The 144,179-nt window shown below is 38.1% G+C and overlaps 8 protein-coding genes across 10 annotated transcripts; 3 read left to right on the forward strand and 5 right to left on the reverse strand.

The window, feature by feature from the left end:
• Positions 1–32,763: 32,763 nt before the first annotated feature.
• On the forward strand, positions 32,764–47,612 carry LOC134666023 (PR domain zinc finger protein 1). Of its 2 annotated transcripts, XM_063523104.1 has the most exons (9): positions 32,764–33,056; positions 39,701–39,778; positions 40,325–40,579; positions 40,687–40,803; positions 41,030–41,071; positions 41,717–41,865; positions 41,984–42,084; positions 42,170–44,389; positions 44,613–47,612. In XM_063523104.1, exons 2-9 carry the CDS (start codon positions 39,770–39,772, stop codon positions 44,858–44,860), a joined length of 3,141 nt encoding a protein of 1,046 aa, XP_063379174.1. In that variant the 5' UTR covers positions 32,764–33,056; positions 39,701–39,769; the 3' UTR covers positions 44,861–47,612. The 2 variants fall into 2 exon arrangements, with proteins under 2 accessions (XP_063379174.1, XP_063379175.1); XM_063523105.1 differs by lacking the exon at positions 41,030–41,071.
• Positions 47,613–48,095: 483 nt separating this feature from the next.
• Positions 48,096–57,415, reverse strand: LOC134666236 (zinc finger protein 510-like). The gene is made up of 7 exons (XM_063523388.1): positions 57,305–57,415; positions 55,677–56,699; positions 55,294–55,449; positions 54,414–54,595; positions 51,850–51,935; positions 49,239–49,406; positions 48,096–48,322 (listed from the first exon to the last, which is right to left on the reverse strand). The coding sequence occupies exons 1-7, from the start codon at positions 57,413–57,415 to the stop codon at positions 48,114–48,116; spliced, it is 1,935 nt and encodes a 644-aa protein (XP_063379458.1). The 3' UTR covers positions 48,096–48,113.
• Positions 57,416–70,109: 12,694 nt separating this feature from the next.
• Positions 70,110–71,487, reverse strand: LOC134666025 (tRNA-dihydrouridine(20a/20b) synthase [NAD(P)+]-like). Its single transcript, XM_063523106.1, has 2 exons — positions 71,253–71,487; positions 70,110–71,166 (listed from the first exon to the last, which is right to left on the reverse strand). Exons 1-2 carry the CDS (start codon positions 71,387–71,389, stop codon positions 70,125–70,127), a joined length of 1,179 nt encoding a protein of 392 aa, XP_063379176.1. The 5' UTR covers positions 71,390–71,487; the 3' UTR covers positions 70,110–70,124.
• Positions 71,488–71,759: 272 nt separating this feature from the next.
• LOC134666027 (transmembrane protein 242) lies at positions 71,760–72,921 on the forward strand. The gene is made up of 4 exons (XM_063523108.1): positions 71,760–71,850; positions 71,952–72,055; positions 72,151–72,287; positions 72,735–72,921. The coding sequence occupies exons 1-4, from the start codon at positions 71,819–71,821 to the stop codon at positions 72,870–72,872; spliced, it is 411 nt and encodes a 136-aa protein (XP_063379178.1). The 5' UTR covers positions 71,760–71,818; the 3' UTR covers positions 72,873–72,921.
• On the reverse strand, positions 72,876–74,962 carry LOC134666026 (programmed cell death protein 2). Its single transcript, XM_063523107.1, has 5 exons — positions 74,684–74,962; positions 74,384–74,563; positions 73,958–74,113; positions 73,382–73,780; positions 72,876–73,063 (listed from the first exon to the last, which is right to left on the reverse strand). Exons 1-5 carry the CDS (start codon positions 74,861–74,863, stop codon positions 72,911–72,913), a joined length of 1,068 nt encoding a protein of 355 aa, XP_063379177.1. The 5' UTR covers positions 74,864–74,962; the 3' UTR covers positions 72,876–72,910.
• Positions 74,963–76,483: 1,521 nt separating this feature from the next.
• LOC134666031 (uncharacterized) lies at positions 76,484–107,713 on the reverse strand. 2 transcript variants are annotated; one of them, XM_063523135.1, is made up of 23 exons: positions 107,548–107,713; positions 106,603–106,743; positions 105,872–106,270; positions 104,973–105,151; positions 104,320–104,414; positions 103,854–104,002; positions 103,389–103,511; positions 102,802–102,904; positions 101,963–102,077; positions 101,559–101,663; positions 101,398–101,461; positions 101,124–101,249; positions 100,575–100,665; positions 95,980–96,086; positions 94,898–95,099; positions 93,822–94,059; positions 93,056–93,525; positions 92,818–92,936; positions 91,028–91,143; positions 90,043–90,139; positions 80,987–81,109; positions 80,323–80,494; positions 76,484–77,203 (listed from the first exon to the last, which is right to left on the reverse strand). In XM_063523135.1, the coding sequence occupies exons 2-23, from the start codon at positions 106,672–106,674 to the stop codon at positions 76,677–76,679; spliced, it is 3,792 nt and encodes a 1,263-aa protein (XP_063379205.1). In that variant the 5' UTR covers positions 106,675–106,743; positions 107,548–107,713; the 3' UTR covers positions 76,484–76,676. The 2 variants fall into 2 exon arrangements, with proteins under 2 accessions (XP_063379205.1, XP_063379206.1); XM_063523136.1 differs by lacking the exons at positions 104,973–105,151; positions 105,872–106,270; positions 106,603–106,743; positions 107,548–107,713 and adding an exon at positions 104,790–104,924.
• LOC134666237 (ataxin-2 homolog) lies at positions 107,494–120,255 on the reverse strand. Its single transcript, XM_063523389.1, has 13 exons — positions 120,100–120,255; positions 119,416–119,557; positions 118,663–118,875; positions 117,527–117,637; positions 112,173–112,280; positions 110,867–111,082; positions 110,093–110,356; positions 109,065–109,236; positions 108,879–109,024; positions 108,541–108,824; positions 108,308–108,497; positions 107,928–108,095; positions 107,494–107,715 (listed from the first exon to the last, which is right to left on the reverse strand). The coding sequence occupies exons 2-13, from the start codon at positions 119,539–119,541 to the stop codon at positions 107,494–107,496; spliced, it is 2,220 nt and encodes a 739-aa protein (XP_063379459.1). The 5' UTR covers positions 119,542–119,557; positions 120,100–120,255.
• A 1,386-nt stretch (positions 120,256–121,641) lies between these two features.
• LOC134666052 (coiled-coil domain-containing protein 6) lies at positions 121,642–138,906 on the forward strand. The gene is made up of 11 exons (XM_063523165.1): positions 121,642–121,907; positions 121,985–122,114; positions 122,242–122,332; positions 123,854–124,003; positions 124,496–124,639; positions 125,831–125,970; positions 126,500–126,577; positions 127,913–128,027; positions 128,424–128,516; positions 129,742–129,852; positions 133,601–138,906. The coding sequence occupies exons 1-11, from the start codon at positions 121,883–121,885 to the stop codon at positions 133,781–133,783; spliced, it is 1,260 nt and encodes a 419-aa protein (XP_063379235.1). The 5' UTR covers positions 121,642–121,882; the 3' UTR covers positions 133,784–138,906.
• Positions 138,907–144,179: the final 5,273 nt, after the last annotated feature.

The raw sequence follows: 144,179 nt of genomic DNA on the forward strand, positions 1-144,179 counted from the left end.
AAGTCGGTACATGCAGAGTTAGCGTAGACGGACACTACGATATTTGTGTATCCTTATTTACCTATAGGTACTCATTTTATTTTCTCGTTTGCTCCACTTTTGTGCGTTTCATATGTAAAAGTCATGTCAAGTCAAGTCAACTTCTCCATTTCCACTTATGCCTATTACTGTCCTGCCCAATTTCCCAATCACAAAAAAGCAACCCGAATTATGTTCATCTAAACATTCTAAACGAAAGTCATAACCGAAACCTCCGGCCTTATTCCTCACGACGTACATAACTACATACTTCCAAAATCAAAACAGGAACTATAACTTATGTCAATGACATGGAATCTTCAATTTCCCTATCACATTGGGCCCGTTGGCTCCCTCCTCCCCGCCTGCCCTGGACCCGTCTTTCAAGCCGGGATTGTAACGGTACCGTTATTTTTACTTTTTTTTACGACTAGCCAAGGCATGCGTTCACTTTTGACGGCCCCTATACATACTTTTTGTGGCTTCCAAGTATTGGACTACGGGAACGAGCATCTATTTTGACAGTCATTGCTGAGAGTAAAAAATATTTCCAACCTCAAAGTCAAAAAGGGGATACAATAATATTAAAAAACGCAAATGAGTTTATTACGGACACCGACCTTGCAATTTGTAAAGTCCTTCTTAGGACATGTTTCGTTTCGAAGACTTTTATTAAGTCTGTTAATTGTCAGCCATAAAATTATTGATGGTCAGATAATACTAAGTGCTTTCAGCAAAAAAATGCTTCAATATTATCTTTTAATATATTTCTTGTCCGCAAAATTACGTCAAATCGTTTCTCCTTACTGTTAATCCAAAAATTACTGATACTTCATAAAATGTATCGTAACAAACTTTCAGGTTGTGTATTTAGATTTAGATTATTTACTTATTTTCACCGACACCTTAAACGTTTCTAGCTCTTTAAAGAAGATTGGAAAATTATTAGCTAGTTTAAATAAAATATGCTTATTTTAAATAGTACATACTATGTATTTCCCGAAACCGAAGACATCGAAAAATATATTCTAGTTCTAGCTTTATATAAGTATATAAATATAATATTAAAGTATAGGTAGGTACATATAAAGAAACATTGCAATTAACCCTTTTATTTTTGTATGTGTTAATGCCTGTTTTAATTGAGCTTTATTGTACCAATTCTGATTTTGAGTACATCTCACGTGTTTTGTTGATGTTTTACCAGATCACGATAACCTATTTAGGAACCACGTTTTAAGTTTATCCAGCATGTGTATAAGATAAACAACAGAATCATTTATATAGTTTCTATAATAATCAGCAAGTGTGACATTTTCCCTGCCATTGTTTGCTGTCATCGATTGATTTATAGTTTACGTAAACAATGTGTATTCGGCAGCGGCTGTGGTCACAACTTTGTATAAAATACAGGTCCTTTTGTACGAGTAACGGGAGCCCGCGTCCTGTGACGCTTTGTGACGTCACATTCGCTGCAGTTTTTAACAAAAATGCACTTTTGCCGTCACGAGAAAACCGTTACGAAATAACAGTGATTAGTGTAGGACTGCACAAATTCCGAGAACAAGCGGCCCTGCGAAGAACAATAGTTTGAGATATATGACTGGCCGTTTTTATTTCACTGTGACGAATTTGAGGTTTAAATACAATATGATTAGGAGAACCTTTCTTTTTGTTTAAAGTTAACAGTCGGGAGCATCCTGTGGTTTCCAAATTTTTGTTCTGGCGTGACGTTTTAGTTTTAACATTGCTTGCTCTCAAAACAACAGTTATTCTCATAAAACTAAATAACTTGATAAATCTTTGAGTGGGAAGTCGTGTGACGAGCTAACGAGTGCTTAATTAAATAAATAAATTTAGTTGAGAAATAAGCTCATGTTGTGCAAAAAATATATTGATCAGCGAATTTGTAGACGGCGGCGTCTGTAAGCAATTCAATTAACTTACCGACCAAGCGTGCAAATGTGCGTTTTTTACTTACAAATGTACTGTTACACGATTAACAAAGGAAAGGGGTTTAATGGATAGGATGCAGAAAAAAGTCCGTGATTACTTAACCCATATCCGGTATTTGGGCCACTCCGGCGCATATGGCAGCGTAACCCTTTGGCCCCGTTATACCACATTTTGTATAAAGAACAGTTGCATTATTATCATAATAGACTAACCTTTTTTTTATCAGATCGAATAAATTGGATGAATATTCACCAGGTGATGAGTTTTTTTTGCGTGACCCCATTTATACAGATGTAAAAATTCGTAAGAACGCAATCAACTGTGAAGAATTCTCGATCTTCATTTTCTTTGTGCGTTTTAACTAGTCGAGACCAATGAAATGAATTTCTTTTTGAGATGTAGTTTTAATTTGGATAAAGGCGTACCTAAGTATTTATAAAATTCATGGATGTGGATTTCAAAAAATTTACAATGTTTTAGGCTTGTATTTTGCTTATAGTTCATTTTTTTCCTTACACAAAGGAAATTATTTAAATTAAAAGTAAATTTATTTTCAAATATACTTATAATAACTGTTAGGTATATTAAAAAAATTACTTGTTCTTTTTTACACAATCTTAGTCAATTAAATTGCATGTTCAAACGAGCAATTATTTTCACTTTTCGCCTTATCCAGCGTGCGAGAGCCGCCGGCCGACGCGTCGCCGATTCCTGTAATCGCACGCTTTCCATACCCACCGCATCTTCCCGAGGAAATGCACACGGGTTCGTTGCACTTACAAACTCATAACCCCCTTTCTAAAGCGCCGATACAATTATGTGCACTTTCGCAAGCCGCTACTGTCGTTCGCCTAGATACGGCTAGGAGACTCGCTGCGATGCGCCCACCTGACGACGCTGACCCTTCAATGCATGACAAACGATATCATGACGACACTGCTTTTGAACGAGTATGCTTAAAGTGTTTTGATAGGTTATGTCATTCGACGATAACTTCTTAACGTTGTTATTTAAAAGACAGTGTTCGTTTTACGATAAATGGAAGTACAACCACGCTTTACTTATGCAACCTTGTTTAGGAATACTCATACTCATAATCTTTATTGCATATCACATTGTATCTTAACCTATTACATACATACATATACTTGTAATTATGATGTATTGCAAACAGTTTATTCAAGAGGAGATCGAGTTTTTTGTAAAAGATTATACAAGTATTATTAAATTTATTGTGTGGGTAGTTTATTAATTGAAATTATTGGTCGTAAAAAAAAATCATTTAATGTACAATAATCTTTTATAAAAAGGTGATCTTTTAGTTTTTTAATGAATTTGAACTAGGTGTTATTTATTTCGTTACTAATTTGATTAAATATTTTTATTGCCTTTGGGTTAGGACTTTTACGAAATGCTTTTGCATATTTTTCTTTTACTACTGACTCTCTCTTTGAGTCTTTGAATAACACTAACAGCGTCGGACATGACAACATAATGTGCACTAAAGCTGGAAAGGAATTATCACATATAGTGGAGAAACGAAGGGGGGCAATGTTTTAAAAAAAAGTAATAATTTATTACTTTCGCATATCTCAAATGCCATATCGCTGGTATTTCATCGACATCTAAACGATTTTCCAAACCGCAAAAAGATAATTAGGAAATTAATTGAAGCCGCAACGACAGATTCAATAGCACCGCTGCACATTAAGCATTGTTCTCGAGCACATGTGCGATAAATAACTAACATTGTAAAAGCGACGCGAAGAGAATTTTCAGTCGTGATCACCGGCCGTGGCGCACGCTAATGAAAACGAGATAGGCTATCGAACTTGTTTTTTGCACGTCTTTAATTAAATCACAGACTTCATGTTTCTAATTGTGTCTAGCTTGTATTATCTCCACCCTGTAATTTGGCTCGATAAATGATTATGCGGTTATTTTGTTTGAGCATCTGTCGCAATTTCCTCCCACGCTTCCTTATGATACCGTTGCTCCAAGTCAAAGGAATTGAAATGGAGCCCGTTAGTAATTAAAGATAAACGTCTCTGGTGCATTTCACGCATCCTTTTCTAAAGTTTTAACGGTATATTTTAATCGTGTTTCTTTAAAAACGTTTTATGTCATTGATTTCGTATGCTATAAAATGATCAGTGTAAACTTATGTAATTATTATGTATATAAATTGTTAATGTAAAATGTTATATGAATATTAATTTTGGCAAACGGACGACAAATCTAATACTACGTTCACGCTGCACTAGGTCTGTAGTTCCACGTTCTAGGTTAGTAGTGAAAATTTCTTTTATCAGAGTTGTGAACTTGACATGAGTGATAGGAGAGATAGGAGGGGATTAGAGTGCATTGACACACTTACCTACTGCACACTGCAGCGAAATTACAACGGCGGCGGCGCGTTGTCGCTCGGTTCTGCGGATACCCCCCCGCCAGCCAACCTAGACCCATCCCGCTTCCCCTTGCTCCCTCAATCTCCGTAATTCATCATCGACCCAGACAAACTACCGAGGTCTTTTTAGAATGGTCATTGATATACTGACGTCTCGGAAAAGTGGAATGACGTCCGATACTTGCCGTTTTCACTCGCCGAGACGAAGTTGGGAAAAAATGGAAAACCTACGGAGTGCTCAGGTTAGCAAGCGAGGCACACTTAACTCGTTACGAATGAAAAGCTGTTATTAGAAAGGATTAACGAAGGCCTCTTTACACCTTTTCATCTAGACCAATGTATTTCATTATTTACTCGATTACTTAGGTATATGTAGGTTTCTATATTCTATTTCTGGGTTCGAATCCCAGTAAGGGCATTTATTTATATGATGATACATATATTTGTTCCTGAGTCATGAGTGTTTTCTATGTATTTAAATATTTGTATATTATATATATCGTTGTCTGAGTACCCACAACACAAGCCTTCTTGAGCTTACTGTGGGACTTAGTCAATCTGTGTAAGAATGTCCTATAATATTTATTTATTATTTATTTAAAGTATGTACAGGTTTTACATAACGCGCTGCTATAACTCTATAAATTCACATTTCAACATGCATCAACTTCTGTTTAGCCCCATGGTAGATTGCGGTCCAATTTCCATATATGTACAACGTAGTTTATTTATATTGATCACGGCTAAATTCTTTGATTGATGTAATTGTTACAAGAGCTTGAGTTAAGGTGTAGAGCTAAACTAATATATAAATATATATTCAAAAATATTAAAACGAACGCGAATAGTTGCCATCGCATTCTATTTTTGAAAAAAAAATAATATTATGATGACAATTGGGATAGTTTCGCCTGTGTACAAGTACACGTAGAGTCAGCAATACTATTCGCTTAGCACCTTTCCCTGCAGCTGCAGCTGAGTGTACATATCGTAATATTCTCATATATTTTTAATGTGAACTTGTTATGTACATATAGCTGGAGAAGTATAATTTGCACCAATCTTACGAACAACTTGTATATATCGAATTGTATTCCGTCATCTATATTCGATAACGCTCTGTCCATTGCCATATACCACATTGGAAAAGACATTTAAGACCAAAAAAAGTTTATTAAACTTTTACATATTTCAAGTCATATCATTAAATTTTCCAAAGCCATGAACTTAATATCTTATTATTATATTATAAAACGGGGGTCGAAAGTCACCGGCACCGTGGGAAAAATAACACGAGGGCTACGCTTCGTAGCTTAACAACTTCTATGCAAACGAAGTCGAAAAATTAGTCTCTGGATCCATTGCATTGATAGGTTGAAAACATTGCGGAGCCTACCCTTCACTGCGCGCCAAGCCTGCGCGGGCGCTGCAGCAAATGCTGCACTTGACTCGGTCGCGGGTTCAACGGCCCCTCGCCGTGGCAACAGTGTGCCATTGTTGCCGGCCAAAATTCTAATACTATACCGTAGCTGACCTCAGGCCATAGATGCAAGATATCGACCTTTAAGTATAAACTCGAATCGTTGTCTCTATTTGGATGGCAAATGGCCTGACTTTTGTTACATTGATGCTATCTGATTCGGGACCGTCGGGTGAATGTTACTAGGAATTGCGAATCTGAAAAATCATTTACTTTTTATTAAATGATTATCTAATAAGTCTTCGAAATTGACTCAAATTTCTTAGCCTAAATATACCTGTATATACATTTTTGGGCTTACGAAGCCACAAAATTCTATTTAGGTAGGTCTTCTTCCTGAGAAAAATTGTTTTCTTAAGTTTTCATACTAAACGCAAGAAATACCTGCAATGCAATGTCGAGCAAAACCACTCTGTAGCCACTCAGGAATTAAACGTCTGTGTACTTTTTAATTAAGGTATGTTTTGATGCAAACTGTAAACAAACAGCGCCTTTATAATTTCCACATTAATGAAATGTCTGTTTAAATATGGAATTTAAGGTTTTTTTTAACTTAAGGTCATTTTCCCTGTATACAATTACACGTTTTTTCATTTAGAAAAATTGATTTCAAACGCCAATTCTAGAAAAAGGTAATGAGTGTATACATGATACGATGTAAGCCTTTACCATAATTATGTCACGAGGAAATTCGTGGTTTTTATTCGCACCATTAGGAAACAAGTGTAATTGTTAAATAGGACAAACGCTTGCTTTTTAATATTATTAAGAAATAACTAGTTGAGGGTCGGTTAATAAACAACTTTCCCGTACAATAATGACAAGTTATTGTCACAAATCTATGAACCGCATCAAGAAAGTGCATGGCCCGATATGCCCGACTTTTTCCCAACCAAACGGTTCCGGGTGAGAATGGCGTGAGATGCTGGAATAAGTATTTCTAGTGAGGTGACAATGAAAGTACGTTTCTCGCTCGCGATGGTTCAGGAATAAGGCCAGCCTCGTTCATCGGCCCCGATCCGTTACCGCCGCCCACCGCTCTCGCCGCTGCCTACCCGCGCAATAATACGTACAGATTAAAATAACGTCAATATTTATATTGATATTAGCAAATCAATGCCGATTGTATAACCGCCTTAACCCTTTAGCGGCTAACGTTGACGTGTTTTCCATAGCGCGTATGAAAATGCATAATAGCTGCAGAGATACCTGTACCACAGAATAAATAATAGTACTAGATACAGAAGACTCACTCTCTAACAAAAAGCGTCTGTCACGATCAGCACAGATATGCACGCTAGGTGGCGACAGCGCCACGCGCAGCTTATGGCAAACCCCAAAATTGGGGTCGAAAGGATGTACTTTTAGCTACCTGTAGCAAAGCGTAGAAATCGCGGAGTGTGCCACGCCTGCCTATACCTACTTACTACACATGACCGTGTATTTAAAAGTTTTCCGACTTGTCTGTAGCTAATTGATTATAGGTATAGTTGCTTACATGAGTTTATTAAAAATCGGACTCATAATTTTGAAGAAATGTTAACAACAACTAACCACTAAAATCTCTACGAAACTTTGGAAGTAAGCGTTACTTAGTCTCGGTGTTGACTGTATTGACCCTTATCCTGTGAAATATTCCAGGTTCATTTAAAAAAAAACAGTCACGATTGAGACTTAGCGCTATTTTGTGGAATAATTGACAGCCTCGGAACAAATAAATTAAGAAACTAGAATCGGTAGATCCAGTTTTCTCGTCGTTATGTTTCTTTATTTATTTTTATTTATTAATTTTTGACCCTGACATACAGTCACATTTTCTGAAGCTCTGACATCAGACATTTGCTTGATTTTTCACGAGTCAGAAATACTGGTATTGGCGATTACTTAATAAACATGAATCCTATTTGGATAGTGAGTGTGCTGACGCACCGCCTTTGCATAGATCGCCCAATGACGTCAACACTAGACCACATGAATTGAACATATAGAATCTTGACTTAACAAATGTAGAAAACGTAAAGGGAAATTTGCGAAAAGGTTCTTTCTAGAACACGGTCACTGATCTGTGACATTATCTCAATATGTCCACATCAAACACATGTAGTAGTTTTCTTGTACGTGTTAAGTAAATATGCATACAAAGATAGGTACATAACTACATACTTTAATGTTACAGCTTAATTTGTAAAACACAAAAATATGTATTGAAATTAAATGTTACATTACGAGTACCTGTAGATAGCATCTATTTGAACTGTCCATTTTTGGCTGTACCTAATGGGCTCCGTAACTGCGTAATTCAGATGGGGACTCCTGAGGATAAATGAAGGGTATTGGACAGCTTAGTCAACGTTTAGCGTGGAATCTCTGGATTATGTTCAACAGACTCTTTATATTTTCGGTTATAAATCTGCACACTAGAGCTTGCATGATGCAGATACAAAGATCACTACGAGCCCTAGATTTCTATTCTTTTTAGGGTTCCGTACCCAAAGGGTAAAACGGGTACGGGACCCTATTACTAAGACTTCACTGTCCGTCCGTCCGTCCGTCCGTCCGTCTGTCTGTCACCAGGCTGTATCTCACGAACCGTGATAGCTAGACAGTTGAAATTTTCACAGATGATGTATTTCTGTTGCCGCTATAACAACAAATACTAAAAACAGAATAAAATAAAGATTTAAGTGGGGCTCCCATACAACAAACGTGATTTTTGACCAAAATTAAGCAACGTCGGGCGTGGTCAGTACTTGGATGGGTGACCGTTTTTTTTTGCATATCTTTCCGTTTTTTTTTTGCATTATGGTACGGAACCCTTCGTGCGCGAGTCCGACTCGCACTTGCCCGGTTTTTTAATAAAATAAACCCCGTAGATTCCTTAAATGGTTCAATAAGTGTGTAACCAATTCCTTATTCAGAGAAATGAATTTTCGTAGAAAGTAATAGGCGGGTAACGGTACGCACGCAGGCCGCGCTCGCGTCGCTGCGCGGACGCGGCCGAGTTGGTAATTCTCAGCACTTATCACACACTTCACCAGAAAGCAACCACTTTAAGCCTGACCTACGAACACGTATAGCCACCATTAACCTCGAGGTAAAGAAACACTAGAGTAGGCTCACAGGCGACGCGAAATGTCCTGTGAATAGTTTGGGTGAATCACCGCCTCGCTGTGACATAATAAACTAAATTAACATATAATTCTGAGTTTGGTTTTGGCCAAACCCCTTTCTTTTCCTTCACTCTTACTCATGTTGTTTACGATACGACTCACAGCGTTACTAGCGAATTTTAACAGGAAAATAGCGTTTAATTCAGAATGAATGTTGATTAACTTTTATCATTAGACAATTAATTGTCTTAAAGGTATTAGATAAATGATATATTATCGTATTCCAATTTATTGAAGGTTATCTAACAAAATAAAATCGTACCTTTAAATTCTCAATGCATTATTTTGTTAGGTACCTATTTAACAAGTACCTAAATGTATTTCTATTATTTCGTAGTAGTATGACTACTTTATTAGAATATAATTATAGCATATAATTATAAAATTAAGAAAAATCTGATGAAAAAAATAAGAAGAAGAAATTTAGGGTCAAAATTAAAGCACTCAAAGTAGGCTTTCGTTAAGTTTTGAAGAAACAAATTTTTATTAAACAGAAACACGCTAAAGAAGTTACACTAGATATACCTGATACTGGTAGGTATAAAATAGGTAAGTATCGACGTATATAGGCAAATCAATAAACAGATAAACTAAATACAAATATACAAATAAATATTTATACAGACATTACACGCGTTATCTATAAATAATTCATTTTTACATCATGGCATGGTATGTAAATTGCATGCCTTAAAAAGATCTGTTTATCCGCCCTTTATTCGGCGCAAGGCGCGAGGCTGCGGCGGCCGATTGCAGCAACTTTCCGGTAATGTAACAGTCGCGTATGCCTGTAAGAATTCTGCTGGAAGTTCGTTGAACTTTCGCGAGTGCAGAACGCAGCAGGGTGGGGGAGCCACACTGGGTCACACCCGGCCGTCGGCACACTTACCTTGACTCGACGCACCGCGGCGCTGCAGCCGCCCGTCTGCCGCTGGCGAAACGCTCTCCGAACGCTCGGCCGATGGTGGAAAAGTAGGCGATACCACTGACAATTTTCTTCGTCGCTATTTTGCTTTGGGTTCAGTTTTGTTGGTGTTTGTAACATTTTAGCTTTTTTCATTAAAGGTAGGAAATTTTATTAAATCAATGGATGACTTATCTTATAAGTTTTATATTCCTTGCTAAATCCGACCACTGACTAACAGGCCGCCGGACGATATCGGCCTGTCAGTTAGAACAAAAATTTGTCAGTTCCGAACAACTAACCGGCCGATATCGTCCGGCGGACTTAGTCAGTGATCGGCTTTAGATTTGAGACCTTAAGCCCGATTCTGATTTTAATTTCTTGTTCTGAAACTGTTATGGTTTTTATCCGAAACTGCAATGAAATACAAGTGTCATTTCTGGACCAGAAATACCACTATTGACAGTTGACAGATCAAATCCATAACAGTTTCAGAACACTAAATTAAAATCAAAATCGGGTGGGCTCCTTTGCTAAGAAACTTTTTGTAACATTTAGGTGGTCAAGAATCATTATTTTTAGGAATTCGTACCTCAAAAGGAAAAACGTTGACGTAAAAACAAGATACGGCCGTTTACGCCGCAAAAAGCGTATATTTTGACATTCTTGAGGGAATCAAAATTTATAGGGTACTTTCTATAACCTAGAACTACGAAATTTGGCAAGTAATATCGTCCTATACTACAAGTACTTATATGGAAAAATCTGTAAACTATGTATTTATAATTGAGTCATAAAAAATATAGGTACTAGGTACATATAATTATGAACCTACAAATGTTACCGGAACCCTCGGTGGGCGAGTCCGACTCGCACTTGTCCAGTTCTTTTTAGGTTTGGTTTCATTGCATCTATATAAATATCATAATGCCATTGTCTTTATTTTTTCCAAATTTCAAAACAACTTAGGCCGAAAATGCCAAAATGTTCAAATTGTTTCCTTCTATTCTTTATTCAGAGATTATTTATTCGAGATTCGTGGAATTTGACACAAATCCATTTTGACATCTTGAAGTTTTGGTAAATGGCTAGAGTTAGACCACGCAGTGCAAGTGTTATTTTAAACGTAATACTTCTATGAAATTATGACGTTTAACTCTATAACGAAACATACATATTAGTCTCTGATAATACTCCTTATCTTAGCACTTTCCTGTTTGCATCCCAATGGAATCCAGGGTCCGCATTGGCCACCTATTCACCTAATCCAAAGAATTAGCGACGGCGCCAATTTTTACAGAAGCGACGTTCATTTTACCTTACAACCCGGAGCCTAAAGCCTTATGGGATAAGCCCGATTTCCTTTACGGTAAAACTATTATTTACCTACTACAAAATAGTATTTCTTACATAAGTCATTGGTACGAACCGGAATCCGAACTCGCAATCTTCGTTATGAAAGCCGCACGCCACCGCAAAGCAACCAACCTATTCATGTTCGGAAAACAAACGGAAACTTTTTAATCTTTTGGGGTTGCCTATGGGTTGCCTAGTGTAAACTTTTAGTTTCCATGTTTAACGAGCCTATAAAGTGTCCCACTGGGCAAAGGCCTCCCCCTTAGACTTCCAATCTCCCCGATTAACTGCAGCATTCGTCCAGTTGCTGAGAAATGCGTCCAGTACGAATATGATGGTCGTTCTTGTCTACGTGACAGCGTAATAAAACGGTGTCTGTCACTTCTATCCCATGGTGTTAAAAAGTAACAGCTGTTTTATCACGTGGATAAAGATGGATAAAGCCATCCATATCCATAATACGCCGGCTGGTCGTCCCGCCATCTCCTCTTAGACCAACCATGCCGGCGTTTACATTGTGGCACTCACTCCGTGGCAAGTTTAGTTCACCTCTGTGGGTGCATTTATCGTACATGGCCTGCCCAGTCCAGTTACCAATATACAATAATAATATAAACATGAGATATTAAAGAAAACAACGTCGCTTCCATATCGATCTGGGGTGTACCTAAATACCGCGTTTTACGTGTACAAAGTATATTTATTAAAGTGTATTTATTATAATTGTATTGTGTTCGTACAGGTACCAAATTGTATCATCTATACTACATGTTTTTGCACCGCCTACAACTTATCTGCTTTGCTTAAAGGTTGACTGGTAGAGAATGCCTTATGGCATTAAGTTCGCCTTTTGTACAGTGTATTTCCTTATGTGCAATAAAGATTAAATAATAAATAAATAAAGTAGTAGTACAAGTACTTACATGTCAACAGACCCCATGCGGGCGCAGGCACCTTATCTAAAAGTCTTCGCGATTACGTATTTTTTGCTACAACAACTGATGGTACGTACCATATCAGTTGTTTTTAACTGTAAGTACATTATCCTTACTTACTTTGTACCGAGACTGACTGAATTAGCAAGACTTGTTCGTTCGCACCGTGATAATAAGATGGTAATTAATTATGAACTACATTTGTGTCGCTTAACTTCAAACTCGGGTAAATCCATTTGACCCTCTCAGCAAATATCTACCCTATTACCTTCTCTTAATACCAAAATCGCATAATCTGACAGATGGATTTACCCGAGTTTGAAGTTAAGCGACTCATTTGTACCAGAGTGTAACCACATCACTTCCATTTCTAATATTGAGCCCCTGAAAATTTGAACTTACGAGGGTTGGTCGGCTTTGAAAATTATTTACACCACTGTGAGGGATCTTAAAATCATTTATCCAAAACGTGTATAATATGATATCAATATTAGCCACGGTGGTTAGTTTTTGAGACTCCGTGTGTGCTATTCATAATTTTATAAACAGTTTTTGTTTATAAAAATAAATATAAGATTTTTACGTGGCTGCTTATTGCGAATCTGGGCCGTTTTTTAAAGTCTAAATGGTTTTAATGATGTAAATATAATTCATAGTAAGTCATAGTACCTAGAAATAAATAAAATAGGTAAATTACATTATTTTATAATTCAAATTAAAAAAAAACATTATTCTATTATGACTTTATTGTTTAGTGCACCCTGTTTAAAAAACTCTTAAGGCCATCCACTAGCATCTTTTGAGCGTCCGCGTCCAGTTACCTATTGAAAATGGCGTCGCTGCGCTGCGCAGTTGCGCCAACGTTGCGTCGAACAGCAGCCATTGAATTGACTAGACGCCGATGCTCGAAAGACGCTATTGTTGGGTGGCCCTTATAGCTCGTCCACACGATGGCCCAACGCCGGCCACTCCAAGGGACGCAGCCATGCGGTAGAATGAGGTAGCAATATCACTTGCTCCCTCTAACGCATAAATGCGTCCCTTAGAGTGGCCGGCGCTGGGCCATCGTGTAGAGGAGCCTTTATACATACTCGTAAGTATACAGAGGCAGGCCATTTTTTTTAACTTATTAGTTGAATAACTCAGACACTACTGATAAGTGTTTTTATTACATTTTTTGTGTGTGTTAATGTCAACATTACTACATTTCGTACTATTAAAAAAACTGCCTCTTTTATACGAAACTAAAACACTATAAATACGAGTCACGAGTTTCACGACTAAAGTTAAACACTTACACTAACACTTACAATCAACAAAACCCACAACTTAATAAAATTTCGAGTTGAACATATTTGAGATTCATCCAAAAGGAATTTTCCCAAAAGTATTTTACGCTACAACTATGAGTAGGTATGTAATAAAAACGGTGGCTATTGCCCCTTGCAGCAAGTACATACCACATATCTACCAGTACAACTAATAGTCTAACAATCAATATATATTAGTGACGGGACATCTGAATTATAGTCACTAATGAACTGTTTCTGAACATTTATTCTGCTCTATGAACAAAGTATAATTTACGACAAACCCACGCAACTATCGACGTGGGCTCAACTATTATCTAATAAATAATATAACCAGTAATTTTTAACTTGCATGTAACCTTCGTCATAAACCTCTCGTGATGTTTTATCTCTTTACAACTCACATCCGCTTTGATATGTAAGACAGCGACAGAGCTATTGAGAAGAGCATTAACATCTTATAACATGCTAAGGAGTTCTAAAATATTTGCGTCGTTGAAATTTGCTAATAGCAGGCATTGACTTTGTGGCTCTCGAAAGAGTTCAACGTTCTGCCACCTCGCCTAGGCTAGATGGTATCACGATCGCACACAATAGCTTTTTTGTGCAGCCTTGCTTTTGGCTATGACATCATCCTGCCAACTTGACGCTACTAGATTTATTCGAACCAAGTAGCTATATTTTTTATAATAGTACCTGGTCATCAGGGTACCTACATGATGTAATAACCAAAGGCGTAGTACGATAAACAATTTCTCGCACTCTATAATTTAGTCGGCACCTCTTCAAAGTTGGTTTACATCATCTTTGAATGTGAATGATTATAGTATTATATTGTAATTAACGGCTGCGATTTTTGCGTAATATGATGTATTATTTAAAATAGAAAAGGACGTGAAAGTGCCGCGTCAAAACATCATGTAGCAGTGATCGTTATGTATTCGCATTTGCGATTTCGTTATGTATTCGCGTTATGTATTTGCATGTGACGTTGAATAATTCTGTTTTCTGAGATCAAGCGCCTTTAGTGCTTAATGCAGAAGGGACTGGAAATAGCTCCTTTGCTTAGGCATTTTCTACTAGCGAAGAGACCGTATTGTTTACCAAAATGACGGATCATACTTTAAAATTAATGCACCATCTGCGAGTTGCATCACCCCAGTATTCATGTGTCGTACTTAATATTGATTGTATACAGTTCTTCAACGATTTATACAGTGATATAAGGGAAACTGTCATGCATTGAACAGTTCCTAGAATCACTGAATAATTCACTTTACTGCAGACAAATACGCTTTCTAAATGCAAGGCCCAGTGGCGGCGCCCATCGCGCGGCGTTTGCTACTGGGAATACTTGCTCGAGATTTTTTCATACGAAAGAAATTAAGTTTTTGTCACATTAGAAAAAAAAACTTTCTCCTAAGTCCTTTGTTACATGCGTTGTAAGTAAACTCACCATGAAGACGACAGCTTTCTTTGCAGTTATTTAATACAAGCTTTAGGGGATATTATGACGTATGTATATTTACAGTACGTATATGTTGCTACTTTACCGTACTAGCGTAAAATTTAGAGGGTCATATATTATATTAATAATAATAATTTAGCCTCATAGGGTCATATATAATGTACTGTAAAACGTTGTACAATATACGTGCGAATAGGTGATTCGCAACTCGTGACCATTTAAAACATTCCCTTCGGTCGTGTTTTAATTTATCATATTCGCCACTTGTTGCGAATTTCCTATTTTGCGCACCTTTATCGTAATTGACTAATTATTATAGTACCTACTTAAGATGCTGATGCTTGTAATAAAGTGTAGACTTTACAAGCCCCTTACTATAAATTTTTATTGTTTTTATTAACCAGTCCCACAAATTCACTGTCCCTGTTGCTGTAAATAGTGCATGCATGTCAGATATTCATTTTTATTAACATAATATATTCAACGTAGGGCGGCGATGTTGTAATAAAGAAAGTGTACAGAAGCTTACTTGTCATTCAAAGATATTCAGTTTTGATTCCATCTACTTACCTATTTTGTTTACTAGTGTCATCTTTACAAGTAAGATTAAATAGGTGGCGATAACGTGAAACAAAATAATAAGCATTAATATGTACAATATTAGTAATGCTTATTATTTTTTATTATTTTACACATCATCATAAGCAGACATAGTAAATTTTATAGCATTTTTGGTGCAGCTGAGTGATGTTAACGGAATTGGTACAGATAATTCCAACTAAAATGGTAAATTAAGGTTAATATTAACGTAATTAACGCTAATTAATCATTAGGGTTGAAATTGTTTATACCAATTCCGTTAACAGCACGCCGCTGCAACGAGAATGCTATAAAATTTACGATGTCTGATCATAAGCTACAAAGTTTTAGAATAACTATTAAAATACATATTATTCAAACGAATATAAAGCGACGACTAGATGAGAGATTTTTGCACAAGTTTATCTCTGTCGAGGCGGCGTGGCCGTAGAGGCGGGTGCGCAAAAACCTGAGGTATAATTTCGGTGGAAGAAGGCTTTGGCCCTCGGGCGGCGGCGGTTACATAAGTTCATCTAGTTTCAAGGTCGAGGACGTTGATCCCAAATCGCTGATCGCGTCCTGTGGAGGGGAGCGACTGACCAGTTTGGATGTTCACTCCTTTTTTGTCTATCTCTAACATATACATAGCACGCATTGGAAATTAGACGCAATAGATTTTGAAATCGGCGCGAAAAGATTTATAAGAGCAAACAGTCTGACTAGCATGCTTATTTGCATCAAACATCAAACGTTTATTCAGCAAATATGCCACGGGGGCACTTTTACATGTTACAGAGACTAACAATTGTACAAATTGAAAGTTATTATAAAAATAGAACACCTGTTTTAGTTCAACAATACTTAAAATAAGCAAGAAATGCCATGCAACTAAAACTGTCAAGTCTCTCTCGGAAGGTATTTAGGCATTGGGTATCCAACATATCCAACATGCCTTTAGACATTCTTGCATAATTCTAGAGAATCAAATAGTTCTCGATAGCTGCCAATAGAATTAATGGTGCTAAAAATACTATCACACCTTAAAACTATTGGATCATCATCAAAATCTCACGAGATTTATGACGTGTGAAACAATACGATTGGTTTTTATTTACCTTGAAAATAGTACTATTAGAATAGCAATTTTATAAGACGAAATAAGGTGCAATTGATGAGATAACAAATTTGAAATCAGTGTAATATAAATATGTTGAAATAAGTATATCTTTCTAAACTTGTTATTTTTATTTATTTATTTATTTAAACTTAATTGCACAAAAGAAAACTTATCGTACAAAAGGCGGACTTAATGCCAAAAGCATTCTCTACCAGTCAACCTTAAGGCAAAGCGGAGAGATTGTGGGCGGTGCTACTAATCACTAAAGCTAATCTAAAATATATTAATATATATTTTTGTTTGAAATTAACACTACCATTCTTATAAACATACGAACCGACTGACATGTCCATATTTGTATATCCATACTAATATTTTAAATGCCAAACTGTGTCTCTCTATATGTTACCTCTTCACGCTTAAACCCCTGAACCAATTTATTTGTAATTTGGTACCTATAGGTAGATGGTAGAGATATAGTTTTTCAGCCGTGATGAATAGCCGCATGGTATAATGGCATGAAAAAATTCCATAAATTGTTTTTCGACAGAGCATTAAGTCGTAACTTGTTATTAATTAACAAGATTAGGACAGACGGCCTTGGCTATTCATCTCGGCCGAAGCAAATCCATCTAAGTCCAAAACGCGCCGAACGCGTTAATCTTTTTTTATCCGATCTGTATCCCATCATTCAAACAATAGGATAAATAGTTAATTTATGGAGAAAAAAGAAGAGGGTAGCTACCGAAGCCATAAATCATTATATCACTCGGTCCATTTACACGAAGCATGGCATAATTTCATTACAAATTTTACACCCAGGGGTGGTCACTCGCTTTCTTTTTAAATGAATCAGGACAAAGTATGATAATAGGGCTACCTACCCCTTTCTTTTATAGTCCCGCTACTGCACAATAAAACTCTTTCTTAAGGTTGTAAATGGTCCTTTGACTGTCTAATTCATGCGGGAGGGACAAAAATGCGGGCACTTGTATATTAACAATCCTTCAATTTGAAAAGAAATTGGGTGGTTTATGATTTTAATTTTAAATCCGATACCTACTACCGGTACCTATGTAATGTTTTAATTACATGAATAAACTAAAATTAGCAGGCGTAGCAGGAATTATCTTGTTTTGTTTTTCTGTATATCAAAACATCTTGAGTAGGTACTCATAGTTTTATTGTTCCACTTACATTTCATATTTGTAACTACTTACATATATATATACTTCAAAAAAAGGTCCGAAGTAGAAAAATATTTAGTAATTTTCTCCTAATTACAATTTTCCTCTAAAGGTCTTTACCCCATGTTATCGATTTATTAAAGTTATTTTCAGCCTTTAGTCGTACACCAAACGCCCCTTGGTTTTCGCATTTGTCTCTAACCTAACAGTAAGGTTACTGTTCCCTTTGAGTTTCTGAACAATCGCACATACTTTTGTCACAGGAAACGTAATAGTTTCTGTCTTTGTGTTTTTCTACGCTGCAATGTGTGTTTGGGTGGATGAAGGACCGTTAGATTTTTTACTTATGGGTATTATAATGGGCCCCCTTTGAAAAAAAACAAGGCTCAGCAGGTAGAGCAAATCTCTCGATCAAGGACTACGATTATGGTCGCGATTGATCATGGTATAATATTTTCTGTTTTTTGTCGAGTCCCACATTTCTGTGCCTTTATGCAAGCGTAACATAACTGTAAAGGGCTTTTGAACGGCGCAAGTAGGACGGTATTTGTAGCAAATTCTATCAGATATTATCGTATGGAGGCGTTCTTACTGAGCACGTTTCGCTGTTCTGACAGATGTTACGATTAGGTACACATATTTTATGTACCTAGTACAAACAAGAATTACTTTGTTAATTACAAATCAATCACATCAAACAGTTGGCTATCTAGACATTAGTTTAATTAACAGTTACCCGGCCTATCGTCCATCGAAGTCAGATCCATCCACCGGGTCCATCGAAGTCAGATACTCTGGAAAGGCGAGCATTTGAAATGGGGAAGGCATTTCGAGATATTTTTAATGCATCCAAAATGGCCGAAAATAATGTAGGTAATCAAATGAATGAAAAGTATCGTTCAAAAATTTAAATTGGAAAAACGGAAACGAATACCTCCACCTTACGGAACACCCCAACCATAATAGAACAGCAGTAAGGGTAAGGTTACGGAAGGGACCTCTAGGAAAAAGAGGGAAAATGGATACAAGTGGCCAAGGATCGAGATATATGGAGGGCTTTGGAGGAGGCCTTCATCTGTGAACACGGGGTTCTTGAATAATTTATTTCAATATTTTATCAAATATGAAAATTGTTTGGGCGACAACGGTTTCACCCACTTGAATTTTTAGTCGCTATTGGCGAGTTTCGAGCCCTTCGGATTGTCGTCCAATCCGTTTAAAATATGTCTCACAAAAGTTTAATATCAAATATGAAAATATTAATATTCAAGAAAATTATTATTTTATAATAGAACTGTGACGTTAGTTACTCTTTAGCTATATATAGGAATAGGTAGGTTAGGCTCCCTAACACTGCGGGGTTGCGAACTGCATCGCAGCCATAATTGTGTTTTTAGTTTTAAGATATGTTTCGTAATAATATGTATGCTAGTTTTAAGGTATTTATGTATGGGCCAATAGTTGCCTGAAAATAAATGTTTTCATTCATTAATTCATATATGGTATGGTGTAGTGAGTAAGGTTTCCAGTGCACCAAAGGATGCATGTTCGCTCTGTGGAGCCGTATTTGTCCCTAATTAATGTGAATTAATCCTTGTACGAGTATGCGTAAACGTGGCGTAAACGCTCACCAACGTGCGTGTAAACTCCACTATAATTAATGAATCGATTAAATGATTAAGATTACATGCGTGGCTGATGTTAATTCTGCACTGGGGTAACTTCTTTATTTATATAATTAAAAATATTTCGGGGATCTCGGAAACGGCTGTAATGATTTCGACGAAACTTGCTATGTGGGGGTTTTCGGGGGCGATAAATCGACCTAGCTAGATCATATCTCTGGGAAAACGTGCATTTTTGAGTTTTTGTATGTTTTCCGAGCAAAGCTCGGTCTCCCAGATATTGTTTATTTATACGCAGTACTCATGCCAAGATAAAATCTGCTTATTTGCTCATACTCATAAACATTATGTATATATGCACATATATCATTAAACATGCTGTAAAGGAGTCCCATCAAAAACTACAAAGGTATAATTAATTGTCTATCTTCGTACCTATACACATACAAAGAGATTGGCTACCGCCAGGGATGCGAAACTCCTCCCTTCGGGCAAACTCGGCTCCGTTCGGCTCAGCATTGCTCCGAGCAATTACATATTAGGGTTGACACAACTTGATGTCCCTTTGCATGCACGACCAGGGATAAGATAATGACTTGAATTTTGACAACCCTAAAGGGTCAGTGCCATATATTAGAAAGGGACAGCATGATTCGACCCTGAACCGCTGTCAAACTTCGGTTTTGTAGGAAGCTTCCTTTCTGTACGGTATTACTATTATTTACTGTGCTACAGCTACTAAAAACTGACATGAACAAGTAGGGTTCGCAAATCTTTCAGACAGTCTCAACTACTGTCATATTCAACTGCGAGACCACCAAAAAAAATTCAGGCTCTTAATTTTTTGTTTGTTCCAGGTCTCGTCTAGGCAATTCCTAGCAACCACCATGGCTGTGGTGTTGGAGCAAGACGGAGCATGGGGCATCTCTGTCTCGCGTTCATTCACCCGATCGCGGAAGAGCCGCAGGTATCGGCGCGCGCGCCGCACATGGCCGCTGCTCAGTCGCAGGAAGCCTCCGACCATGAACGCGATGCTTTATCAGTATCCCGGCACTCTCGGCCCGTCACGCCGCGCCGGCGACATGGACTAACACACCACACTAGACTGCTAGCAACATAGATCTCAAGAAAAGACTTATATTTTTTAATTATAATTTTAAGTGACGTTCATGTGAGGTGGATATTTTTAAGTGATATTATTTGTGAAAAGCCGGGATTTTTCCGATTTGGATTTTTTCGGCGTTGCTGCTTTTGGATTTTTGGCGCAATTGGTTAGTACATACATGTTTTATTGATATGCGAAGGACGCGCGGGATTGTCTTAGACATTTAAAAGACATCAACGCGCATCTTACCCGCAAGGTCCCTGGCTCTTGGCTCTGGATGTTTGGTATTAATTTTGTTTACATTTCTATGGAACTAACGTCATTATCATTAATATACAATAACAAACATCTAAATCTGGTTCTAAAGTTAATTTACAAAAGCGAAAATAATTACCTAAGAATAATTTTAATTAATTTATTCCAATCGTTATATTTTTTCGGTTTTTGTAAATTTTCTCTCATCTCTACTATTACCACCGAGAATCGTAAATATACCGGAGGTAAGAAAACGAAGCAGAATACTGAATACATTTCCATCTAATTTTCTTCAAGGCGCTAACCGGGTAAGTATAACATGTCATACTCGTAGCAGTCAAAAATTTAGATCATTGTCAGCAAATTTAGGTGGTTTTCAGCAGGATACTACTACTATTGTATAGTTGATGGTAGTAACTATAGTTATAAGTCAGCCGGTAACTTAATATTCTCTGCGGGTATTTTTCCTAAATAGACACCCAAATCACCATAATATCTCGCGATCTATACACACACACTCACACATACAGTATTGTTATTTGGGCCGTCGCTATGTGCAAAAACAGAGCCTTGAACCTCTGGCCGCGCTCAAGGTGAGCGCACGAAGCTTACGCAACGTGGTGTCGTCGCAAAAAGGTATTATGTAAAAAGTACCATGTAATCAAAGGAGGAGTCCACACGGAGTGAGATTCCGCGCCATTCGGCGCGATTCGGGAAATGTATACGTCGCATAGCCTTAATAATAGCGTAAGCGCCAACCGCCATAAGATTCTCGATCGAATCTCGAGTTTTTCTGCCAACAAACTGTTCTGCAGTTTGGCAGATAAGTGCAATAATTACACTGTATTTTTTGTTTCGATTAAATAAATTAAAAAAAAAAGATAACCACTGGGCCCATAACCTATTGAAACAAATATTCCTCTAGGACAATTTTTATTGAAGTCTGTCAAATATACATTTGAAAATACAGCAGTCATATAGAAAAGTATGTACCTGATGGCCAGTTCCAACAGTAACTTTACCCGTGGGATGTCTTATCTTTACATATCTTTACTATTTCATATCTAGTGAATCTCTTAATTCATTTCCCGAATCGCTCTGATTGTTGCTATTGAACTTGACTGTGTGATTATCAAGGTCCCTGAATAAAATGATGGCTCCATTTTTTTTTCACGTATTACCTATTTTGTATTATAAACCTCATTTGATTTAAACGACTATGTCATCATATTTTTTTTCCACAAAAATAACACAACGTGGACATGACACACTACCTGGCTCCGAGCCTGCGTGGATACTTATATATTATGTAATTTATGTATTAATGTTTCGTATAGTTGGTTAAGCAGATCTTGTCAGTAGAAAAAGGCGGCAAATTTGAAAAATGTATGCGCGAAGGGATATCGTCTCATAGAAAATTTGAATTTCGTGCCTTTTTAGATATAGAGCATTTTTTTAATAAAAGACTAAAAAAAACAAAACTAGGTAGTGTCAAAGTTCTTTTCTTTTACATTTTCATGTAATCTAATCTGGATCTACATACGACCGTCCAATAAACAGTTTACAACTCTAGGGGTAACTAATATGCGCTCATCGAGCACCCATAATAGGTGGGTACTTGTTGGCGCTTAACTTACATTAAACACTAATTATTTGCACGAAAGAGAATTTATCTATGTACAAAGTAGAGTAAATTCCACGCAAAACTGCATGAAAACATGTGTTACATTACATTTTTTCTGTTTAACTAATTAATATCTAGAAGACAAAGCGTTGCTCGGAAAACATATAAACACTCATAAAAGTGCGTTTTCCCAGAAGCCCTAGCTATAAGACCTAGCTCTAGCTAGATCTATTTTTCGGCCCCGAAATCCCCATATACGAAATTACATCAAAATACAAGAATTGTTTAATGGTATTAGGTAAAATACTAAATAACAAAATCAGATACCTACTAATCAAAATCGCGAGCGTTAAAGTATAAATTTTCTTAAGTCATAATTCATAATTAGAGACGCACTCTTACTTCCCTAGTTAGACATCTAGAGTTAAAGCAACGTGCCATAATTAGCGTGTAACATAACAAACACATTAAAATTCAGCTCTCGACTGCACTCAACCTCTTTATTGCGCCTGAAATATAAAGTAAAATGTGCGATTTAGCTTATTTACTCAAATGCGCGTTACACACAGATAAAGAGAACTTAACCACATAATGTAGCACAACCGGCTCAAACAAAAGTAAACCCAATGCAAATCGCAAAAGATATAAATTAGCATGCCCGCATCCGCCCGCGGTTTCGGCAATGACACTGACAACGACCGATGATATAACAGCAGGCCGTCAAACCCGTGAAAACTCGGTCATCGACCCGCGCTGCGCTCGCGCCCGCGGCCCCGCTACCCGCCGCTTTCGCTTGTGCGATTTTCATTCTTACAGCACATGCCACAGAGTCGATTATCAAAATTACAACACCTCTTAAATTTTAAACAGTTTACATCTTGGACTTGAAAATTCGTGACGCAAGTACTTCAGCAGGCTCTCAGTCTTTCTTTTGATAAAATAATGCAAAACCTAATTGCATACTAAATGAGTTCCTTTGAAAGGCAGTGACAATACGTGCGATGGATTCGTCAACAACTGGCAGGGCAAGGTGGCTGAGGCATTTGACATGAGCAGAGACATCCATCAAAATGTCGTGTCAAAGTACCCATTTGGGTATTTTTTAGCTGATGTCATTTTTTTCGCTGGTCTTGTAATGTTATTGTTTTGAAGCAGGTCTTGATTCATTTGTCAGTCCGCCTGTCACAATTCTGTCATTTCCATTGCGAGTCGAGAGACTACAGTTAAGTGTAGGTTACAGTAATTGATAGCTGGCTTTGCAAACCAGTAATTGACTTAGAATTGCTGTCCCTGTCATTTTAATAACATAATAAGACCGCTACTAAATTACAACTTATGACATAAAGGCGCCTGATAAGACTATTTAATAGATTGTTGCATTAAGCAAGCAAATTACAAGTTACGGAAAGCACTAATTCCAATATTTACTCGGTCATCTCGAAGAATTTATCAGGAACGCCCTTCCGAAAATGAGGCCACGAAATTAGAACAACATACAGTCCTAAGCAAGGTCATGGCTTAAATCAAAGCTTTCTTCACATGGTTGGGAAGGTCCTTGGTGGGTAGAAAGTAAATGCTCGGTCAGCGGGCACGCGTGTGGGCGCCCGGGGGGGTGAGGCGCCCTGTGGAGCGGAGGGGGGCGGAACCTGTTCCCACAACGGTACAGTGGTGTCATGCCTCAAGCGCACACGCACCCATTATGTAATAATCTTTTTCTTGCTCGGATTACTTGCTGCGACGTAACCATTCTATTCTGGGATAAGGTTGTCGATGTTGGCTGAGGCTTTAAGTGAATGGGATCAATAACAAACACGATGGATTATCTTTTAAATTTGGATGATTCGGGGACAATGAACTCATATGGATACCTACTTAATTGTACACGACATGGTTATGTCACTGACTTTTCACTATTAAGTCATGAGTGTAATGGTCTAAGTCGGAAGTTAGTCGGAAAAAGTCGGAGTTGGACATAATACTTGGACGGGGACACGAATAAACGACATAAATACCTCTTTACTCTCTACTACCTACGCCTCATACCTATAGTTGAGCAGTCAACCCTTTCTCGTTTCATAGGAGGTCCTTCAGTTAGCACCGTGGCATCAAGTTCATTTCCATCCGTCCATCATTCCTACTTGGACTCCAACGGACCTCAAACGCCCCACCTATAAGTGCCAAATGCCACCACCAGCCAATGAAAGTAAAGCCACAGGAAGCACATAGTACATATTTAGATGAGTTGGCGATGTGGGCCGTGCCACATACGTATTATTTATAATATTATGAGCAGCAAGTATGCCGCTGCCGCCAGCCTTCCGGCCACACCGTATAACATTACCACGAACGTAAAGCACCGTTCATTCATTGTTTGTCACCTTGTGATCACATATTTTATTCAAATAGCTGCGGTTTGGTATGAAGCAATCGTAAACAATAGTAAACGCTCACTATAATGATTGTAGTGTTATGTGTGCCTACATCATTGACAAGAACTTCGCTATACTTTACTATCGTATATATATCATATAACTGAAAATCTTGCTTGAACATTTTAGATTAGGTACATTTTAGGTTTAATTTTTATTGTTTTCGAAATGAATGCCTAAAGCGCGCATACGTAAAATTATCTAGGAACATCCTTCTTCTTCCTCGCGTTATCCCGGCATTTTGCCACGGCTCACATAGGAGCCTGGGGTCCGCTTGACAACTAATCCCATGATTTGACGTAGGCACTAGTTTTTACGAAAGCGACTGCCATCTGACCTTCCAACCCAGAGGGGAAACTAGGCCTTATTGGGATTAGTCCGGTTTCCTCACGATGTTTTCCTTCACCGAAAAGCGACTAGTAAATATCAAATGATATTTCGTACATAAGTTCCGAAAAACTCATTGGTACGAGCCGGGGTTTGAACGCGCGACCTCCGGATTGCAAGTCGCACGCTCTTACCGCTAGGCCACCAGCGTTTCTTATCTATCTTCTATGTATCTAGGAACATCCATTTGCACAAAATGCAAGTGCAACTTACATTATATCCAAAACACCATTACTGCTTCATAATTCGAAGTTTAACCCATTAAGGGCCACCTGCACCATTCACTAACCTGGGGTTAGCCGGTTAAACCTGAAGTTCCCATGATTACCACTGTTACCAGTACAATTTGATACTTACTGGGTTCAAGGTTTAACCGGTTAACCCCGGGTTAGTGCGATGATGCAAGTGGCACGTAGTGGCGAGGAAACAAGAGAGCGGCAATAATGTACCCACGAAAGTAACTGTCAAAGCGGTTACTGGTGCTCTAATAAGTAATAATATACATTATGGTAATGGGAATATTATGGAATGAATATTGAAGGCTCTGTTATCTCTTACATAACACACGGAAGCCGAGACCGTCGGCGTGTATCCCGCTGCGCTCTGATTTCACCCTCTTGTATTTATTTTTTTCCCTTTTATACACAACCTAACGGGACCAGATACGGTACAAGAAGCTATTAGGGCCGCATACGTAACATTAAACCATGGGTGAATTTACCTGTTCGGGAAAAAATGTACAGGTTGACTAGTCACTTGGGAGAATTTTAGGGACGTTATATTTTGTTATATTTCTGGAAACGAATATAATTTTAAAAATACCAAAATTGGATGACAGAATTTAGCTATCCGATTAAGTCATGTTTTAGAATATTTGTGTTACATTTGGTTGTTATCATTTTAAAAGCAGGGATTTCATAACCTAAAATAGGATTTGCTCATAGTAAGCTACCGACAAAAATACGAAATAATTATCGGCTTAAATTTATATTCATCACGATAGTTGTTTTTTGTAGACAAAACAGATGCGGGGATTAAGTTTAAGCTCCAAAAATTAATAACAAACAAGCGATTTGACCACATTTCCACTTTGTTGATAGTGAGCATCTATCGTAACGGTACGTTTCACAAAGGCCCGTTGTGCCTTTGATATATCGTTCCATTCTGTCTTCCAAAAGACACTAACAGGATACGGGCGTTATAAGCTATTGCGACCTTTCTCTTTTGACTGCGGTGTTTTCGTCTACCTGCGTTTTAACCACTTGCCGGGTCCTTTTGATTTTTTATAAGCCGGTAACCGTGGGTAATCAGCTTTTTACGACTTCAGTGATTATTGCTCTCCAAAGCCATTTATGATTCAAAATTCATACCTTCATTAATGTCGTTCTAATGTTTATAATGTCGTTACTTATACTTTTTTTGCCAATCAAAACAATAATTATTTAAAACTAAGACGTTAAAATTAACATGGCGTATAATCAGTGAAATTTATTTAGGTATAATTTCATTTGAGTGTTATATTTCGAGGACGTAGCCAAAGCTAACAAAGAAAAGTATACCATCGGCATCGATGTGGTTTGGTCGATCGATGAAAGTAAAGGCCGGTACAGACCGCGGTCCCGTTAGCCGGTCGAGCCTCGCTCGGCTCACGGAATACTAAGCACTGACATACAAGCCGGCTTTTGACCCTAGCACATTCTGGACTGGAGCTTATGCACTATAATAGCTTACCTAACTGGTGTGTGGAAAAGCGAAAATAACGGTCTTTGGCGCATTCGCTATACCGGCGTCTGACACGTCGAATTAAACTTTTGCAGTTATGCAACTTGAAGGCTTATTAATACGAGTATATACAATAATATACATAACGGATACGTATAACGGATACGTCACGTAATTTAGGTCGAATTTGCGTGAGTGAGATAAATATTTCTTTTACATAAGATTTATGCTCAAATATTATTATTAAAATTTATTAATTAAAATGACTACATATTAAATAAATTAGTTCATTATAAATTGAAATACTACCGAAGGAAGTGATTTAAATCGACGCGAGATGCAAATTATCTATTCGGTATACAACGGTTTACAATACATATGGCCCTTTAAATTTTCGACATATCACGTAATGTGCCAATTATCGCACTAGTGCCTGTAAAACTATACTTTATATTTATTTAAAATTAAATCCCAATTATTCATTACATGATGATTAATTTAAAACCAAGTGTTACAAAATGATGAACAGTAAAAGATACTAAAAATTCAAAAGATCCAAAAAAATTGCGTATTTCGAAGAAGTCATCGACAAAACCGACATGAAAATAAAATAAGAAAACCGTAATTAAACATTTCGGTAAACACTAAAACAATTTTACTAAAAAAAGGATACCATTGCGTTGCTGGCATTTTTTCCGAAGTTTCTATACTTTTTGCACTTTTTGTCATCGACCTTATTGTCTGTAACGACTCATTTCTAAGACAACCTTTTCAATTCGCTAAAGCAATTTGTGCAAATGGCCCTTGCTTTATTAACCCAACCGTCCATAAAACACTAAGGTTATATGAACAAAACAATGCATTGTTCCTTCATAGCTGTAGCGTCATTTATATTTGGCAATTACCTGCGTTATGTGCCGACAAAGAAAATTGCACAGTTTGCGTCAAAAGCGAAAACGTGTTTTGTGGAATATTTCACAAAAGGGACGCGATTAGAAAATTTCGCCAGCTCTGTGGGGGTAGCCGGTTAGTTGTTGGGATATAGATATAGGAGAGGACAATGACCCTACGCAAAATTCGCTGCATTGGGCTAGGTCTAGTACATGCGCGTATGCTGCTATGAACACGGAAGCGGCGGAGAGGGAGCGCGCTATGCACCCGCTTCCGGCGAGAGAGGGAAAAAGGCATGAATGAGTATTGAAGCCTGCCCCAAGAAGGGGGAAATCGAGTTTGCACTGCGGAGCGGCGCTTCACAGATACGGGTATAGACAGGCCCTACGCCGAGCATTACACTAAATGGAATCAATAATCGTTCCGCCGAAAAACATGCATTTTATATTTGAACGACACAAACCCACAACGTGCTCCTTGCAATCAAATGGGTAAAACTTAAACATAGCTATCACGTATAGAAATAGGTATGTCTTGATTGCTACTGAGAACTTTTCTCTTAGGAAACTTATTTCGAGTTGTGTATTTTCCTGTGAAACCGCATCATATAATTTATGCATCTCACCGGGGGCGGCGTGGCTCCCATGTTTTGGTAACAGCCAACTACCAAAGTTCCTTTTGGCATGTTCTGAAGTCGCTAGAGACTTAAAAGTTTTGAATCCGCTTTACTACAGATCACTAATACCACAGAATAAATAATAGTACTAGGTACAGAAAACTCTCTCTCTAACAAAACGTGTCTGTCACGATCAGCACAGATATGGCCGCTAGGTGGCGACAGCACCACGCGCGGCTTATGGCAAACCCCAAAATTGGGGTCGAACGGATGTACTTTTAGCTACCTGTAGCAAAGCGACGAAATCGCGGAGTGAGCCACGCCTGCTAATGCCCAAAATTTTACAAGTAGGCAAAATGTGATAAATTCTACAAATGAAGTTTATTTAACGGTTATATTTTTCACATTTAGATCTTCATGTTTACTCTGCTCATAGTAAAATCGCTGATAGACTGAAATATAAACACAATCAGGCCTGAGCAGTGAGCAGTTGAAAATATATTTTTTAATCTGTCCAGACCAGGCAATCAAAACAAAGAAAGATCTCTCAAATTTAAACACGAGAAAAGTTACAGTTTAGAAGCCTAAAGGAAATTGTTTAGGATGTCAACGACCTGTGCCCAATACTCGCACAGTACAACGCATTGCCCGCACACGGCCGCAGAGCGATTTATTCGCCGTGGCGCGCGAGAGAGGGACCGACGCCGGGCGGCGCGAGTAGTGTGGGACGGCCCAGGCCGTTCACCCCGGAAGATTCAGTGTTTTGATACCGCTCAAGCCTCCGACGATGGAAAACTGCATTTTCTTTGATGCGCTACAACTTTTCACGCTCTGATTGCTTGTCAATTGGTTAGGTTCAATTTCAAATGACGCCAATCAATGTTTCTATTCAACAGAAATATTGTATTCGATTGCGTTCCGCAATTTTAACAATGCATAAATTAAAGATTTATAATCTCAAAACAAACGAAGTCTTATCTCATCAGACCTATTAAATACATAATTTTTAAAGAAATCTTAATCAAGCATGAGTGACATTGAATTCTTTGATACGCGTGTCATTTTTATGATTTTCATTTACATTGCAAATTGCATGGCGCGTGAATCGATAGAGGCTGTGCCTGCAGCCCCAGACATTGGGGTAGGTCGCCCCCTAGACCTTCCATGTCCTACGGCAAGAAAAATACGCATCCATACCTATAATAGTCAGACTCATTGATAAATCGGTCAGAGGTCGGCGGCACGAGACCGAGTAATACGTAGTAATGAGCATTCTAAGGGTTAAAATAAACACTTAGTTAGTTTTTTGTTGTTACCTATAAGTAATTAATTAAGATTGTAATTGATTTCTACAGTATTTTTATAGAAGTAACGTAACTAATGTAATGAAAAAGTTTTTGTAAAATAATAATTAAAAGCTCTGTATTAACTTTAAGCTTACTTATAGGATAGAATAGAATAGAAATACTTTATTTGGTGTAAAACATAAAACTTAACCTATAATACATCTTATTCTAATATATTCTTACACCAAAATGGATTATACTTATTGATGGTGCAGCTTTTTTATTTAGCGACAGATTAATAAATAGGTTTTCATCGTGTTCTACCTACATTTCAAATAATTAAATTATTTTACAACTTACGAAGTAATAAAAGTCTGTATTACCTGAAACAAAAAACACAATTAAGTACATGCAAGCTAATAATCACCATTGGCCTTTACGTCTATTGCAGACGATTTATGGTGTAACATACATTACACCGCCTGGGACGGAATTAAGGGAACGCAGGGTTAAGCTAATAATATAAAAACGAATATTTAAAATTAAAATGCTCCGAGCAGAACTCAAACAAAGACTACAACGCGTTGCATATTGAAAACGCGTCCATCATTCAATGCTAGCAGTTTTCAGTTGTTAACAGATTACAGGCTGTAAATAGTGAAATCAATATTGGATAATGGGAGGTGGTGGGCGCGGCGGCGTGGCGGCGGTGGAGGCCCAACACCCTTACCACTTACTTGACTTGTTTTGCAACACGCAACCTATGCTCACGTGTGCGACATCTACATGGGATGGATCTATTAACAAATTACTCACAGATTCATGGCTAATAGAAGTAGGTAGCGTAGTTAATCTAATGAATAAGTTTTTGCAAAGGAAAAGCGAATTATTTTATGAAAGTATTTTAAATTGTGTTATTTACTAAGGAATACTACTATACAAATTATGAACTGAACTAGATGTAATATACAATAGATTAAGTAACCAACACCTCCAGGGCCATCTATTTCAGTTCCTAATACCCCTTTAGAAAATTATTCATGATACAAAAAATATAACACATAGTTTTGGCTTTTATTTAGAAGAAGATTAAGGTTTAGGTTTTTACAAATCGAAAGAATTAAACTATAATTTGATACAATATTTTAATCCACTTAAATATAAATCTCTTTAAAATACTCTATTACGATGTGTTGAATTCTAGTCCAAATACTACATAATAATATTGGTGGGAAATGGGGTCCCTTTGTTTCCCATAAAGTCATAATGTATTGTTTCTCATATTATAATTTTAGTCATAAATAAAACTGAAACCGTTAACTTTTCAGGATTTTCGTAAGGTTAACCTATGGATAGGTTAGGTTAGGTTTGTTTTATGGCAATCCTGAAAAGTGACGCGTTTCTGAACCAAATAAATTATGACTAACGAACACGCGGGCAAACAATACATTATGACTTAAAACTTTTTGGGAAACAAAACAACAGAGACCCGGTGGAAATGCCTAATTTTTTAGGGTTCCGTACCCAAAGGGTAAAACAGGACCCTATTACTAAGACTTCGCTGTCCGTCCGTCCGTCCGTCCGTCTGTCACCAGGCTGTATCTCACGAACCGTGATAGCTAGACAGTTGAAATTTTCACAGATGATGTATTTCTGTTGCCGCTATAACAACAAATACTAAAAACAGAATAAAATAAAGATTTAAATGGGGCTCCCATACAACTAACGTGATTTTTGACCAAAGTTAAGCAACGTTGGGAGTGGTCAGTACTTGGATGGGTGACCGTTTTTTTTTTTGCTTTTTTTTCGTTTTTTTTTTGCATTATGGTACGGAACCCTTCGTGCGCGAGTCCGACTCGCACTTGCCCGGTTTTTTTTTATTCAGTGGAGGTGTTTGGTGGGTCCTGTAGGCTGCCCCCGAGATCCCAGGGTAGGGGTGCGTCGTGTCGTCGACCCGCGATAGTGAAAGCGTGTTCCGGGGTGGCGCAGGCTTTCGCTACCGTTCTCACGCTACTCGCTCGCACGTTGTTTTCAACTAGTTTTAATTAGTGCTTTTTATCAGCCATGCGGACTCATCCGCGCCAAATCTACTTCTGCCGTGCTAACAACATATGCAGTAATCGCAGTTGAAATGTCATGCAATTGTTTATCTTGTTCTCTTTGAATAAGTTCTTTATTTAAACGATGATTTTCATGCAAGTACTGCAAATACAATAAGCAGGGCACTTATAAACCGGGGAATGATATATTGTATAATGTAAGCATTGAATCATATTCGGTTCATTCTCTGTTTCATTATTACAATAGTTTCCGATAAAAAAAATATTTGAATGAAGTTATGTCTCATAGTTACATATAGTAAGTAGCATGCATAGTTTATCTTGGCAAATTATACGTAGATTAATACATGTTATAGATTTTTGTAATATAAATTAATTGTAGAAATAAGTATCCTAATTGTAGAAAAGAGTATTCAACGGACGGGCATTCTCAAGTCAGACTCAATTACCTAAGAAAGATTTCTAATACCGGTCAATAAAATAATGCTCTGATAATTGTCCTATCTATGACTTTTCCTTAGTTCTTTCTGTAAGTTTTTATAATAGAAAATAGTTTTATTAAAATAGAAAGTAGCTTGGAGTGCGATGATCGTCAATAAGGCCTCGCCTCGGATCGGGAGCACGGTCGCGGCCGCTCGCGGTACGGAAGTAATGAACTTGAATGCAGTTCGCGGCGCCGCCGCCGTCCCGCTCGGCCTCCTAGCCAAACCCTAGGCGCGAACGTGACGCACTCACTGCATTTGCTGTCAAATTCGTCCGCATTCTCCATCACCGGCCGCTTTCGTCGTCGATGCGTTTATCGGAACGAGACGCGAATATGTGTGTCGATTGCATTCTCGTCGTAAAAGTGCATCTAGGTCGGTCGGCGCGGCGGGTTAGTACGATGCGAAGCGGGTAGACGTAGGGCAGGTCGGAGCTGTGGCCTCCGTTGCATAATGCGCACAGCGCTCCGGCGCCCAGCACGCCGGCAGGTCCCGAGCCGCCCCGGCGCCCGCCGGGCTGGCCACGAGCGCGCCGGCTCCGGCCCAGACCTCCGCATACTCCTCGGATGCCTCAAGTCGCTCGACACCGCTCTGCTGAACGCTCTTCTTCGCTAAACCAAACGCTTTTCGCGGCGCAAAGAATACACGGAAATAGAAGTTTGGATGCACTTAATAAGGAATGACATTGTAAGTTAAATTACTTATTATTCGAAATTTTTACCGCTATCAAGTTCTTTACTTTAAAATCATAACAATCAGGAAGTGGAGTGTAATGAAAGCAATCAGAAAAAAGTGCGTATTGACTGAATTTTCCAATGACGGGGATAATTTAGTGTTTCCACTTAATGTCGAAATAAGTGTCAGTGAAGTTATATTCTTAATTCGGTAAGTTATCGAATTTTGTACCGTGTCATCGTATGACTTGATTAAAATGTTCCGCGTTCAAAAATCTTAGGTGTTCATAGAGTCACACGCAGATTTAATCTTGGAATGTGAGACGATTATTTATTACCATCCATGGTAATACAGTTTTAATTAATAAAACCTTAAAATGGTTTAAAAACGGTTTGTAAATATGTTTTAAAATTATAATGAAAGGCGATTACGCCTTAATTACTCATAATATTTGTATTCCATGAACATACATCATTAATATCATTATATATATCAGACATTGTTACTTATAGCAAGTATAACGACATTAAACATCTATAAAACAAGTAAAAGTACCTACTATGTTGTTTATTGTTTAGTGTAGTTAATGTATTGTAGCGTCCATTATACATATACTACACCAAATTATATGCCACACTACATATTAGCTTAATTAGCTTAAAATTACAATTACCAATAATTACGTAAGGTTCGCCCTATACTTAAATATATTTCAGACATATAAACCTACCTATTGGTTATTTGTTATGATCTCAAGGTTATGCAAAGTACTGTGCAGTTATCTTCACATAATGCAGATAACGAATGCACTTACGTGCTCTTACACAACTGATATCCAAACATTTCCGCATGTGTATTTGTCTAACAGTTACATAGCGTATCGAGATGTATGCATGTACTTATACATCAATTTATTATTAGACGGCAAGGTTAACTGTTCCCGTCGCACTCTGGCATAGCCGATGCATGCGATATTAACACATAAGTACATATACGATGCATTTTCATAACTAGAAATCACGGATGTAATCTAAATTGTAGGAAGATTGACGATATGGCAGTCTCAGTGCTCAAAACGGGCTACTTAAGAATAAGTGTCTCCAACACATCTGCATGATTTCATCAAGGCAAGCTATTACACGTACCTAAATGTATTAATTACCTAACAAAGCTAATCACAGTAAATATAGAAATTAATATCGTATGTAATCTAAAGGTAAGTAATGAACTTTTTAGAGAACTGCCGATAATTTTTCGCGATTATAATGTTGTTAGTATTCCGCGTTTCCCATATTTTAAAGAAAATTACATTCTTATATATTTAGAGTAAGTATATTTCATAATCGCATTTATGTAGAATAAAAAACATTATAATTCGATATGTGTCAGTACGTAGTAAGATCTGGACGCACTGGTAACAAATAAAAATGTAAGAGTATGTAATATTTTCAAAATCTGTATGCGTATTTTCGCTCACAAGTCCCACAAATCACTTATGACAGGCATAATGGTAACATTCCATTTCTAACCGCAACTGCACTACCGGTACTAAACGCGTCGCTGTCATTGTCAATTTCCATAGTAAAATGAACAGTAATGCAGCTGTCGTTGGAAATGGAATGTTACTTTAATAAAGGATGACTCACGTTAGACCAGGTCGTGTCCGGCCCGGAGCTTCCGGGCCCGACTTTTCTATGAGATGGCAAGGGATCACGTGATGCTTTCCATGGAAAACGATGCTCCGGAAGCTCCGGCCCGGACACGGTCCGGTCTAACGTGAGTCATCCTTAACCCGTCGCTCTGAGTCGCGTATTACAACAGTACGAGAAACGAATGTTCAAGGCTGTATTATATCATAAAGCATGAAGAAAATGCACAATCAGCTAAGAGTATTTTTCAATATGCACACATGACCTTGCACGTTTGGCGTCGCTTCCATCGCCCGCAATAAAACTGGCCATCATTTGTTCTCTAATATACTTACTGCGGAAATATTTCACGGAAATAATAACGACACTTCTGTGAATACTTTAATGTTATTAGCAAATAGAATAATTAGTAGAAATTTGTTCATGTAAAATACTAATATGTAAAACATGTTCTTTTCACCCTTCACGTTTCAATAACAACTATAATTATTTGTATGTTAATTGTATCTACATAGATAGATATCTATATCCTCTCAACTAATAACGTGACACAGACAGCCGGCCTAGCCAAGGTTGCAATCGCTATCGCTTCGAAAGCGAAAAACTTTATGTCTCTCTATCTCTCTTCCATATTAGTGCGACAGTGACAGTTGCGTATCGATCGCTACGGAGCGTTAGCGATTGGCGTCTTGGCTACGCGGCCAGGTCTATCCTACCTATCTAATGTGTCTCGTTATTAGTAGATAGATAGATAGATAGATAGATATAATATGCATATTTTGATATAATTAGTTTATTTGTCTTCGGGATATACGTAAGGTAGAAGTACTAGTGCTCAACGCTGCTCTAGTATTCGACATGGGCACTTTATGTCAAAGTAATATAGGTTAAATTTGAACGGCGAAGATTTTTCTGTATTCAAATTTAATCCTTGTCACTTTGACATAAAGTGCCCATGTCGAATACTAGTACTTTATAAAAGTACAGATGTTTTACAAAAAACCACTCTATAAAAAAAATGCGAGTTTATATCTAGCGAAGCCACGGACAGGTAGAAGAAGTGGAATGTAATTTAAAGATCTTGAGTAGAAGAAAATACCAAATTTATTAGGAGTACAAGAAAACACTAAATTCATTTAGGCACAAACGAGGCAAATTATAAGAAAACAGATTATTTAAGAAGATGGACTGTTACGTAGTAAGGTTACGAATGTTATAATATTTTTAATGTTGCTAACAATGCAATGCAATGATGTTGTTGTTGTTCACTTAATATATAGGTATGTATGTACCTACTAAAGTAAACATAATAAAAATCTCTGATGGCGATTACTCTTTTATGTAAGCTGATTAAATTAATTAGCGCAATTGTTAGTTAAGTACGCTTTAATCGTAAGGAGGGAAATATTGATCGTTTTAACGTATTCAGCGCCTTGAAACCATATTACCCGTTTTTATAACGTTAATCCATTTCTTTAAATGCCCATACGATATGTAGTATGTGTTCTACTACTGGGGGAAATTCTTAAAAAACCAGATATTAGACGAAATTTCGCCTGACCGGTATCACAGGTCACTACGCATTGTAACAGTTGAAGAAGCCTGCAATGTGCGGGCGCAGCAGTGATGACGTCGCGACGCCAAAGGGCCAAGTTCAAGTGCGCGCGCCAAGGTTGCCCGCTGCGCCGGCGGCGCCGCGCTCGCCAGTATGCAACACATGTTTACATTAGATCAGATAACTGAAAGTGATGACTTTCGTAATGTCAAACGTAATTCTCTGTTACTTTGAATTATAGGGTTTCTATCTGGTAGAAATTAACGCCGACAGTACATAACTAGTCGCTTTTTAGTGTTACCTATACTTAGGCGTTACGAGTTACTGCATATGTTTTGTCGCATTTTTTTCACTGTTACGAAACTGGACTAGCATGATTTAATCCATAATCAATTAGTCATCGAACTTGACATGTCTGCATATGTTACAACCTATAACACTATTATGCCGCTCACCTTGCATTGCTTATTATTATTTTTGTACTATTTCATTTTTATTTTTAATTTTATGACATTAATTAAAACTATTTCATTTCACTGGTATAGGTACTATATTAATTAAGTAGTCACGTGGAAATTGTTTACTTTATAGTACGAATAAAATTATTTACAATGCATAATATCCTGTATTTGCTATCTAGTTTATTAGCTGTGTTGACATGACATTATGATAACATACTTATAAACAAATATTGTCAGATTATTTGACATAACAAACCGATTATATCAAATCCGCTTCGATAATGATTGATCATGATCAACTCCACCCTCCGCTAACAAACTAATATCTTATTGTTTAAAATAGAGTTAATTTTCAACAAAAAGGGTTCCTTCTTCCATCAGCCAGAATCACGAAAGCCAGCGCGGATTTTCTATGAAAATGTTGACAGTTCAGTACAAATCTCAGCTCAGCGGCAGCTCTTATGAATTTAACGTATATCCTATAGTGACTAACTTTTGGGGAAATGAAATAATATCTGTATTCATTAAGAAAATTTTGTCACTGTATATTTTTTACTGTGCAATAAAGTTTAAATAATAATAATAAAGATTACTATTCATTAAGTCAAATTACAACACACATGTACAAAACACGAAGAAAACCGCAAGCATTTATCGATACGAGTAAATATGAAGGAAGGCATTCTCGCTCCATTATCGGCAGGGGTGCGCATCGCGTGTGACATTGCTCTTGCGCAACCGGTCACGTGCGCGGGGTGTAAACATGCCCTTACGCAATCATTAGCCGCATACTCGTATAATAGTCCGGTAATTGTTTCTTGAGAAAACGTAACTTTGGATTTTGAAATAGACATCTATTAGATATCTTTTAGACATCACCAAGATACGATAACGATATGTTTAAGATCAAACCTGTCAAATTTGCCATTTGCGCGATTCTGGAGATACTCTTGAACGATTTCCACAGGATATGACTTAGAGATCCAATTCACATCTAATAGATATCTTACTCTACCTAACGTAAAAGTGACATTGGTTGCCCGAATTGCGCTGCAAAAGAGAACTAGTTGATATCTAAACTATAACGTATCTAGAATGGATCTATCTAGTACGTGTCGTCTCTTGTGAATATCTTGAAGTTCGAATACGGCAGTTTGGTTGACTTCAGTATTTGAGCAGATTATTTTCGATAGAGCCATCCTTTTGATTTGCAGGCACACATATAAAAGTTCGCTCGTATTATTTATGACTTTTGGAGTGCCTATATATAATTCGCTTCAGTTTCGCTTTAATTATCTACATATTTACAAATTAAATGGGTTTATGAATTGAAATACATCATTTAGTCCATCTGTTTTGAATATTATGATGATATCTACTGATATTTCAATCAAATTGGAAGGGAATTTTCCAAATGAGTAAATAAATACAGTTTATATGCGTTGGCATTTGTGACATGAATTACAATATAGGAAAGCAAAAGTAGACGTTAAAACTCACTTTCAAACCACTTCATATAACTACTATAATTATGTATAGGTAATATTAGTTAAGTGACGTCATTGCCAGGAAATAGAAGTTGGATTCGTTTAATAATAGCTTGATTTTGGCACGCCGAGTGATTGGCATGGTCAGACTGTTGTCAAAGTAATGCAACGTTCATTTCACTCGTGTCGTCATTGTTCGTCACTTGCATAATTAGCAACAAAAAGAAATTAAAAAAGGATTATTCAAACAAAGCGCCACTTGCACCATCCCACTAACCCGGGGTTAAACGGTTAAACCTGGAGTTACCATGGTTACCAGTACAATTTTACACTGGGTTAACGGTTTAACCGGCTAACCCCGGGTTAGTGGGACGGTGCAAGTGGCCCTAGTGTTTAACCTTTTCGCCGCCACGTCAATGAAGTCATAAAGACAAAGACCATAAAGTGTCATCAACGCAAGTATTAACATATCGTGGCGTCTTATAAGTCGTGGCGTGTGGGGCACGAAATCTTGACTTTATATCAAGTCAATGGCGGCGAAAAGGTTAATATACAAAAATTTTCAACCCATATTTTGCTAGGTGAATATAATAGCTGGTACTGAACAACATTTACAATGGGACCAACGAGTAAACCGCGAACTTTTTCAGATCAGATGTCGATGTTTTAAGGGAGAGCCATAATATCTTTAGACATTTCGAGGTTGGACCCCAATAAGCCACTTATTTACAGACAATTCCAATAGGTACTGCTTAAAAAGCATGCACTGTACACAGACGCGTCAATGCGTCGAATCCACACATAATGTTTGGTTACTTGCGCAACGTGTTGAATGTCAAATGGGCTGGTTTCGAAAAACATATTTTTGGTCCCATCGGCAGTCGAGTCGCCGCACTCTCTTCCGGCGATTGTGCAACGAACTGTTGAACTTGAGGTTGCTTCATGGCTGCTTGAGGATTGCAACATTGAGACAATCTTAGCTTTAAAGTTCTCGGTAGGATTGCATCATAGAAACACCATGAAGCTTTAACGATTTTTAGCGCTTCGAATCCGAATGACTTATAATCTTGTCTATTATCATTATACAAGAAGTTTTTTACGATTCAGTATAAATACCATATAAAAAATGTTAGGTAATAAAGATGCATTTTACACAACTTGTTTAAATTCTTTATGTTCCGGGTTCCTAGGGTTGCTTTCTGCAGCAAATCAATGCGAGATTTTACTACTAATTACATAACTAGACTTACAATTACATAACTTAAAAAAAATTAACACTTGCATTAGAACATCTAAAATATGTGGTTCAATGTATAGATACATTTTTGGTACATTTTCTCTAAAACTGCAATATTTAACTAAAGCCTTGGCAAGTGTTCAAACTGCAATTATTTATTGTAAACCTTGAAGCACGTTTATTTTAATGCAGGAAGTAAATATATACATATATTATTCGAACACATATATATATACCTTGTTAAAACATTTTGTTTTTCTTTTACAGGTACATGCTGTCGACGATTCAAGACAAATATGAACATATATTGATTTGAATAAACAACAATCAATCAAAATGAGACTGGTGAGTACGCTGATGTTACAAAGTTAAATGATTTAAATTAATCTGTCTGTTAGTGCCACTTGACCTTTATGCGCAAATTTTGAAGTGTCTAACGGCAAATTTAATTTGCGAAAATAGATATAAGTAGGCAAAGGGGAAGTGTCGGTGCGCAGTGGAAAGTGCGCACTTATCGCGGAACTGGGTCAGTAGTGGTACCTCCCCTTTATCGAGCGGCTCCGGTGGCGTCTCGCCGAGCTAAAATAAACCCTTTTAAGACAAAAATAAATTTCAAATCAGGTCGCTAAAGCCTCAGGATGCAGGTGGGTGTGAAGTGGAAAATGCATTTCGCCGTGATGTTTGCATATTTTTTGGGGCTTATTGAACGCTCAGTTGTGGAGCGTCCTTAAATATCTATAAGAATAATAAAAGTGTAGTAAAAATCTCGTAATACCCACTTTACACATTACAACCCTTTACGAGTAACAGTAACATAGGTGGTTAAAGACAAGAACTTCTTGCATTAAAAATGTTATCAAGCTTTTAACAACGGCACTGTATTGTCAACAGTCAACGAGTGAAGAGGTAGCCAGCACGACAGTGGTGGGCCGCACGGTCAGCCCCGCGGCCGCCACCGCCGCCGCAGTGTCCAGCGCCAGCGCCTACGATGTCACGCGCATGCGCGAAGAGGAGTTCGAGAGGCTCACGGTGTACATAGTGATAGACGTGCCTTGCGAGCGGGGCACGCCCAACAGAGCCGAGAAGACTCTACCACGCAGCCTGGCGCTAAGGCCGTCGGCCGTTCTTTCCACTCCTAACACACCGGTGAGTCAAGAGAAACCTTCAAATATGTTTTTGAACTCTTTAATAAAAGATTCACTTCAGAGAGTCTCTTCCACGATCATTAATTAATGTTTAATATTTACCTACAGACTGAAGGTGTATGGAGCATAGGCGTAATACCCCGCGGCACGCGCTTTGGACCCTTTGAAGGCACCCGAACGCCAAACAAGCCCAACGACAAAGTCTCTTGGAGATATTATTGGAGGGTAAGTCCACAGACATTACAACTATGACATCAATCTTCCACTTTGCTTAAGACATCTATGGGTACGACCCTTGTAAATAATGGATCAGTCTTCATTTAGTAGCGTCTTCTGAGCCACCTATCTGGCCAATAGGCACGTTCAACTAACAATATAGCAAAATAGCTTTTGTACAATATGCACTAGTTATTCTTCTTTAACTAACCGATTCATCTCTATTTTGGGCCAGGTACAAGAAACTGTCAGACATCATACTTACGGAAATATAAAGGTGAGATCGGGCTTCATTTTTCATTCTTGGTGATGGTATCTTTTCTAATTTGCATGATATTTATAGTGGTATAGATTATCAAATCAACCGTAACTAATAACAATAACTATACATAAGTTCCTCAATCAATTATCCTGAATGCAGATTTTTAGAAAGCATACGGCAATCCATGAATAGTTATCAATTTGTCATAAATTTATCCATTTACTATAGCCGCTTTAACTGCCCATAATAACAACCCACTCTTTTACTCAATAAAACATCGTTATCTCCCATTGTCAATAATGAATTGAGTGACACCATGCGATGCGTCCTTGACTTTGCTATAGTAAGCATTTACTAATGCACGCTATCTGCTGCACGCGCATTGTAAATACTCGTATCTAGCCTGTCACGTGTCCGGTATAACATTTGTTAGTCTTTAATGTTGACTTAACTACTATAAATTTATCTTTTCCGATGAGGTGGGCCTTATTCTGTATAATACATTTAGCGTATCAAAATGATAACGAAAACGCGCAGCTTACACAAGTGTGCGAGTAAAAATCTCTCTTTCAAACTATGCACGTTGATTTGTTAGTGAATATATAAAGCTGCTGAATTTATAAAAGTGTATATTTTGCATTCTGAAATGTCTATTTACAGATATTCAAGGATAGTGACTACTATTACCTTGATGGGTCGGACACGAGTGTGGCGAACTGGATGCGATACGTGGCGTCGGCTTACTCCCTGTCCGTGATGAACCTCGTCGCTTGCCAGCATCAAGAACACATATACTTCTACACCATAAGGTAACACTCACACTTTATCACATTTCTATGAGATCTAATTCTCTTTATATTGAATCATACATAAAATATACATCGTGTTGGGCTGAACAGTTTGCTTTAAATCCATGTCTGATTTCAGGGACATCATGCCAAACGAAGAACTGATGGTGTGGTATTGCAAAGATTTTGCAACGAGGCTAGGCTACGATATCGATCCAGAGCGAGCCACTTACTCTATCTGTAAGTAGATATAGCAAAAAATTATGAATAGAAATATTATTTTTCTTGTATGAATATAAATCTAACGAAAACCTTTTTTTTTCAGGCAAAGAGGAAACCATAAAAAAGGCATATGGTATACCGCCTGCGCCAGTTCATCCCGAGATTGCTTTCAACCACATGAAGTATGTTCTTGGACTTACAAATGCCAAAGAACTTTTAGAGACTGAAATCCCGAGCAGACGTAGGAAGCGAGAACTGAGTGATAAATCGTTCCACGACAGTCCGCCCCTGCTGTGCCGGGAGGATCCCAGAAATGCCGCCAATAATGACAGGACACTTGTCAGAACCGACATTTCTCCGACCATCATTCATTCAAAAACTGAAAGCCCTGTTGTAAGTGAACACACACCTTTGTCACCAAGCGGCTTAATGCAACCACCGTCACCCGTGAAAATGCACCACAGAGACAATCCTACATTAATAATTCACCAACACAAAGAGAGCACATCACACGTGGTAATTCATCAAATGGAGAGTCCAAGAGTTCACGCTAATAGATCACCTGCTCAAAATCATCACTTAAGGGACATGCGAGGACCTTCACCCATGGCTCAGCATCTTCAAGAAAAAATTGGCAATCGGTCACCCAGCCTCTCTCATTGCGGACCCCACTATGACCATCAACTAGCCCCTGCCGACGGTTCTGTCAGGTCCGATGAAGGCTACCATAGCAATGGTTATCATGACGAATTTACACCTCCAGAAGATTCAAGCGACTCTGATGTTGAAAACTATGTTCTAGATTGCTCGAATAAAACTAATGAACCCAAAGAAACAGTTATTGTTCAAAAAATGGATCAAGATATGCATCGCAATGAATACCGAAAAGTAAAGATTAAGATGCCAAGAGCGTACCAATACCAAAACCACAAAGACATGGATTGCGAAAGTGAAAAAGAGCTGGTAATAGCGGAAGAAGTTGGGGACGTTTCGCCTCAAAATCTATCGCCACCACGTCGCGACCCAGCGACATCGACTGTCATTGTCCTGGAATCATCTCAGAATACCGTTGTTCCATTAAATAAGCCATATTATGAAGACGGATCAACATCACCCTCCCCACAACCAGCTTTTATGAGGTGCTCTCCTTCTGACACTCGAATACTAGAAACTATTTTAACTACAGGCAACCGGATTGATACAAACAATAACGATCCAAACCGTCGACAGCCCAACGCGACGCCCCCGCCGTCTTCGCCCACGGAAATGGCTTACTCGTACAAAAAGAGTCAAAGGTATGGAAATGCCTGCAGTCCGGACTCCAGTTCTAATTTAACACCGCTGCCATCTTTATTGCCACTGCCACAACAACTGCCGACACCAAATGCAATGTCCGTTTATTCATCGTCACCACCGCACACTATTCCTCATACTACCGAGATTCGAGAGATCAGAGAAATAAGGGAAATAAGAGAAACGAGATATGAAAGTCACTATCCCAACTACTCGTACAATATTTATTCTCCACCGAATTCTACAATAATTACTCAACTTGGGTCTCCTCCTAGCACATATTCACCGACTGTTACTTCAACGCATCAATATGAAAGATCTCAAAACGGGCACAGCAATCATCACTATCCATCCACTACGAGTGTGATCACTCTCAAAAACTGCTCACAATTAAGTTTGATTCAAAATTCAAACGGGAGTCCGCAACTTGTCCCTCCGCATGGAAGCATGAGCCCCGACGGCTCCTGCAGCCTAATGATGGCCCCTCTGAGCCCAAACTCGCAAACATCGCGCGGCTACAGAAGTTTACCTTATCCTTTGAAAAAGAAGGACGGAAAAATGCATTACGAATGCAATGTTTGTTGTAAAACATTCGGTCAGCTTTCAAACCTGAAGGTCCACCTGAGGACACATTCAGGAGAGCGACCATTCAAATGCAATGTCTGCAGTAAGTCATTTACGCAACTCGCTCATCTCCAGAAGCACTATCTCGTGCACACGGGAGAAAAGCCTCATCAGTGTGATATTTGCCAAAAACGATTTTCCTCCACATCAAACTTGAAGACTCATCTGCGTTTGCACTCAGGCCAGAAGCCGTATGCCTGTGACCTGTGCATGCAAAAATTCACACAATTCGTCCACTTAAAACTTCACAAGCGGTTGCACACAAACGACAGGCCGTACGTCTGCCAAGGATGCGATAAGAAGTACATTAGCGCTTCGGGCCTTCGAACTCACTGGAAAACTACTAGCTGTAAGCCGAACAATATCGAAGAGGTCCTATCCATCACGAATGCTGCTAATACTGAATGTGAGTTTAAGTTTTTTTTAATGCACCACACTTAATCATTTTTGCACTTTCATTTTTAATTTAATTTGCAATTTTCATTCAAATATTCACGAGAGAGTGTATACGCGAGCACCGCCGCGAGAGCAACTGCAGCGCGTTGCACTTTCTCTTCGCGGGTGAACCGTAACTTTCACTTGCGCTCTCACTGAACGCGGCCGATTTCAATTTCGCGTGCACTTTGCAGGTCCCATCGACAAAGACTGCCACGAAAGGGAGGGGCTCGAGGCTTACGAGGTGCACTCGGCCGGGCAGGGAGGGCTGGTCGGAGGGGCGCGCGCGAGCGAGCTGCTGGGCGCGCACGCGCACACGACGACGCCGCACCTGGCGCCGCACGCGCCGCAGTACCGGCCCGAGCACGAGCACTACGCGGCCGGCGAGCCGCGGCCCAGCGTCATCGAGTCCAGCCAGCCCCTCATCATCGAGTGCACCTGAGGCGCGCCGCCGCCGCCGCCGCCGGGCACCCGACCCCGCCGCTACATGTGATCACTCAAGTATTCGTGTAAAATAAGGAACGATAGCGTGACGAGCGCGTCCTCTCGTCTTCTCCAGTGGCTATGAGATTACGTTTCGAACGTTAAGGTGTAAATATATTTTTGTTAATAGACGTAAGCGTAGGATCGACGAGAGAAGTTGATGAGTACTAAGTACTTAGATAAAGGTTGTCCCGGTTGGGAACGTGTATTATATTATGCTAAGCATTTGAATATTATTAGATCTAAGGTAATCAGCAGCCTTTGATTATAGACAGTAATGCTCAATTTTATACATAATGGTAGAATTCTATTGTAAATAGAAATTTTCGTGACATCGACTTTATTTTATTTAAATATATTTCTATGCAATATGCACACATTTTAGCATTATTTGGTGTCGTTGTAAAAGTGGTATTGATATTTGCTATTTCTATTTTATTTGCAACTCAGCTCTATATTTTATTCGTGAAGTGAGTTTATGAATACACGCTGCAGTTGTTGCAAAATTAATATTTGCTTCAACTTTCCAGTGTTTTAACAAATTAATGGTCACCAAAGAACGTCTCTCGTTAAAGTCACAAAGCTTATATTGATGCCACTTAGTTTCTGTAAAATCCGCGAGGTTTATTACAGAAGCACTGGTCGTTAAGGTTGTTACAAAGCCAGTTTTATTGGATCGCATCAAGTCTCGTAATCATCAAGTAATTAGGGCTAGGTGCCAAAAGCGCTCATAATGTTTAAGTTATCCTAAAGAGATGTTCGTATAGTATTTTAAATCGTTGTTCCTAATGAATATTTGGAGAGTAAGCGCTTGCGCGCGCCAACTTAATTCTAATGTTATTAAGACTAGAATCGACGAATGTGTACATTATCCCTACGCTAGAACAAATGGTGCTTCACATCGTAGAGTGACGCCGGGCGGCGGCGGACGCCGCGCGCCGAGGCCTTACTACAGTATCTATCGTAATGTAACGTTAATTCACCAAGTCTACTAGTTACTATTTTGTATTAAATTCCAATTTCGATTCTCCTGTTCGAAAAGGCTGAAAGAAACTAATATAATATAACGTTTGGCGAATGTCGTTATTAAATATTGATTAAGTGTCGCACTAACGTGGATCGATAGATAAGAAGTAAGCTTATTACGTGATGTAATACCAAACGATAGCTTTTTGTATATTTCTATGATTCATACTATTAAGATTTTTACACGCAATCAATTTGAATTATGTCTGTACATTTTATACTTACTTACATATAGTACCTACCTAAAGTTTTATAACAATAATATGCCGAATACTCACCCTAAGTATCTAGAGGGGCCGGCAACACTATATATTGTATCGACGTTACCTATTCGTGCCCTTATTTACTATGATATCGTTAATATTTTTTCATTATCGTTAATATTCATTACAAATTTTAATACTTTATGTATATGTATAATTGATATATGGTAAGTTTACCTAAACTATACCTAGTACAGGGTGCTATACTGTACACAGGAACTAAAAATACTGAGTGAAATCGATTAGGTTTTTCGTCTACTTTATAGATGATGTCGCGTCTTCTTGACAAACGATAATATAATTGATATAGGTGCATAAGTAGGCATGTAGTTACATTTTTATACCATCAGAGAGATCCTTAAGTAAATATATGCTTCCGATTTCTTCCCAGCATTCAAACTGATTTTATGAGATTGCACTTCTTAAACACTTAAACGTACGTAATATCAAATAAACATAAGAAATATGGGAACACCTACTTGAAGTCTTCTCGCCATTCCTTATATTATACCGTTAAAATGATTTGTTTGAATTTACATATAGTATAAATCGTTTAATATTTGTTTTGAATAAAACTTTTTTACCACTACTAAAGAGTACTAAGTAATTAAAGTTGTCTTATATTTTAATTTGCAGAACTGAAAAACGCATGATTGTTTTACTGTTTAGTTTCACGTTGTAAATACTTCCCCAAAAAGGGTAAGCTAATTTTCAAATTTTCGAAATAGGATATCAATCATTATGCCGTCATAAAACTGTATCAGTCTTGTATAAACGATAATAACACTTATAAATAAAATAGATCTTCATAAATAATATTTTTAAGTACTTAAGGTACTGTAAATTTAACATTATATCGAGCATGTATCAACACACCGAAGTTATTAGATAAAATCACTTGGAATGTATCAGTTACATCATTACCTCGTAAAAAACAATTAATAAAGAAACCGGGATAGATCAATAGTTAAGTACACTGCAAATTAATAAGTGAAATACATTTGAAATTGTATCTAAAAACATCGGTGAGAAGAAGCGTTAAACTACACTGTTGGCGCAATTCGGGAAATGAATTAGATATTCACTAGATATGAAATAGTAACGATATGTGACGTTTCACGGCAAAAGGTACCCTATGGCGGTTGGCGCTTACGCTATTATTAACGTCGCTCCAATATTATTGCGGCCATAACGTACCTTTTGCCCTTGAACGTCACATATCGTTACTATTTCATATCTAGTGAATGTCTAAGTCATTTCCCGAATCGCGCCGTGTTTATGTAATGTTCCTTGTGCTCCTGAGCGGACACTTGGGCGCTACCTATTGTAAAGGCCTGTAATTTTGTACACCTTGATCGGTAATTATTTTACAACACCAAATCCTGATAAAATAATAATAAAGCAGGAAGAAAATTAAAATAATGTGGTTTCATTATGAACTTTATTATACCTTAACACATACGGCATTACGTGATAGCTTTCAAATTCACTTTTATTCCTGACACACAAACATAATAATTATGCTATCCAAACTACAAATAAAAAAGTTGAGGTGAGTATAATATACATTAAATATGCCAGGATAAGGTTAAGGCAGCCAATCCGTCCCCGGGGCTCCTTCGGGATGAAAATCAGGAAGGATCAGTACAGATATGATGGTCGTTCTTGTCTACGTGACAGCGTGATAAAACGATATCCGTCACTTTCTATCCCGCAGTATTATAAAGTGACAGTTGTTTTATCACGTGGATAAACCTTCCTTAATAGGCCTACAGGACGGGAGAGTTATGACACGTAGTTTCCTGAAGTGGTACAACTCTATCTCCTATTGCCAAATGCCTTCTAACCTAGCACCCTGTAACATTTGTCCGTCTTCCGATGATGCTTTTTCGGTCACCAGTGTTCCTGTCGTAGGTCATTTCATTATGTAGAGTTCTCCGAAGTTCCAGTAGTGGGTTCTGGGGCAGTACACCTCTTCAAATGGGTCCTCATGTTTGAAGACTGCGTGAAGGCTAGACTGCACCGCGGACACGAATATGGTTTAGCCCCGGTGTGAAAGTTGACGTGTGACTTGAGATGATGCTTTTTTGTGAACGATTTGGGACACATTGGGCATTTGAAGGGCTTCACGCCTGCAAAAAATTTGAATAAAATATTAGTTACAAATGTAGTACATTAACACATTCACTGCCTCCGACGCACATGTGCGTTCACCGTCATACAAGTTTGTTGCTGGGCCACGCCCCCTGGCAGTGAATGCGATAATTGTATTCCTTCCTATTTTCTCGGAAACGTTCGTATTTGTCATGCTACTTCAGTTAACCTCAGTATTTTTTGTACTGAGACTGACTGAAATAGCACGACAATACAAAGAAAAACAATTATGCAGTACATCTGTAACTCAATGTTGTACGCACTCCTCATCTAAGCGTTTGCTCAGACACAAACAGAGACTAAGCATCAGATTTTATAAAAGTGAGTAGGTACTAAGCCTGGATAAAATTAGACTGTGTTAAGATTAAACCAATTTTCTAGTGGTATACATCAAATGATAAGTATGATAACATATTTTCCAAGGAACACTATGAGGCCAATTCAAACATACACTGTGACATCAAAATGATTTAGTCGCCTAACATTAAGGGCCAGTTGCACTAACCACATTTGACAGACTGATCAACGTAAGCCGGCGCGCCCCGGCCCTTTACTATGAAACTTTCTATACATAACAATTTAGCGAACTCTTTAACATTTTGCGAACAGTTTGGTGCAACCGACCCTAACTGTCATAAAATGAATTCGCATAACAGATTTGACATACAATAATTGTTCATAACATAACATTGAATAGGCATAATAATAAAAAAAGCATAAAACTTATTGCGCATAGGTCTCACTCTCGATACATATACGGACAAAACGCGCGACTAACATTAATTTCACATTATTTCGATATCATCTTGATATCACAATATAAGTTTGAATTGGCCTCATTGACACGACCCGCTAATTTTGTCACTAGGTAATTTGGCAGCATCGTACTCATACCTGTGTGAAGCCGAAGATGCAAAGTCATGTTAGATCGATCAGCAAAGCGCTTCTCGCAGTGTGGGCAGGCGTAGGGCCGCTCCCCGGAGTGAGTGCGTTGATGCTGCTTCAGGAGCATCTTGCGTGAAAACGCCTTGCCACACGTGGGGCAAACGTGAGGTTTCACTCCTGAAATCAATAAATAGAATAGAATAGTTTTTTCTAAACACAGACAATAGACACAGAAAGAACATAGTGAAAATTAAGTGTCACGAAATGGCCCCATCTCAGCATGTTGCTGGCGATTTACAGCGCGAAATGTTGTTGTTTTATTTTTGGTGATGTATGTAAGTCGAAGATCTATGTAAATCAAGTCCTTGTCACAGTAATGACGAAAGAAATATGAAAGTTGCTAGTGATCTCATACTATTATCACCGTGAGAAGGTACGAAATTCAAATTTCAAATTTGAAATGGTACGGAAATTCAATTCTTTGCCTGTACCTCTGTGCCAGGCATCAATATCTAGCCATCTAACGTAGTCGTTCGTATGCCTATTCTAGTATACCTACCTGATACAACATATCATATTTTAAAATCAATTTTTTTAAAGGTTTCCGATTTTTTCGAACAGGGTAGAGTTTTTTTATTGTGATTTCCCAACATGTTAACTTACTTTTAACGTGAAAAAAGTGCTCTTTGAAAAATAAAGATTAAGTTACTAGATTTAAATTACTAGATTTTCATTTATTTCATAAGCAATTGTTTATATTTAGGTTAAGTCCTCCAGGCTTATACTTAGGTACTTAATTTATTAATGAGATTAACTTAATATAAAACTAACAGAATCAGATATCAACTCAAACAAACGATTAATTGGTGATATGCTTTATCCATATTATCCACATGAATGACTTAATTTTAAATAGGGGTTTTCCGGTCCCTTGACTCTCCAGCCAGTACTGGATACGAATTATGAAAAAATTCATGCACCGAGCCTACACTGAGAGAAAAGGATAACAAAAACATACTTAGAATTACAAAAATAAACTTAATCCGGGGACAAGGAGAGTCAACTACTAGGAACAAATTGACTTTTGCAATTTCTATTAGTTCTTGCAATTTCTATTATCTGTTTGTTGAAATTAGTTTTAGGATTACTGAGCTGTTTGTAGAAATAAATAAACTTTACATAAATAGTGAAACGTCTATAATTATTACCATACCTCGCAATCGAGCTAGCAAAACCGTAGCAGTTGCACATTAAGGTTGACGCATATATAGGTATTTACTAAGTCAAATACAAAAACTATGTTTTAAATTAATTATTTAAGATCTGTTTGCGTGTGATTACGCTAAATAAGGTATTTACATCCTTGTGCTATACACACATCATTACGTTATAAGTAGGTAGAATTTATTTTGTATTTCAAATTAAGAGTAAACAAATTGAGATCAAATAAACAAAAATTTAAAGAAGTAATTTAATAATTTACTTTCCTGAAACACAAATTTAACTTTAAAATTTAAAAAATAGTGACTATGTTATCATGAGTCATGATGATGATTCATGACATATGAACGCCAACCTTTACATTCAACTGTCATTTGCTACGGTTTTGCTAGCTCGATTGCGAGGTATGATTATTACTAAACTTCATTTTTTCCCCCAGTACAGAACTGTATTTTAATTACTGGTTTAGTTTAATAATGATTATTCTCTCAGTCTAGTGATATTATTTATTCTGTGACCGAGCCTATCTCGAATCAGCGTAACTATTTATCTATGAATTAAATCTGTCTACATCTATCTACAAGACATAAATGCAGCCATTGCAGCCTCGCGGTGAAAGCGAAACTCGTCCAAGTGTGACGGGCGGCGCGGCGCGGCGCGGGGAGGTGAAAAGTGCAACGCATTCGAGGAAAAACTAGCGGCTATGGCCTGAACTAACTTAGTGATTGCATCCACTGTACTTGCATTTGTGTACTCTTATCTTATTATCTATTATCTAGACAGGTGAAACTAGCAGTTGCGTAAGTGTATTGCGCTGATGTTTAATTTAATAACGTTAATGCGTTATCGTATAAAAATTATACTTTTGCCATTGCGGGGAAAAATGGCTAAGAAATCACGTGATCATTTCCATACATTATTTAAGTTTCGATTGGAGTTTTTATACGCGATTGTCACTTAACTAGGGCTAGGGCTAGCCCGTGTTTACTCGTACGATCATTGATTAGTGTTTCGCATGAAGTCATACGTTTAATAGAAAATTATATGTATCTTTCCATAAAAAAAGGCCCTTATGTTTCATGTGCAATAAGGTCCTTCCCATCTGAAATTTTATCAGAAATTCTAATACAATCGTCCTTATTGCACACATGAATGAACCATATGGGCCCTTCTTTTTCTTTGATGGAAAGCCACATATGTATGTACGAACTCGCACTAAACAATAGTGAATGTGTAAACAGGCCCTTAATTACGTGAATGAATCGTTTATAAATATTAACTAACACCCAATTTAGCCCTACTTATAAAATTTTTTTATGAGCTTACCAAAGGCTTGAGCCCTGGATTAGAGTATAAGTAGGTACATTTGGAAAACGGTAATTGATATTGAGATACTAGCCTGTGTGTATTCGCACATGCATGTTGTAGGCGACTCGTTGATTGAATGATTTCGGACATTGCGAACATTTGTATTCCTTGCGGTTTCTGAAAACGAGATAAGGTTTTGAGAACTAATAGTAAAGGTTAATAAGACAACATTACTATGAATAGTCACCATGGGGTGATAGGATTACCTACACATTATTAGGTTCTTATGTAAAAACTTGTATCTTAATCTTAATCCGATGAGCATATCTTCATAATTTAATTCTCTTCATTTATTTATACATAGTGACCCGTTTTCATTGCTTCTAGAGTATAAAGAAAAATTCGCTCAATAAGATTTTTCACGAAATACCCCCTTTTATGCCGGTTTCTGCAAGTGGTTTCATACAGTACCTATTTTCTTCTCGCTTTTCACACGTTTAGGTCATTCAATGCCAGAGAACTCGATAGGCGGATTATCTCTGTGTAGAGTTTGTAGGCGCTTTTCACTACAAAGTGGAAAACACGTGTCATCGGATACCCTCGTAGCGCGTAGCTCGCACTGACAATAGTGTGTGAAGCGGGTTTACTGGTATCTAAAATGTCCGCACTGACCTATCTTCATGTACTCACTGAGTATAATTGCATGAATTCTATAGTAATTTAAATTGTATTTTTCTTAATTACTCGTAATGCATGTTAATTATAAGATGTAATAATGTTTTGAAAAGATGTGTCCCACCGAGTTTGTTGCCGGTCCCATATTGGGATACCCTCCTCCAATTGAGGGGGGATTTAAATCTTCTCGGGGCAGAGGTGTACGGTTGGAGCCGGTAAAGGTTTATTTGACGTTCATAAGCGCATTGTAATATGCCTACTTGAATAAACTATTTTTTTATCTTTATCTTTATCTTATCATGTGGCTGCTGAGATAGCCGCGGTCGTTGAAAGACTTGCCGCACACGGCGCAGGAGGCGGCAAACTCGCGGGTGCCGCGTTGCACCGACATGTGGTACTTGAAGTTCCGAAGCTGCGAGAAGGTCTTGCCACATTCGTTGCAGGCTTTTACCTTATCTGAAATGTCCTCACTGACCTGTGTATCTTCATGTGGCTACTGAGATAGCCGCGGTCGTTGAAAGAGTTGCCGCACATGGCGCAGGAGGCGGCAAACTCGCGGGTGCCGCGTTGCACCGACATGTGGTACTTGAAGTTCCGAAGCTGCGAGAAGGTCTTTCCACATTCGTTGCAGGCTTTTACCTTATCTGAAATGTCCTCACTGACCTGTTTATCTTCATGTGGCTACTGAGATAGCCGCGGTCGTTGAAAGAGTTGCCGCACATGGCGCAGGAGGCGGCAAACTCGCGGGTGCCGCGTTGCACCGACATGTGGTACTTGAAGTTCCGAAGCTGCGAGAAGGTCTTGCCACATTCGTTGCAGGCTTTTACCTTATCTGAAATGTCCTCACTGACCTGTGTATCTTCATGTGGCTACTGAGATAGCCGCGGTCGTTGAAAGAGTTGCCGCACATGGCGCAGGAGGCGGCAAACTCGCGGGTGCCGCGTTGCACCGACATGTGGTACTTGAAGTTCCGAAGCTGCGAGAAGGTCTTGCCACATTCGTTGCAGGCTTTTACCTTATCTGAAATGTCCTCACTGACCTGTGTATCTTCATGTGGCTACTGAGATAGCCGCGGTCGTTGAAAGAGTTGCCGCACATGGCGCAGGAGGCGGCAAACTCGCGGGTGCCGCGGTGCACCGACATGTTGTACTTGAAGTTCCGAAGCTGCGAGAAGGTTTTTCCACATTCGTTGCAGGCTTTTACCTTATCTGAAATGTCCTCACTGACCTGTGTATCTTCATGTGGCTACTGAGATAGCCGCGGTCGTTGAAAGAGTTGCCGCACATGGCGCAGGAGGCGGCAAACTCGCGGGTGCCGCGTTGCACCGACATGTGGTACTTGAAGTTCCGAAGCTGCGAGAAGGTCTTTCCACATTCGTTGCAGGCTTTTACCTTATCTGAAATGTCCTCACTGACCTGTTTATCTTCATGTGGCTACTGAGATAGCCGCGGTCGTTGAAAGAGTTGCCGCACATGGCGCAGGAGGCGGCAAACTCGCGGGTGCCGCGTTGCACCGACATGTGGTACTTGAAGTTCCGAAGCTGCGAGAAGGTCTTTCCACATTCGTTGCAGGCTTTTACCTTATCTGAAATGTCCTCACTGACCTGTGTATCTTCATGTGGTTACTGAGATAGCCGCGGGTCGTTGAAAGAGTTGCCGCACATGGCGCAGGAGACGGCAAACTCGCGGGTGCCGCGGTGCACCGACATGTGGTACTTGAAGTTCCGAAGCTGCGAGAAGGTCTTGCCACATTCGTTGCAGGCTTTTACCTTATCTGAAATGTCCGCACTGACCTGTGTATCTTCATGTGGCTACTGAGATAGCCGCGGTCGTTGAAAGACTTGCCGCACACGGCGCAGGAGGCGGCAAACTCGCGGGTGCCACGGTGCACCGACATGTGGTACTTGAAGTTCCGAAGCTGCGAGAAGGTCTTGCCACATTCGTTGCAGGCTTTTACCTTATCTGAAATGTCCGCACTGACCTGTGTATCTTCATGTGGCTACTGAGATAGCCGCGGTCGTTGAAAGACTTGCCGCACACGGCGCAGGAGGCGGCAAACTCGCGGGTACCGCGGTGCACCGACATGTGGTACTTGAAGTTCCGAAGCTGCGAGAAGGTCTTGCCACATTCATTGCAGGCGTAGCGGCCGCGAGTTGGCGGTTGCTGAAATAAATTCAAATCTTAGTACTATGTTGTGTATATGCTGGTTCGATTCTGAACCTGGGCGCTGGAGGTGCTACTCTCTGTTTTTTCCGCTTATAACATTTCATTTTATCATGATAGCTTGTTTCAAGGGGGGTAAATTTTGAAGTTAAATTTTTACAAGGCTTTAGATCGTAAGTTGTACCTAAACTTGTATAGGGATACTACTTTTCTTTTGTTTTAGATAGTACGTTTTTAAGTTTTTGTTCATTTGTTTTTCCATCATAAATTAACCAATACTTAAAATAAGCCCTACGAATAATGTTATTCTGTTTAATGTGTCATGAAACTCATGAACTAAAAATAAAATTTTCAAATATTTTATTATTTCAGTTGTCATTAGATGGTATCCCGTGTAGAATAGATATGGCTTCCTATGGCTATATACCTACAGTATGCGTCAGGGTTCCGATAGATGGTAAGAGCTGAAGGTAGAATATATCTATTTATGAATAAGTACCTTGTAACGAATTATTTTCTTAAATCAAAATTACAAAAATATCTTCAACTGAAATCTTTATAAAATCACCAGTGAAATAGAGATTTGAACATAGCATTTCACATTTGAAGTATGGTTGCTATTCATTTAATGTTAGGCGTCTTTCAACTGTTTTAATTATCTCCTGTTTAACTTGGTTTTAACATTATAATTATCTTACCTGATTATTATCCGAGTATTTGCTATCTTCGGCAGATGAAGCTGTATTCGGTATGAAATGACCACTATGACATAGATCAGCCGGACTCTCCAAACGTTCATCCTTCAGTATTGTGGGCATGACATGGACGTTGTTATTACTATCATTTGGAAAATGCTGAAACATTAAGTATGATGTTCTATAGATTGATAACAGTATTCTTTCAAATAAAAAAAAACCTGCTGTGAAAGTTGTGAACAATCATACGATAAGGATAAGGTAATTTCCTTACCTGCAATTAAGTTACTAAAAAGTTAAATGAAAAAAAAAATACAAACTATTCAAAATGCATTATAATTTTAAGGAAATTTGTTTATTTCGTCATTAGCTATTTATAAACTTACACCATTCAAACTGGGTCCTTTTCTTCGAAAGGGTCTGTAGCTGTTAGGTAATCGAGGACACCAGGGACTATCCAAGGCTTTATTTAAGATCGCCACCTTATGCTGGCTGTTAACTGGTATACTTTTTTCAACTTTTGTCTCCATGCAGTCTGTCTTAGTCAAATAATTTTTTGCAACAAATGTCGGCATAGCTGTATGAGCTTTCTGTAATATGCTAAGGTCTAAATACGACCTATGTTTAGAATTATTTCGCAACGTCTCCGTAGAAGATGACGATACTGGTCCCGTCCAAAGGTTACTTAAATTAGACAGTTTTCTATTAAGCTCCGTTATGGTCAAGTTATCCTGTTGTTTACTTGTTAATCTTAAATTAAAAGGCATATGACTAGATGCACCATCGGATAGTAAATTCACCGTGTCAGGGCTAAAAGATCCATTCACATTTGCATTCGTCAAGAACAGAGATGTCGGTGAGCGATAGCATATGTTTGGTATTGCTGGCACGCCCGCCGCCCGACCGTTAACGTTACGGTTTCGAGGATATGTCTCCATAAATGAATCACGTAGAAAATAGTCTCTTTGTCGGTCTTCATGCGACGATTGCAGATTTCCCAAAACGGGCTTAAAATGTTCATTCCAATTCCGAAACGCTTGTTTACAGTCTTTATAATCTGTAGCATCTTTTGTATTGCGTGAAGCCGTATGCTGATTTGATTTCCTAAAATTTACTAGTGACGAACTATCTTTCTCGGAGCGTAATACAAATACACTTGTATCGTTAGGTATTCGTTTGCTTACATTATAATCAATGTCAATATTAATAGAGAGTTTCGTCAAATATTGCCGGTCGACGAAAATTTGCATGGCTTTCACGATATCCAAAAACTTATCGACTATATGTCTCGGCATCGTCACTTCGCCGTTGTAAATGTAATAAAGGACCGCCGACAAGGCTTCTAGGTCGAAGTCGGGCAAGACAATTAACGTCGGTGTGTCTTCTATAGGACAAGAAAGCAGGATCCGCTGAAAGAAAATGAATGCTAATTAGTTTTAATGAACAACACTGAGCAGAATAGCGGTAGCATTTGCCTTATTATGAGGCGCTTTAGGCCTTTAGGGTCTATTCAGGCTTTATTCAAGATAGTTTTTGAACAACCCAATTGCACAATTGAGATAAAAACGTTAAATACTCCATCGTTCTGTTATGATTGTTATGAAAAACTTTGAAAATAACAAGTTTGCTTTTAAAATACCGTCGTCAAATAGTCAAAACAAACGACTAGCTTTCATATAACTTGAAATATACCGCTATGATCATTTCTAAATTGACACTTAAATGACAATAATTCTATGATTCAAATAATATATTTCTTTCAAGAAATACAGAAATTTCAATAATAACAGTACAATGATCTCCATATTAGGCTCAGCTCACATCGCTATAACATGCATGACTAGCATATTGCGCATAGTCAAATACAGTCATTTTTTTATAGTGAGCTACTTATTAATACAGGCTCTTATGCTTAAGATCGGAGTATTATGCTTAAAATCGAAGTTATGCTTACGATAGAAATACAAGAGTACAAATACAGTCACTAAACGTATGTTACACAGGAAGGATGTACCCTGAGGAAGCAGCTGACGCTAGCAAGCACGGCGCGGTGGGCGCCGAACGCGCGGCCGCCGCACAGCAAGCTCACGTCGCACCACTCCTCGCGCGACAGCCACTCGCACATCTGAGGAACACAAATCATACAAGTACATTGATTATAAAGTACTATTTGTAGATTTAGTATGAACTTTGAAGATTAGCAAAGCTCTGGTAGGTCTGTTAGCTGAGCGGTAGATAAGGACCGCTGCTAGCTTTCAAACGAAGGTTGGCGATCTAAACCTCTTGTCTCCTATAAAATTTATTGGCGGGCACAATTACAAAACAAGACTGTCTCTACAGCTCGATCTACATACAGTATATAACTGCCAGTAGGCCTATTTAAGTACTGCCTCTAAGTAAGCCACTTTCCGTTATTTTACTGCTCATAATTAAACTTAAACTAGTCACGTGCGGGCGTTTTGTAAAATGTTATTACTGCTTTTATAACAATTATACTTAGTCGTCGGTAATTTCCTAGTATTTGGCAAAGCTCTGTAAATAAGACAGCTGCAGATAGGTACTCTAGTAATTGATTGTCCCGCCGAGTTAGAGAAGTTAAACGTTAAGTTGTTACGCTGGACTAGACATGTGCGCCGCGCCGCCGCGCCGCCGCCGCCGACGATTTTTCCACGCCGCCGCCGCCGATAAATATGACCGGCGTATAATCGGCGTGGGAAATTTTGATACCTATCGTGTCTTATTCCATGTTGCGTAGTGAGTAGATAGTGTCAGAGGTATGATTTAAAGATCCTTATGCTTTTTCGCTTATTATTTGCCAGTGAAGCATATTAGCATAATTTTTGTTGTTGCGGTGTTAGCTGTGACAACGATTTAGCGTTAATTTAAACAAGATCTTGTTTCAGGATCTCAGGTTATTATTTGATATTTTATCGCACAGCTTTTTTGTAGAACGCATTTTGTTTTACATCAATAGTCTCTTTATTGTCAGTTTAATCAGTGAACTAAAGTCAAGAAAATAGCAGGTTCATATCCTAGGACATAAACATGCTATTTTCTTTTTAGAATCTCCAGCAAGCTGTAATTGCGTATTTTATGATTTCTCGTATGATTCTGGTGACACGCATGAGGGTCATCAACAAGACATCAATGTCATCATATGATAGATATGATTTGATTTATTTATCACATAATATACAATTTCATTTAAAAATACACACGATCAATTCTTAGTCATTTTATGGTGATTATCAGCTTCTTTTACTTAGTAATAAATATTTCAATCAAAATTATAAAAGTCAGGTTAAAGCTTCGTAATAAGCTATACCTAAACAATGATACCTACTTATAGGAACTTAAATCACCAAATATCTTCACTAAGCTAGGAGTAAAGAAAACAAAGTAGACCTTAATATTCTATAAAACGGGACACTCCAAAGACATTCTGTTGAGCGAATCATCCGGCCAGATAAGTTTACTTTCGAAAACGACGATATCTTTAGTCTTACATAGTTTTCTGTTAAACTTCAGTTCAGACAAATGTAAAGTATTCATCATTATATCGTAACAAATCCTAAGTGAGGCGACAGCGGCTGGGAAAAGTCAATATAGATTTAAGGCAACTTAAAGATTTTTTGTGTTTTATTTGTATTTCGCTTAAAAGTAAGTAAAAATACTGCCTAAAATGTAGCGTTTTAAAGTAGGTATCCTTTTTAATTTAATATTTAAACATACCGTTGGTAACCATTAGGTAGGTATTGGTAATAAATGGTTGCCAAGTGACATGCCGGGATATGATTTTCGGCAATAATTTAGAAAACACACATAATATGCTTTGGATAGCCTAGTAAATACTCAGAAGTAGAGTTTCTACAGCCACGTTCTCATGCAGTATCAAAAATTATGCCACGCCGATTTCACGCCGATCACGCCGCCGCCGCCGGTCAAAAAATCATCGGACGCCGCCGCCGATGATTTTGCCATCGGCGCACACCTCTACGCTGGACCCTAGTTTAGTTATGTGGGCGAAGTGCTACGTACAATGTTGATGCACAATCAAGTCCCTACCTATCTATTTTTAATTCTATTGTAAACTCAAATCCATAAGTCTGATACAGTAAGCGTTACGACAATAAATGTGAGCTACATAAATCCGAATATTTTACTGCCTAAATAGTATGTAAAAGGTAGTCCAAAATTGGCCGATATATACCAGAGCGGTATCCAAAATGACTATTCAGGGCCTTAACTACTGTTAAAACTCCTGCTTTTATTTAATCATAATCATAATCATAATCATTTATCCTTTAAATTGTAAGGTCAAAGGTCATATTGGATCTAAGTCACATAATATTGTCTAGAAGTGCTATCATCAATTCCTTCATCGGTCAGAGTAGCTTCAAACTCAAATTTATGCAAACACGCCATGTTTGCGACTGCGGCACACTTTTAATACTCCAGTAGAGCAAATAGAAGCCTCCGTAACCTGTAGCGAGCACTGGGGAGATGAGCAGAGCACATACGTTTGACCAGGTCAACGTTTTTAAACTAGCACCCGTGAAAGTGCAAACAGATGTGACCAAATAGAAAATTGGGTGCAATCGTCATTTTTACCGATTTGTCAACTGTTTGAATAGAGAACAAGTCTCATTGGGACTGATGCCCGAGTAGAGGAATTCTGTATGTTTGCAGGGTCCATGTTGGGGCATGTTGACATGACATCGATTTCAATTAAATGTCAACAGTTGTTAAATATTTTAGCGCCTGAAGAACTCATTGCGGGCTAATGTTCCGAAATCGAATCCATTTTGATCAAACTACGAGTACATTCGCAAATCGATATCGGTAGCTAAGTTGGCATCTAAAAGAGTGTTGATTAACGAAGTATTTTCCGGATCTGGTCTCGGATCCAACGAATTTTGTACAATTTGGATCTGGATCCGTATTGAGGCAGTTCGTGGTAGCGCGTAGCGCGTATATTAATAATAGTTTTGCTGATTCCTAACGCAAATTAGATTTAGGTTGACGCTCTTAATTAGGTACCACATATAGTTAATAGTATGTCGAAATATATGACTTACTTACAACGAAAGATTTTGTCTGGGAAACTTTAAATTTTACTACGAATCATCCATATTCAAATAGTTCTTTCTTCTTTCCTACTTAAATCTAACTTTCTCCTAAAGAAATCAATTATTTCAGGGTATATTTAAAGACATCTAAAAATACATTCGCAGTCATTTTATCTTCCTATGTACAATAGAAAGTCAAAGTCAATCCCCAACAACGTCGTATATTACCGATTATTTACACCCAGTCTTAACTGCCACGAAAAATCATACCTACATAAACGTAAACCAACATCGTACCGTGAAGCGTACTACGTTATACAAGATAATATTAAAATTGTGATTGGTACCTATTACACACTCTCCTCTACTTCGGTCAAAAAACAATATATATATACGAACTCATGCTAAAAGCGACTTTGTGTAATACAGGATGTTTGGTACATCGTTTGCCAAATTAAAACGGCAGATAGGTTGAGTTATTTGCTATCTTCTCATGCCTAGAAAAACAAAATTGGCCATGGTTTTTTTTTACTACTACGCTAGTAAAAATTTTAAATTTACGAAAAACTGGCATAGAAGTGAAAAAAAATGTGTGTCAAATTAAAAATTTCTAGGCCTGAGAAGATAGCAAATGACGCAACCTATCTGCCGTTTTAATTTGGCAAACGATGTACAAACACCCTGTATAAAAACATGTTTAAAATAAAAAGTTAAAACCTCAAGACGGAGGGCAAAGTTGAGTGAGACCGCTATTTAAACGTTAACCACTTAAGGTTGGTTAATCGATTTATTGATTTTGGACATTGACAATTAACCGTTAACATAAAATGTTCAATTTTCAAGTAAAAGTCTGTGATTTCACGCTGAATAAAGCTTAATTCGAACGAATGTTTTTGTTCTATTACATAAGTAACCAATACTAATAAAGTTACATTGCAGCATTGCCGAACTCATGTTTGCATTTGAAGTACTAAGGTACCAATACCAACAGAAGTTTTCCATTTTAGGGTTACGAAGCTAAAATCGGACCGGAAAGTTTTGTCATGTTAGGAAGTTCTTTTTTAAATTAAGAGATATACATATATACTTGGTCAAGCAGATCTTGCCAGTAGAAAAAGGCGGCAAATTTGAAAAATGTAGGCGCGATGGCTTATCGTCCCATAGAAAATTTGAATTTCGCGCCTTTTTTTACTGACAAGATTTGCTTGGCCAGCTATACCTACTTTGGAAAATGTTTATAACAAAAATGAGTACCTACCTACAGTACTACCTATGTACTGGGGCCAAATTCGACACGTACAACTGTCAGATTTCGCATCCACGTCAAATCAACACTCGGAGTAATTAACAACGGAGACGCCATGTCTAAAATTTTCGGTACAAAATAGTCTGTAGTTTTTTGCGGGGGAGGGGCACATCAATTGTATAGGTACGTCATGTCAGATAAACGTCAGTCCATACATATGGTTGACCATTGGCCGCCTATTTTCGACAGAGGGGAATGCCTGTTAATGGCGGCTCCATTGTTAATTACTCCGAGAATCAACAGTTGATTTTATTGCATACTGAGTGTTGATTCCATCAACGGTGGATAATATCATTTGGTACAACCAAAACCATCCAAAACTCAACTCTAAACTAAGGGTGGTTCGGTTTGGCTTGCTTGTCACCCTAACTGTGGATTGTTAATGTCAAATTTTGACATTGTACGTATTCGAGAACTTATTATTTTTCCCACATCAACGGGAGATCAACACGATACGTCAAACATCGCTTGTCGAATAGGGGTCCTTAACTAAAACAATTGAAGTTGCGTTTTCTAATTTTCCTTATTTAATTGAGACATTAGGCAGTTTGAACTGCAGTAGCGTTTACAAATAAAATAATATGAAAAAAAAAAGCATTAACAGACTCGAACAAACAACGATGATGATATTGATGTCAGCAAAAAGTATTTATTGTCTATTCGAGTAGGTAGATACGTTTCATACAGGAAAATGGCCTCTGATATATAATACATTTTAATTTGTTACAAATAACTCATTATTTGTAACAAATTAAAATGTATTAAAGTATCCTATAACTTGGATAAAATTTTCTAATATAAATGATAGTTTAAAGTTGAAAGCTGGATAACCGTTTAATTTATCTATCGGTCGCAGCCCCGTCGTTAGCGGGACAAATGTCCGTCCGTGCCATTATTATTACAGCTCTTATCAATCTATGCGTTCCATCGCAGTTTTTCGGAAACGTTCGTAGTTATTTGTCATGCTACTTCAGTCAACCTCAGTACTTTTTGTACCGAGACTGACGAGACGAGAAGACACGTACGTTCGTATGTTTCCATGAAAATATGATGAAAAATAATTATGCACTACATCTACATCCTTTTCCATGTAAATAGGTTTTTTCTATTAGGTATATGAAAGTACTGAGCCATTCATTATACGTGCTCTGACATGCACTTTGCCGATATTTCTCGTTACCACGCCTATGCACGAAAATGCTCCTTTTATCCTTTGAAATCAATGGGCAAAGATTAATTTCTTAATGAAAAGTTGCAAATTTTGAGTTATTTTTTTCCTATCGTCACTTGTATCAAGTAATGGATTTTTAAGTAAGTAATGAATTACTGAACATTTTATTTTATTTCAGGATACCTATTCTGTTTTCTCGGGAATAAACCACTGATTTGATCCCTTGTTAAACAAAATTATTATTAAACAGTATTAGTAATTATTGTAAACGTAAACATGTTAGAAAATTAAACTTAAAAACCCCGCAATGCGAAAGTGCTTAGACAAACTAAGCACCTTTGTCAACAATGGCAAAAGTTGAACATATGTAGAAAACCGCGAAAAGTGCGGAATGTGGAGTACAAAAGCAATACCGCAATTAAAAACTTGGACCTATCGACCACTAATTTTTAGATGGAAACTTTAATTTGCCGCTTTTTAGCTACCGGCGGAAATGTCTTGACAGACTATAGTCAATTTTTTCATTAGAAGTAGGTAAAATGATAGATATAGTTTGTCAAGCCGTTTCGTTATTAGAAAAAACCGGCAAATTTAAAAAAGGTAGGCGTGAAGGGTATAATATTCTTCCCATTAGAAAATTTGAATTTCGCGCCTTTTTCTACTGACAAAGTTGTTTGTTTATAGGTACCTGTATTGTGGTAAACCAATTTGTCAATAATAAAGGCGGGAATTTCAAAATGTCTAATTGAGATAAGCCCTTCGCACCTACCTACACTTTTCAAATTTTCCGCCTTTTCTTCTGACAAAGTTGACTCGGCCGACTAAAATTAATATCGATATATTATGATACTCACACTTCCAAAATCCTAAGTCCAGCTCAGTATAGCAAAAAAAAAACACTTTGGAAAAATAAAGCTCACACACATGTAGAAGTCGGGAGCACTACCGGCGCGTCTACGGCCCGCAAGCGCAATGCATGTGCGTACCATTGCTGCCTTCACTACAGATTAATGGCACCTGTTTGAGAGCAAACAACTCTTTTTGGCACCTATTTGGCGAGCATACATTAAGATCAAAGAAAAGGCATACCACCACGCCTACGTAGATTTTGGCATCGCTATTATGCGCGTCCTGGAATACAACAATTCGAGTTTTTTATTAAGTACCTAAGTAAATTGACAATCGTTAAGTTAAATACGTATAGAAATAAACAGATACTTACATAATGGACCCTACCGAAACTTATCAACTGATATGTCGTTATCAATGTACAAGATGCAGAACATTCTCAAAAATTCAGTAACATTCTCGAGAATTTCCGGAAACTTACAAGAGAATTTAAATTAAATTTCCAATTATAGAACATTCCCTATGAGAATTATCAAAAAATGTACTACATATTATTATTTTAATAAATAAGACAGTCAGTTAAAATAATTCATAACGGCGGCGGTGTCCAGCGACTTCCTGAATATTTTTTATGGTTCGTAAAATTTAAGTTCTGAGAACATTCCGTATGGAAAATTTTGCAACTTTGGAAACTTCTCCTTGGTGCATTGCTAGAACTTGTCGAGTGGAGAAAATGGCCTCCCCTGCCGTAGCAGTGAGACACCAAAGTAGGGTAAATAAAAAAATGTGTTGTACGTACAGTCGACGTCATAAGTATGTTTACATTTTTCGCCTTATTACAAGGGAGTAAGGTGGAAAAGTGTAAACATATATTTGACGTCGACTGTACATACTATGGTACCTACTAAAGAATGTGATGAGATAATTAACTGCCTTTTGAATTGTTCATTCTTATAACTCACGACTCAAGTACATATATTGACGTAAACCTAGGTACATATTATTATTTAGGGTTCTCAAAGTTTGGCAACGCATAAGTGGCTCCTCTGATGTTGCTTATGTCCATGGGCGACGATGACTGCTTCCCATCAGGCGGCTAGTCTGCTGGTTTAATTCCTATAAAATTTTTGATACGAGTGAGATGCAATGAGAAATATCAAATCGAGATCGGATTCAAAACTTGAACGTCGCTCTTTGTTATTAGACATAAACTAATAACAGGCCGATTCGAACGCGTGCACTGATATCAAAAGATGTCATTTAGGTATCGTGGGTGTCGCTGGCGCCAATACATGTAAGTATGAACAAATACGAACGGCACGATAACTAAATGACGTCATTTAGATATCATTCTGATGTCAGGCCGCGTAGCCAAGACGCCAATCGCTTACGCTCCGTAGCGATCGAAACGCAACTGTCACTGTCGCGCTAATATGGAAGAGTGATAGAGAGACATAATGCTTTTCGTTGTCGAAGCGATAGCGATTGTAACCTTGGCTAGGCCGGCAGAGTAGGTACGTTCGAATTGGCCTGTAAGCTTATTTCGTAGCGCTACGTCGTAGCTTTATATTTTCACGCCGGTACCGAAACTTGTACGCAGTAGGCGAGGCGAGGCGCCAATGGCATTCAGATAACCAAAAAAAAAGCGGCCAAGTGCGAGTCGGACTCGCCCATGAAGGGTTCCGTAACAGCAAGTAACATAATAAAATTGCGGTTTACGATTTATGACGTATTAAAAAAAAACTACTTACTAGATCCCGTTCAAACCAATTTTCGGTGGAAGTTTGCATGGTAATGTACATCATATATTTCTTTTAGTTTTATCATTCTCTTATTTTAGAAGTTACAGGGGGGGACACATTTTACCACATTAGAAATGTCTCTCGCGCAAACTACTCAGTTTAGAAAAAAATGACATTGGAAACCTCAATATCATTTTTAAAGAGCTATCCATAGATACCCCACACGTATGGGTGTGATGAAAAAAAAATTTTTGAGTTTCAGTTCTAAGTATGGGGAACCCCCAAAAATATTGTTTTTTTTCTATTTTTGTGTGAAAATCTTAATGCGGTTGACAGAATACACCTACTTACCAAGTTTCAACAGTATAGTTCTTATAGTTTCGGAAAAAAGTGGCTGTGACATACGGACGGACAGACAGACAGAAAGACATGACGAAATCTATAAGGGTTCCGTTTTTTGCCATTTGGCTACGGAACCCTAAAAACTTAGTGATTTGATATTGATATGATAGCTCTCTATGCATCGCAGTCACAATAAATAAGGGCGAAAAAAATGCACTGAACATTGCTCTAGGTTGGTTATTAGTTTTAAGTTTTTGTTATGACCAAACATCGTAAATTGTATAGCATTATTGGTGCAGCGGAGTGGCGTGTTAACGGAATTGGTATAGATAATTCCAACTAAAATGGTAAATTAAGGTTAATATTAACGTAATTAACGCTAATTAATCATTAAAGTTGAAATTATTTATACCAATCCGTTAACCGATTCGTTGCGTGTTCCATTTTCGAAAACTTTTGGCTGTGGCGCGGAACAATAATTTCATGACACGGCACCCGTGCCATGCGCCATAGAATATGATGACCCGGCAGGCGTGTCATCAGCAACGAATCCGTTAACTCCACTCCGCTGCACCGAAAATGCTATGAAATTTACGATGTTTGGTTGTGACTCACCAATCTCACCATTCTTCAGGACTCGTACGTGTCTGGAAAAACAGTCATGTCACTAAAAACCGGGCAAGTGCGAGTCGGACTCGCGCACGAAGGATTCCGTACCATAATGCAAAAAAAAAAACAAAAAAAGCAAAAAAAAAAACGGTCACCCATCCAAATACTGACCACTCCCGACGTTGCTTAACTTTGGTCAAAAATCACGTTTGCTGTATGGGAGCCCCATTTAAATCTTTATTTTATTCTGTTTTTAGTGTTTGTTGTTATAGCGGCAACAGAAATACATCATCTGTGAAAATTTCAACTGTCTAGCTATCACGGTTCGTGAGATACAGCCTGGTGACAGACGGACGGACGGACGGACGGACGGACAGCGAAGTCTTAGTAATAGGGTCCCGTTTTACCCTTTGGGTACGGAACCCTAAAAAGTGTCGTGCTTCAGATATATTACGTTTCGAGGTCTAGATCTGAATCCTACAAAATTTAAGGAATTCCCCGATTGCAAAAATAATATTTTCCTAATGGGATCACAAATGACTGCCTTATTCGAACTTCAAGATATTCACAAGAGACGACGCGTACTAGATCCATTCTAGATACGTTATAGTTTAGATATCAACTATAGTTCTCTTTTGCAGCGCAATTCGGGCAACCAATGTCACTTTTGATGCTAACTGTACCTACCTTTCGACCTATATATTATATGTATATAGATGGTCAAGCAAATCTTGTCAGTAGAAAAAGGGGCGAAATTCAAATTTTCTATGGGCTGATACCCTTTCGCGCCTACATTTTTTAAATTTGCCGCCTTTTTCTACTGACAAGATCTGCTTGACCCAGTATATGCCTTATCCTGTGTCAGGTACAAGACACTGTCCTGTAGCAGCACAGAACTTTTCTCATGCGACCTGTTGGTCTATTTATGGAGCTCTTAACGTAGGTAGCTATAACATTGAGTGTGTCCCCAAAGATAATATCTATTTAAGTAGGTATAGTACCTACCTACTTAAGTCCAACGGTGAATTAGTTTATTGCAAGTTAAATAGTCGTATACACTTGACGCTGTTATATAGTAGGTAGCGACATTAAAAACCTCGTTAGTTGCTGACGGTTAGCATTTTATCGTGAGAACTCTCGTAATAAGTTGGGTATATCAACCAGTTCAAATAAATATATAATATAATTAGTCGGCTAAGTCGCAAATCTCGTTAAGGATGACTCACGCTAGACCGGGCCATGGCCGGGCCGGAGCTTCCTATGGAAAACACCACGTGATCACCGATCAGCCATCATAGAAAAATTTGAAAATGACATGTTGGGCGCCTCGGCCCGGGCCCGGCCCGGTCTAACGTGAGTCATAGTTTACTCCTGCGAAGGAGTTGTCCTGAGGAGGAGGTTTGCAACTTTAGGTATAGGATTGTCTTGTGGTATGTTATCGAACTAGAAGGTCTAAAAGTGGCTTGATGGGGTCTTGCTATACCTACTGATCAAATCATTTGCAAGAGAATAAGCGTGACCTTAGCGTAGGTATATAGTGTAAGTAGACCGTTGAGTTTAGTGTATCACTAATGAAATAATCCCAGTCTCTGTTGGGAACTCGGTACTCGAAGTTGTTGACTCGTACATCTACCTAGGACAAGTAGTCCAATTAGGTAGGTCCAACTTCGAGAAAGAGGTCAACCGCCGAATCCAACTCGGTTGGGCAGCGTTCGGGAAACTACGTAATGTCTTTTCGTCCGACATACCTCAGTGCCTCAAGACGAAAGTATTTAATCAATGTGTGTTACCAGTGATGACTTACGGCTCCGAAACGTGGTCTTTCACTATCGGCCTCATCTCAAAACTCAAAGTCGCTCAACGAGCTATGGAGAGGGCTATGCTCGGAGTTTCTCTACGTGATCGAATCAGAAATGAGGAGATCCGTAGACGAACTAAAGTCACCGACATAGCCCACCGGATTAGCAAGCTGAAGTGGCAATGGGCAGGCCACATTGCACGCAGAGAAGATGGCCGATGGGGTCGAAAAGTGCTCGAGTGGAGACCACGGACTAGCAAGCGCAGCGTAGGACGTCCACCCACAAGATGGACAGACGATCTTGTTAAGGTCGCCGGAAGACGCTGGATGCGGGTCGCTTCCAACCGGCACGTATGGAGGTCCAAGGGGGAGGCCTATGTTCAGCAGTGGACGTCTTATGGCTGAGATGATGATGATGATGAATGAAATAAAAAAGGCTTTTAGCCTTTTAGGCGTCAAGAGATGAGCGAGCCCTAAAAAAGAGCTAACAGGGCTCGAGTCTTGGATCACTAGTTGAGTTCAATCAATCTTTGGGTAATATGGCTCCATCGATACTGTCGATGGTTTCGCCAACGTCAAAGTGGATCCCACGTGGGATCGAATTAATATTATTTGTAATAAATAAACTTTAGCCAGTGTACGGTATAAAACTATCAAATTATGGCCTCTAGGGCTCTAGCCAGCCACGGTTAGAGGTAGAAATACCAAATGCTCGTAGAGCACGACGTTGTTCGGTATTAGGGTTATGAGCTCTTGTAAGGTGATAGCTGGACTTTACAAGGACCCTCGAGGGCTACCCGGCGTTGACGCCAGAATGGTGGTTAAACGCGTTTCATGATTAATTTTTCATTATCTGCACACTTCCACATTAATTTACTGCATAATACGCTATCAATATTACACTTTAAACAACATTAATGAGCAAAAACAAAGAAATGAATCACGAGGCGATGTTACCAATATGGCGGTCGACGAATAACCCACTAGTTGAGTTGGACGGGGGTCAAGGGTCAACAACGTACAAACTTCACCAACTTGAATTTCTCCATCAAATGAATCGCGTCGAAAATATAATTCTGTGGCCAAGTGGTTTATTTGGTTTCTCCGCGTATGGTACGCAATTTTTAACTCACGGTACAACGCCATCTAGTCTGTCTTTCACAAAAATCCTAAAATTCAAAATGCACTAGTTGAATGTAAAATTCAATTCAACAGTGTAACTAATATTTTTGGATTTCCTACTAGCAGGTGAAAAACTTTTATTAATATTTTGTAGTTTGTATCCTGAATTTGGGCTTTGACTATAGTTCGTTTTTTTTAGCATTAGAAAGAACTTCGTAGAACTAAGCTTGTGGTTCCATATCCGGCACTTTTAGCGGTAATAATTTGAAATAAATTATATGAATTGACCATGCTACATTAGATAATTCAATAATTATTAATAATTAAAGAGCCTGATAAAAACTGTACGCTTACTTCTGTGGAGTTCTTTCTAATGCTAAAAAAAACGAACTATATACTTCGTTTTTTTTAGCATTAGAAAGAACTTGCAAGAAGGTAAGCGATCTTGACATGTCTTTTAATTGAAAAACGCTTTTTAAAATTCAGAAACTATTACTTATGAAAGCAGAAGAATATAAATGATCGTATTAGATTCATAATTGTTACATATTTGCCGCAACTTATTTTTAAAATGTGTTTTTCAATTAAAAGACACTTCAAGATTGTTTACCTAATTTCTAATGCTAAAAAAAACGAACTATAGTAGTAGATATATTATAGTACCTACCTACTCAACGCCATTCAATGAAGAAGCTATTTTCATATCACAATCCTGTTTTTTTAAATGAGTCACCTGTGTGTGTAAATTTGGTCAAGTTATAGTTATTATAATTTAACATGAAGAAATAAAATATATACATTTACATCCAAAGTATTTTATTTGACTTCATGTTGGCTCATCAAACATATTACAATAAACATCACAATCTTCATCTTGCACATAAGATGTGAAGTAGTTACCATCTGTACTATTGTAGTCATACTTCACACAAATACAATAATATGTGCTCTTCCCACAACTCCGGCACTTGCCCCTGTGCTTCAGTATCACTTCTTCATCAAACTCACATGTCACAAATTCATCCAGACTACAACTATAACTTAAATTGTCTGGAATATTCAAGTTTTCATACAAGAAATCATCAACAGCTTCAAAAGTATTGAGCAAATTGAATACTGGTTTTTGTGTTTTAGTTAATATTTTCTCAAGCATAAAAACTGAATGATGATGATAGCATTGGAATGTTATCTTATCTCTGTTTTGATTTTTCAAGTCTATCCACATACGGACACAGTCCAGTGGGGTGCGGGTGGCTCCACTGAATAATGCTGGGTTGGATAATATTCCACTGGCCGCCATTACTCCATTGCAATGGACCACTTCAAACAATTCATCTGCTTCTTCTAAAGTCTTAATTCCTCCATTAGCTATAACAGGCACATCAACAGAAGCACAGACCTCCCTTAAAGCAGGCTTGTCTATACTATCTCCAGATTTCTGTGTCGGAGTCCTTCCGTGAACAGTCAGGAAATCAACTCCACATTTCTCAAGTTGCTGACACATGTCTATAGTCTTCTTCAAATCTTTCAATATTCTTATCTTCACTGACATACTGAAATTTTCAGGTAATCTATTTTTGACTTCTCGCACTATGCTGTGAACTATGTCAGGCTTGGAGAGTAAAGCGCAGCCGTAGCCGTCCTTCATGGCCCAACGCTGAGGGCACCCACAGTTTAAATCAACGCCATCTGTGTATGGATATAGTAATGTGGCAGCATCCACAAAGTCATTTGCGTTGTTGGCAGCGAACTGAGCGACTACTGGGGTGTCGCTGAAAGTGGTGACAAACTCACTGGAGCGTGCCTTTTCGTTTTGGCAGAAGGAATCGGCTAATATCATTGGCGTGAAGCATAGGTCCACTCCATAACTGGAAATAAAGTAATTAAGTACCTATATGAAACAGTCTGCGTAATACATTAAAAATATTATTAGTAGCAGGTGATTTTGGCTTACTTTTTGACTAAAGTTCTAAACTGAACTTTGCTGTATCGTACCATAGGCGCGCAGACTTTAACGTACGTATTCGACTGTATAGTTTCACTGAACAAATTACTTATATCAGTTTTAGGTTTCATCTTGCTATTATTCATTCAAGTCACATTGAATTATAGTCAGATTAATCTAAATATTTTATTTTATTTTCACGACGATACACAGTGACTCAAATCAACACACTCACATGTTTGTCTGCACGACGTGCACGTCAACGTCACTAGTCATACAGTGCATTCAAATATCATACAAGTTACAGTAATTAAACTGAGTTGATGGAGTCACTAAGTTCTGATAATATAAAATATGATTGATTGAATGCAATTTAATTCAATCTATCAGCATAAAATATGTCGTTCATTTAGGTTAGTTTGTTGAACACTGATTTATGAATATCGTCATACGTCTTGAGGACAAACTGTAGTATCTGAACGTAATTTTAACCTTCACTTCATTGATTATCCCAAAGAGTAAAGTAAGTATAATACGTGGTTTTACACTATAAAAAATATAATTACGTTAGTATTATGGAAAAGGAAGAACGACTTCAGCGAATAAAAGTTATGTAAACAATGATACTCATCATTGAGGTTACCAAAGAGAAATTCCTTCTGAATCTGATAGGACTCCGAGCATATGCTCATTTTATTTTTTTATTACAGCTGGTGCATTTTTGGCGACGGTCGCGGGCATTTCGGCATTTGTAGGATTTGGAACCACTTTAGCAGCAGCGAAAAAAGCCGACCCCAAATACTTCAATAAAGGTAATTGAATCATATTTATGTCGCAATCTACATTTTGCTTCAATATTTATTTAAAATGTCTATGAAAATTATATTTTTTAATTTATAAATTGCAGGTGTACATGCCAGTGCAGAATTAGCAGATGCAGGGGCCATCCTTGCTCTCCGAGCCCTAGGCTGGGGTACACTCTATGCAGTAGCCGGCACCTCTTGTTTATGTTATGGAATTTGGAAACTTTCTGGTGCTAAAGATGTAAGTTAATTTATGCATATACATTATACCTCCTATACCTCATACTGAATAAATCTTGTCATGTAGGTATGTTTAAAACTCTACTTCCAATTTTTATCATATTACTCTAAACAAGGTTTTGTTTAATGCTTCAGTTTATTACTTGTGTAAGTTTAAACCTGTAAGGGCCACTTGCACCATTCCACTAACCCGGGGTTAACCGGTTAAATCTGGAGTTACCATGGTTACCAGTACAATTTGACACTGGATTAACGGTTTAACCGGTTAACCTCGGATTAGTGGGACAGTGCAAGTGGCGCTAAGTGTGTTGTATAATTTGTCTAATGCATACTATTGTGCCATTCGCTCACGAGTCAGACAAAATGTATAGAAATATGTAACACACACAATATGACACACAAACTCATTTGGATATGATCTTAATTAACCTCAATTTCATTCTTACAGCTCAAGGATTTCAGAATAAAGATGGGAAGCATGCTGCCAATAATACCAAGGAACAACCCTCCACAATCCAGAACAGAGTTCAGCGGGCTTAATGACCTGATGACATATTTAGCAGAGGACTATGGGAAGAAAAAATAAGCCTTTACATGTACATATATTTTATTAATAAAAAATATTTAGCTGGTTATATCTTGTTTTATAATGAACTCCTTCTTGTAAGCAGGGCCTTTGTTGCAGCTCGCTTTGCATGTGTACACCACCAGGACTCCCCAGTCCACACTGTTGATGTCTAAACCAACATTGATGAAATTTAGAAGCTGCGGCATGATCTGAGAGAAAGAGTAAGGACATTTTGTTACTGAACTTAATCTTCAGTGACAATGTAATTATTAATTTATTTAACACAGATACACATGTGCAAGTTACGAAAATTTACCAAAAAGCTGGAAATTTGCTCGGAAATTTCAGGAAGATATTATAGGAACAAAAAAAATAGTTTTATTGTGGAAATGGAGCATTTTAGTTTTTATACAAAAATGTGAGATGTTTCTGAAATTTGTCCATGTGGAAATTTTGCCATTTTAGAAACATTCCAAATGGCACATCAGAAGAGAAGATGGCTTCTGAGGCTATCACTAATAGCTTACCTGGAATTCAAATTGTCTCTCTCCATTGCAATATTCACAGTTTTCAACTTGTGTGATACAATTCTCTGCATTGCCTGTAATCCACAGTGGAGTGCCGCCCCTATCATATCTCAGCACCTGCTCGGGATGCCTTGCCACTCTCTTGTTAAACTTGTTAAAGACTTTGTCATCGGGTACTGCCCTCCCGGCGTATTGTTCCAATTCACTTTCACTTACATTGGACAATGTTCCAGCTTTCTTTTCTTTTATCATTTCATTAAGTTTTGCCATTTCTCTGTTTTCATCAACATCTGTTGGAGTTTCCTCGTCTTCCTCATCCACTATAAGTTCCCATTCTTTGTACAGATTATTTTTCCCCGCCTCTGTCACTGTGAAGTAATTATCGGGAACTTCCTCTGTCTGCAATAATAAATGTAAAACATGCAATAAAGTATTTCAACTACTTCTTGTAAATTCATTTCTGTGCCATAATAGACATTATATGATTTTTCTTTGAATAAATATTATGTCCATGATCCTATAAGAATTCAGTACAATTACGCTCCAATTTCTGTACTTAAAGCAATAAATATTTACCTGCAAAGTGGGGCAAAGTTGCTTATGACCATTCTGCCAGTCAATTACTTGGTGTTTGCGACTGCAATAGTACGTTTTTTTGCATTTTGAGCAATGTGAAGGTGCTCTGACTCCACACAACTCACACAGTTTGGGCCATTTGTCCATGGGAAATACCTATAAAATACACACATCACCAATATTAATAAAAATAATGTATAAATCTGTTCATAATCATTTCTATGTGATAAAGTAAATCAAAAGCATTAGACAACGTAACAATTATTATAATTTCATACTCAGTATAGTAGTACAAAAAAATGAGCTACACAAATGTACCATGTTCAAGTAATCACAGTTTTTTGGCCATGGGCAGCAAAGTGCTCACAGGGCAGGCACTCTAGGGTTAACTACTATAAATATATTTGGTGTTTCTATAAAACTTACTTCATTCTCATCCACTTTGTACGGCTCATAAGAATAGAATTTGTTTCTTCGTGGTAGTTGGCATCGAAACGCTACTAAGTTTTCTGAAGAATTTATCTGACAGCAAGATCCATTTTTACAGATAAATACAAAAATTGTGCGATGAAAACCGTCATCGGATTCTTCATATGGAGCATAGACCTATAAACATATTTATAATTAGAAAAATCGATAAGTACTATGGATATGGGTTGAAAAAAATATTATGCACTTGGTTAGTTGCAATGCTTTTTTTTTTATATGTTATATACTGATACTTACTTGACATATCATAACGAGGGGATCGCCACATTTCTTGCAGGTTAAATCTTTAGGGTGAGGAATATTTTCAAGATCTAGCCATGCAGGTTTCCCTCCGATTTTACTCGGGAAAAATCTGGGATGTAGAAGCCAGCTACTCTTTTTCTCCAATGTCCCTATATCCACTTTGTTTGCCGACATTATAAATGCAGAATGATTCGGTATTTCGAAGTAATCTTAAAGTAAAGTAATTCAAAACTTAACTTCCTCTTTCTTTACATTGCATGGCGACAAGTGTGGAGTTTTATCAACAAAACGTCAAAAATTGTTTTTTTTTTTTATTTGGCGCCTAATTCCTCGGCGGATTATATTGTAACTTGAACAAACTAAAGTACGTACACACTGGCATGCACCAAGCAAAAAATGATAACGATAAAGACATTGCTATCTGTGAGAATATATAGATGGTCAAGCAAATCTTGTCAGTAGAAAAAGGCGCGAAATTCAAATTTTCTATGGGACGATATCCTTTCGCGCCTACATTTTTCAAATTTGCCGCCTTTTTCTACTGACAAGATCTGCTTGACGCAGTATAATAGAATTATTAGAAACGTTTGTCTCCGTCGCACTTTGTTGCACCAATAAAAGTCTGCAGCGGATTTGATAGCCCACCCACGCAGCGTAAGTGTTATTTATACGTCATAATTTCATAGAAGTTTAACGTTTAAAATGACACTTGCACTGCGTGGGCTATAAATCACTGCAGACTTTTTACGGTCTGACTCTACCCAAAGACTTGATGCGAGAGATAAAATAGTTGCAGCGACCTGCTCGTGCACGCCTAGCCAAATGCGGTCCGAACATAGATGGTAGGATTCTATAGACGACATAGACGTGCTATATAATACGCGTGCGACCGTGAGGGACAAAACATAGGCAATGACTAAAGCGGTATCTAGACAGGATGATCAAATCGACCGATTTGATCAGAAATGAAATTGGCGTCAATCTCCAATTTAATCATGGTGTCCCCTGTAAATTAAAAAAAATGACCCAAAACAAAAATACTGGCGTCACAAATTGGTATTCCTGCGTCCGCACATCATTTTATCGGTAATATCAGTAATTATCGGCGATTGAAATCGGCGAGCCAAATAGGAGTTTGCGTCCGCACGTCCTGATTCGATGGGGCAATTTAAGCAGATTGGTGCTGTATTAACGCGCGTTAAAAAAGCGCTCGTGTGTTGGGGCACTTAGCCCCAATGACACAAATGGATAGTCTGTACGGAAAAAGTCGTGGAATGTATGGGGCGCAATACATTCCACGACTCTTCTCTTTCCGAACAAACTCTAACCATGTTTAATACTATGTATTCACACAACAGCGGTGGCGCTTTTTATCAAGCGTTGTTGAATTTTAGACTTTCAGCCTTGGTTGTTAAATCGAATTTAGAGTGCGGACAGATTCAAGCGCTTTTTTAACGCGCGTTGAAAAAGCTCCCGTGCGATGAGGACTTAAGGTGTGTGAACTGCAGATGGACTGTACCCAAGATGATAAGGACTGTATGTGACTTAGAGGATATAACCAAACGGAGTAGCCATTAACAGGCCCCTCTGTCGAAAATAGGTGGCCAATGGTCATACACATTGTATGGACTGACCTTTGTCTGACATGGCTATTATTACGTCACGTATACATTTGACGGGCCCCTCCCCCGCAAAAATCGGCAGTTTTGTACCAAAAATTACAGACAAGACGACTGCGTTTGGTTATATCCTCTAAGGTCTGTGAGGAATAACTAAAAAAATAAAACCTCGAAATAACTTAACCTCCAGGTTTATATTTTGTGGAAACTAATATAATTACACAAGTTAATTTTAAATCTTTACATTATAAAATACAGTAAATTTAATACATGTTAATTATTAACTAATATTTACAACGTCCATGTAACAACTTTACACTTTATTAAATTAATAATAATTTAATAGATATGGTATGGACAGGCAACAATTAGCATTCATTCCGTTTGAATTTTTTGCTGGATTCGTTGACGTCGTCGAGTTTGTTGATCCGCCGCGTTTTTAGGAATGAATTGCCGTCACTTTCACTCACGGTCTGTCTGAAGTGCACACTGGATACATTTTGATTATTTACACCATGTTTTTTATCACCCATACTTTTATTATTCTTATTAACTAGTAACGTATTTTGAATGTCTTTAACTAATTCACTACTAGAGTGGAGCTTGATAGGGATCAGAATTTGATTTTCATTGTCACCCTTTTTAATGAATCCCGGTTTGAGTTGGAGTCTGTTCTCCGCGTCGCCGGAGATCCTGATGGTTTTGCGAAGCAACGCGTCAGCAGCGTCCGAGAAGTTGGGTTTAAGTAGGATGTCACCCGATATTTGTTTGACGAAAGTGAGCATTGTCCCGCCCTCCGCCTCTTTTAGTTCCGTTTTGATGATTTTGCTTGTGCTGGAATTCGCTTTGTCTCCGTCTGATTCGTCTTGGTGTTCTTCATTTTCGACCAATTTGCCTGTAACATAGAAAAAAAAAACATTTAATAACAGATAAAGCTGAGTGAGGACGTTTTTGCGCAATTTCCTATATATTAATCTATACAGGGTGATTTCTGGGTCGTGATCCAAATTCACTTTTTCTGACTCTGTATGTGATCCATATTATCATATGGTAGTACTTGATTAAAATAGATCTAGTTTTATTTTTCTTATTTTTCAAGTAAAATTTATCTTATATTAAGTAATCATGGTCATGACTTTTGACATACGCTGTTTGGAAAACGAAAAGACGTCACATTGAGTAGGGTGACCAAATTGTATGCAGCAATTTTTTCTTCTACTTGTCGTTTGAAAAATAATCATCATTATTGGTGATAAACAAGAATTAACAACATCATTGTGGTCATCTTTGAATTCTGTATGATGTCTTGTTCTCTTGCCACACGACCTCGAAATCACCCTGTATACTTTGCAACTTTTTGTGCTAATAAATATTTCTTATTGTTATAAGAAAGTTATTCATGTTATAATAATATGTTCATATTAGGAATCTTAACAAATCAACTTAGTTCTTGAAGTAACCTAGATTTGATATTTGAAGTACAGTCAGCAGCAGATATACCTGAGCGGGCAAGGTGTCCAAGAAAACATATACACTTCAATCGTCACAAAAATAAGGACATCTAAGTTGTCATTTTCACGTAGGCTTTCAGTTCGTCACATATACCTTAACTTCTGAGTTTTTCTTTAACACATACACCCTTATTTAATAACAATGACAATAACGGTTAAAACGTCAGTGGTAACTAAGCACTCAAATTCAAGCTGCTGTCATTAATACCTACACGCACTGCCAATCACGTACGTCAGCAGCCAGGGTGCCACCAGTTGCTAAGCAGTTGTTATTTCAATGGTAACTAAGCATCAACATTTTATCTGTTTAACTTTTAAATAAATACCGTAGCACTACGAATTGAGACCTCCTTTCTTAAAGAAGTATTTTATCGTTAAGTGTCAAACTTAGACAATAAATAAGTAGGTTCTACGAGAACGATCGGTTTTTTTATTTTAACTGTCATATGCGGCTGTTCTTCCAAACCGTAGAGCATATTATATACCTATGTTAATATATTTATTTAGCCCGCTTATTGTACTAAAACATACTATACAGGGTGGCCACAGGTTGGCCCATTTAGATCGGCCAGTATGGGAAAATCTGATACTATAAGATATACACCGATCTTTTCTTAGGAATCATGTCATCGATTTAAGTAACACGAAACACTGCATTCATACATTAAAAAAAAATGTGTACTCAGCTCGGGAATCAAACCCCGAACGTTTTGAAAAATAAAACTAAGACTATTTCTATTTAGATATCGATTGTGTAGGTCTTAAGCAATAAATGTTACTATGAAACATGATGTCTAAAATTAATAAAATGCATTGTTTTCATGTCCTTTAATTTCATTTAGTAAGTTTTCGAAGATTTTTAGGGTTTTTAGGGATCCGTACCCAAAGGGTAAAACGGGACCCTATTACTAAGACTCTGCTATCCGTCCGTCCGTCCATCCATCCGACCGTCCGTCCGTCTGTCACCAGGCTGTATCTCACGAACCGTGATAACTAGATAGTTTAAATTTTCACAGATGATGTATTTCTGTTGCCGCTATAACAACAAATACTAAAAACAGAATAAAATAAAGATTTAACTGGGGCTCCCATACAACGAACGTGATTTTTGACCGAAGTTAAGCAACGTCGGGCGGGGTCAGTACTTGGATGGGTGACCGTTTTTTTTTGGATTATGGTACGGAACCCTTCGTGCGCGAGTCCGACTCGCACTTGCCCGGTTTTTATTTTCAATACATTTTACATACATTTTTTTTAAATGAATGAATGCAGTTTTTCTTGTTACTAAAATCGATGACATGGTTCCTAAGAAGAGATCGGTGTATGTCTTATAGTTTTAGATTTTCCCATACTGACCGATCTAAATGGGCCAACCTGTGTAGTACCTACTAAAATACGATGCCCCGAATCGATCAAAGAACGAAGGAGAAAATAATTGTATCCAACCTAGCAGTAGGTAAATATCAAATGGCATTCCGCACAGGAGTAATCTAAGTAACGCTTACTGCGGGTTCAAACCTACAACGTCCTGATAGAAAGTCGTACATATTACGCTACATCTGACATATCTTTAAAAATTATTTAAACTAATGCGAAATTAACATAAAACCTGAAGACACAAATTAATAATAAAAATGAAACCCAAAAGAAATAAAAAGCTGTAATCTCTAGGTGCGTACGACTGAGATTTGAACCCGCGGTCTCTACTTTGAAAAGCAAACGCCTGTTACTGAGACCACAACGTGCCTTGACAATTGGCTCTAAATTCGTCTTCAGTTAGATTTTGCTATGTGTCATTCGTCTTGACGATTCTGTTAAAAGAAATAGTTTGCAGTAAGTTGACCGAGAGGCTCCTGTCAAATGGTTGAAGGCCAAAACGTGAGATAGATGTATGTGATGACAAGACTGTACTGCTTTCGATGATTGTCAAAACGCTTTACCTGAAATTAGCATGGCTATCTTTCATTCAATATTCGACCATACTTGTATGCTTTAAAGTCTATTTTTCCATATTGTTCAGATATATTTAACACGTTGGCCGCTTAGATACCATTGGTTTTTTGACAGCTAAGGTATCAATGACTTGTTGTAAGTGTAGAAATTAATGAATAGCAACTGTTAACATATTTGTGACACGTTGAGCGCTCACAAGTAAATACTACCATGACAGTCAACAACTTTTTGACAGTTTAAACGTTTACCTCTCTTTGAGCACCTGGAGTGTATAGCGACTTCTGCTGCTGACTGTACTAGACAACGGAAATTATACATTCATATGAGACATCTACTTCCATAACCAAATTCAAAGCTCAAATGTTTCTTAGACTTGACGCTTTTTATATAATTAATAACTCTTCTGTACCTAATACAAAACAATACAGTCCTTTTTTTAGGGCAGTAGGGTAAAAATATATATTTATCACACAAATTTTAGGAAAAGCAGGTAGAGCTACATTGATAGGCAAGGTTTCGTCCCAACAACTATAGATGGATATGCACGTACCGTTGAGAGTCGGGAACGCAATGTCGGGCAGCGTTAAATGCGAGTCCGGGTTGTAGCGGTTCATGAGCGCCTTCAGCAACAAGGATATCTCTTCTCGCTTCCGCGTCACTACGATCTCGTCGAACCAGTTCGCCAATTGTTTGATCGGTAGCGCGTAGTCTTTAACTGGATCCTGAAAATAAAATAATAAGCCTAAAAATTTTATTTTTGATACAAGCTTTATAGCTTACTAAACTTTTCTTTCAACAGGCAATTAATACTCATTGAGAACATTCTAACTTTCTAACAAACCCAAACACAATTAGGTTTGTTTTATCACAGAGTTCCTACGGCCACCAGGATCGATGGTAACATATATACGGCATTGTCACCAAACTTATATGTAAAGTTTCAGCTCTATCGAATAATGGGAAGTCGGTATAATTTAGCTTGCAATTTTTGATGTAAACATACATCCACACACATACATACAAACATTACAAGTAAAATAAAAACTTTTAAAATGGAATGACATAAAACTGAAGAAACGACACGTTTTGTGCAGCGCCACAAGCTGTGACAATACTGACAATCAAACTACATAAAGTATGGATTTCATATACATGGACCGTCCATTTTACATCCACTGTGGTATAAGAGAAATACAATATAATTATAAATATACCTTGAAGAACTGTTCCACGTATTGCAGCAGATAGAGCCCGCAATCGGTGAAATTGTTCTGTTGCGGGATTTTGGGACAGCTTCCTTTGATGTTATCTTTGTTGAACACTTTCGTAGCCGAGAGCTGTAACATACATAACGATTTTTCAAATACTAGGCACATTTAATAATTTAGGCAAAATTTTATTTTTGGTACAAGCTTTTATCGCTGACTGTACTTTTCTTACGACAGACAACTAATAATCATCAAGACAATTCTAAGAACCCCTAACACAATTAGGTTGCGTTGTTTCATCGCAGAGTTCCTATGGCCACCTCCTGTCTCCATCATCAGATCAGCTCGATGTTCCATAATATTGCATTGTCATCCGATTTATACATGCATGCAAAATTTCAGCTCAATCGGAAACCGGGAAGTGGATCAAATTTAACTTGCAAGATTTGATTACAGACAGACAGACAACGGTCAGGTGAAACTAAATAAAATCTTGTAAAATTGATATTTGTTGATCATGTACAAAACTATTGATGAATACTAGAGTGAATAAGAGGACTCACTAATTATTTAATTCTTGTACAGTCAAGTATTAAAATATGGGTGCACACATCATACTCAAAAATATGTCCCATAGCTCTTATGTCAGCGAATTAAGAACTATGGGACATATTTTTGAGAAGTTATACGAGTATGCGCCCATATTTTTGTACTGTGCCAAGCAGCCTGGGGCCGATTGCATAGCGAAAGTCTCTTTCTAATCAAAGGAATTGGAAAGAGACTTCCGATAATATTATTAGTTACAAGTTGTTATGCAATCGGCCCCTGCTAACGGAATTACTTTCGTAAACTAATGAAATAATTGTGCAACTTTCGTAATGTTATGCAACAGCATATATATTATTAACTCCATAGGGTAATTCGCCAAGTAACTGGCCACCCTAAACTAAAAATGAATTCTAGTATAAGGTGGCTAGTTATAGTTATTGAAGGCTAGCCAGTTACTGGCGAATTACCGTATGTTATAAACATTAAGATTACGATAAGATACATTCGTTCCTTATACAGTGAAACCTGGTTAATTGGCACCTGGATAAATGGAATACCTCAATAATTGCAACCAAAACTCCGATCCCGGTCCCTTGAGACCAAAAGGCCTCTATAATTGAAATTTTGGAACCTCTATATTTGCAATTTAGGTTTTAGTGATTTTCGTAATTTTGCCTCTGTAATTGACCACATCGCAACCTAAGACCTCTATAATTGACACTGTGCTAAAAAATCCGTTATTTTTGCTCTTCTTTTTACCTCCATTATTGAAACGAGTCTTACTTCCCATACAACCATTTCCAGTCGCCGTTACGACGCGGTGTAGACACATCTTGTGTCGACACCGTCTGTTTCGGTCACAATTCCAGTCGCAGAGTCGTCGCCGTGTCGACACAGTTACCAGAAATGGGGAAGGGTCGACACATGACACAAAGTGACATAAAGTGTGGTCGCCGTGTGCACACATTGTTTCGGGTTTGCGACTACTTTATGCCAAAATCATTCGTTCATTCGTTCATTTTGTTCCTGTCAAATGGAAACTGTCAGATGGAAAAATAGTTAAATAAAAATAAGTGACATTAATACGCCATCTCTAAAACGGATTACAAGACGTAATTATATATTGTTTGCATTTATATTACAATAGGACTTAAATTATTATGGGGAATTAAACTGCTCGAGTGATTTGATAAACTAAGTGTAATATAATCAACGCGCCACCACATTGTTTTAGTTTAGCCGGAAATGAAATTGTTTACTTCTCAGTGCTTGTGTTCATAAATATATTATTTGATGCATTTTTAGTACTTCGATGCGTATACTATACTTAAATAACAGAAATAACGCTTTACATACTACGAAACTTGTTAATTATGATGTATAAATATGGTTTAAGGCTGAGAAATATTGCAGTCACAAAGTAGTCGCAAATGTTTCGACTTTGTGTCGACTCTGTGTAGACACATGACACGCGCTGTCAAAAGTAATAACAAAGTTACTGGATTTGCAAAATGGCTCCTTGTGTTCATTTGTATTCAGATATTCTCAAAGTGTAACAATGACGTGGTCAGAGATGGGACTTAATAGATTAACTGTTTATTCGACTAATTAATGAAATAAAAACAGTTAATCCTCAAATTTTAATCACGATTAGTTTAGTCGACCTAACATATATTGAAATTGAATTAATCTGAACATTAATCGAATAAATTATCGATTAAATCTCGGTTGGAAGTTGACAGGGGGCCATTTTTGTACGTAAAAATAATAGAAATGTCTTGCATGCAGATGGTAGCCAAACACTTTGTCATAAAAGTCGAGATGGGTGTCGATTTATAGGTTTTAGGGAGTGCCGATTTCGAAAATGATGACCATTTTGGAATCCAAAATGGCGGCCATGCACTGTGTCATAAAAGTCGTCATGGATGTCGTTTTATACGTTTTAGGGGGCCCCAATTTTGAAAATGATGACCATTTTGGAATCCAAAATGGCGGCCATGCACTATGCCATAAAAGTCGTCAGGGGTGTCGTTTTATAGGTTTTAGGAGGCGCAGATTTCAAAAATGATGACCATTTTGGATTCCAAGATGGCGGCCATGCACTATGTCATAAAAGTCGTCATGGGTGTCGTTTTATAGGTTTTAGGGGGCCCCGATTTAGAAGATGATGACCATTTTGAAATCCAAAATGGCGGCCATGCACTATGTAATAAAAGTCGTCATGGGTGTCGTTTTATAGGTTTTGGGGGGCGCAGATTTAGAAAATGATGACCACTTTGGATTCCAAAATGGTGGCCATGCACTATGTCATAAAAGTCGTCATGGGTGTCGTTTTATAGGTTTTAAGGGGCGCAGATTTCGAAAACGATGACCAATTTGGATTCCAAGATGGCGGCCATGCACTATGTCATAAAAGTCGTCATGGATGTCGTTTTATAGGTTTTAGGGGGCCCCGCTTTCGAAAATGATGACCATTTTGGAATCCAGAATGGCGGCCATGCACTATGTCATAAAAGTCGTCATGGGTGTCGTTTTATAGGTTTTGGGGGGCGCTGATTTCGAAAACGATAACCATTTTCGATTCCAAAATGGCGGCCATGCACTATGTCATAAAAGTTGTCATGGATGTCGTTTTATGGGTTTTAGGGGGCCCCGATTTAGAAAATGATGACCATTTTGAAATCCAAAATGGCGGCCATGCACTATGTCATAAAAGTCGTCATGGGTGTCGTTTTATAGGTTTTGGGGGGCGCAGATTTCGAAAACGATAACCATTTTTGATTCCAAAATGGCGGCCATGCACTATGTCATAAACGTCGTCATGGATGTCGTTTTATGGGTTTTAGGGGGCCCCGATTTAGAAAATGATGACCATTTTGAAATCCAAAATGGCGGCCATGCACTATGTCATAAAAGTCGTCATGGGTGTCGTTTTATAGGTTTTGGGGGGCGCAGATTTCGAAAACGATAACCATTTTCGATTCCAAAATGGCGGCCATGCACTATGTCATAAAAGTCGTCATGGATGTCGTTTTATAGGTTTTGGGGGGCGCAAATTTAGAAAATGATGACCATTTTGGAATCCAAAATGGCGGCCATGCACTATGCCATAAAAGTCGTCAGGGGTGTCGTTTTATAGGTTTTAGGAGGCGCAGATTTCAAAAATGATGACCATTTTGGATTCCAAGATGGCGGCCATGCACTATGTCATAAAAGTCGTCATGGGTGTCGTTTTATAGGTTTTAGGGGGCCCCGATTTAGAAAATGATGACCATTTTGAAATCCAAAATGGCGGCCATGCACTATGTAATAAAAGTCGTCATGGGTGTCGTTTTATAGGTTTTGGGGGGCGCAGATTTAGAAAATGATGACCACTTTGGATTCCAAAATGGTGGCCATGCACTATGTCATAAAAGTCGTCATGGGTGTCGTTTTATAGGTTTTAAGGGGCGCAGATTTCGAAAACGATGACCAATTTGGATTCCAAGATGGCGGCCATGCACTATGTCATAAAAGTCGTCATGGATGTCGTTTTATAGGTTTTAGGGGGCCCCGCTTTCGAAAATGATGACCATTTTGGAATCCAGAATGGCGGCCATGCACTATGTCATAAAAGTCGTCATGGGTGTCGTTTTATAGGTTTTGGGGGGCGCTGATTTCGAAAACGATAACCATTTTCGATTCCAAAATGGCGGCCATGCACTATGTCATAAAAGTTGTCATGGATGTCGTTTTATGGGTTTTAGGGGGCCCCGATTTAGAAAATGATGACCATTTTGAAATCCAAAATGGCGGCCATGCACTATGTCATAAAAGTCGTCATGGGTGTCGTTTTATAGGTTTTGGGGGGCGCAGATTTCGAAAACGATAACCATTTTCGATTCCAAAATGGCGGCCATGCACTATGTCATAAACGTCGTCATGGATGTCGTTTTATGGGTTTTAGGGGGCCCCGATTTAGAAAATGATGACCATTTTGAAATCCAAAATGGCGGCCATGCACTATGTCATAAAAGTCGTCATGGGTGTCGTTTTATAGGTTTTGGGGGGCGCAGATTTCGAAAACGATAACCATTTTCGATTCCAAAATGGCGGCCATGCACTATGTCATAAAAGTCGTCATGGATGTCGTTTTATAGGTTTTGGGGGGCGCAGATTTAGAAAATGATGACCATTTTGGATTCCAAAATGGTGGCCATGCACTATGTCATAAAAGTCGTCATGGGTGTCGTTTTATAGGTTTTAGGGGGCGCAGATTTCGAAAACGATGATCATTTTGGATTCCAAAATGGCGGCCATGCACTATGTTATAAAAGTCGTCATGGATGTCGTTTTATAGGTTTTAGGGGGCCCCGCTTTCGAAAATGATGACCATTTTGGAATCCAGAATGGCGGCCATGCACTATGTCATAAAAGTCGTCATGGGTGTCGTTTTATAGGTTTTGGGGGGCGCAGATTTCGACAACGATAACCATTTTCGATTCCAAAATGGCGGCCATGCACTATGTCATAAAAGTCGTCATGGATGTCGTTTTATAGGTTTTAGGGAGCCCCGATTTAGAAAATGATGACCATTTTGAAATCCAAAATGGCGGCCATGCACTATGTCATAAAAGTCGTCATGGGTGTCGTTTTATAGCTTTTGGGGGGCGCAGATTTCGAAAACGATAACCATTTTCGATTCCAAAATGGCGGCCATGCACTATGTCATAAAAGTCGTCATGGATGTCGTTTTATAGGTTTTGGGGGGGCGCAGATTTAGAAAAATGATGACCATTTTGGATTCCAAAATGGTGGCCATGCACTATGTCATAAAAGTCGTCATGGGTGTCGTTTTATAGGTTTTAGGGGGCGCAGATTTCGAAAACGATGACCATTTTGGATTCCAAAATGGCGGCCATGCACTATGTTATAAAAGTCGTCATGGATGTCGTTTTATAGGTTTTAGGGGGCCCCGCTTTCGAAAATGATGACCATTTTGGAATCCAGAATGGCGGCCATGCACTATGTCATGAAAGTCGTCATGGGTGTCGTTTTATAGGTTTTGGGGGGCGCAGATTTCGACAACGATAACCATTTTCGATTCCAAAATGGCGGCCATGCACTATGTCATAAAAGTCGTCATGGATGTCGTTTTATAGGTTTTAGGGAGCCCCGATTTAGAAAATGATGACCATTTTGAAATCCAAAATGGCGGCCATGCACTATGTCATAAAAGTCGTCATGGGTGTCGTTTTATAGGTTTTAGGGGGCGCAGATTTCGAAAACGATGACCATTTTGGATTCCAAGATGGCGGCTATGCACTATGTCATAAAAGTCGTCATGGGTGTCGTTTTATAGGTTTTAGGGGGCCCTGATTTCGAAATTGATGACCATATTGGAATCCAAAATGGCGGCCATGCAGTATGTCATTAAAGTCGTCATGGCTGTCGTTTTATAGGTTTTAGGGAGCGCAGATTTCGAAAATAATAACTATTTTGGAATCCAAGATGGCGGCCATGCACTATGTTAAAAGTCGACATGGATGTCGTTTTGTTGGTCATGGTCATCATTTTCGAAATCTGCTCTTCCTAACACCTATAAATCAACATCTATGACGGCTTATATGACAAAGTGCACGGCAGACATCTTGGAATCCAAAATGGTCATCATTTTCGAATTCTGCACTCCCTAAAACTTATAAAACGATATCCATGACGACTTTTATGACAAAGTGCACGGCACACATCTTGGATTCCAAACTGGTCATCATTTTCGAAATCGGCACTTCCTAAAACCTATAAAACGATATTCATGACGACTTTTATGACAAAATACATAGCGGCCATCTTGGATTATAAAATGATCATCGTTTTCGAATTCTGCACTCCCTAAAACCTATAAATCGACATCCGTGACGACGCAAGTTATCTTTATTTTCAGATCTAACAAATTGCTACAAAATACAAAGGACAAAAAAAGAAGCGAGGAGGTAATGAAACAAGTAAAAATACAGATGATTCCTCGACGCAATAGGATGCTTCTTAAATTGTGTCCAGATTTTTTTGTCATAAAATTTTTTATTTTTCACGTATTACTCTCACAAGTTCCGTGACATTTCGACCTTGTAATTTTTTAAGTAAATGTTTTTGTTTATCTGTGAGGATCTCACTAGAATAATATAATCAAGGTATGTTTAGATTTGATGATTGAAATAGTAACGCAAAAATAAATTATATTTGTGTCTTATATTCCTGCCGAAGACTTTTATTTTTCCTTTTACTTCTACACTAGTTTGGTCAAGTAATAAGAATTTAGGGCTCTCAATTTTATTTTGACTTCTACAACAGTAAAGCTACGAGGCCATGTTTGGTATCGTTTTCGTATAAATTCGCAGTACCAAATTTAGTTATGGTATCACATTGACACCATTCCAAAGTAAAAACATATAAACTTACTTTCTTTTAAACTCCTCTTCACGCTTAAACTGCTGAACAGTTTTAATTGAAATTTAGTACACATATATTTTGAGTCCCGAGACAGGACATAATAAGTTATCTCAAAAATCATCCTTCAAAGGTGTGAAATGAGGTGTAGGGAGGAATTCAGAATTGACTTCTTGAAGTTAATACTGTTTAAGTTTAGGTTTGAAGTCATGTTTTTTTTATCATTTTTAACTAAATCAAAGATGTAGACCATCCCAAATTTAATATAAATCGGTTCAGCGGTTATTGATTTCCCGTTCAAATTTCCACGCCACTTTTCACACCTTCAAAAGATGATTTTGGTTATAAGATCTATCCTATGTCCTGTTCCGGGACGCAAACTATTTCTATACCAAATTTCAACGAAATCGGTTCAGCGGTTAAGCGTCAAGAGGAGTTTAAAAAAAACCGACCAAGTGCGAGTCGGACTCGCGTATTAAGGGTTCCGTACATTAAGTCCGACTCGCGCTTGACTGCACATTTCTAATAGGTTTTCCTGTCATCTATAGGTAAAGAACTATTTTGTGTATTCAGACAGACAGACATACAGACGCACGAGTGATCCTATAAGGATTCCGTTTTTTGCTTTTCAGGTACGGAACCCTAAAAAGATTTTTTTAATTTTGTGGAATGGTTTCAATGTGATACCTTAAATGGATTCAGCAACCCAGATTTATACGAAAACGATACCATACACGGCCTAGCACCTTCACTGATGTAGATATATCAAGATAAAATTGAGAGCCCTAAATAAACTTTCAAGAGCGGATATCTCAAAAACTATTCAACATATCGAAAAATTGACTGAATAAACTTGTAACAAATTAAATTAACTTTCATTTTGTATAAGTGGCCATGTCGCTAAGATGCATAGTTTCCGAGATATAATCGAAAAACCGGAAAATGGGACATTCAAAGCCCCCTCTCTTCCCCCCGCTCAAGGGCTACGGCCGGGGACTTTTGATATGTTCACCTCCTAACTTGTCCAAACCAAGTTACAGAGTCAAAAATTGTGTTCCGAGCATTTCCCTCTACAACTTTTTTGAGCATTCGTTGGCTGACCTAAGTAGCTTATTGCATTTCTTTAAAAACTTTTCTGTAAAAGGTTGACGGGTGCTGGGTGTTTATATGGTTTTGGTCGATTATTATCATTTGCATCGCCCATGATGACTTACTAGAATTACTTACGAGCACACGAGACACTAATAGTAGTTTGACAAACCTTGGTTTTCAAGAGGTATTTTATATTGACATTTGCTGTCACAAATTTGCTGTCAGATTTAGTCGCAAACCGCACGCAAAGTGCACACAAATGTGTCGACACCTTGTTACGGAAAAGTGTACACACGGCGACGACACTTTGTTTCGAAACAATTCTAGACACATTGTGTGGACTCTGTTACGACACATCTGACATTTAGTTACCACTTTGATGATTCTGCGACTGGAATGGTTATATGGGTTATTACCTCTGTAATTGAAATAATGTAGTTGTAGACAGCAGAAACAATATTTTAATAGCAATGATCATTTTTAAGTAAAATGATCTTCATCCCGAATTTAATTTATTTATTGGGTATCTAACTATCTATCACAGCCTGTAGTAGGTGAAATACTTTTGATTATCTCAAAAACAAACTATGCTTTTTACATTCTAATAAAACTTTCTTCTACAATTCAAGGGATTTTTTTAACCCAAATGATTAATAGGAAAATAAAGTAGTAATTAATGTAGTGTAAAAGTACAAGTATAGATATAAGCAATTATATAGACCAAAACCCAGAACGTAAGCGTGTAAATCTACTTTCAAAGGTTATTTGCACCTCCATAAAAGAAATTTGTCAGAACGCAACCTCTATTAATGAGAACCTCTATAATTGACACAACGATTTTTTGAACCTCGTTAATTGACACGACCTGCTTAAATGAAAAACCTGGTTAATTGACAAAAAATGGCCGGTCCCTTGAGATTGCAATTATCCAGGTTCCACTGTATGTCATAGTCCTGCTAGAGCAAAAGGATATGAAATAATAAGAGTTTTTTTACCTTTGCTTGATATTCACAGGTCAAGTAATCTCGCAAAGTAGCCACCACTCTTGACCTGGACGCTCCGGCGAGGGAATCGAAGATGAGTATACAGGGTCTGTAAAGAATGTGCTCATAAGGTATTTCCGCTGTATCATATTGATTAAAAGGAAAAAGTAAAATTATATATGGTTTGAAGTGCTGTGCCTTGAACTTTAATATTGAGGATAAGCTTACAATATAATATTTTAATTTTTTCCAAATCATAACACTTTACTCCGCTGCGTAACGGTAAAAACCTATAAGTGCCATTTCCAATCAAAAGGGTACTTATTGTGGGTTGTCAATAAGACGCTGTTTCCATATAGCTTCAATTTGAAATCAACCTTATCGACGAACAACAATGGACGCAGTTTAGCGAAAAGGATCCATCCTATAAAATTTGTCATTTAAATGAATGACTTCTCCGTTTGACAAAAAGTTCAAATGTTACTAACAGATTTTTGTGGATTGGATCCTTTTCCCTAAAATACGTCCCAATGTGGTACCTGTCGACAACCGACAATGTGGTACCTTGTGGTTGAAAAATGTCACACATGTACTACTACTACTGATTAAAATTGTAGCATGTTCTGTGTAAATAGAAAACCTTGAATTTTCACAACTTCGGTTGAATTGATAAGGTCGAAATACTAGTGCTCGACGCTGCACTAGTATTCGACATGGACACTTTATGTCAAAGTAATATAGGTTAAATTTGAATGGCGAAGACTTTTCTGTATTCAAATTTAATCCTCGTCACTTTGACATAAAGTGCCCATGTCGAATACTAGTGCAGCGTCGAGCACTAGTACTTCTAATTTATATATTTCTTTTTTTCTTTACTTATTCAGTGACAAGAGACAATTGCAATAAATCGTTTATTTTATACTATGACATTCTATAGCCAGCCATCGCCTATGAGTTTAAATAATGTAAGATTTACAAGGTTGTAACAAGAACTTACTGCTTAATAGGTTCCGTTTTGGTCGGCGGCGGCGCCTCTACCTTCTTCTCGGGCGCGGCCGCCGCCGCCTCGGCCTCCTCCTCGTCGGAATCGCATTGCATGTCCAAGTCACTCTCCTATTAAAAAAGTGACATGAATTTACCAAACTGTGTCCTTACCAGTCACACACACAATGCTCATCAATACCGTCATAATCTGAGTTACAAGTGAACCATATATATATTTATACAGTGGAACTTGGTTAAGTGGGACCTGGATAAGTGAGAAACCTCCATAGCTGGGACTCATGGTGCGGTCCCGACACTTTAGCACTGAATTACCTCTGTAAGGGCCACTTGGACCATCCCATTAACCTGGGGTTAAGCGGTTAAACCGTTAACCCAGTGTCAAATTGTACTGGTTTAACAGGTTAACCCCGGGTTAGTGATGGTGCAAGTGGCTCTTTGGGAGACAAAACAAACCTCTGTAACTGGGATTAGTGCTTTCGATTTTATAGTCATATTTACCTCTATACTTAATTGAGACAGAGAGCGTATTTTACCTCTTTTAATGAAACTATTTTTTTTAACCAATAATGAGTATTTTTGCTAAGTTATTTTCTTTGAATGTTATATCTCTGTATCTGAGATGACGTCAATTTATAACCTCTAACTCGGATTATTGCAAATTTTCCGCACTTGTACTTACCTAAATTAGTTAAATTTGTGTTTTAGTTTGGTCTAGCTAACGACCGGACGTTAGTTATTTTCGATAACAATATTTCGAAGGATAAAATCTTGATTATTAGTTATTACTTACTTACAAAAACAGTAGGTAAACGTTTACGAATGTAGAAAGACATGTAATGAATTTGTAGGTATCGAATTTAATAAAGCAGTTTCTATTTTATGATTTGTCATTCAACATAAATATATAATTCAGTACCTATCAATATTCTGAAGCAGTCTCGAACTCATGCATAATGCTTACATAATACTTTATTCAATAAAATAATTTGCACCTCTATAACTGAAATAACCCATGTTCTCACCTCTATTAGTGGTTCCCTCTGTAAATGAGACAGATATTGATTTATACCTGGCTACCTGAGACACTGGGTAAGTGGGATACCTCTTTAAGTGAGACAAATTTGCAGGACCCTTTAAGTCCCAGTTATCCAGGTTTCACTGTATATCGTATATTGTACAGTCAACTGAAGAGAAAAGGTACCAATCTATCCCCTAAAACCTCTATGCAGGGGTGGTACCTTTTCTACTCTTAGGAACAACTGTGTTACGAAACGAGGTCCTTAGCTCTACTTTAGCGATACCGTGTTTACTCTGGTATGTTCACTTAGTCTGTGTGATATAACAGCCATACTTGCTAACCGTAGTAACTAGCAGAAACTCAAGAAGTGGGGTGTTTTTAGTACATTTTCATCAAAAAACGATCGACGTTAAATGGGTATCGTCTTGGGTCGTCCCATTCGATTTTCGTCAAGTTCTTAAATTAGTCCTATTCTGCTTTCGTCACTCATTCTACATTGAAAGCCACCGACGATTGTGACGAATGTAGCATGACTGACGAAAGCAGAATAGGACTAATTTAAGAACTTGACGAAAAACGAATGGGACGACACCGTCAAATGCCGTCTGTGGCGTTCAACAGGTTAAATAAATAAATATTATAGGGTAATTTTACACAGATCGACAGTTCCTCCTGTCACTATTGCTAGGACCGGGATAGGGACGCCCCTGGGGAACAAAGGGACGCCTGGGGGAACCTTTGTAGGTGTTAGTGGACGTCCTTACCTCCGCTTCAGCCTCGTCTCGCTCGCTGAGATTGTCCGAGTCGCAACTTAATGTAAGCTGCTCCTGTTTGGTCAGCGGCGTAATCGTGGTGTTGCCTATCTGCATAGACGACCGCCGTTCTAAAAATAAATCATACATTAATAAGTTATTTGTCAAAAATATTGCTATTATATAAACAAGTCAAACCCAACATTTCTATTGTGGTAATGGAAGTTCAAAAACTTTACTAGAATCTTACCTCTTTTCCTAATCTCCTGCGGCGTAACAGTCCGGTTGTCTATCATACTCCGGCATCCCTCGATAGTGGGAAAACATATTATAGCGACGAACCAATGACAATTCTCATTAATAGGAACTACTATGAAGTCTTTTTCAAATATATTGACGTTTTTAGTCCACGTCTTGACTCGCGCGTGTCTCTTTTGCGCCGGCGTCAGACTGTTGTCCCACTCGTGGGGGTTAGAACTTTTGTTAACCTTACTGGGTTTTGTTGTTAGTCTTTTGTAAAAGAAAGTACTAAATATGTGAGTCTTTTCTCTCTGTATGTGTGTTAGGACATCATGAACTAAATATTTTAAATAGAAGTCTATTATCACGTCATTTAAGAATTGGTCTTGGGCTAGGCACATATAGTCTTCTGTATTGATAGGTATACCACCTTTCCCAGGTGGATAAATTAATATTTGTCTTATATCTGTAGGGCCAGAGCTGAAATAAAATAAGATTATAATTACATAGTTCTTTATTTAGAAGTATTCTGTAAATAGTTTGATTATGTCCAATTTTTAGACTGACTGCTCACTTAAACTTTTGGACGCCAATGACCGTTATATCCGCACTGCAGGTCCAACGCCAAAGACGGATTAATCGGTCACAGACCAACATAGACCTACGTGCATATGCAAAAAGTTCAATTTCAGTTTTGACACTTCTGTGCTTTTGTGTTTGACACGGCGTCGAAAAGGTTAAGTGGCTACTTCATTAGTCAATGTATTAATAGTTACCTTTTAGCTCCACTAGTACTGGAAGCACTCGTCGACCGCGTGGCCATCTTCGCAACGCTGTTGCCTTCCTTCGTACACGTTCTGACCAAAATATCATTAGCCTCCCGACCGTTCAGTTCGTCCATAGTTTTGCCGAACAGTATTTTAAATGCTGCCTTCGCTTCATCTGTTATACAGTCCGGCAACAACGTTATTCTTCTTTGGGGGTCGATTTTTGACATTGGGTTATAATATGGACCTGTAGACAGATATTATACTTCATTATTTGACACTGGCAAGCTTCAGAGTCCTCGTTACTCCCAGTACGTGTCATCTTGAACTTAACCCCTCATACGTGGCCTGTTAAATGTGATCATTGGAATAGTAACCTTGGCATTTAAGACAACAGATAAAAGGCTTGCTACACGGTCGCCGACAAGCCCCCAGACCGCGTGGCCTTGGCCGGTCCCGGACCGTGTAGACAGTTGTTACCAACAAAATTTGACCAAAACTGACCAAGGACAGACCAAGGTCAGACGGTTAGAAGGCTTGTCGGCGACCGTGTAGCAAGCCTTTAATCCTCACGCACGGATCCGTGTCTATTATAATAAGCATAAGAGGGGTTAAGTCATTATCCATAATTACAGCAGGAGTTTGAAGTTAAGCGACTCAATTGGGCTTTAGGATGTATAATGAACACAATAAGTTACAAAAACTGTGTGTGCGAAAATATAAACCTTCCATTTATAGTGTCAATTAAAACTACTTTAAAGATAACAGTAGTTCTGAAAAGCTGCTTCAATTGTAGGGATAAGCAGCAAGCTATTTGAATCGCTTTAATTTGTACAAAACGAATAATTTATATAATATGCAATATTTAAAAAACCGGCTAAGTGCGAGTCGGACTCGAGCACGAAGGGTTCCTACCATTACGCAAAAAACGGCAATAATATCACGATTGTTGTATGGGAGCTCCACTTAAATATTTATTATATTCTGTTTTTAGTATTTGTTGTTAAAGTGGCAACAGAAATGCATCATAAGATTTAGATGTAACATAAGATTTACGAAAAGAGTAATATTTCTAAAACACATACCTGTTTCATCCGTCATGTCAAGAGCTTTTCTTATATAAATCCCACATTTGTTAACAGTATACAAGAATATGACTGGTACACCTTTAGAGAAATGTGCTAATAATCTCACGACCTCTTTCAGCTGAATTTGAAGTGCCACATCTCGGGATTCATCTTTGAGTGAGGGAGCAACAATTTTAACTCCTTTGGATGAGATAGTGACCTGAAAACAACATAAAATAGTGCTAAAATTGATAAGCATCCATAGACGAAATACGGAACAACTATTTTTTAAATGTAAGATCAGTTATCGTTATATGCTTTATATCTTATCTATCGGCTTGTCAACAGTTAATGTTTTGTTTACTAAGGTCATTTCATTATATTTTCAGTGATTTGATTTACACTTATTTTTACACATGGTTTTGTTCACTGGGTTTAATCAAGTTTACTGTCACAAATATACTAAAAAGGCAGTTGTTTCCAAGAATTGTATAATTATCATTTTACAATTTATAAATTAAAAACGTGTAGTAAGCTCCAAATGTGCTTAGAAATGAGAATGTCATTTCTATTTTTTTACCTATTTTTGTCACCCAAAAACCGACGGGTATACAAATTATTATTCTAGGGTTCCGTACCTCAAAAGGATTTAATATTTTTCAATCACTACTATAATTTAGAAAAGTATTATAAGATGTACCATTCTTAGTTTAAATATATGTGAATGGGTCTAAGATGTGATTATTTAACACTTTCGCAACCGGGCAAAAAACGGCGCCCTACCCCAGAAACCGGTCGTCTATATCTGCGTACAAAACAACCCGCTGGGCGGGTTATCCGGCATCTGAGCAAACATTACGAGTGCCTACCAGGCAGGTTCTCGGTAGTCAAAGTGTTAATAACCATGAGAATCTTATGTTGGGTTAAGTTTACAGGCTAGACCATATAGGCATTAAATTGCCTTAATAAAAGGACACCATGCCTTTATGAGGTAGACACAGATATTATATTAATAGTATAGTTAATAGTATGACTCCCTGCCAATTAGTCTACATGAAATTACTTAGCAGCCAAATTAGAGTTATTACTTCACTACTTACCTTTTCTTTTGGAGTATATTTATATGAGCCAATCCTGATGGTGCGGCATGTGAGGGATGCAATAATGTCTTGCATGGCGCTCTGGCTCATCTCGTCTCTGCTGGCATCTGAAATGATTATTCAGTTAGTTTCTCCATATTAAAGTCATTGAAAACACTTGTAGTTAAACTTTTGGTACATCTTACTAAGACAAATAGCGCTATCACAAAAGAAAATTCATTGCTAACTTATACATTGTTTCTATAGCTGAGAATTCCATTTTCGAAATCATTTGTTATTGAGATAGCGCGCTATTTGACATTGGAGGGCAGTTAAGGCTGCCTTGTATCCATCTTTCAGGACTTAACCTAAGATTAAAAATCCATTTGGACACCACTAGGGTTTTTAAAATATCCCAAAACCCTGACGTGTTTGCACAATTATGGGAAAGTGATTATTGAAAATATATATCGCCAACAGCAACTTAAAATACAAATGACTGTGACTGTTGTGATCTAAATATTTTAAAATATGTCTCACAAAAGTTTAATTTCAAGAAAAATATTTCTTTTTTGATTAGTGCACCAAAGTAGAATTTTGCCTTGGCAATAAAGCTCATAGCCACCAAGCACTATCTGCACCTCACCACTGCTGTTATGTCGGTCACGAACTAAATAAAATTACTTCCAAATTTAATACATTTATTTTTACTTGCCTTGCAAGTGAAGTAAACAACTCAACAGACAGGCTAATAAATTGCCTCAGATAAAATGGGTTGTTTCTAGTTTTACTGTTTAGCACTATCTAATTATGAAAGAGTAAGACAGATGTACAGCAGTGGCAGGGTGTCAAAAATATTGTAGAGTGAGCTGGGGCTAATTGGGCGTTTATTCTTGTAGGTGTAATGCCTATGATGGCAATTTTCATATATACATTTTTTACTCCTATCATTGCTGGCTGACTTATTGGCTCATAAATTGAGATGTAAATATACATAAAGGCAACCATTTATAAAATGTACTGTACACTAATCAAAACTGAATTCTCAACAAGTCACTTCTTTGTTCATCAAATATCTTCGTAGCTTTTCCGCTTTAAAACTATTCCCAGATCGGAAACATTTATAAAAAGCACGCCAAATTGTCAATGTCGCACTGTAAGCAAGCTTTTAACGATTTTTTGAGATGTTATGTTTGTGTATAGGTTACAATATCATAGTTATCTTGAGAGAGATTTAATAGACGCTCGGAGTGTTGATCGTAACCAATCCAGCTTATTAATCATATTTACGCGTGAAATGAAGCTTCTTTCGGCAATGTGAACACATTTTTATAGCTATATAATAGTATATCTCACTTTGCGGCGCAACACATCAACGTGTTTTCTTAAAACAGCGTAACTAAAAGTAATAAACATAAATGTACCTTTATTAAGGCGAGTTTCTCTTTTTGGAAGCATTTCGAGTCCTTAATCGATGGTAAATTATAATTCCGAGTCTTTATTCATGACGTGCTCGCCTGGCGAACCTAAGCTATGGAGATGACTTTGACGTTTCTGTCGCAAGCGGCATTTTAGAGACGCGCGCATGAAGTTTTTAATTTTTTAAGTGGCAACACTATATTAGTAGTGCTGAGCACAAGGAACCGAAAACCGGTACGGTCACAACACAACACGCTCTTGCCTAATTGAGTGAAAGAGAGGCAGATAGAGTAAGACCGAGGTTAGTCTGCAACGATTTAGATAGCACACGCAGTGCAAGTGTTATTTATACGTCATAATTTCATACCTTACACTATCCGAAACAAAAGAACATGTTGTTTACAAATTATATGGTTATTTTGTGACAAAACTGCGATTTTTAACGAGGACAAAAATAGAGGGTTTAAACTAGAGATGCCTCGAATAGTGAATTTGGCCGAATACCGAATATTCGGCATGACATGCGTACATTTTGAGTCACAATTATTACGAAAACTGTTCGCCAACAAAGCACAATATTTGCTAAGATACATTTTTATGTTTAACTGTAGCTAGAGTCATTCAAATCACACCCAAGATAAAAATTATATGTCTTGGAATCAACAAATGCTCAAAAAATTGCCTTCGTATCTAACCACTTTCCAAGAATACATTTTAAATATTAGATATTACCTAGTTTTTGGTTATTTTTTTTGTGAAATTTTTCTTTTTAGGTAGGTGCAACAGATATTCGGTATTCGGCCAAATAGTAGGCAACATTCGGCCGAATACCAAATATTCGGCAAAGTGGCCGAATAGGCCGAATACCGAATAGTTGCCGAATATTCGTGGCATCTCTAGTTTAAAAACCTCGGTTGCGCTGTATAGACCAGATAAAAATCGTTCTCAAATAAATTGACATAATCAGGCAACAGCACCGATTACAAACTATCGTTTATTTTAATTTAAAGTTCTCTGCCCACTACACCGTATCATACCATGACCGTGCCGTGAACGTATCAGGCACGGAATGTAACGCGACACGGACTACTATGCCCAACACCGTGTCCACATTGTTTCATGTCCGTACATAACGGGTTTAGTGCCCGTAGTAACCGCGCATCATCCCCATAGCATCCGCCTATACTTAATGCCCGTAGCATCCGCGTTTCATCCCCTTAGTACCCACGTTATATCCGCGAGAGCATGACTCGTCAGAAAGAGTGAGCGAATAGTTATAAGAGTGGTAAGAGCGAGCAAGAAATATAGCAACGCGTTTATAACGGGCTTTAGTACAGTCATTATATCCAAAAAACCGACCCTACCCGTGAATAATTAGTTCTTGGATTTTTTTTTCGTAGGTCCCTCGGGGGGGTCACAGGGAGTGTAAATTCAAAAAGTAGGCTGAATCAGGCTCCTGCGTATATTCGAAAAATAGTTTTTTTCCAAAAAAACGGTTTTTCTTCAATAACTCGGCCATTTTTGATTTTACAGTAAAACCGTAAGGACAAAAATTGTAGGAAATTTGATTCTCTACAAGTTAGTCCAGTCATTATATCCAAAAAACCGTCCCTTCCCGTGAATAATCAGTTCTTGGATTTTTTTTTCGTACGTCCCTCGGGGGAATCACTGGGAGTGTAAATTCAAAAAGTAGACTGAATCAGGGTCCTGTGTATATTCGAAAAACGGTTTTTCTTGAATAACTCGGTCATTTTTGATTTTACAGTAAAACCGTAAGGACAAAAATTTTAGAAAATTTGATTCTCTACAAGTTTGGTCCTCACAATTTTTCTTCTAGGATCGATAGTTTGGAAATAAAATTTGAAAAAAGCGATTAATTCAAAATATTTTCAACATCTCGTTTATTTTCAACTTTACGACATAAATGAAGAGGACTAAACTTGTAGAGAATCAAATTCTGAACAATTTTGGTTCCCACCTTTTTTCCCCCAAAATCGATATTTTAGATATTAAACCTGAAAAACGCGACAAATTCAAAATATTATCATTATCTCCTATGTTCCACGCTTTACGGCGTAAATGAAGGGAAACACTTGTAGAGAATCAAATTTTCTAAAATTTTTGTCCTCACGGTTTTACTGTAAAATCAAAAATGACCGAGTTATTAAAAAAAAATCGTTTTTCGAATATACACAGGACCCTGATTCAGTCTACTTTTTGAATTTACACTCCCAGTAATTCCCCCGAGGGACGTACGAAAAAAAATCCAAGAACTGATTATTCACGGGAAGGGTCGGTTTTTTGGATATAATGACTGGACTAACTTGTAGAGAATCAAATTTCCTACAAGTTTTGTCCTTACGGTTTTACTGTAAAATCAAAAATGGCCGAGTTATTGAAGAAAAACCGTTTTTTTGGAAAAAAAACCATTTTTCGAATATACGCAGGAGCCTGATTTAGCCTACTTTTTAAATTTACACTCCCAGTGACCCCCCCGAGGGACCTACGAAAAAAAAATCCAAGAACTAATTATTCACGGGTCAAAATCTATAATGACTGTACTACTTAGAACGGTCACCATACGCGGTTATAACCCGTATGCCCACCGTTTCGCCGTCTGCACGCACCGTTCTGGCAACGTTGCGTGCCATGCACGGAGCGTTTCGGCACCGGCAAAATATCCACGCCGACAATTCTTGACGGTCCGTGCATGGCACGCGACGGGTATGGTCGGTGACGAAACGGGCTAGTGGGCATAGTCTCATACTTTTTAATACCAAGAATATTTTTTTGCCTGACACGTTCATAGCACGGTCATGGTATGATACGGTGTAGTGTGCAGAGACCTTAAAGGCCAAGCAATATTTGATGACTGTCTCAACAAGAGTAGGTACCGTCGGCAATAAATACGAGTACTATTCTTAGAAAAAAAAAAACCATCGTATATTCCACGTGAAACAAGGATTTAACATGAAAACCAAAATTGAATATTAATGATCATTGATCACTCAGCATTACTAATGTGCCGTCGGAAAGTTACCAAAATTGCGAAATTTCCATAAGGATATATTTCGGCGACTTCTCATATTTTTAATATGGGGATCGAAATTTTACATTTCCAAAATGAAAGTGTCCTTGATTTCATGTGAAAATTTCCGAGAACATTTCAACAGTATCTTTGCAGATCTATTACTCACCATCCATTTGATCCATCCCAATGCCGCTGTCAGGTGTGCCACTTTCTATTTCGCTCATAGAGGGTTCCTTCATCATTATGGAATGTTCATGCTAAAACAAGAATGTAAGTTTAAGAGAAATATATTTAGCTCTCCACCCCCCCTAAACTTTCCTTAATATTACATATAAAATTAAAATCAACTCGCAAGCGCCAAAGATTTCAAAATAAAAGATAGGCCCGATCATATAATGCCGAGTATCATAGATACACACCAACCAACAAGTGTACAAACGCGCAACGCGCACAAACCAACGAAATGGCCCGCTTCGACGGGCCTTACGGGCACTACGAAGCGGGCCATTTCGTTTGTTGGTTGGCACATGAGTTACTCTATGATTTACGATTTGTGCTAGTGTGTTGTGCTACTCTGGCGCAGAACATTGCACTAATACTCCCTATTGTCATAGTCGGGTAAAAGGGCGGCTTTTATGCTTCATCTAGACTCTAGATGCAAAGATTATGTAACTCTAGATTCTAGAGTTACATAATCTTTGCTATCAATAAATACCTGGTTGCTCAGAAGAGAACTATTGGAGTCTTCTTCGTCAGAACTTAATGTCAGTATAACAGGTTCCGGATCTGGTTGTTTCCCTCTGGGCTTTCTAACTCTGGGTGGTTTTTTGTCTTGAACAGGCTAGATAAGAACAAATGTTATTAATTACTTTTCTGAATAAGAAAAAATATTAAACTTTATTTTGACGAATCGCCTGATGGTCAGTGATACCGTCGCCCATGCAACACCACACATTTTTTGAAACATAAACAATGGAAAAAGATCTTACCGTTTTACTATTTAAATTCTTAACTGTGGTCTTTAATAAGTTTAATTTTATTCCATCGCCACAGCTGAAACAAAACTCTTGTTAGACACTCGAGCAAACATTATTATATTTTACTTTCATAAAATAAAAAATAACTCATCGAAAAATATAAAAGTACTCACTTTTGTTTTTCTAAAATTAATTTCTCGGGGTCCTTTTTCTTTTGTTCTACTTTCTTACTTGCTATTGGTACACTTTTAGGTTCTTCAGTAAATACTCGCTTACATCTGCAATGAAAAAAAAGATTAGTAAAGAAAAGATCTAACATGTAGTGTTACTTTATTATGAAAAGAAAACACCTTTGCCAAATGAATTGTTTAAGAATAATGCCCGTGGCTGGCTATTGCTTGACATCGAGAGTTCATTCTGTCTTGTCTTAATATCGTAGTAGCTCACATACACTTAACCCCAAAAAGAAGTAGGTAAGTATAATTTGTTTATTCTAATGTTACAGACAGTCGTTTGCCAGATCACAGTTTGATTTAAAAAATATATAAATACAACATATAATTAAAAAAGTATATACCTTTCGCATCGACTGAAGTCGAATCCCGTGTAGCCGCACGTCTTGCAGAGCGCGAGCATGCCGTCCACGTAGCGCGGCGGCGGCGTGTGCGCCGGAGATTCTGGGCTTTGACTCGCTGCAAATAAGGGCCACTTTAGGAAACTGATTCATGTATAAATATCAAGTTGAGCGAGTCGGCTGTCAGATAAAATAAGTTTTTGCCAAAGCTTTTATCGCTGACTGTACTTTTCTTACGACAGAAAACTAATACTCATCAAGACAATTCTAAAAACCCCTAACACAATTAGGTTGCGTTGTTTCATGACAGAGTTCCTATGGCCACCTCCTGTCTCCATCATCAGATCAGCTCGATGGTACCATAATATTGCATTGTCATCTGATTTATACATGCATGCAAAATTTCAGCTCAATCGGAAACCGGGAAGTGGATCAAATTTAACTTGCAAGATTTGATTACAGACAGACAGACAACGGTTAGGTGAAACTAAAAATAAAAGCTTGTAATATAGCCAGAAAATCTTATTATAACTATCTCATGCCAGTACTACTAGTCTGCTATTATAGCTATAAGATGTATTTGTATAAGGTAAACTACCCTATTACTCCTCCTTGTTTCATTCTCCTCAGTGCTGAGGGTCGTGATCTCCTAGTGGAGCACATGATTCCGGAGCGCAAAAAACTGACCCAACTGCTAAATCAGGTTGAAAGGACCAATTATGGGATTCAGGTGGGTTGTTATAACTGTCAAGTAAAACTACTAATACAATTTGGAAACGGCACTATTCTGAATACTCTCTTTTCGTTCGTGACACCGTTTCACCAATATTGTTAAAGCTTACCAGTTTCAGGGCATGAAGACTTTTCTGGGGTAGACATTTCGCTGCTTTGAGGTTGCAAAGACACATTAGGCGAGCTTCGACTGCTCATATCGCCAACTAGCATCTGTTACACACAAATTATATTTTAGAATGTGAACTGTTCCTTAAAAACACACAAGAGGATTGTTTAGAATGGAAGAACGTTTTCACATTGTCCGATCCGATATCGAAAAAGCAGCTGTTGAGAGTAGCCTATGGCATCAAGTCCTTCTTTCTTGATTTTAAGTTCTCTTCTAAACATTTCATCAATAAATAAATAAATATAAAATGGCACTTTTTAGAATTTTACTTTTTAATTTAATATCCAACGTTCGATATCGAATTGGACAGTGTGAAAACCTGTAATCTTGCATGCCAGTTCTTGCTTAACCCCTTACTGCATGTAATAAAAAATATTTGTTTAAATTTGAACTTTAATAGATGTCAATACAGTTGAATATCATATCTGCCATATATGACATTGTATGCAGTAAAGTCTTAAGTCTAAGAATATTTACTTATACTTACTAAGTTAACAAGTAACATACATTATGGAATAATAGTCTTACCGGATGGTTTTCCAGCAAGTCTTCGATTCTGGAAGTCGAGCCAACTGACACAAAGTAATCAATCTCGCTGCTCGTGTTTTGCATACATTGTATATGAGTATCTTCGGAAAATGGAACGTTCACCTAAAAAAACAACACATTAACTGTGCATGTAATATTTTATAATTTTTATTATAGTGGAATAAATACAGTAAAACCCGTTAGAAGATTCTGAAAGACAAAAACACGTCTTAAGCAGGAGAGCGTCTTAACCGTGATCAGAAAAATGTATGAAAACAAGTCTCCAGAACCAGTGTAAGTTTACGTATTACGCGGGAAGTCGTATTAAACGAGTCTTTCTGTTTATGAGAAAAAAATATTGATGTATAACAAAATAAGTAAATACCTATTTTTAATTTTTAACAAGCAGAAACGTCTGCTAACGTGTGCTGCTGTTAGAAATTTATTCTAAGCTTAAGTAAATACCTGTTCTAAAACCTCTTGGAGCGTACAACTTTCTTTTGGCAGTGTAAATGTGATAAGTCTCTGTTCACCATTTTGTAGGAATATCAACATTTTTGCTGACTGGGGTTCTGACGACTGTTCTGACGGTCCACTTGGTGGCTCATTGTTGTCTGCAGGCCAAGTAAAATAAGATTATTAAACTGCACTGATGATGTAACAGCTTAGCATAACTTGTGTTGTCGCGACTTCAAGTATGAAGTGCGCGCGACAACGCAAGTCATGCTGAATGGTTTTATGGAATTAAAAAACAGTTTGTCTAGGCTGAATCACACAAAACAGCGATATATTATTGCAACACAAATAATTTTAACGGTTAATTTATAATGTAAGGTCTAGGGTGTTGAATAACCAACATCTTGGCGGTGGTGCTGGTTATTCAGCATTCCAAGTAGGATTTAAATCGTACTAGATATTTACTAAGCCTTACCATGCTGAGGCACTTGTTGTGATTGCATAGGAGGTACGCGTTGCACGGGCCGTTGCTGCTCTTTGCTACGCACCAGCGTTTGGCGGCCATTATCCCTGGAGAACAATCAATAAGTCAAAATATGTCAGCATTTCAATTTTTTGGGATGGTATCTTTAAACTTTAAGCTCATTCCTTGTCATCGTGACGTACTTATACAAGTGACTAAACTTTGTAGTTGAGACTATTGGCTCACTGACTCTGGCTAATGTTGACCCAAAATGAGACTGCCTCCGACACCGACTTTGACTTGGCGCCACTTTTATCGGTCCTGATACACTACTTCTCGCCGATAGTATGCCATGTCGCTCCAGCGATACCTCTTGTTCGACAGGACGTCCTGCTAGACAGCCCAGGTACGCTCTTTTCACCTTCCCATCTTCATTCTTCATCCATTCTCTCAAGATGGCCTAGCTAACTCTGTGTAGTTACCTAGGTTGCTGCAGTTGTGGCTGCGCCCCCGGCACGCGCATGCCGGGCTGGTGGATCCGCTTCTACTACGCCAGCGTCATCCTCTGCCCAGTGGATAGCGTCAGCAGCTGCCGCTCGTCCTCCGCGTCCATCTTCATCTGGTCTCTCAAGATGGCCTAGCTAACTCTGTGTAGTTTTAGTTACCTAGGTTGCTGCAGTTGAGGCTGCGCCCCCGGCACGCGCATGCCGGGCTGGTGGATCCGCTTGTACTCCGCCAATGTCATCCTCTGCCCAGTGGATAGCGTCAGCAGCTGCCGCTCGTCCTCCGCGTCTGTCTCCATCAGGACTTGGTGCGTGTGCGGCTGCTGCTCGTAGGCCATCTGCTGATTAAGGATTTTTAACAGTTAATAATCAATTTAGTTTATATAATAATCATAACACAAAATCGTTACAAACTTACAAAAATCATACACATACAAAAAACAACTTTTAATAGTAATTTCTAGTTCTAATCAGACCCCCAACTTGAATTTTACATATTGGAATTTTCATAAGATATCAAGAAAAAAAAGTGTCCCTAATTTTTTTTTGTCCGTTTTGTTACGGTCCCAGACGAATTTCCTTAAAACTTAATCATCAAATACACCCAACCCAAAACATTAAGGGATTTTATTCTCGTCAAAAATTAAAGAGCTCGTGAATCTCATGATTCTGAGTATTCCCAAATCCCAATATCCAATGCTAAAACAAAAGTTGGGGGTACAATTTTAAATACAAATCAAAGTCAATCTTAAAATCTACTTAAATAATTTACATACAATTTCCTAACTTAAAATCTAAACATATTACTAATATACTATCCTACTTACACTATCAGCCCCATTCCGACCCCCACCCAGCCCAAAAGTGCCAAAGATGCTAGCGGCATTACCGCGCTGGATGGCAAGCGATATCTGTTGGACTAGATAGGAGCCTGAACGGGGATCGCCTCCTCTGTCACGTAGACGCCGCCCCAAGTCTCTAATCAACCTCTTGGCCTCCGAACGCGGCCCCGCAGTTTAAATAGAAATGCTCTTATAACTGAATATTGCCTAACTTATTACCTGCTGATAGCCCAACTGCGGACTGTAGTTCATTTGCTGATGAGTTGAAGCCTGCGGTCGTATCTGCGGTGATGGTGAATGGTACTGCTGGGGTATAGCGGGTTCGTTGACAGTATGTTTCGTTAGTATAGCGGCTGTTATGCTCTCTTCGAGATCATCCATGTCATTAGCATTATTCGGTTGAACGATGACTTTCTTTGATTGTTGCTGCTGTTGTTGGTGCGGGGAGGAGCGCTGAGGTATCACAGTGAGGGTGTTCTGCATGGGACCGTTCTGGTTTGGTTGTTGGACTACATTGTGCTGCATCATGGACTGGTTTCCTTGCGTCACAATAGTTCCTTGTTGGGTTATGATGCGCGTCGCTTGATTTTGATTTTGCTGGTTAAGTAGGAGTTGTTGCTGTAATAGAAAAAGTTTTTAAATAGGAGCCTATCGTGAAGAGGCTTTGACTATTTGTAAATCTAGTTTCGCATGTCAGTGGACCATAGTTTTTACCCTTTGTGTACGGAACTCTAAAAATGTACAAGGTATATGTATGTGTATCAGTGGCGGCGAGTCCATAAAAGCCGATTCCCACTGACTTGGCCTGTTTATGGACGTTTGAGCAGAGTTGTAAAGGAAATATGTAAGCCAAATTAGCCCCGGCTTGCATATGGATATGTTTGACACGCCGCCACTGATGTGTATGTGACTATATATGTTGGTCTTCTCCACATTGTGTGAATACTTACTTGTTGTGTAGCGAGCTTCAGTTGATTAAACTGTTGTTGTTGTTGCTGCTGGTGAACTTGTTGCTGGTTCATAGCCTGCTGTTGGTTCACGAGCTGGTTCACGTGTGAGGAAAGCTGATGTTGCTGGTGCTGCTGCTGCTGCTGCTAAAATGAGAAGGGAATATGTGAATTTCATCATCATCATCATCAGCCTACTCTCGTCCACTGCTGGACATAGGCCTCTCCTATTGCACGCCATTGAGCACGATTTGCTGCCTCTGATCCATCTCTTGCCAGCCGCCTTGCGAATTGCATTTAGTCTGAGGGCGTCCTACGCTACGTGATGTGAATTTAAAGGTGGTTAAAGGGGGAGTAAATGTGGATTCTGTTTTCTAATTATAATATTGGGATGTTCAAACACCTAATTAGAAATGTACTAATTTCCACAGTGTGACTGTGAAATAATATCTAGGAAAGAGTCCTAGATATTATGGAGCTTCATTCTTAGACCATTTATTGCCAAACTACTTGGGATCGGAATGTCCAGTCTCAAGCAATCCTGCAACTTTCACCGACATGAGAAATTTGGGACGAAAAATTTGCCAAGGATTTTCCTAGCGATTTCACGGATCATAACATAACTACAAGTACATCGATCTCGCCGCGATCCGTGTGCGCTTCGACTTACGATTATCAGGCAAGACTGATGTTGACTGAATAGTGTTCCTTTCATACCTAGTTCAACCAGGCTGGTTGATGGGCGACGAGCTCGGCGGACGGTTCTGCTGTGCGTGATGGGGGTACACCCCCCCCCCCTCCCGCCCGGCGTCACGTCACCACCACCCTGCAGACTGCAGTGTACGTACCTGGTTGATGGGAGTGTGGTCTGCAGGATTGCTCACGCGCAGCGCGCTAGTGCCGCCTAGCGTCACGTTGACTACACCCTGCAGACTGAGCTGTACGGACCTGGTTGATGGGAGTGCGCGGTCTCGGCGGGCGGTGTTGTTGCGCGTGAGGGTTGAGCAGGCGCGGCTCGGCGCGCACGCCGCCCGCGACCCCCGGCGCCCGCGCCGTCGCGCGCGGCGTGCTCACGCGCAGCGCGCTAGTGCCGCCTAGCGTCACGTTGACTACACCCTGCAGACTGAGCTGTACGGACCTGGTTGATGGGAGTGCGCGGTCTCGGCGGGCGGTGTTGTTGCGCGTGAGGGTTGAGCAGGCGCGGCTCGGCGCGCACGCCGCCCGCGACCCCCGGCGCCCGCGCCGTCGCGCGCGGCGTGCTCACGCGCAGCGCGCTAGTGCCGCCTAGCGTCACGTTGACTACACCCTGCAGACTGAGCTGTACGGACCTGGTTGATGGGAGTGCGCGGTCTCGGCGGGCGGTGTTGTTGCGCGTGAGGGTTGAGCAGGCGCGGCTCGGCGCGCACGCCGCCCGCGACCCCCGGCGCCCGCGCCGTCGCGCGCGGCGTGCTCACGCGCAGCGCGCTAGTGCCGCCTAGCGTCACGTTGACTACACCCTGCAGACTGAGCTGTACGGACCTGGTTGATGGGAGTGCGCGGTCTCGGCGGGCGGTGTTGTTGCGCGTGAGGGTTGAGCAGGCGCGGCTCGGCGCGCACGCCGCCCGCGACCCCCGGCGCCCGCGCCGTCGCGCGCGGCGTGCTCACGCGCAGCGCGCTAGTGCCGCCTAGCGTCACGTTGACTACACCCTGCAGACTGAGCTGTACGGACCTGGTTGATGGGAGTGCGCGGTCTCGGCGGGCGGTGTTGTTGCGCGTGAGGGTTGAGCAGGCGCGGCTCGGCGCGCACGCCGCCCGCGACCCCCGGCGCCCGCGCCGTCGCGCGCGGCGTGCTCACGCGCAGCGCGCTAGTGCCGCCTAGCGTCACGTTGACTACACCCTGCAGACTGAGCTGTACGGACCTGGTTGATGGGAGTGCGCGGTCTCGGCGGGCGGTGTTGTTGCGCGTGAGGGTTGAGCAGGCGCGGCTCGGCGCGCACGCCGCCCGCGACCCCCGGCGCCCGCGCCGTCGCGCGCGGCGTGCTCACGCGCAGCGCGCTAGTGCCGCCTAGCGTCACGTTGACTACACCCTGCAGACTGAGCTGTACGGACCTGGTTGATGGGAGTGCGCGGTCTCGGCGGGCGGTGTTGTTGCGCGTGAGGGTTGAGCAGGCGCGGCTCGGCGCGCACGCCGCCCGCGACCCCCCGGCGCCCGCGCCGTCGCGCGCGGCGTGCTCACGCGCAGCGCGCTAGTGCCGCCTAGCGTCACGTTGACTACACCCTGCAGACTGAGCTGTACGGACCTGGTTGATGGGAGTGCGCGGTCTCGGCGGGCGGTGTTGTTGCGCGTGAGGGTTGAGCAGGCGCGGCTCGGCGCGCACGCCGCCCGCGACCCCCGGCGCCCGCGCCGTCGCGCGCGGCGTGCTCACGCGCAGCGCGCTAGTGCCGCCTAGCGTCACGTTGACTACACCCTGCAGACTGAGCTGTACGGACCTGGTTGATGGGAGTGCGCGGTCTCGGCGGGCGGTGTTGTTGCGCGTGAGGGTTGAGCAGGCGCGGCTCGGCGCGCACGCCGCCCGCGACCCCCGGCGCCCGCGCCGTCGCGCGCGGCGTGCTCACGCGCAGCGCGCTAGTGCCGCCTAGCGTCACGCTACCTACACCCTGCAAGGTAATTACCGTTTATTTTCTAATTCAGTTATGCTCTAAGTTTCCTAGGATAGCGGTGCCGTCATATAGCGGCCTCCTTCATACAAATACTAAGACATCCATATTTAGCCGTATTATTTAGTACGGAGACGGCCTAACCCGATCTTTAGAGGTCAAAGTCTGAGAAAGCAGTGTAGTTACACCAAGAAAAGTTTGCAGCGATTTTGATAGCCCACGCATTTCAAGTGTTATTTTAAACGTCAAAATTCTATGAAATGATGACGGATGAATAACACTTGCACTGCGTGGGCTATCAAAATCGATGCTATTCTTGCTGTTACTATATCAGCCCGTTTGGCCATCACGCGCCAGATACTCAACCGCAGAGTACCCCGAGTCCCTCACGCTTCATTGGGCTCTGTATCCACTGTTTTCGTATTCGAAAATCATGCACCCTATTGTGAATCTTGTAAACAAATATTATAAACTTCTTTTGCTCAATTTTCGTGTAACAAGCACGTGAAGTGCGTTATTTGGTGGACTCTTCCAAAGCGCCGTATATATTTTGAATCAGAAAATAAAACATACAAAACAAAGTATAATTTTTGTAAGGAACTTTTCATACCGTAAAAAACCCGCTTGCAAAATTGCTTACGCATCTTATCTATCTTTGAAATACAGCCTGGCAAAAAAGAGTAAAATTTAAAAAGTGCAACACCGTCCTTTTCAAATCAATTTATATAAGAGAACGGCACGACACTACAGTGTTGCCACTTTTTAATTTCTTCTCTTTTTTGTCAGGCTGTATGTGTATGTATTGTATACCCTAATATTAAGCTATATATTACGTAACGTGATAAGCAAAACTGACCTGCTGGGGATTCAGAAGCCGCGTCTGCATCTGCGGGCCGGAGGTGGGCGGCCGCACCGGCAGCGTCACCGAACCCACAGTACCCACCTGCTGGTGTTGGGGGTTCAGCACACGCGTCTGCATCTGTGGGTTGGGCATGGGCGGGCGCACGGTGGGCCGCCGCGGCCGCACGGTCCGCACTGGCGTCCGTACGAGGGTCACAGAGCCCGGGCTGCTCAGCGCCTGGTTTAGGAGCTTCGGGGGGGCTTGGCGTGTTGGTGTGCCCTGTGTCAAAAATTAGAGGTTACTATGCTTTTGGCAATCCTGAAACATATTCTATCTGGTCAAAAATACACTTAAAAATAAGTTAGCTCTTGGGAATTGGGCTCTGTTCCCGAAGGTTAAAGATGGATTGGATATCGGATATATCAATATTAGGGGCATTCGGGAACACGAAAGATTAATTACAACATAAACCCCACTTTTTTTTTATGGTCACAGACAAATACGCCGCAAATTAGGATGATCTAACTCTCGTCGGTAAAATATTAAAATTTTAGGGTTCATTACCAAAAACAACCAAAATAGGCCAACAGTTTATCTTAGATCACAGAAACAACTTAATTGATAACGAAAAAATAGAAGGAAACTAAGAATTTCATTTATAATCGCTTAAAAATAGTTTAAAAAATGATAAGCATTTAAAAGTCATACCAGAACGTCACTAGTATAAAAATAGCATGTCGGATGTGATGATGATGACCAAAATTTCATACAAAATACAACCCAACTTACAGCTTGGTTAATATACGCGGCGTGCATAACAACTTGCTGGTGCTGTATCTGTTGCTGCGGAATATGCTGCTGGTGTTGTTGCTGCTGCTGTTGTAAATGCTGCTGCAATTGCTGTTGCTGCAACTGCTGCATGTGTATGTTGTGCTGGTGCTGCTGCAATTGCTGCATGAGTTGGGATTGCTGCGTGGCTGCCCGCGGCATTTGTTGTTGTTGCGGCTGTTATAAATAACAAAAAGATTAGTGTATAGAGAGTTACTGTTATGGTGAATTATGTAGCCACAGTACATTTACTGCCATCTTTCGAAAGAAGATTAAAACTGTTAGAACGCCATGTGATTTTGATCCTTATTCATTCACTGATATGTCTTAACTTGTTAAATATTAATATTAGCGCTATCTACTCGAGAGTAGGCTGAAGGTTATGGCGCCATCGCTCGAAAAGATTGCACCATACCTTTGGCCTAGTGTCGACACTAAGTTTTCATCTTCTGTCGAACGGTGGCAGTAAATTTACTGGGGCTACATAATTTACTTTGACAAGCCGCCTCAATTTCAAATTCTCTTTGTAAATACATTACGAATGATTATTTTATGTGGCAACATGATAGGAAATACTGAGTGTAATAATACTAATAAATAATTACTTATGTGTAATTAATAATTGTGTGTGTGTGTGTGTGTGAACAATTATGTGTTGTTTTTTTGGTATGAAAATAGCATGGGATGAGGCTGTTTAGACTAATAACCTAAATACCCTGGCCTTCAGTTATATTGACGGCTCATGCAATGGAAATTGGCTAGTATTCGGTGCTAGCTTTGTTGGTCACAAGGCGATTTACATGAATTAGATGCAATGCAAAACACCTTCTTATATTAGTCAGAATACGCTCAATGGCATACAGAGATCTCAACAACAACCAATCGAAGTCCAACAGTCGGAATCCGAATTCAGATTGTCAGTTCACTCATGTATAGTTCGCGTTTTTAGCATTAGAAAGAAGCACAACGAAGGTAAGCGATCTTGACATGTCTTTTAATTGAATTGATTGATTCATACTTGTTACATATGTGACGTTATCTATGAAAAGGGGCCTTATTGTCGATGGCGCTTACGCCATTATTAACGAAGCTCCCATATGAATGCCGCGCGACGCTGTGCGGCGTAAGCGCCATCGACAATAAGGTCCCTTTTAATAGAAAATGCCCCATATTAAAACGTGTTTTTCAATTAAAAGACGCGTCAAGTTAGTTTACCTTTTTTCTAATGCTAAAAAAAAGAACTACAAATAGCAAATTTAATGGTTACCGGCTGCGGGGCATGTTGCGGTGGCGGAGGGGGCGGGGGCTGCGGCGGCGGCTGCTGCGCCGGGTGTATCACCGTCGGCTGAGACAGCACATGCGCAGGGCTCACCAACTGAAAATGGCACGCCTTTTACTTATACATGCCTAGTACCTGGCAAGCTTAAGGGCTGATTTAGACGGCGCGCGAACTCGCATGCGATTTTAGTTACATTGCGGACTGTTGATTACGTCCAATTCAGCCGACCAATCAAAACCCGCAATGGTATGAAATTCGCATGCGAGTTCTCGCATGGTCTAAATCAGCCCTTATGCTCGTTGTTATCGTCCTTTTCTATCCCAGATATTAAAATGTTAGTACGATTAGCCGATTCACTACCCAATGAACCTAATTTTGTACTAAGGGTCTAGCCGTGTTTGTATGGGGCATCGGCCCCAGAAGCCAAATTGATTGCCGTTTTGCCAATTTATTAGGCCAGATGTAAGATGCAATTTCACCAAAAAAATAACCCTAAAATGCTGCAGGTTTTTGAGAAAATTAAAAAAAAAGAAAATTGGTTTTCATTTTTTTTTATCTAAACTACCAAACCGATTTTTTTGTAACTTATACACATTATGTAAGTAATCTAGATGAATTATTAAAAAAAAAATGGAGTTCCAAATATCCTTATAATTAGTAATATTTTCACTTATAATTTTTCAAAATTTTTTTTTTTATATTTCCGAAATAGGGACACCCACCAATTTTGGGTATTTTATGTATACATTAATGTTCTATAACATATATTTTTTTCAAAAATATTCATTTGGCTCAACAGGGTAAAAATACCGTATGTATGTAATGTATGAACAGATACAACCGGGAGAACTCCCGGTCCCATATCGACCACCGCGCCGCTCTGTACGAATTTGAATTTCGAACGTAACAAATTGCTAAAATGGACTATATTATTGGCTGTATGCGGCTTGGTTGTCGTCGCGTCACGAAATTAAAAAGGCGGAAAACGCGACTCATTAAAAAGTTCCGTTTTAATATGAGCTGCGTTAATATTGATCTTGCAATGGAAAAAAAGGAGATTATACACAAAATATTTTCAAAATCTCCAAGATCGTTACATTACTACGTTCTTAGCAATATCTGCAAACGGCTTCGAGAATATGCGATTGATTATATAGAAAAAAGCCCGCTGTCCTTAGAGGAAAACGTAAGCCCTTATAGGATCACTCGTGCGTCTGTCTGTCCGTCTGTCACAGCCTATTTTCTAAAAAGCCAAAAAATGACCATTCCCCCCTCTTTATCTTCGAAACTACTGGGTCTAAAATTTTGAAAAAAATACTCAAAATAGTTCTTTACCTATAAATGACAGGAAAACCTATTAGAAATGTGCAGTCAAGCGTGAGTCGGACTTATGTACGGAACCCTAGAAACTCCGCATACAGCCAATAATAATATAGTCCATTTTAGCAATTTGTTACGTTCGAAATTCAAATTCGTACAGAGCGGCGCGGTGGTCTATATGGGACCGGGAGTTCTCCCGGTTGTGTCTGTTCATACATTACATACATACATACGGTATTTTTACCCTGTTGAGCCAAATGAATATTTTTGAAAAAAATATATGTTATAGAACATTAATTTATACATAAAATATCCAAAATTGGTGGGTGTCCCTATTTCGGAAATATAAAAAAAAAATTTTCGAAAAATTAAAAGTGAAAATATTACTAATTATAAGGATATTTGGAACTCCATTTTTTTTTTAATAATTCATCTAGATTACTTACATAATGTGTATAAGTTACAAAAAAATCGGTTTGGTAGTTTAGATAAAAAAAATGAAAACCAATTTTCTTTTTTTTTAATTTTCTCAAAAACCTGCAGCATTTTAGGGTTATTTTTTTGGTGAAATTGCATCTTACATCTGGCCTAATAAATTGGCAAAACGGCAATCAATTTGGCTTCTGGGGCCGATGCCCCATACAAACACGGCTAGACCCTTTGATACAAATCGTAAAGCAGATTGGTCAAACTTTGGAGATCTGTCATTTTAGTAGGTACCTAATATCTGAAAACAAGGTTTAGTTATGAAAATAAAATGTTTATTAACAACAAAAAAGATAATATATGTACTATAACATGCTTGAACTACAGGTATAAATGCTACTTTCAAATGTCATCTACCGCGTTGGTAAAATCGGGTTTCATTTTAGCACCTGTCTAGAATACAAAAGATAGGGCTTAGGAAAAACCCGACAGATTGTCGACAACGAAAAGCACAAAGTTGTTTTTATCTAGTAATTATTTACATGAAAAATCTAGACAAAATTGAATGGACTCATTATGACTGAATTCGTTCATAGTGGTCATGTAACTTTGCTGCTGGGTGCACTTAAGGAGATTGCTTCATGTAATAAATAATAACAAGCAATATACATATTTCAAAGTTATACAGATACCCTGTATGTGTATATCCATGGCAACCCAACAACTGGCCGTTGATCGCCATTTGTTGGGTTGCCATGGATATACACATGACCCACCCCATAGTACAATTAAACAAGAAATTTTCCCCCGAACGATTTCTCAACACTGCGTCACACCAATGCTGTTACTGATTAGTAGTTTTTATAGATTATCGTACGTCTACGTCGTATTTTAGCCGCAAAAGTACTACTTTTTTGATGATTTTTTTTTAATAGCTATACTTAATTTAGAAGCAATAAGAGAATAAATACCTACACCAGGATATCGAGCTGCTATTTATGTTTTTTTAATCTGTAATATCCATACAATACTGGTGATATAGCGTACAAAAATAATGGATAGTTCATCAGTTCAAAACATTGTATTCATGTTTTATTATAGTGTCGCTCAGTCACTTTCAAATTAACAGAACACAAAATGTACAGTATAAGTTAGCCCATGAAGCCAATCGCACCCCACCCATGAGTCCGTTGACGAAGTTTTGAGACATTGATGTTACGAGAAATACCAGATGACAGGAAGGACAGGATATGTATGCACAAGCGAATTAAATTAGGTACTATACCATGACCCAGTCTGCATTGTTAAATGTGGAAAGCATTGAAGCATATTAAAAGGTGAAATATTCAGTTGATAACCAAAACTGTCATTATTAGTTTTAGCTTAGATTTGTCAGCAGCAGAAATGGATTAACGGACCAGGTGTCCAAAATTATCTACACGCGCTCATATTATCCTCTTCGCAACATGTTGTATTCAGGTAACTTTGAACTTTTAACCCTTCTACTGCTGACTGTAGTTCAGTACTTATCCATACTGTTAAAAAACTTTAAAGACGAATTTGTTAGGCAGTAAATTCTGGTTGTCGACCAGAGTAAGTGCAAAATTAATCACTTACTGTGAAAAAAGGTTACAAATAGCCTATGTAATTAAAATAAAGATATTAGATGAGCCAGTCAGATGCAAGCTGAAACACGGAAAACCTATCATCTTGAGTGAAAAACAAAATATAATACATATTGCATTAGAATAATTTTTGACGTAATCAATTCCAATTTCCAATAATGTTCATTTATAATTTTATATTATGAACTCATTTTATTTTAGCAACTATTATTTATTATTAACATTTTCTATTTATTTTTAGTTGAAATCAGTGACGTCAAAAAACATTTATTTTTTGTACAAAAAGTAGAACTCGCGTGACGTCAGCGTCTTCTAAGTATTTTAATATTCAGAATTTTTCAATCTTTAGAGTACCTACCCAATGATGGGGATTTTTTCACTGTATATATTTGTACACAAGACACCATTAAGTAGCAAACCATTACAAGACTTGTATTTTTTATATGACTATTAAAAATTGAAATAATCAACAACTAAATGTTTCCTTTGTATATTTTAGAATAATTTTAAGTTGTAATCAAGGAAATAATAAAAAATACAATCTTATAACAAATTAAAAATGATATTGGCGGTTTTCAAAAAAGTGTGTAAAAAAGCAGTTTTGTTTTGTCTCCAGTCCCATTACATTTACCCAAATCCGAACTTAGTGACATAATCAAACCATTTTTATGAAATCCACCATCTATTGCCTACATATAGCCAGATCTAGCATTAACTAAATAATACAATCACGTTTCTACGTCTGTATCTAATACAATGAACTTAAAGATATCACAAAAATAAAAGTTAACCAGAAGTAATCAAAGTAGAAATAAGAAATTACCATAAAAATTATATAAACTTATTTTCCAGGTATAAGTTATGTCACATCCATAGGATGTTTATAAAATGTTGGTGTTTAGTATCCTTGCTTTGTTACAATTCTTAAATTCAAAAGCATTAGAGATAAATTTGATGAAATTTAATTCCATATTATAATAAAGAAATATTATAAGTCACAAACATAAATTTCTATAAGTTTTAGTCATCAAACTATAGTTCGTTTTTTTTAGCATTAGAAAGAACTTGCAAGAAGGTAAGCGATCTTGACATGTCTTTTAATTGAAAAACGCTTTTTAAAAATCAGTGACTATTACTTATGAAAGCAGAAGAATTATAAATGATCGTATTAGATTCATAATTGTTACATATTTGCCGTAACTAATTTTTAAAATGTGACTTCATTAAAAGACTCACCACATTGTTTACCTTATTTCTAATGCTAAAAAAAAAACGAAGTATAAGTTCTTAAAGCCGAACCCACGATCAATTGTAGCTGTATTTAATGTGAGACAACAATTTTGCGGCCAAGAGCTTCCCGGGCAATTTTTTTTATGGAAATGATATTAGCAGGGATCTGCAAACCTTTTGACCGGAGGGTCATGGTCAGGCTTTGGGCGCTACTGCTTTGTTTCCGCGGGCCGGATTATACAGCCTTTGGTTCACCTACATTCTTTCAGCGGGTCAAAAGTGCAAGATTTGAATCGCGTACGCCGAAGTACGGAAACCCTTGGGATGTAGGAATTGAAGGAAATGGGACTAAAAGTGCTGGATATTATTTTATGGAACTGAGAATCACCTGGAGTTAGAAACAAAAGAACAATGCTATGGTAAGGTAACATGTAGGTAAATTAATGTAGGAAAGACAAGGTAGGTAAAATAATGTGAACAGTAGTGTTTCTTGTACCTTTAGTTACCAAGTGTTTGTTATTCCAAGCTTTTGCAACTAATTCAACAACAAAATTATTAAAAGCATACTTTCTAAATGAAATTAATCAATTTACATAACGGCATGTTAAGTGTGAACCACATAAAAATAGATCACAGTCTCATGCTAAGCAGGGTCTATCTAGAATTGCGTTGAGTCTACTAAGAGTACAAATATTATAGTATATGTGTACTATGAAATGCACAATTATCTAGACAACATACATGTTGAGGGTGTTGTGGAGAGGACTGTTGCATCATAGATGCGTCAATGATTTGCTGAGCCTGTTGCAAGACAACCTGAGCATCCACTGGTAAATCAGATGTGTAGTAAACCTACAAATAAATTGTATATAAACAAACTTATATTATATAACATTTATCTAACACAAACTTACTAATAAAGAACTCTTGTATCTCAGGATGAGTATTCCTATTCCTAATAAAGACTGCACTCATTGGACATAAGTTAATTTTGTCATAAAATAAATAGAGATAGAAATATTATATTGGTTAAATATATGAAGATAAAAATTTTGAAAAATAATGTTAGCATGCTATAGTTAGTAAAGAAACATCAGAAGTAGTTTGAGAAGCATTGCAGTCATCCAATCAACACACTAAAATGAATTGAAATAGAGGAATTTTTTATATAGAAATATTTTAATTTATGTCCAAGTTGTTTTTAAGAAAACAGTTTACAGATACACCACATAAGTTCTCCCTTCCAATAGTAAAGAAATATCATTTATTGACATAATGGTACTTTACCTCGATACAACATAGAATTTATTTTTAGGCAAATAAATGACCTTTAATGGGAGACCTACACCTAAGCAAGCAAAGTAAAAACACATTCATTTTGCTTCTTTTATACAAAGAAATGGGGGATACAGGCAGCATTTGCAATACTTGCTGATTTTTTCAATAAAATATTAATTGTAAAATTCAATAGACCTTTAATATTGGGTTATTAAAATTGGAAGTATGAATACTATATTACAGTGCTATAATCATTAACATGTTCTATAATATCTTTATCTTGCTTTCCTCGATATGCTTATATTTGATATAGTTTCACTTTTATTATGGTGTTAACCAAATATTTAAAGGATGCATATAATAACTCAGAAATGTGTCTTGTAGACACATGTGGGTCCTTGACCTGAAATTTGAGTATCTAAATTTCAAACCCTAATAGTAGGTTATGCTCATCTTACTAGATTTAAAGTCACAAACCTAAATTTACCACATTTGTTTCAAATAAATCATCAAATACATATGATTAACCGGTTTCTGTCTGAAACCTGCTAGTCATTATGAGACAATTGCTGTACTATCATATTACTAGCTACGCTTACTTGTCTGTGCAACGCCTGGTGCTGTTGCTGTTGCTGCTGCTGCTGCTGTTGTTGTTGTTGTTGGAAGTCTGTTGGCGGGGGCGGTGGTGGAGGGTCATGGCGGATGATGTACTGCTGCTGGTATTGCAGGCCACCATCGCCCACAACTAGTTGAGGTTGGACTCCTTCGCTTACTATGATATCATTAGGCTGATCTGCTGGCTGGACCACCACCTTTACAGGTAAATAGTTTTAATAGTGCAAATGTAATGTGAAAAAACTGTTCGGACACTATCAAAATGAATGGGATTGGTATCATGTGTCTTCATTACCATCACTACACTATAAATAGTTGTAGTGTCTAGATTGAAATAAAATATTAGATTTAACCAAATACAATATGGATTGTCTGGTGACTACCAAAATTCACTAATTAAACTATTTTGCAATAGGCTTGATAGAATAATTTTAGTACCAAGACAGGAAATTTCTGAAGATATGCTAGTAAGATTTATCAACATACAAAATAGACATGTAATGGTTAAATAAAAAACAAGATAAGTGATTAAATTAAGTAATTAAACAATGAGAAATAATGTGTGAAAGAATAGATGGGCATTTAACAATTTTATAACTGGATTGATAACCACATTCAATAAACACTGATTGCTGTTTTTTTTTTATTAGTGACAGTTCCTAGATATTGAGCAGTTGTATTTTTTATGACATTATCTAGGAATTATATGGTGTTGTAGCAATGTAATAGTAGCCTACCTGTTGTTGAGAATACTGCTGATCATCTTGATTAACCAAGCAAATGTTAGGACAATATCTTTGTAGATCTTCAAGAGTAAGTGTCGTGCGTCCGGCTTGTCCAACTATCTGATAATATTGAGCCATTGCAATAAGCCTTAGCCTGAAAAAAAAACATCATTTGTCACACACACAACACCTTGATGCAAGTTAAAATATTGAAAATCATAAATTGTTATACTCAAAACGAACATGTAATCAAACGTAACTTTCCTTATACAATTTGTTTACATCAATCACAATTTTAGTAAATTAATTACGTGAACCACTTCAGTCACTGACCTAATGATAATGTACAGAAACAAATGTTAAAATGTGTAAAACGTTGAACAAACCCCTTAAAAGATGACAGATATTCATACACCCTTCCCTACGGGGCAGTACGTACACAACCCAGAACCAATGACTTCGTAAACCGTAAGAAGACTCAACTATGGCGACGACACATCGACCGTTTTACGATCTAAAGATTCACCGCACTTTTCGTGTTATGATGTTTTAATTTATTACAATAGTGTCAACAAGAGCATTTTCGATTATAATATCAAGAGATATAACGAAATGGCTTCGATTCCTTTGATACAACCTAAATTATGTCCTGAAAGATCATTGCATGAAAATCAAAGATGTAAACGTATATCTCACCAATATTAACGTTGGACATTTTAAATGCCGTATTTATCCATTAAAATAGCAACTATTTAACACGAAATTGTAAATTTTTAACTCAAACGCCAAATCCAGAAGCAATTTACATTATGGCGTGTGTGTCACTTTTTTTTTATAATTGTATGTTTTTTAATTCGGTGTTGCTGCCAAAAGGTTGCGTTAGTTTCAGAGTTGCCAGTTAGAGCATTAATTGGATGTCGACTCCCAATCAGATCTCGGAATATTCTTGTAACTTTGGTGAAAGTAATGATTTTTTTCGTATTTTGGTCGATAAATATGAATTTTTCAGACTTTAGAATCTATAATTTGGACTTTACTTCAAAATTATAGTACAAATTCCTTCACAAAATGTCGTAAAAGAAGGGCAACGTTTATATCAATAGTGCTCTCAAGGCTCTTTTTTCTACTACTTTTTTATAATACTTGGATGATTATTAGAACAAAAATTTACATTCTAGACTTATTTAAAATTTAATCTCAATAAATTGACCTTCACAGATTAAAAAAAATTGCGTGAACAGCTGTTTTTGGCAGAGGGCACTGTAGTGCAAAAGCCAAGTTCGGAAAATATACACTGAAGAGGAAAATTTGCTTTTTCTTACAAACTATCCATATTTTTAAGTGTTTTTGTTTGTTAAGTAAATATTTCTTGTATATCTTCATTCTTAGATTAACATTTAGACCTTATCTTAAACTATTATTTCAAAATAAAATAATAATATATACCTACGTCGTATGTAGCTAAAGTTTACACCGAATCCACTGAATTTTGCGTAAATTAAACTAAAAATATACATTATGTTCTACACAAAAGAAGTAAATTTTCCAAGACACAAAAATTCAAAAAAATCATTTTCACAATAATTAAAAAGGAACCACGAGATTATTCAAAAATAAAAGCAAATCAACACTATAAATTGTATCAAGATTATTTCTTTTAATGGATCATGGAAAAGCAAATGAAAAAAAAAAAACAAACTTGTTTCTATAGTTTGGCAACGGTCGCTTGTCCTGGAGCATAGCCAGAGATAATCATACTGTTTTTTTCTTGTGTTCTATCACCCCACAAAAAGGGAAAAATATTGTTTTTTAGGCCTAATGCTAATGACAATATTGGTTTCCCAGCTCATATTTTAATAGCAAGATTTTTTTACTTGAGAATACAGTTTTATGTGTGCTACGCACTGAAATGTTTTAGAAGACATGTAAAGTTTATTTACTTTCACTCAGTATTTTGTTAATAATGCAAAAGTATTAATCTATATTTTATGTCGAACTTGGCTTTTTTTTGTTTACGTTGAGTCAATTAATTTAATTTAGAGTAAAAACCGATTAAAGGCTAAAATTACGATTTACGGTTGTGCTCCTTACTACTCAAAAGTAAGATACAGTCTGTGGCTTTTTACCATTCTGTGATTAGTTGAAATCTCCTCAAGTTACATCACGTGGTCTCATTTAGACTTTTCAACCAATGACGTTCTTAGGAGCGTCAATCGTAAACGTTTTTGATTAAAAGTATTGGCTGAAATTAAAACTGAGCTTGTATCTTAAAGAAAAACACCGTGCTTAAATGGGTGGCTGCCTACAACGACAGTTTTCATGTGTTTTTAAGTGCAATTCAATAATTTTCCTCGAAGTTGTGTTCAAAATTTACTATTGCCGTTGCTTTCGTTTGGATATATAAGACAGTTAACAAATATTTTTAACACTACCAGTTCAATTCGTAGATATTTTGACCGTCCTCATTACATTCGTGCTAATGGATGATTCTGTGATTTCCCCAGGTACGAAATGTGCTTGTAATTCGTCAAGGCTTATAAGATGACATTTGGTTTTCAATTCTGTTTATTTCATTTTTTAGGGAATAAAATAGATAACTCTGCATCGGAGAGCGATTCCAGTTCTCTCGATGGCGGGGCGATGTTACCTCCTACCACGGTTTCTCGTGATCAGTTACAAAAAAGAATTGAATCTCTTCAACAGCAAAACAGGTATTTACCGGATTTTCTATACCTACTTTACACTGAAATACTCTTATTGGACCTAATAGTATTCTTATACAACAAATTATGTTTAGATCTACTAAGACATAGTTGTTCAAATACTTGATGATTCCAGGGTCTTAAAAGTGGAGCTGGACACATATAAGCTCAGAGTGAAGGCCCTGCAGGAGGAAAATCGCGCACTGAGACAAGCTTCTGTATCAATAGTATGTATTTACATTATTATCCACATTGGGCACTTGTTATTCAGTCCCATTGTATGCATTTCTGTCATACAGTGATCCCAGATATATATCTACAGAGACAACTCATTCTGTTGTAATGATTTAGGTGATATCACTCTTATTTTTGTAATGTATGTTTGTTAGTGATTAAGGAACGTTCTTGACATCAATCTTGGCATGTCATTCTTGCAATAATATATTTGTGGGAAAGGGTCATCATGATACTTATTATGTTGATATCATATTTTTGAAACTTGAATAAGCTTCATGGGTAAAATAACAAAGCAAATGGATTATCTTAAGCTTGTGATCTTTAGAGTAGGTCAATTATGTTTGCACATATAGTTATACATTATATAATTGCAAAAAAATTGCATATAAGGACCTGTAATTAGTCTTCAGTTAATTGATTTCATTGTGTTATGAAAATTAACCATGTAAATTTTATTGTTTTGTATTTATTGTACCTAATTCTTACACTAATAAGTTTATAGTATGATAATACACTTTCATGCATGTAACAACTTAAACAGAAAGTGCTTATTTTTAGTTTTAATTTAGTATTATTCAGTTCAAAGTGCTTAATTGTTGTAACACAATGGAATCAATTAACTCGAGTCTAATTACAGATCCTTAACTATGTACACATTTTGCTGCAATCACTCTGCTACATTTGAGTGATCTAAGCATATATGTCTATGTACAGCCATGTAATGGGACATTGTTTACATTTACAATGTTACATAAGTACTTGTTCCAATTACACTAGTGCAGTGCAAACTGAGCAAACATTATGTATTTTTTTCAAATAGTAGTTGTAAAATACTTAATTTCACAAAAAAAGTACAGTCAAGGTTATTGAGACACAAGTTACCAAAAATATGTGTACATAACCTTATTGTCATAACATTAAGGTATTGTGTAGATATTATTGGCCCTTTATCCATATCAATATTTTAGACTGTATTGTACATAGCTAGATTAAAGTAAATCTTTGAGCAATCCATGAGCAGACAAAAGTACCTACACAATTCTCTTGCACACTATTGGCTACTTGTGAATGGTTAATATTTTAACACCAATGATTCAAGCTATAAAAAAAAATGCAAAAGACGCCCAAAAGTTGATGTTGTTCTTGACCTACATTACATAATAAGGGGTTAAAGATACGGATAATAATAATTTAGCCTTTATACGTTCCACTGCTGGGCACAGGCATGAGAGGATTTTAGTCCAATGTGGGTTGGGGACTTCATATACACCTTTGAATTTCTTGGCGGAAGTATGTAGGTTTCCTGACGGCGTTTTTCTTCACCGAAAAGTGGTAAATATTAAATGATACTACATACATAAGTTCCGAAAAACTCATTGGTACAAGCCAGCATTTGAACCCATGACCTCCAGATTGAAAAAGTTGGATGTCAGAACCACTCGGCCAACACCGCTTACACTAAGTAAGAAGCTTGAATGGCATATAGATTCTTACAAACCTTTATTTTACAGCAAGCAAAGGCTGAACAAGAGGAAGAATATATTTCCAACACACTATTGAAAAAAATTCAAGCCTTGAAGAAGGAAAAGGAAACATTGGCACATCATTATGAAAGGGAAGAGGAGTGTCTCACAAATGATCTGTCCAGAAAATTAATTCAGGTAAGAACAGGCCCCGTAGACATCATGCCAATATTGCCAATCGCCAGACATTGGATTCTATGGGGCCGAATTTATTGACAGCCAGGGAGTTCCTATATTGATAAACTTAATTATCGATGCTTCTCTCATGTACTAGTGATCACTCTAAGTTTTGTTAGTAAAAAAAAAATTTATTCAAAGTATGTATTAATATGAAACAAAATAATAATTAAATTCCCTTCTTTATTTTAAAGGGATTTTTGAAACTAAGTGAAGTTTCAAAAATCCCCTATCGTAAATTTTTTTAACCAAGTGGTCATATTAAAATAGGCTTTGTGTAAAATTAATCATTTACAAACGAAACTGGAGGCCGGACTATTCTCGCTGTGTCCATGACTACTGACTTCTTCCTTCTGCATCAGACCCTTGATTATTATTATAAAACCTAGTTTATCTTTAATCAGTCTATTAACCCACCGACAGTAAATTATTAACATAAAGGCACTCTTACAGTTACGTCAGGAAAAATGTCGCCTCGAACAGACATTGGAGCAAGAGCAGGAATGCTTAGTGAACAAACTCATGCGGAAGATTGAGAAACTCGAGGCCGAGACTCTTGCTAAACAGACTAATCTGGAAAGACTCCGCAGGGAAAAGGTAAACAAAGCTTCACCATTCATCTACACCGTGTTTTTATTGAATTCCGTTAACTTCGGGGTATGGTTGGGTACGTTTAAAAAAACGAAATGGCATAGTTACGTAATTACAAAAAAACCTGGACAAAGACTGAAGATTGGAACAAAAATATAGAGGAAAAGATTTTTTTTGGTATGTCATATGCTTTATCACATTCTGCTGGGTGATTCTCTTGAAAGTAGCTCTACACAAGGCGACTTACACGCACGACAGCATAGCATATGCATGTCGTGGTTCATATTTTCTTTCCCTGAAATGATGTTTTGTTGTACATGTAATCTCCACTTCGTTTTTGCAAGCTTTAATTTAATTTGTAACGCTGTTATGTGAGTAACACTATTATTAACTGTAGGTGTGAGTTGTCTTCAAAATTCGCAAACCATTTTTCACCCACTTGTTGCTATCCAAATTATTGAAATTTTACATACATACTTATGAAAGAACAGTGATAATGCAATTTTATAATGTAATGACATAGAGTTGATATGATGAAGAAGACCAAAGGTAGATAGGAACTCTGTAATGAAATTACGCATTTATATCTCGGTATCCCTTTGAACGCCACGCCTATCGTGCGCGGCGCATCGTCGTGAACCTTGTTGAAATGCACGAAGCGCTGAAGCCATGGGCGTTAGTTGACGTATTTAACGGTCAAAGGGATAAAATAGTTATTTGTTTGACAAGGGGGCAAAGTTGTTGTTTAACCGCTCGTGCTAATTAATATTGATACCCGAGCAAGCGAAAGATTCCAAAATTGAACCACGAGCGTAGCGAGTTCGAAAATGGTTCGAAAAATGGAATCTTGAGCGTTGCGAGGGTTTCAAAGTACGAGGGTTAAACAAAATTTGCCCCCGAGTGAAACACAAAATTTTTCACCACACCAACCCGAAGCAAATATTAAATGTAAAATATCAAACAAAATCAAAACGAATCAAATCCAAATGAATGTTTTTAAATATTTATTAACCAAATTCATCATTTAAAAGTCAATTCTACCAGCAAACATAAGAAAACAACTCAAAATTTGCATTTGATTACTTTGCCTAACATGTGAATAAAATGCAACTTTGCTATCAGTTTTTGAAGTGCAAAGTGAGCCTTTCCGAGCTGGTGTGGTGAAAACTAAATGTTACTAACTCTTGCTAATTTCAGGTGGAATTGGAAAACACATTGGAGCAAGAGCAGGAAGCGCTAGTGAACAGGCTGTGGAAACGCATGGACAAACTAGAGGCGGAGAAACGTTCCCTGCAGATCCGCCTCGACCAGCCAGTCTCCGATCCTGCTAGTCCAAGGTATTTTAGGAAGACACTAAGCAAAAATTAATTTTTAACAGGTGGCTAAGCGTGATCAATTGCGACTATGTTGGCTTTATGCTTATAACCAGAAGTCAGAAAGTCAGGTCAAGTCAGTCAGGTGTGCTATTACCATGCCATGCCATGACATTTGATTAATATATTTAAGGTCAATTTCGGGAAAACCAGCATCTATAAAGGAAAGACTGTCTATGATTTGTGCACCCATATTTTTACACTTGACTATATCTATTCAGTTGTTATACTTCTTAAAGATTGAAAAGAAAACTACTGCTGGGGCCCGTTTCTCAAAAGCTTGTAACTTGTAATACAAGTGGATGTCTCTTTTTCACAGCTTTTGTTAGAAAGGGACTTCCACTTGTATTACAACTATTACAAGCTTTTGAAAACGGGCCCCTGGTCTTTTTCTCGCTGCGTAAAAGTAACTTTACTTTGATGCTTAGGCAGCCAGGCTTAGGCATACTACACAAGTAGGTACCTACTAATTAATTTACTTTGTTCTTTTCAGAGACATTAGCAACGGTGATACTGCGTCGAATCTTAGCAATCATATTCAAACATTACGCTCGGAGGTTGTCAAATTAAGGTATTGTTTTACTTTTTTCTCGCCAATCATAAGCTCTTTGCTTGTATACATGTATATTTATTTATATAAACATATATTTCGGGGATTTCGATATAATGAAAATGTAGTATTCAAAAATAAATCTGGCGACAATTTAGAAATGAATGCCATCTAAATGGAGATTAAGATAACATTGTTAATTAACTTGGATTCCATTAAAACAATTGTTTAACTGATAAGGACATTTTTAGGGTTCCGTACCCAAAGGGTAAAACGGGACCCTATTACTAAGACTTCGCTGTCCGTCCGTCCGTCCGTCCGTCTGTCACCAGGCTGTATCTCACGAACCGTGATAGCTAGACAGTTGAAATTTTCACAGATGATGTATTTCTGTTGCCGCTATAACACCAAATACTAAAAACAGAATAAAATAAAGATTTAAATGGGGCTCCCATACAACAAACGTGATTTTTGACCAAAGTTAAGCAACGTCGGGAGTGGTCAGTACTTGGATGGGTGACCGTTTATGTTTTGCTTTTTTTTTGTTTTTTTTTTTGCATTATGGTACGGAACCCTTCGTGCGCGAGTCCGACTCGCACTTGCCCGGTTTTTTAATTGCAACAGAGATTTTATACCTACATCCATCCATACATAGACACGGCACGGTGGTTCCCCCGCCAAGTCAAGCAAACGAACAGGCCATACTGTCCTTTATTAATAAAATTCAGGGCAATTTTGACCCAACATACAGTATTTTTGAAGTCGATTGAGAAATTTCCTTGAAATATTAAATACCAACAAGAACGCTTACTAAACTTAAGCCCTCCCCAAAACTAGAAATGATTTAAAAAAATATTGTACCTATATTGACTACGAGTTTCATAGTGACTCATCATCATTCTTTTGCCCTTGTCCCATTCACTTGGGATCGGCGCAGCATGTCTTTCTCTTCCACACCACTCTGTCGCTCGTCATTTCATCATTCACTTGCGCTCGTTTCGTATCATCTCTCACCGTAATACCTTTCTTGTCACATGACTTTCATCCCTCCGCATCACATGCCACGGGCGTACCACGCTAGGCGATTTGCCCTTACTTTTTCTGTTATGGGTGCAACTTTCAGGCTTCCTCTTATATACTCATTCCTTATTCTATCCATTCTCGTCACGCCACACATCCATCTCAACATTCTCATCTCCGCTACATGCAATCTCTTGCATTTTCATGCAATTTCTTTGTCCAATATGTATTTTGTCTCGCATTTTGCTTAATGAGAGAATGAGACGCAATGACATAGGACCAATTTATTGGACAGATCGAATACCACCCTATATTATACATTTTTGTTTGTTGCAGGAATCAATTAGCCGTGTCTCAAAATGAAAACAAAGAGAAGATGCATCGCTTTGCCTTAGAGGAGAAACACATTCGAGAGGAAAATGTTCGCCTACAACGAAAACTTCAGCAAGAGGTATTATTCCTATTACGCGAACTCTGCATAGGGGGCGCCACTACCATTATCCACCACGATCTTGGGGTCTACCGCGAAGCAACAAAATTTCGTTATCTAACCCCTCTATCACTCTTGCATATTCGAGCGATAAAGAGGCAGATAACTAAATTTCGATTTTCGCGTGTCCCGGTAGGCCCTTTATAACAAACCGCCTTTACGCGCCAATGTCATATTTTGTCTGTGAAAACTTATGTATAAGTTTGTATAAGTTTATGGTTTACTAGAGGCGCTAGTGCTGCACTCTGCAGTAATACCCCCTATTTGACAAGCTATTAGGACAGCCATTCTCAAAGTGACTCCGCACATCATCTGTGAGGGCTCTGTAAGCCTTTTTGATCAAATCTCTAATTTCAGGTTGAGCGCCGCGAAGCGCTGTGCCGACATCTTTCTGAGAGCGAATCCTCATTGGAAATGGAGGAGGAGCGGCAATTTAACGAAGCGTTAAGTGTAAGTGTTGTTGATCTTATGTAACTTTAATACTTCGATTGCTTTGTGTTTTCCATTTAAAAGTTGGTTGGTCAATGAGGTTGGCCGGTGGAAGTTTTTAGCAGATGGCGCCATCATAGCTTGCCCTGACAATCCCTAGAATTGTGTCAATTTTTTTGTTTTTTTAATACCCTGGATGCCAGCCCTCTAAGCCAAATCTCATAGAAAAAGGGGCAAGCTAGATGGCGCCATCTATGCAAACCTTTGACAGTTGCCAACCCCATTGTCAGTACTGCAAACCAAAAAGTTATTAATAGTAGAAGAGAGAGAGAGGACGATTAGACAAGCCCCAAACAAGCTGCTCAAACGAATGCTCTACAAGCAGTGTTGGCCGAAACGTTAATGCAATTGAAAATGTTGGCCACTAACCATTATAAATTGAATCGTAAACTGTAATCGTCCGTTACGGTTTAAGGTTCAATTTATAATGGTTAATGGCCAACATTTTCAATGGCATTAACGTTTCGGCCAACACTGTCTACAAGCACCTGCTAGATACTGTCTAGTGGGACACCCCCAGCCAGTCCCCCAGCATATCGCTGGCCCAATATTACTATGTTACACTTTTATCGAACTGTGAACATTATCATAGTGACATTAAGTCGAATTTCAACTATCTTGAATATGTAAAATAGAACTTTGTAATATCGTGCCAGCGATATAGTAATTCGGGGTATGCATACTATGCAGTGTTTTTTTGGAAATATTCATACCGTAAAAATCAATGCTTAGGAATAATAACATTTATAGTACATATGGTCCTATTTTCCCGCACTATAGTTTCTTTTTTTTAGCATTAGAAATAAGGTAAACAATCTTGATGTGTCTTTTAATTGAAAAACACATTTTAAAAATAAGTTACGGCAAATATGTAACAATTATGAATCTAATACGATCATTTATATTCTTCTGCTTTCATAAGTAATAGTTTTTGATTTTTAAAAAGTGTTTTTCAATTAAAAGACATGTCAATGTCAAGATCGCTTACCTTCTTGCAAGTTCTTTCTAATGCTAAGAAAAACGAACTAAAGTGCGTAAAATTCGTGCGATGTCAAAAGTTTAAAGGGCCATATGTACTGTAAAACGTTGTACGATACACGTGCGAATAGGTAGTTCCGCACTTGCATTCGGATTACCTCTTTTACGCACTTGTATCGCAAATAACTATTGTGTTTGGTTGGTGCAGGCGCGGTCCCGCAGCGTGTCGTCGCCGGGCGGGTCGCGGCCGCTGTCGCCGTACGCCTCCCCGCTGCTGCCTGGCGCCGGACACAGGCCCGCGATGCATTTCAACTCGCAGGTACTACTTAAACACTGACTGACTGACTGACTTGCAAACACTCATGTGATACAAAAGAACCTTTTCTTTTTAACCTTTTGGACGCCAATAACCGATATATCGGCACTGCAGGTCCAACGCCAAAGACCGATTAATCCGTCATAGACCACAGAGCAACTCAGACCTTCGTGCATATGCAAGTTCAATTTCAGTTTTGACACTTCGGTGACGTGGCGTCCGAGTGACAGCTTTTGTGTTTGACATGGCGTCGAAAAGGTTAATTTTTAATTATAGGTCAAGAAATGAATGCTCAAAAAACGTTGTAGAGGGAAATGCTAGGAACACAATTTTTGACTCCGTAACTTTGTTTGGACTAGTCAGGAGGTGAACATATCAAAAGTCCCCGGCTGTAGCCCCGCTGCTGGGGGCTAGAGGGGGGTAAGAAGGTCGAATTTTTCGGTTTTTCATTGATATCTTGGAAACTTTGCGTCTTAGCGACAGGACTACTAAGACAAACCGAAAGCTGATAAAATTAGTTACAAGTTTTATCCTGTCAAGTTTTTCGATATCATGAATAGTTTTTGAGATACCCGCTCTTGAAAGTTTATTTAGGGATTTTAATTTTATCTTGATATCTACGTCAGTGAAGCTGTTAGGCCATGTTTAGTATCATTTTCGTATAAATCGGGGGTGCTGAATTCATTTATGGTATCACATTGACACCATTCCGAAGTAAAACCAAAATTTAAAAATAAATATTTTTTTAAATCCCTCTTCACGCTTAAACCGCTGAACCAATTTCGTTGAAATTTGGTATAGAAATAGTTTAAATCTCGACACATGACATAGGATAGTTTTTATAACCAAAAGCATCTTTTGAGGGTGTGAAAAGTGGGGTGGAAGTTTGTATGGGGAGTCAATAACCGCTGAACCGGTTTAGATGAAATTTAGGACGGAATACATCTGTGATTTAGATGAAAGTGATACCAAACATGACTTCAAACCTTACCTTGAGCAGTATTAACCTCAGGAATTCAGTTTCGTCGACGAAGTTCCCCCCATACTCCATTTCACAACTTTAAAGGATGATTATTGAGATAAAAAGTATCTTATGTCCTGTCTTGGGACTCGAAATATCTGTATACCAAATTTCAATTAAATCGGTTGAGCGGTTTAAGCGTGAAGAGGAATTTAAAAAAAAAGGTATTTGTTTAAAGTTTATATGTTTTTTCTTAGGAATGGTGTCAATGTGATGCCAAAACTGAATTCAGCACTCCCGATTTATACGAAAATGATACCAAACACGGTCTAGCAGCGTCACTAATGTAGATATCAAGATAAAATTGAAAGCCCTAAATAAACTTTCAAGAGCGGATATCTCAAAAACTATTCAAGATATCGAAAAACTTGACTGAATAAAACTTGTAACAAATTTTATCAACTTTTGGTTTGTCTTAGTAGTCATGTCGCTAAGACGCAAAATTTCCAAGATATAAGTGAAAAACCGAAAAATGAGACCTTCTTTCCCCCTCTACCCCCCAGCACCGGGGCTACGGCCGGGGACTTTTGATATGTTCACCTCCTAACTAGTCCAAACAAAGTTACGTAGTCAAAAATTGTGTTCCTAGCATTTCCCTCTATAACTTCTTATTGCTTGGCCTATTAAAATAATTTAGAAACAATGCATTAGGGTCTATAAAATTAAAGTAGGTACATCTTTAATTTAAATCATTATAAGGTGGATCTATAATATTTGCAAGATTCAAAGCTTTCTCTATTTCTCTAGGATCATCATCATCAGATCTAGACGCAGTCTCTTCTCAAAAAAACTAGATAAGATAAGATAAAAGATAAAAAATAGTTTATTCAAGTAGGCATATTACAATGCGCTTATGAACGTCAAATAAACCTTTACCGGCTCCAACCGTACACCTCTGCCCCGAGAAGATTTAAATCCCCCCTCAATTGGAGGAGGGTATCCCAATATGGGACCGGCAACAAACTCGGCGGGACACATCTTTTCAAAACATTATTACATCTTATAATTAACATGCATTACGAGTAATTAAGAAAAATACAATTTAAATTACTATAGAATTCATGCAATTATACTCAGTGAGTACATAACTTTATAGAATTTGATATAAAAAATAAACATATATGTACATGAAATCACAAATACGTAGCTCTTTCAGAAAACATATCAAATCTTACAAAAGGAAAAGAAATTAAAATCAATAAAAGAAACGAGAATACATATTATATGAATCTGACTGATTGTTATGAGATGCTTTTATACAATTTGATGTGCTTTCTTACCTGAGCTGAGTCACCTTTAACTCTACACATAATACAATATTTTTAATTGCTACTTGTCGTTATTACAGTTTCTGGTTTGGACCATGCATGTTTGTCTGTCAAGTAGTCCTCGACTCTGTAATAAGCCTTCAACATCAATGACTTTTTTAAGTAATTCTTAAGAGCTGGAAAGGGTAATCTTAAAGCATCCTCAGGTAACTTGTTATAAAAATGAATGCATTGCCCAACGAATGACTTCTGTACTTTACGAACACGAAACTTTCTGATAGCAAGCTTATTTTTATTTCTTGTATTATAGTTATGGACATCAGAATTCTTAGTGAAGGAGTCTAGATTCTTAACAACATAAATAATACTATCATATATGTATTGGGAAGCTACAGTTAAAATATTAATTTCTTTAAAAAGTTCTCTTAATGATTCACGCACCCTTAAATTATATATAGAACGAATGGCTCTCTTTTGTAAGACAAATATAGTCTGTATGTCAGCTGCTTTGCCCCAAACCAGAATACCATATGACATTACACTATGAAAATAACTATAATAAACAAGGCGAGCTGTCTCAACATTAGTCAATTGTCTAATTCTCCTCACAGCGTAAGCGGCCGAACTTAATTTGTTTGCTAGTGTTCTTATATGAGGACTCCATTGTAGATTTTTGTCCAATGTTAAACCAAGAAACAGTGCTTTATCTACCATCTCTAAGCATTCATTATTCAAAAGTATCTTAGTATCGACTGGTTTAACATTCGGCAAAGAAAATCGAATGCATTTAGTTTTCTTAGCATTAAGAAGCAAATTGTTCATAGTAAACCAGTTTAGTACATTAACGAGTGTGCTGTTAATTACACTGTAATCGGTAGATTTACGATCAACCTTAAAAAGTAATGATGTGTCATCAGCAAAAAGAACAATTTCACAAAGATTTTCTACTACACATGGCAAATCATTTATATAAACCAAAAACAGGAATGGACCCAAAATAGAACCTTGTGGCACTCCTAATTGGACTACATCACTATTTTTTTTAATCTGTCTAGTCCTCGAGCAATCGATGTAATGATGTTTATTTTCATACCAGTACGTTACATAGGGGCTATTCATAAATTACGTCATTTCAAATTGGGGGTGCCGGGTCTGGACATCGGATGATGGTAGCATGACGTAGGAGGAAACGGGGTCTTTCGAAGCATGATTTTTGGATGATTTTAGGGGGGGGGGTCAAAAAGAGATGACGTAATTTATGCAGCCCGACAGCCAGCAACAGCCTCATTAGTAAGTACATAATGGATCCTGGAAGGGTGTAGCAAAACATGTTGTAACGTACGTCTTGCTTCATAAGCTAAAATCGAAACCGCCGCCGCTCGGGAGATGCTAGTGCTAGTGTGGGGGGGGTGTATAATATAAATTATAATGTTCAGCTCTTTAATTTCTCCCCTCCCCTTAGCCGCGGCGGCCCAACGAGCGCTTCGTGAAGCCGGCGCCGCCGTCGCTCGGCCTGCCGCGCCTCGAGCCCCCGCCGCCGCCCGCGCTCACCCCCGCCGCCCCCGCCGCCCCCGCCGCGCTCCTCCCGCCCGCCTCGCCCACCCTGCAGCCGGCCAGCCCCATGGACACCTCGTCGAAAGACTAACCGATCTAATGTAGACCGGTACGTGGTTTGTAATCGATTTTCGACCTTATTTTATCCAGTGAGGACTTCACACTCGCTAATTCTTAAAACGTTCTGAAACATTATGGTCTCGTGATGCTACTTTAATATAATGTCGAGGCCGCTTAACTCTGTCTCGTCGGCCGGAGGACCCTTGTAATCTAAAAGAGTGACCCGAGAGACCGGACCCGTGGCGACGAGTGACAAAAAAAAGTTGATTCACCCGGTTGTCAATTTTCATTTTTTTTTATGTCAGTATATCTCACAACAGTTTAATTTTGATTGACACAATCGGTCGCTGGCTGGCCGCCCGTCACACAAAAGTTTACGCATGTCCATGCCGTATGGCTCTTTCATTCTTAAAATTCGTTTGTCCCGTTCTATCACGTTGCAATATAATTGTCACAAAAGAATACAACGTATTTATATAAATCATGAACGTGTTCCTTAACATCATTACTCCGACATTAACCTTAACTTTAACCAACTCGGCAAATAAGCATAACGCCAAGATAACATTTTAAACATGGCATTACACATTTCCAACATCACGACCTAACACACGTAAAAATAAGGTCGAAAATCGAACAATAAAACCAATTAATATCGGTTTTCGCCAGCTAATCGTACCGTACGTCCTTTAAGCACGTAAGTGTAAAACACGATCGCTGTCGATTGTCGAAGATATCGAAATCGAAACTGATGATTCGATAGTCGGTCCGCGTTTCAACCGTTGTACTACAAATTTCGAAATGCACACGGAATGGCACAATTAAAGTTCCATCGTTTAGATTGTTTGAAAAACCTTATACAGTAGAACCTAGATTATCCGAATTGATTGAGACCGAGACTAGTTCGAACAATTGAAATGTGGCTTTTTTTTTGGAACGAGATCGAACAAAAACAACACCTTTTTACACAAAATCTAGTAACTACAGTATATACTTTATTAAATTTGAAGTCTATATTACCGTGAGTGGTCTAACAACATTCGATGGAACAAATTCAAGACAAGTTTCGGATAAACTAAGCGTTTGGATAACTGCGATTCGGATAATCGAGGTTCTAATGTAATAAAGACGCATGGCCTACCAATGATCAGAGAGTGCTGCTATCAGTATTCTTACAGGTTGGTATGTACCAGATTTGATAACAGTACTCTTTGTCAGCTGACCGATTACTTCAGGCCAGACGGGTGGATACTGTAATTTAAGCTTTTTGAATGTTCCAATACTGAGTTATTGACTGATAGACGATGTAAAACACGTTTGTCTTGCGTTTATATGCTGACATGTTACAATTGAGCAGTTGGTAACGTTGGTATACCATCTCTCTATGGTCAATGCACAGTCACCTAATATATGTTACTCTTCGAAAGCCGCAAAAATATGTGAATCGCTCTTATGGCTCTACGAATAAGACCGTGTCAGAACTGTCAGATATTTTTGTGGCATTCGTTGTGTAACATACTATTGCAAGTGACTGTACCTACGCAAGAGATGTAAGTGCGTATGTTGTGAGTTTTCATCAACGCGACAAAAAAAATATGGTATTACTGTATAGTTTGTGTAAAGATTTTGGTGTGCCATTTTTCTAAGAGAGCAGTGGCAGTCATGCGGGTGTAAATTTCGAAATTTGTATAGAAACTGTAAACATGCATATAGATATTGTAGTTAGGTGGACGTCTTCGGCAGCTTGGTTCGTAATGTTGCTTGCGCACACATTCAGCGTCCGTTCCAGTCAAACTGGATTTATTTGTAGTCCAGTCTTCGTGTGCAGTGGATTTTGGCAATAATTCCCCCCTTAAAAATATATATAAAGTTGAGGAATGTCCAACAATCCAATCTTTTAATCTGTATAAAGAAATATGGAAGAATTATTATCAGAATTGACTCGATGATTTTCGATTGTTAATGTTTCCTCGCACGGCTTGTATATTCGAGATTGAAATTAATATGTTCTGGTTTTTTTATGTTATAAGATAATATTTAATCTTTAAATAGTCGATTAGATTAGCTTAACGAGATGTTATAAAATTATGAACAGGGTATTCGCTGGGAGGGGAGGTGTCGTCGGATAGTTCATAATTTCGGCTCACTAGCCACAATCGTCAGCATACATATTACTTTTTCCTTCTAGGTGACAAACACAGACAGGTTAGTATGACTTGCGTTTTCGTGCGCGACCACCAGTCATGCTAAGCGGCCTGGTATATTGATATTTAGAATTAGAAAGAGCAATTTGAGCTTTGCGGGCGTGGATCGCCGCGTTATGGTATATATCTAATATATTACTGACTTCAAGCTCATGGTTTCACGCAAATATATTTGAACTGCAGTTTTTTTCAATTTGCTGTCAGTTTTCTCTTTATAATTCGGAATATCAATAAGTATGCATGGAGGTGTGTGAAAAAATCGTGTTCAAATTTTCTTAGATTGGAATATCAGATCAAATGTATGTTCAAACAAAGTGAAGAATCTAAGCCATCATTGAAGTTGAGTAACCAATATATATTACGAAGTTTAGAACGAATACGTTGGAAAGTAATAACTTCGAGGAATGCAAGAAAAAACGAGCAACACGGGATATGTTGTTTTGATCTTTAGAAATTATCAACATGTTTAAATGAAAATTCGCTCTAAACATATGCAATAAGATCAGTCGGAAAAAGTAGTTCGATTGTTTATTTACATATTTATCGATCTGTATGTACAGCTTGGTTATATTAGTTATATAACACTAATTTCGTGTTTAAAGAATATACTGCCTAAATGATATAAGTAAACTGACAGAGCAGAGCCTTGAATACCTAAGACATCATTTGGGCATTAAGCTTTTTGCATGCTTTACTTTACTTCAAAAATGTTTATATTTTTTTTTTATTCGAATGTACCTAAACCTCGTCGTAGAAAGTTTAGTAGGGAGTAATCTTGTAATTCTTATGAAGTATGAAAGTCAGCTCGTGTAGGTATTTTTGAGGTCTTCAACTCTTCATCCGTACCTACTTATCTAATACTGTTACAGTCTAAGGGCTGATTTAGACGGCGCGCGAACTCGCATGCGATTTTAGTTACATTGCGGACTGTTGGTTACGTCCAATTCAACCGACCGACCAAAACCCGCAATGTAATGAAACTCGCATCGTCTAAATCGGCCCTAAGAGTGCTATTCCACTTGTCCTAGATCTTTAGCCAATGTGTATTTTATTTGTCCCAATTTTGCTTAAAAAAATTACAGGACTAAGCAGCAATTCAAAAAGTTCGACCTGTCATTAGGTACTGGCAGACCAATAAAAATCTCCGGTTATATCTAAAGATAATAGTAGTATAGTCCGGGAAACCAATTTTGTCAGTAGAAAACGGCGGCAGATTTGAAATAATAGGCGCGAAAGGTTGATTTCTCATACAAATTATGAATTTCACGCCTATTTCTTCGGTATAGCATCTCTGGGTTATAATATACTGGCATTTGCGAACAGACTCCGCGTGAGATCATTCAAATTAAAAGTTTTATTAACTTTACCGAGCTTCATGCAACATTGTACGCAAACAAATCTTTCAAATCCATTTTGTTTTACTTCTAGTGACCCGTTTGCCTTGGAACTTGTAAAGCGTATGTTACGATGACAGTTAAATACTGCTTGGATAATAAAACCTAGGTTACGGCCGGGTCCTTAAACTTTAGTCTTCAACGAAGTGTAATCTTCTAACCATATCCCTTTTATATTATTTTTATCGGTTTTCAAAAAAGGGTTTGGTTTCTTAGTTGCCTTTAAATTAATTTGCCAGTGATCGTTTAGTACTCATTTTATTTATTTGTTTAAAAGTGGAAATCATTTAAAAAGAACTGTAATGTAAATTTAGGACCGTCGAGGAATCGTCAAGGATCTACCTACTTCTTTTATTTCTTGTAAAATGACCGAAAACTTCAACATTTTGGTAACTTTCCGCAACTTGTACATCTGTAATGTCAATTCAGTTAGCCTTATGGTGGACTCCAGACGGGATGATCAAATCGACCAATTTGATCAGTAAATAAACTGGCGTCAATCTCCTATTTAATCATTCTTATTCTTGCGTCCGCGCCTCCATTTTATCGGTAATATTGGTCATAATCGGCGAGCCAAATTGTCGTTTGCATACGCACGGCCTAATTTGATCGGACAATTTAATCAGATTGGTGAAAATTTGTCCCGTCTGGACTCCACTTACCTATTTTTATTTTCAGCAGTTACTATATTTTGTAAAACTTACTTACCAGCGTAAGATCAAGCGAAGTTCATAAGGCATATTCGACCGGCTGTTTCTACACGAAATTAGTAATCGGTGTTAATAAACGTTTTTTGAAAAGTTTATCAATTGTATCGTAATCGTGGGTAAAACGCATTGGGATAACTTCAGAAATATGTACTGAACTAGAAACACTTCATACATTGGCAACACTAGCCAAAGTGTCTTAGTAAGTGTTGTCAGAACATAGGTTTTTTTTTTCTTCTAGTTTATTAGATATATACGAATTACGAGATTCTCCCGATTCCAATGGTAAATATCTTATTTATATTTCTCGAATGCAATCGCTATAAGTATTTGATTATGAATCGAATCATTTTGGAATACTTTTGAAATTATGGACAGAGTTCTTCTATTTTATATTGGCTGTGTACTAAAATCACCTCAGGTATTTTAGGGAATTGTAATTTAAGGTATGTTCACATTAGATTCACATTATTCACGCGTCTGAATAAACGCAACTATAGGTCTAATGTGAACGTGCCCTTAGGATTTAGACTTAGAGGTTGATCATTGTAAAGTCAATTTGAATCTTAGCACGCAGGGATAAGGTTCTTTTTTCTTACAATGTTCGTTGTACCTTCGCTTGTACCTATTGTAATTTGTAATCCATATATCACATCCGAGCGCATTGCCTCCACATGGTTATAGTTTGTTATGTTGTGTCGTGATTAATAAGAACTAATAAGAAGTTCGATAGACATGTGAGTAGTGGGTGAACCTCGGCTATTCAATTATTTGCATATTTTCACTTAAATATAGTTTATTTTTTTTCCATGTTATGATTAAAGAAACAAAATAAATTCACTAAACTAATGCTCTCGTTTTAATCGTGTAAGCTCCCATTACCCACCATACTACGGAAATAAAGCTAAGAGCAGGAGGGTAAGACCAACACTGGATGGGGTAAGGCAAGAGTAACACTTGTAGGGAATCCTCATACTGTTACTCTTGTCCCGAGTAAAACAAACTATGTTGCTGTTACCCCGCATTATCTTAACCAGACGGTTCGCCGTGTGCACGAGTGTGCGCCCTTGGATGAATACCTTATTCAACTTGAGTACGAAAATTTTCACACAAACGACGATGTGCGCTAGCATCGCTTTCAGTTCCTCTGACATGTAATTAAATGTCAAGTAGGTACCTACTGGTATAAGGTGACTGATGTAGTTATTGGCCACTACATATCGAGGGGTGGGCGGTCAAACCCAATAAGTCGAGTTGGTTTTTGGGATTGGAACTATGTGTCACGTATGTAGAGTTCTTATTTAAATGCAGTGTTGCCAACTTGGCATAAATGATGCCAGATCTGGCATATTTTCACTCGCTTTGGCACCAAAATTTTCCATTTATCATCTGGCATATTTTTTAGCATAATTTAGTCTAAGCCAAATTTGCACCAACTTGGCAGCAACAATATGCGCCATCGCCTTATGTGGTTCATATTTTCATATGAATTTTGACTTTTGTGGACGGATGGACGTCAACGGACTATATAAAGTTGGTCAAGCAGATCTCATCAGAGTCAGTAGAAAAAGGCGGTAATTTTGAAAAATCTATGTGTTTTAAGCGTCTAATTTCAAGTGATATTTTAGCATTTTTTTAGCATAGGCGTTTCAAAAATCTTTGGCATAATCTAGACATTATAGTCTAGCATTTTTTCAAAATCCGAGTTGGCAACACTGTTTAAATGACAAAATATTTGGACTTATCGGGTTTGACCGCTCACCTCGCGATGTAGGTATGGGTATTTAGATGGCCACTCTATAGTAAGGCAGAAAGAAACAAGCCGATATAAGTATAATTGTTGAGTGGCCAATTATTACTTATGTAGTGGCCAATAACAATATGTAGCAGTCACCCTACCTGGGGAACTCTTCGACTTAAGGTAATGAACGGTCGTGACGTGGTCACTTATTGTACGATTACCTAGTGTCAAAAAGAATAGATAGTATAGATGGGTCCTGTCATAGTAAATGTTGTAGTCACTGTAAATTTACTGCCATCTATCGACACACGACTATATCTCAAAATAAACACGTATAAAATTATCAAAAAATGAATATATGGATAAATTATTTTATTATTTTTATATCATTTTGGCCCATGTTCATTCACTGATATCTATGTGTTAAAATTGCTAAATATGAAACGGTGTCGTCACGCCATCTGAGAATAGGCCAAAGGTGTGTGCGCCATCTATGCGAGAATGACTTTCTTGATTTCCGAGGCACGTTTTTTTCTTAGACTACCTATTCATCTTATACGAAGTTACATATGTCTTTGCTAGTGTATATTACCTACATAATTATTTAATTCCTAAACCATAACCAATATTAATGTCTGCATAAATAAGACGCCAAGGACTTTTATTCAAATGCAAACTTAACAAGTGGGAATAACCAACACCAAAACGCAATCATGTCCTACCGCTGTTAGCCTGTTATCCATTCGGCAACTTCAATGGACCACATAATCGCACTTTACTCCTGTCATAAACCTAAGTAAACTACACTAACGTAAAACAAAAAGACGGTTTAAACAAAACAACAACCGTCGCTTACGCCTTTTTTGCAAACACAGGATAAGGCGTATTTGCCCAAGCTAGGTTACAGGTAGAGTGATTTGCATACTGCCCCCCACGATGCTTTGGCCATATTAAAAATATTTTTATGACCCTCAAATAAGTCGCAATGGCGACTTTTAGGGCAGTGTAAACAGAACTGCGAAAGGTAAGTTACCTACCTACTTTGGTAGTTCCAGGGGGATAGATGCCATATGTTGCGCAAACATGCTTAAATACAGCCTTTCCGATTTCGCTTTTGTTTACTCCGCAAAATTCAGATTAAAATATTATTACTGATAACTAGAGATGGTCTCTATAAAGTTCAAAGCGACGGGACTCTATTGTAGTTAGAATAAATGATTTCTAGGTACAAGTAGGTACGCCTGCGGGAAACATAGGAGTGTTTTTTTTAGAAAACAGGGTGCAAATAACGAGTAGACGAATGGCCTGATTGTAAGCAATTATATACCGTCGCTTATGGACACCTACAATACCAACAGAGAGAAGAGGTAGGTAAGTAAATATCACAGAACATTAAATATGTTGCTTAAATTGCCGTTGTGGATATATAATTCGATCGTAATGAATGACGTAAGTATTGTCGCCTGATATAGCATGTATGTAAGACGAAGAAACCAATAATAGAGTTTATTTCAAGAGAATCGAATCTAGTCTATAATGTCTCTCTATCTGATAGGTACTTTTGGTTAAATTGAGCCAAACTTATTTTTCAGAGTCGTCGGGGCTAAAATAACCAGTCCTCCAATGCCCCTAAAATCATAAATCCTGATAAATATGAATCCCAAGCAACAAAGTATGCGTATTGCCTACAGACAGAAAATACATAGTCGCAGGTTTCGACGCACTCCAAGTAAACCGTGTTTGGATTTAAGATTCAAATAGAAACTCAAGCGCAGCGCGCCATAAACCATGTTTGCCTAGAGTCGAATAGTTGGACGGTATTGATCCTTCCAATAATTATCGAACACGTTTCGTGTCACCATGTTCAAACACTAAAGTGGACGAGTATGGAGACTGTTTGTGAGTTTACGTACGAAATCGTAAAGTACAGGTAAGCAGTAGTGGTAGAGCTAACAAAACGGTGAGAGCAATGCCCGTCGGAATAGCGACAGCTATGGCTTTTTAGTCAGACATGGAGAGTGGACCAGTAGGTAGGTAAATCATTTTCAGGTCTTGTTAGGCAAAGGTTTGCTCTATAACCTATATCTTGTTAGGTATAGGTTATAGAGCAGAGGTCTCAAAAAAGACCATTATGACACCATCTTTTTGTATTTTTTTCTGGTAGGTACTCGTACAGTATTCTTAGTACTATTGGTGATAAGGGTTTATTTAGGATTTTTTTCAGTCTTGCCCGGTAAAAATTATTTATTTGAAATTTACCTACCCTTAATTATTTTTGCAAACCTCACAAGTCATGAAGTCACAACCGACAATTTTATTTGGATTATGAAGCCTACATCAGTTGAAATACAATATGTAGACTCTTTTAAGCCCGATTTAGACGATGCGAGAACTTTCATGCGAGTTTCGTACCATTGCCGGTTTTGATTGGTCGATTGAATTGGACGTAATCCACAGTCCGCAATGTAACTAAAATCGCATGCGAGTTCGCGCGCCGTCTAAATCAGCCCTAAAGTCTTTTGTCAGCGTAGCCTGCCCCGAGTTCAAGAAAGTGTCCATTTCTATTCTATGTTGGCAGATACCTTATAAAATCCGACGCCACATGTCCATTGTCAAGGCTTTTCTATTTTTTTACTGAACCCTAAACAGACACACGTACACGTTACTAAGGTAGGTATATATTACTTGTTGATTTTCAATCAAGTCAATTTCGAAACTGCTAAGTTTAACGCTGTGTTAATGACATTAAAATATTTGTCTGGCAAGTGTGGTTTCTTCGGCCGGCGGAATGCCGCCGACTATTTGCTTCCATATGTATTAATTTCTTACTTTTGAATGTTTAATGGCATCTTTCACGTTTACCGGTTTGCGGATTTTGTTTTTATGCACTTTTACAATCTTTTTTCTAAGTAAACTTGAAGATGCGAGATTGAACATCAGTTTCATATATGGCGAGTGCTTCCAATGCTGGGTAAGAATTGATTTACTTACTTATTCCTGATGCTTTCAGACATTAGGGAGTTTTTACCGATTTTACTTTTATTAGGTTAGGTTAATAATAATTAATACCTAATGGTAGTCACACCATAACCCACACCAGACACATCTGACACCAGTCTGCGTCTCCAAAGTCTGTTGAATTTTTGAATATTTAACACACGTCTCAATTTATATTTTGTAATTCATTCACGTTTAACGGAAACAGTACTAACAAGATAACAGTAACCCGTCATTTCGCATACACTCGACGAGATAGTTAAAAAGCAGTTCCATAAACACAAACAATGAATCAACAATAATCCAGTTTACACAAATTATATTTCAATTTCGAGTTTTCATCAATGGGCGTTCGAATATTTAGCATGGAGCTACCAAATGTAGCGCATAGCGTCTCAAACAACTGGTTTTACTTTTTATATCAACTAATTAACTACGGCTGTGTAATCTCGGGTCATAAATGACACGGTCATCAAAAGACAGATATGGCGCGGGGCTAAAGAGGTGTTAATTTCAGGAGGTTAGAGTGGCGTGAATTTTATCTATATGAAAAGTAATTCATAGCGTGCTAGCACGTAGTGTTTAAACGACGGAGTTAGCACGGGACTCCGAACAAACAAGATGCGCTGGTTTCCGTGCGCGTGTCGGTATGGCACAGTCGCCGGAGTGACGTGGACGCTGTAAGGAAATCTCCAAGTTACAATATATCTTCATCTTTTTGTGGTTTCGTGGTATCTCGCAAGATTTAAAAGATAGCAGTGAAAGCATACGGACAATGAAAGAAACTTGGAACGGAAATTGTTGCGTTCCCAGGCAAAACCTTAAGAGTTAAGAAATCTAAAGATTATTATTAAAAAAAACAACTTTAACAGGGAACAGGGTCCAGGGTAGAAAAAGTAAAGACATACTTATATAACAAACTATTTACATTCTGCATCACACATATAGATGTGACCTAGCTGTGGGAGACGCAATACAATTAGAAAGGCACTTAAATTTAAGAATGAGATTGTTGTCTTGTTTTTAACTTAGGTAAGTACTTACCTACGAGTAGGGTACATCGCCAATTACTAGCCACCCCCCAATTACTGGCCACTTAATTTGATTTCTATTTATAGGTGAACAAAGTTCATTTTAGTATATAAGGTACGAAAATCCAATTATTAGCCAGTTTTCAATTACTGGCCACCTATTCCAAAAATGAATTCTATTTACAGATAAATAAAACTCATTTTCAGTATAAGGAAAATGGCCAGTAACTGAAATTTATCCACAACCCACTCGTTCAATAACTGGCCGCCTCTTACAAAAATGAGTTCTATTCACCTATACACAGAATTCATTTTAGTATAGGTGGCCAGTAATTGAAAACTGGCTAATAATT

Source organism: Cydia fagiglandana, chromosome 7 (genome assembly GCF_963556715.1).
Source record: "Cydia fagiglandana chromosome 7, ilCydFagi1.1, whole genome shotgun sequence".
Taxonomy (NCBI): Eukaryota; Metazoa; Arthropoda; class Insecta; order Lepidoptera; family Tortricidae; genus Cydia; species Cydia fagiglandana.

Coding starts and splice junctions, on each gene's coding strand:
- LOC134666023 (XM_063523104.1), top strand. Junction 41,072..41,716: donor ATACTTACGGAAATATAAAG/GTGAGATCGGGC, acceptor GTCTATTTACAG/ATATTCAAGGATAGTGACTA. Junction 42,085..42,169: donor GCGAGCCACTTACTCTATCT/GTAAGTAGATAT, acceptor TTTTTTTTTCAG/GCAAAGAGGAAACCATAAAA.
- LOC134666031 (XM_063523135.1), bottom strand. CDS start 106,674: ATGAACCAGCAACAAGTTCACCAGCAGCAACAACAACAACAGTTTAAT. Junction 106,271..106,602: donor TGAAGCTCGCTACACAACAA/GTAAGTATTCAC, acceptor TTTCTATTACAG/CAACAACTCCTACTTAACCA. Junction 102,905..103,388: donor ACTTGCTGGAAAACCATCCG/GTAAGACTATTA, acceptor TGTGTGTAACAG/ATGCTAGTTGGCGATATGAG.
- LOC134666237 (XM_063523389.1), bottom strand. CDS start 119,541: ATGGCTCAATATTATCAGATAGTTGGACAAGCCGGACGCACGACACTT. Junction 110,357..110,866: donor CCGCGTATATTAACCAAGCT/GTAAGTTGGGTT, acceptor TTTTTGACACAG/GGCACACCAACACGCCAAGC. Junction 108,825..108,878: donor CGCGCACTCCCATCAACCAG/GTCCGTACAGCT, acceptor AGGCGGCACTAG/CGCGCTGCGCGTGAGCACGC.
- LOC134666025 (XM_063523106.1), bottom strand. CDS start 71,389: ATGAATAATAGCAAGATGAAACCTAAAACTGATATAAGTAATTTGTTC. Junction 71,167..71,252: donor TTTAGAACTTTAGTCAAAAA/GTAAGCCAAAAT, acceptor CTTTATTTCCAG/TTATGGAGTGGACCTATGCT.
- LOC134666236 (XM_063523388.1), bottom strand. CDS start 57,415: ATGTGCGAGTGGCTGTCGCGCGAGGAGTGGTGCGACGTGAGCTTGCTG. Junction 56,700..57,304: donor GCGTCAGCTGCTTCCTCAGG/GTACATCCTTCC, acceptor ATTTTCTTTCAG/CGGATCCTGCTTTCTTGTCC. Junction 51,936..54,413: donor AGCCACATGAAGATACACAG/GTCAGTGCGGAC, acceptor TCTCGTTTTCAG/AAACCGCAAGGAATACAAAT.
- LOC134666026 (XM_063523107.1), bottom strand. CDS start 74,863: ATGTCGGCAAACAAAGTGGATATAGGGACATTGGAGAAAAAGAGTAGC. Junction 74,114..74,383: donor ACAAAGTGGATGAGAATGAA/GTAAGTTTTATA, acceptor TGTATTTTATAG/GTATTTCCCATGGACAAATG. Junction 73,781..73,957: donor AACTTTGCCCCACTTTGCAG/GTAAATATTTAT, acceptor TTATTATTGCAG/ACAGAGGAAGTTCCCGATAA.
- LOC134666052 (XM_063523165.1), top strand. CDS start 121,883: ATGGATGATTCTGTGATTTCCCCAG. Junction 124,640..125,830: donor AAAGACTCCGCAGGGAAAAG/GTAAACAAAGCT, acceptor TGCTAATTTCAG/GTGGAATTGGAAAACACATT. Junction 128,028..128,423: donor AACGAAAACTTCAGCAAGAG/GTATTATTCCTA, acceptor CTCTAATTTCAG/GTTGAGCGCCGCGAAGCGCT.
- LOC134666027 (XM_063523108.1), top strand. CDS start 71,819: ATGGAAAAGGAAGAACGACTTCAGCGAATAAA. Junction 71,851..71,951: donor GAACGACTTCAGCGAATAAA/AGTTATGTAAAC, acceptor TTTTTTTATTAC/AGCTGGTGCATTTTTGGCGA. Junction 72,056..72,150: donor CCCCAAATACTTCAATAAAG/GTAATTGAATCA, acceptor TATAAATTGCAG/GTGTACATGCCAGTGCAGAA.